At 42.4% G+C, this 127,672-nt stretch overlaps 2 protein-coding genes across 2 annotated transcripts in view; both read left to right on the top strand.

Moving 5' to 3' along the window:
- Window positions 1–782, top strand: part of LOC132402987 (extracellular calcium-sensing receptor-like) — a 12,689-nt gene extending 11,907 nt beyond the window's left edge. The window contains exon 6 of the mRNA XM_059986177.1: window positions 13–782. Coding sequence (XP_059842160.1) covers window positions 13–782 — 770 coding nt within the window. The remainder of the gene's footprint in view (window positions 1–12) is intronic.
- A 13,478-nt stretch (window positions 783–14,260) lies between these two features.
- Window positions 14,261–71,216, top strand: LOC132402981 (extracellular calcium-sensing receptor-like). Its single transcript, XM_059986166.1, has 7 exons — window positions 14,261–14,343; window positions 15,255–15,373; window positions 19,737–19,866; window positions 49,232–49,523; window positions 51,164–51,997; window positions 53,698–53,925; window positions 70,290–71,216. Exons 1-7 carry the CDS (start codon window positions 14,261–14,263, stop codon window positions 71,214–71,216), a joined length of 2,613 nt encoding a protein of 870 aa, XP_059842149.1.
- Window positions 71,217–127,672: the final 56,456 nt, after the last annotated feature.

Genomic DNA, 127,672 nt, shown 5'->3' with positions numbered 1-127,672 from the left:
CTATCGTGGGAGTGTGTTTTACTTTGGGCATCGCTGTGATTTTCTACCGGAATCGAGAAACTCCCGTGGTCAAAGCGAACAACGCGGAGCTCAGCTTTCTACTACTCTTCGCACTCCTGCTTTGTTTTATTTGCTCGCTTGCGTTCATTGGAGAACCTACCGAATGGTCTTGCATTTTGCGCCGCACAGCTTTTGGAATTGTGTTCGTTCTCTGCATTTCCTGCATCTTGGGCAAAACTATCATTGTCGTTGTCGCCTTTAAAGCAACCTTACCCAATAGTAGCATGATGAGTTGTTTCGGACCGACACAGCAACGCTTGGGCGTATTCGTCCTTACATTTTTGCAAAGTATAGTTTGCATTTTCTGGCTGAGCTTGTCGCCCCCCTACCCCCTTAAAAACATGAGCCATTATAGAGACATCATTATTCTGGAATGCGACGCGGGCTCATTGACCGCCTTTTACGTAGTTTCGAGCTATATCGCTTTGTTATCCATTGTCTGTTTAGTGCTAGCGTTCCTTGCCCGAAAACTCCCGGACAGTTTCAATGACGCAAAGTACATCACCTTCAGCATGCTGATCTTTTGTGCGGTTTGGATAACTTTTATTCCAGCTTATGTGAGCTCTCCAGGAAAGTACACAGTGGCTGTAGAAGTGTTCGCCATTTGGGCATCGAGCTTCGGTCTGCTGGTATGCATTTTTGCACCAAAATGTTATATTATTCTACTGAAACCAGAGATTAATAGTAAAAAGCATATGATGGCTAAAGGGACATCACTGTAACCACGAGCGTTCCTTTATATCATTGCTGCATCAAAGTGTTGAACCCTCACTTCTTAAATGCTAGATTGAAACTTTGGATGTCTCAACATTGTAATCGATACTTTGTGACATGAATAAATAATATTGATACAGTCAGTGGTGTGGTGCCGTTCTCAGTATGAAGAAGATTAATTATGGTTGTTTGCTACACTGTTCCGACACGTGAAAGACACCCATAAGGTGAAGACCTGCTCCATATTGCATATAGGGAATATAACGTCGACTGATGGAATGACTTTCATAATTGAATCGCTGAAGATATTGGTGACTGAGGTCATGAACAGAGACAATGACCAGTGGCTACCGGTTAAGCAATGTAAAAGGAGGGTGATGCCACTGTTTCCTTGAAAAATATTTATTTGTTACAACTGAAGAAACCTATACCGGCAGATCCCAACAACATAAGACATCGGAGCAGAATTAGGGCATTTGACCCATCGAGTAACCACCGCCTTTTCAAATATGGCTGATCCCTTTTCACCTTCCTCAGTCCCCGTCTCCGGCCTTCTCCCTGTAACGGTTGATGACGTGGACAATCAATAATCTATCAATCTCCGTTTTATATGCTCCGAGCGGGATGCGCTCGGCAGCTGCCTGTGTGAAGATATTCCTTACCATTTCCTGTGGCTTTTTGGTTGCATTTATTGTTGCATTTTTAAGCTTTTCGAACGTTCTAATTCCTACACGCCTTTGTTATCTTATATGCCCTGTCTCGGGCATAAGTTCATAAGAAAAAGGAGCAGAGAAGACACGATGCCCGTTGATCCGGCTCCAATATTCAATAAGATCATGGGTGACATTGCCATTGACCCCCCTCCACCTATCTGTTTCCCCCACGACCGTTAATTATCGTACTATTCAAAATCGACCCAAACATGTCTCAATTATATATGCCGAGGTAGCCTCTAAGGCTTCATTGGACATGGAATTCCACCGATTCCCCCACTCGTTCGGAAAATCAGTTCCTCCTCAGCTCCGTCCTAAATATACTTCCCCAATCCTTGAGGCTATATCCCATGGCTCCCGACTCACCTACCAGTTGGAAAAAAAAGTTTCGTGCGTCTATCTTATCCCCACCATCTCTTATGATATATGTTTCTGTATCATCCCCTCTCATTCTTCTGAAATCCAGCGACTAACGTCCCAGGCGACTCGATCTCTCCTCATAGTCTAACCCCCCCTCATCTGTGGAATCAACGTGTTGGATCTGCTCTGCACCGTGTCCAAAGCAAATATGTCCTCCCTCAAGTAAGGAGACCAGGACTGTGTGCAGTACTGCAGGTGCGGCTTCACCATTACCCTGTACATTTTGCAGCATAACTTACCTGCTGTATAATTCCCTTGACAACCTCGGTTGCCCACACCTCCCTTTTAAAAAAATATACGATTGTGTGACATTTCCATCCTGCGCCCTGTCAACGATTCTCCAAAGCAGCAGGCAACTCTGTTCTGCAGTCATTCCACCAGTTCCACCATTCCATCTCTATTCCACCTGGATCAGCTCCTCTCTCAATTCCCTTAATATTGAGATACATATACACGAAGCCTATGTTTCTCCCTCTCAAATCGCAACATGAAGTCAATCATATTCAATTACATGTGTTAAATGTATTCATAGTTAATGTTCCATAGGTTATATTTACTGTCCGAAATTCCAAATGTTGCACAATACCTTAAATAAAAAGTGAAATGAAGGAAAGTCCAGAACAATACAGAAACCAAATCGTAAGGATAAATATAAGCAGGCTCCTTCCACTTAGATTGAGTGAGGGTACACGTCGAGTTGATGCCATGAGCAAGTGTGAAAACTTAAATGTTTTAGGGAATATAAGGCGTGAGGTCTTCACTCAGAACGTGATGAGAGCGTGGAGCGAACTGTAAACGTAAGCGATGCAGGCGGGGTTTATTTCAATATTCATGAGAAATTTAAATAAGTACATAGATGGGACAGGAATTGAAGGCTAGAGAGCCCAGAGAGCGACCATCACTGCTATGGGCAGTAGAAAGTGGAGAAACAGAGGGACGTTGACCTAACATCCCTCAAAATAATCACCTCCGTTGCTAAGATGGGTTGTTAAGAAGGTATATGGTGTGTTCGCCTTCATTATTCAGCAGATTAAGTTCACGAGCCGAAGGTAATGTTGCAGCCCTGTAAAACCATGGTTAGACCACAATTCAAGTATTGTGTTCAGATCCAGTCACCTCATCATAGCATGAATGTTGAAGTTTTAGAGAAAATGCGGAGAAAACTTACCAGGATGCTGGCATGATTAGAGAGCATGTCCTATGAGGAAAGGTTGAGTAACAATGTGTGTATGTGTGTGTGTTTTTTTTTTCTCTTTGAAACGAAGGATAGTGAGCGTAATCTTGATAGAGGTTTACAGCATGATAAGAGGCACAGACAGAGTCGACAGCTGGAGGCATTTGCACAGGTCTGAAATGACTAATGCGAGAGGGCATCAGAAGGGGATTTCTGAAAAATATGGATGGGAAATGTTCAAGTGGCAGGAATGCACTGACATGGGTGATGAAAGATGGCAATCGAGTTGAGAAGGATCAGAAATATTTTCATCATCATTATTATATGCCTTGTCGTATGACATCATCAGTACCTACCACATCATATGACGTAGTGATAGTGGTCTTTCACTGCGATAGTTCTTGCATTTTTTTCTGCAGAAGTGGATTGCAGTTGCCTTCTTCTGGACAGCGTCTTTATAAGTCAAGTGATACCAGCCAGTATCAATACTCTTCAGAGATGCACTTCCACTGCTGATACAAACATTATTGCACAGTTTTGCATTATTGCAGATTGTTAAATTACTATTCTGTATGTTAACATTCTGTACTATATTATTAGTTAAGTCTGCACACTGCTAAGTATGTTATTAAAAGTTGCTGCTGTAACAAAATAAATTCTCTCTCGGCATCAATAAATTACTTGTACATATTATCCTTCACCTGCTGTTCCCATGGTTTCACGGAACCCTTGCCAAACCTTGCCAAATGGTGTCCTGCAGGCTAGCGGAGGGAAGGGACAACCTACACTTCCTTTGGTAGAGACATAACTCCACCTCTTAAGATTGATCTTAAAATAGGTTAAAAGGTCAGCACAATATTGTGGGCCAAATGACTTATACTTTGCTGTAATGGTGTATATACTATGTTTGGTTTTTTGCTTATCCCCACCACTGTTTCTGATCTCTCATGTTGTCCATCATCGGTGAAAATTTACACGGACGAAGTATTAGTTCTGCTGAACCTTTTGTCTTGGTTCTCATTACATTAAAAATAAAATTCCACACAACATCTCTCTAGTTATTTACCATCATTAACCGTGGCACTCTTTTAGAACTAGAACACGGCACAGGAACAGGTCCTTAGGCTGTCAGTGTCATGCTAAACTTAAGTAATTGGTAATTAAATACATAACTAAAACTAAGCTAATACTTCCTGCTAATAAAACGTATAGGAACTTGTCCGTCTGCTCGCTGCACGCAGATGTGTCTTTCTAAGTACCCTGGAACACCTTTGTCATTTACGCTTCCACCACCAACCCAGGCACCAACCACCCTCTCGGTTAAGAAAAAAAGACTTGCCCCATTCATCTCCTTTGAACTTTCACCCTCTCGCCCTAAAATACATGCCCTCTAGTATTATATATTTCAATCCTGGTAAAAAGATAATGTCAGGTTACTCTATGCCTTTTATAAACTTTTAAAACTGTATCAATCTCTTTTCCTCCAGTTAAAAAAAAATAATCCAAGTCTGTCCAAACTTTCCTTGTAACTCAAACCATCTAATGCAGGCAAAGTCTTGGTAAACCTTTACGTCCCCCTCTCTAACACACCGGCATCTTTGCTATAGACAACCGGAAATATATGAATTACTCCGGATATGCCCTAATTCTCGATCAGGAGTTCCCAACCTGGGTTCCACGGACTTCTTGACTATGACGGTATTGGTCCATTGCATTAAAATCGTTTGGGAACCCCTGCTTTAGATGTATGTTTAACCATACCTATGCCAGCAGAATGACCCCCAAGATGCACCTCGCCCCGTCTTGAAACCCTTACCAAAGTTGATCTTACTTCTTATATTTGTCACGCCCAGTCCACAACCCGCCAAAAGCTGAAGATCCGATTCAATGATTATAATCACTAGCAATATGCTGTCAAAGTAAGCACATCCTGCGGCAAGAGTGAAGTGCAATCCTTTTAAAAAAACATAAGTTAGAATAATAATATTTTTAAACTCTAAACTAGTGCAACAAGCGAGGCAAACAGTGAGGTTTAGTTCATGTGTTCATTGTCCGTTAGCAAATCTGATGGCAGAAGAGAAAATGCTGTTCCTGAAACACTGAGTGCGCGTCTTCAGGTCCCTGTACCTCCCATCACTGATGCTAGTAATAAGGGAAAAAATGGCCTGTGTGATCGGGTCCTTAATGTTGGATGCCACCATCTTGAGGCAATGCCTTTGTACGATGTCCTTGATGCTGGAGAGGCAGGTGGCCATGATGGATTTGGCCTTCTGCCTCCCCATCTGTTCCTGTGCGGTGGTGACTCTGTTACCTGATGGAAATACAACCAGTAGGAATGTTTGCCAGGGTTTATCTGTAGAAACTTTCTAGTGTTTAGTGACATACCAAATCTCCTCAAATGCCTAATGAAATATAACGCACAAACCCTTCATTCGTGTAAAATCTGACACGTTTGTGTGAACGCTCTGTTGAAATTGCTGATCATGTTGTATCTGCGCCATATTGTCAAATCCCTAGTCATCCCTGTCAGCAAGTGATGTCAGAAAGTACGTGAATAGTTTGGCAGAGTGACGTCTCTGGAAACTGCAGAACTCACCGGTAGACATAGGATCCTTGTAATTGCCCTTTAGATTCATGTTGGGATTGGAAACGTTGAAATAAAAATTGCAATTGCTTAGAATTTGTAGGAAGCAACCAAGGATAGAAAGTACGGAACAATTTAAACTTTGATGCCGGATTAATAATTGCGCTAATTTATTGTGACGTAGACCAGTAACAGTGAAATTCTTCCTTTTACATACTATCCTTACAGATCATTTCATTATAACTGTATATTAAGTTCAAAACTACAAGATAAAAACAAATAACAGAATAAAGCACCACAGCTAAGAGAAAGTGCGCAGTACAGGCAGCAATAAGGTTGCAATGAAGTACATTTTGAGGTCAGGAGTCCACTTTCTGATACTAGGGTTCATTCAGTGGTCATTTGACACCAAGAGACAAACTGTTCCAGGCATCCACCACTCTCTGTATAAAACAACTTGGCTTGTAAGTCGCTAATAGACTATCCTTCTCTCACCACTACTATCAGGAAACTGGTAGAGGAGCCTGGGGACGAGATATTACACCTCAACCATCAGGCTTCTGAACCAAACCGAAAAACTTCACTAAACTTCACTCACCCCAACAGCGAAATGTTTTCACAACCTATGGACTCACAAGGACTCTTCAACTGATGTTCTTGATATTTATTGCTTAATCGTTTATATTATTTTATATTTTTATTTCCTTTTGGTATTTACAAATTTGTCGTCTTTTGCACGTTTTTTGACTTACTTGAAGTTTTTCACCACTTAAGTTTTGATTTTCCATATTTAATGTGAATGCCTGCAAGAAAAAAATGAATATTGATATAGCAGACAGTGACATATATGTATTTTGACAATAAATTTACTTTTATCTTTGAACTCTAATATTTCACGCTTGCACTCTGGGGGGAAATTGTATTGTTGATAAGATATCTTGGTGTGCTGATCCACTCTGATAAGTGACAGAATCAGAACAGGGTTAACAAAACCAAAGTTCAAAGGAAATACATCAAGTGGCTTTGCGAACTAGCTGACCAACAATGTCGCATATTACTAGCGCCGCCCTGAAGACCCAGAATCCGATTTATCATCACTGTCCTGTTTCGTGAAATTTATTGTTCTTCAGCAGTAGAACACTGTCGTATATTAAAATATTATTATACGTTTCCGTAAGAGCCATAAAAAATAAAAGTAGTGCAAAAAAAGCACAAAAACAGTGATGTAGCGTTTGTGGGTTCATGGTCCATTCAGAAATCCGATGGCGAAGTGGAAGAAGCTGTTCCTGAAACACCGAGTTTGTGACTTCAGGCTCCTCTATCTGGTCTTCTTGGCAGCAATGAGAATAGAGCTTTTCCTGGGTGCTGAGTGTCCTTAGAGAAGATTATGCCACCTTTGTAAGGCATTTCATCTTCAAGATATGCTTGATGCTTGGGACTGTTGTTCTCATGATGGAGCAGACTTATATTACAAATTTCCGCAGCTCTCTCCGATCGTTTGCAGTTTCTCCTCCATACCAGACATGATGCAACCAGTTAGAATTTCTGTTCATATCGAAATGTGCCAAAGATTTTGGTGATATAACAAATACTTTCGGACCCCTAAAGCAGTATATCTGCTATTGTGTCGAGTTTGTAATCGGATCAATATGTTAAACCCAGGATAAGTCTGAGATTTTGACACCGAAGGAACTGAAACTGCTCAGCCTTTCTGCTGTCGATCTATTGATGAAGACTGTTGTGCGTTCCCTTGATTCGCCTCCTGAAGTCTGCATTGAACTGCTTGGTCTTCACTGACTTTAATAAAAGGTTGTGCACATGAAACCATTCAAATGACCCTTCTCTCTCTCTCTCTCTCTCTCTCTCTCTCTCTCTCTCTCTCTCTCTCTCTCTCTCTCTCTCTCTCTCTCTCTCTCTCTCTCTCTCTCTCTCTCCCCCCCACTCTCTCTCTCTCTCTCTCTCTCTCTCTCTCTCTCTCTCTCTCTCTCTCTCTCTCTCTCTCTCTCTCTCTCTCTCTCTCTCTCTCTCTCTCTCTCTCTCTCTCTCTCTCTCTCTCTCTCTCTCTCTCTCTGTCTCTCGTGAAAAACCAAAATAAATTGGCTGTTCCTCACCCTACACCCACAGTTGTCAATCTCTGTCCACTTTTCATTGATCCATCTGCTAACTAGAAAACTTCCATCTGTTTGGCATGTACCAACCTTGTACACTCATGTCGAAAATAAAAGGGAATGCACAGAAAAATCAGGCAGTCATTTTTAAGTTCAAGATTGAAAATAGTTTTATGTCATGTATGGCACACAAGTCCACAGGACCACGAAATTGTCGTTACCGTGGATCCAAAGTGGCACAAAAACGCTGAGCTTTGTGCATATGTGGTCAATGGCGGGGACTGTTTTACACATGACGGACTGGTCCATATCATCAATTTTCTGTAAGATTTTCCATTCCAAGGCAATGCTGTTTCAGTATACTTTCCGACATGCATCCACAGAAGTTCAACAAAGTTTTAGACACCATACCAAATCTTCGTGAATTCCACGAACAGATTCAATTTTTCAGGTCAAAGTGTATTCAACTGTATTTAAATGTTGAGGAAACTAATACTGTACTTCTATCTCTACTGATTCTGTCTCAAATACCGAATATTTCCAATAAATTTCATTTCAGATTTTCTGGTCTCTGCCTGGTGAGACGCAGGAGGTGCCAGGCCCGGAATCACTCCATAGTTCCAGGAACCTCCAAGTGTTGCAAACTGATCCCTCTAACATGAATTCTACAGGAGGCGGATCAAATGGCCTGCAGCTAACATGACGTAACTCTGGAAACAGTTTAAAGAGGAGAGGCATCCGCAGTCCCACCGATGCGGCAGAGACGGCCTCAAGGTGGCTGGAGCTCAAGAGAGGGGAGCCATGGAGTCATGTTTAGCTCGCCATCTGAACACAAGCTGGGGTCTCATCAGCACCTGCTGGGTCACCTGGAGAAGAGTGTATGATGTTGAAAGACCTGAAACACCCGATGATTCCAGGAACATCACTGATGATGTGTCCAGAATCATCAGTTAATGTATGCACACAGTTTCAGTGGTATTATGCTAAAGAACGCTCTCCTTAGAATCTGAACCGGGTTTAAAATTAAGCCATTCGACCCATCGAATTATTGTACCATTCGATTGTGGCTGATTTATTTTCCTTAAAATCTCAGTCTCTAGCGTTCTCTCTGTATCCTTTCGCGCTCTGACTGTTCAAAAACCTGTCAATATCCACTTTAAATATACCCAATGAAATGGCTTCCACAGCCAACTGTGGCAAGGAATTACACAGATTCACCATTTTGTGCTTTAAGATAAAATTTAAGGATAGGCTTTATATGTCACATGTTCTGTACATCGAAGCATACAGTGAACTGCATTTTTGTGTAACAAAAAGAAGCGAATTAAATACAACCCTAATGAAACAGAAATTGAGTAGTACGTGCATATTCACAAGCGCAATTACCGAACCTATCTGGCAACCGAAAGCGGAGACAGCATAGACCCCACAGCAGAGTCCATGGTTATAACACCCTCGTAATTTAATACACCTCTGCAGGGTTACACCTTATTTTCCTTCAACCTGCACGGCGTCTCTGCACAATGTTGGTCAATGCGAGGTCATCCATTTTGGAAGGAAAAATGGAAGATCCGAATATTATTTAAATAGTATAAGATACAGTTTGCCTCTGTGCAGATGGACTTGGGAAAGACTGTGCATGAATCACTAAAGGTTAGTTTGCAGGTGCAGCAAGCTATCAAGAAAATAAAGGGATGTTGGCCTTCACTGCTAGCGGGATTGAATTTAAGTGCAGGGATCTTATGCTGCAACTGTACAGGATATTGATGAGGCGACACAGAGTACTGCATGCACTTCCTTTCCCTTTTCACTCAGGAAGCATATATTGGCTATGGACGAGGTGCACAGGACCTTCACTATGTTGATACTGGCGATGAGGAGGTTAGAATATCAGCAGAAATTGAGTCGCACTCTCTAGAATTCAAAAGTTTTGATAGAGACATATAGAATCAGAAGATAGATTTATCTGATCGAGGAGGAAAGACCTTTGCACTGGAAGGTAGGACTAGAACTAAAGGACATGTCTTCGATTCGGGAGACTAAATTTAGGACAGAGATGAGGAGGAACTACTTTTCCCATATGGTGGCGAATCTGTGGCATTCTCTGCCCAGTGAAGAAGTACCTGAGTAAATACATATTTACAACACGGTTGGATAGAAGGGTTATGAGGAAAAGGGAAATAGATGAAGGTGGGTCCATGGCCACCAAGATTAACGATCATCTTATTGAATGGCGAAACATGATCGACGCGCCAGGTGGTCCGCACCTGCTCTTATTTGCTATGGTCATTTATATTGAATTAACTTCTGTAAATGTGGGGCAGGTGGTTATGGACTTAGTTTTCCCAGTAAAAGGGTAATGTTGTGTTTAATAGCACCTGCTATTGCTCATCCTGTAAGTAAAATTATTCAACTATTTCAGGGTTTCAAGTAGGTATTAAATGGTGCGCATAGCCGCCGACTGAAGTTAGAGAAGCCGACGGTGTGTGGCGAATCCCATATATCCCGTAATGATATGAATTTAGCGTTCCGGAGCAGCATGAAATTCCCGTTCCTACCACCAAACTATATGCAACGTGGCGGAAGTTCTGTACGGAAAAACGAAAGGGAAAAAAAAAAAACAACAAAGACTGTTGAGAGGAAGATATTTTCCACAAGACTTCTGTGAAAATTTCGCCAGCAGAAGGAATTGTAGGATGGTTATAAAATACAAGTCGTATTTTTATAGGATGGGAGACATTCGACCTTCATCCGGTTTCCTTGTAAAAGAGTGTGTATGCTATGATTATGGAGAAATCTGAGGTGTGGCTACACGACTCAAACTGCTTCTCCAACTATGTAAGTGACTCAAAATATGTTGAACCCGGACCAGTTACTTTTCCCTTCTCTGTTGTTATCGATAACTGTGGTTTATTTCTGTGTGGGAGATGGACTGTCATCTAAATTTTTTGCTGTTCTATTGGACGTTTTTTGAACAGGAGGGGTACAGTGGGGCTTTGTGATTCATTTTTCCAATTGACGATATGGAATTTCAGAAAAAAATTGGGCAAATTTATTCCGGATATTAGTTGCCCGCATATAAGAGTGAATTGAGCATTTGAGAAGCATTCCAGAAGTTCTGTTCTATCAGTATTTTGTAAATAACTAATTTACAAATTAGTCCAGTGACTAATCAGGATCGAATTCATCTGTATCTCCCTGCGTTACAAAATTATAAAGTAGTGCATGCCAATTTGTCCTGGGTGATCATGATACATATTCTTATGGCCTACATTAGAAAAAAAAACTTCATCTTCTAGAAATCCACAAAATGCTGGAGGAACCCAGCAAGACCTGCAGAATTAAGAGAATAAAATTACATTCGTCGTTTCGGGTAGAAAGTATTGGCAGGGCATATATTCCTATCGATGGCGTTTGAATTTCCACATTAAGCCAATGTGCCAGATTGCTGAATTTGTTCGAACTCCCCTTACATCATCTCCGAAGAGATTCGACTTATTTTGATCCCTTTGACGAAACAAAATAACTGCGAGGAAGACTAACTTGGATTCTTCTGTTCTAGCTTTCTGTTTTGTAGAAGCTAGGAGGGAATGGTCTATTTCTATCAATCTCAAGTAGAGGTGCAACGTGAAATGTGGATGGTAAGTGTGCGCAGGAACAGTATACTGTGAAGGTTGTGTCAATGTGAAATCGTGTTGTGAATCTCGGTACTTGTTGAAAGCTGAATGGAACTTACAGGATGGCAGATCATAGCCCTACCCATTGTTGCCACAGGGTGGTATAAATGATATGTGGTGCTGTATGTATGCCACCCCAATGCCCTGAATGTCCACCTTGACATACTAGTTAGTAAGTGGGCAGTTTCAAAGGTAAGATCTTTTCAATGAAAGCATCTCTCAACGAGATCCGGCCAGACTGTTCTGGGAACCGATTTTCACAGCCTTGGACTACCTGCTCACAAAGGTAGGTCGCTGTTGTACATGTCTACAATTTTGCGGCTACATTACTGAAGTGCAGGATTATATGACTCATCTGGTTGATCATTTCTCAGAGTCAGTGTATAAGATTCTATGCGGGGGTGGGGGCAGCTTATTAGCTACTACACACTAATGTGATGATGGTGTCCTTCTGGGCACAGGGAAGCTGGTGAACTACTGTAGTACATTGGAGAGTGAATATTCGGTTCAGAGCATAGGGTATTATAATCCTGTGTTTTACCTATAGGAGTTCGTCCGAGTCATACTGGAGTGAAGGTCGAATCATGAAAATCACAACTTTCTAGGGGTGTTGTGTCCTCATGACGCGTGCATTATTCTAATTATCGAAAGTCGCTTCCGTCGTGGTTGGTTAGTTTAGAAACTTCGGCTCGTTTCCGCATTGGATAACGGTCTGGTGTCCAGCTTCATATACGCTGGGTATATGAAATAGCACGTGGAAGAGGCCTGCTCTCGTCTTGCTTTATTGAGGGTAACTCCATTTGGATGGTAGGCTCTGTGAGCGCTTTTGCCTAAGTATACGGTTTGAACGTATGCATATTTCTTGAATAATGACCAATGTAATGTCTGTAACTTGGGAAACATGGATGTTTGTCAGTTGCTTTGTCTGGCGAGAATCCTCATTCAGGAATTAATACTAACATAGGCCTATTTCATCTTGTCCCTCCAAGTACCCGGAAAATAAATCCTTAACAATCAACTCGAACATGTTCTAATCCACTGAGTTCGGATTAGTTGGACTGTAATGTCTTTTATGACGCCTCTCTTCCTGCGTGAAGTGTGGAATGACATTTGTAAATTTCTACACCTCTGGGTAAAGACTTCAGAGTTATTTCTTCTTGAAAATCTGTTATGTATGCCTCCATATTGTCTTCAGCCAAATCTTTTATAACCTAAAGGTGTACACCTTTACCTTCCCAATGACTTATTAACTTTCAGAACTTTCAGTTTTTTAGAACGTTCTCGCAAGCAATAGCAACTTCAAACATTTCTGACATCTAATACACTGCTAGTGTCTTCCACAATGACTACTGATACAACATATGTTTTGATTACAGCGCCAATTTCGTGACTCCATTACTATTTGTCCATCGTTGTTTCCCGGGTCCAATATCCACTCCCGGATCCTTTTTTTTCTTTAACATTTATTGTGCCTGAAGAAACTTCTGGTATCCTCTCAAACATTGTTAGATAGCTACATTCGTACTGCATACTTTTGTCACACCCACGGTTTCGGCAGCACAGTAGATACGCACTTGTGAATTTGCACGTATCAGCTAATTATTATTTAAACGTGATTGTATTTAATTCCATTCTTGTCGTCGTAGTGTTTGTCGAGACGTGGACAGGGCGCAGAAAATCTTCGCTCCCTGTTTGGTTTTCGGCCCTCCCTGAGAAATTGGAATTTCTAGTCGACTGATTCTGAAGACAAGCGTATTCTTTTCAGATTTTCTTTTCAGCCACAGTGTAAGCTTCGTTTCCTACTTGAGAGTTTTAGTTAACGGCCCTTTTTAGCCTAGCGTTTATTCCTTAATTTCACTTTGACACTGCTCACATTAGATATTGTGAACTATTGGTTCTGCTTCAGTGAACTTCACTCCGCACTTGGGCTATATCCATATCAGGCAATAGCAAGTTTCAACCAACATCAAGATTGACCCAGCAGAGAGAGATCAGCTCTTCCTGGTGGTGACATTCATTGCTGACATGCAAGATATAAGCAAAATAATCTGTTCTCAGTGAAGTTACGGAGGCAATGAGGCAGGTACCCTCATGCCAACAAGCCCATTTTACTTGAAGGTACAGGGATCGTCCCTAGCCGCAACTGCCCAAAAGCTCACTACAGACAATCGGACTGAGGTGTCTGCGATTCCCGCACTCACGGCTACCATCCTCGAAATTACTGTGAACAGCCAACATCGGCTAACAGCCATTAATGTTGTTGCCAGCTCATTTCAGCAGTTCAGGACGCCTCACTCCCAACATCTCGCACGTCCTCCTTTCGTGCTTCAACGGCAATCTCTGCTACTAATGCTCCCGCTCTCGCGCCCGGACCAAGTCCGACACCCTCGACCGTACAGAAACCTAATATTCCACCACCAGGCAGATATTCTGCTGATCCCGATGATTGCAGGAATTTTATTACCCAATGGGAGCTAACATTCCAAGCCCAGCCTGGCCATTTTAGTGATGATGCGAGAAAATTGGCTTAGATGGTCAATCTTCTTGACGGATCTCCATTCAGCTTGTTCAACGCTTTAAATGAGCAAGGATACCCCGCAGCACAGTCATTCCAATATTTCGTGGCACAGTTAATGAGGGTTTTTTATCTTCCAGTGCAGGGTCAGGAGGCTTGCCGCCGACCCTTGAGCCAAGGTAGAAAAATGGTGGGAGCCTATGCACGAAATTCCGTACAGTCGCAGCAGAGACTGGACGGAATCAGAGGCCTCTCATCACTGCCTTCCATCCTGGAATGAACACAGGGGTCCGGTATGCGATCGCGGTCCCGGACGAGAAGGACTGTGGACGTCCTGATTAATCTGGCTATTCGAGCAACTGACCGTGCAGCTGAGAGGTGCAGATAAATAATGTTGCAGACTTCCTACGCGCTGCTTGCTCAACGTTTCTAACCCTTCAGAGCTACGGGCCGAAGCTCCCACTTGCTTCAAAAAGGCAACAATCTTACCAGTGCCAAAGAAGAATAATGCGGGCTGCCTTAACGACTGTATCCCGATAGCACTCACATCGACAATAACGAAATGATTTCAGAGGTTGGTTATGACTAGACTGATCAAGAACTTGGACTCATTGCAATTTGCCTAATGTCACCATAGGTCAATGACATACGTTCAGCATTTAATACCATCACTCCCATTATCTTGATTCAGATTTTGAAGAACATGGGCCTCTGTAGCTCTCTCTGTAACTGGATTCTCGGCTTCCTAACTGAAAGACGACATCTGTATGGACTGGTGATAAAATATCCTCTTTGCTGACGGTCAATACTGGCGAACCTCAGGGGTGTGTGCTTAATCTCCTGCTCTACTCTCTGTATGTGTATGACAGTGCGGCTACACATAGCTCAAATACCAACTACAGATTTGCTGATGATACAATCATTGATGGTAGAATCTCAGATGGTGACGAGATTTAAATCGCAGCAAGAGGCGGAGAGGGAAGCGGTTAAAGAAGCTTGGAGAAAATATGTTTTTTTAACCGATCCGGGCAAAGGGGCTAGACTGCGCAGGCGCGTGCCGTCGGGCGCCAAAGGTTTAAAAAGGAGAGGAAGTTTTCAACAGTTATTTAAATCGTAGCAAGAGGCGGAGATGGCGTCTCTGGCACAAAGACTGGACCCTCAACTCAGAAGGGAAGGAGGGAAAATAGGAGAGCAGTAGTGATAGAGGATTCGATAGTTACGGGGACAGATAGGAGGTTCTGTGGAAGAGATCAAGAATCCCAGATGATCTGTTGCCTCCCTTGTGCCAGGGTCCGCGATATCGCGGATCGAGTCGTCAGTAATCTGAAGAGGGAGTGTGAGCAGCCGGATGTCGTGGTCCATGTACGGACCAAGGACGTGTGTAGGAATAGTGAGGAGGTCCTGAAAGGTGAGTTTAAGGATCTAAGTGCCAAGTTAAAGACAGGACCTCTAGGATAACAATATCAGAATTGCTACCAGTGCCACGTGCTGCTGGGTTTAGAAATAGTAAGATAGAGCATATCAACACGTGGTTGAAAACACGGTGCAGGAGAGAGGGCTTCAGCTTTATAGATAATTGGGCAGTTTTCCAGGGAAGTTCGGGCCTGTTCCGGCGGGACAGTTTACATCTGAATTGGAGATGTACAGATATTTTTGCAGGTAGGTTTGCTAGAGAGGGTCCAGTGGATTTAAAACTGGATACGGGGGTGGGGGGGGACAGAGTGCAGGAACAGATGTATGGGAGAAGGAAGAAAAATAAGACAGTAAAGTTCTTTGTAATGTTGGTGATAAACAGAGAGGAAGAGGTGGATAATTTCTTAAATGCATTTATTTTAATGCTAGGAGCATTGTAAGAAAGGTGGACTGGCTTAGAGCATGGATTGATACCTGGAAATATGATGTTGTAGCTATTAATGAAACATGGTTGCAGGAAAGGTGTGATTGGCAACTAGATTTTCCTGGATTTCGTTGCTTCAGGTGCGATATAATCGGAGGAAAAAGTGGGGGAGGTGTCGCGTTGCTTGTCAGGGAACATATTAAAGCGGTGCTCTGGCAGGATTGATTGGAGGGCTCGTCTAGGGAGACTATTTGTGTGGAATAGAGGAATGGGAAAGGTGTAGTAACACTTATAGGGGTGTATTATCGACTGCCTAATGGGGAGCGAGAATTGGAGGAGCAAATTTTCAAGGAGACAGCAGATATTTGTAGTAAGCCAAATTTGTGGGTGTTTTTAATTTTCCACACACAGATTGGGCATTCCATACTGTAAAAGTGATGGGTGGGTTAGAGTTGGTAAAATGTATGCAGGATAGTTTTTTGCAACAATACATAGAGTACCAACTTGAGAAGGGGCAGTGTTGGATCTTCTGTTAAGGAATGAAATAGGTCAGGTCACGGAGCTATGTGTTGGGGAGCACTTCGGGTCCAGTGGTCACAATGCCATAAGATTCAACATAATTATGGAGAAGGATGGGACTGGACGCAGGGTTTTGATTTTTGATTAGAGGAACGCTAACTTTGAGGATATACGAAAAACTTTGAGGTGATCTGCCCAGAACAAGAAAGGTTGATCTGCGCCAGTCAGGCAGTGTCGCCATTCCTCCAAGACCTTCTTGACAGCCAGAAGTTACCTGTTGCATGCATTGAAGGTAGTTTTGGCGGGAGTCAAGCAACGGTCAAGAATGACAGCAGGGTGCAGTCGCCTGTCCACAGAAGAATGCTACAAGGCTGATATCTCACCTCATCTATGAATGGATGTGGTTTTTCTGGCTGTTATAGCACTGTGAAAGTGATAGAATCTCGCTTTAACTCCGATAAAGCTTGGTCGGCACATCTGTTCAATGGTACCCAGCCAAGGACTTCCTGCCGACTGCATTATTTACAGCCGCGATAGAGTGGAAATTCCAGATCAAGCGGCGATAAATATTCGTAAACCCAATGAAGTGTCGTACCTATTTATGTTCTGCCACTCTACAACAGCCTCAGATTTGTTGTGGTCCTTTTGTATACAAGGTGTGGTAAGTATTCTCTATAGCCCTATATTGACACTGTGTCTTTATGTGTCCAACATTTCCCGGGCTGGGCGCAAAAGTTATTCTCGAGGAGCTGTCTGAAAACCCAGCGGACATACTTGATGTGTTCCAGATGAGAATGCAAATATATAAGGATTCCGTCTGCAGACACAAAATAAAACTGCTTCAACATGTAACTGAGCACATTTTTACCTAAACCTTTGGCGGGTCCGTTCGCCAGATAGAGGACATCACACACAGTACTTATAACAACTATTTGATAATTTCAAAGGTGTGTTCTACTCATCCTCTTTCCTCATCTGAACCAGATTTTACGAATTGCTTGGATTTATCGTGGATAATAGGGATATATCCTGGAAATGTTCGAACGCAGATAACAGCAAGGGAAGTGGGTAGCGGTTCTGCACAGTTATATTGTTCAGGGTGGATAAACATAGATGATAATTAATGACCGAGTTCGACATCTTTCTTGATCATTATAAAAGTAACTTGCGTCTGCCGGCTAGTCTGTGGTACGGGTATATCTCATTGCCAATTGCCCTTAATGTATTCCTCCGTGTCCATGGTTGCAGGAAGAGAGATAGATAAGCATAGCACGCGGTGAAGATGTAGGCAGCCTAGCCGAATATCAGTAGCATAGTCTCAGGGCCGATATTGGGGCAGGGAGGTGGAATTCCTTTTACTGAAGACGTCAGGAATTCCGTATATTAAGACGGAATCCCACACCAGTCTCCACCCAAAGCTGACACAGGAGGGCGTTCATCGCTAAATTATTTCGGGATATGCCGGGCAGACTGAGCACCAGTGGCAATTCAAGTGAATGAACCAGACAGAAGGAAATTTTGAGCACAATTTGGTGGGATTGGAGGGACAACTGCGCAACTTCACTACTTCCCGACAGATGAACGACAGATATGCCCCCTTTATTCTTATTCTCTGCCTCCTGGATGTCAGTCATTGCTTTAAGCATCACAAATTGTCCTCCATAACACCCTGGGCTCGTACTTTGTTAAGCAGCCTCCTCTGCAGCACATTGTTAAATGTTTCAAAATAAGCAACATCAAATTATTCTCCTTTGTGCATCCTGTTTATTATTTCTTATTAAAAATGCCAACGTATTTGTGAAGGAAGTTTCTCTCTTGAGAACTTCATGCTGATTACGGCATATTGTATGTGCCTCCAAATATCTTGAATCCAAATCTTTAACAATCGACTCCAACATCTTCTCAACTATTTCGGTGAGACTAACTGGCCAATAATTTTGTCCCTCTCCTTGCTTGAAGAATGCAGTGATATTTGCCCGAGATTTGCAATTTTTCAGTCTACCAGAATCGTCCCGGAAAATACTGTTTCTAGGAAGATCATTAACAATGCCTTCACAAAGTCTTCTGCTGCCATTATCAAAACCTTGGGGTGTATACCATCCTGAGCACATGAGTGATCTAACTTTAAATATTTTATTTACCCAAGGGTCTTCTACCAAATAATTGTAAGCTCGTTTCCTTGTGCCTCCTTAATACCGATCTAGCATCGATTTTTTTTCTAACGTTCCGATATCAACTCTCTCTTTTCTTTTACACTTAATATATCTGACGAATCATTTCAAGGAGATGGCTTTCGAGCCGTTAGGTACTTCTGCTACCTTCTTTCAAACTTATATAGATTATAATTCTATCGAATATAATTTACGCAACATAGTTTGAGTCTAATGAGACACTAGCCTTTTATAAACGATGGAATGAAAACACAGTAAAGTACTAATCAATGAATCATTCTTATCTAGTGGTCTGGATGACTTTGTTACTGCTTCAGAACAACAATTTATACGAGCAGTGAATGTAAGAAAGCGTTTTTCCAGTAACTTAGACAACGTTATCTTTGAACCAACAATGTGAGGAATGAACATTAGCATCAAAGATACTTGTAAGCTTGTCAAATCAAATCAGTTATGCAAACGGTATCGAAGAAATTTGCTTTGTTTGAGAAATGTGATTGAGAAACAAACTGTGATTTTTTTTGGGAAGCAATTGAGTTTACTTCCTTGTCGGCTTGCTTGTGAATTGTATAATGAGATGTAACTCTATTAGTGCCGAATGTTTATTCTAACATAACCCGTTAGCATGAACCTTATTGATAACAATTCATACCCCACCCATCAATATGCATAATTAAATGACGCTGAATTGTTGATACTGGAACAAACTGGACAACTTCTGCTATCTTTTTTTTCACACTATCACTATTCTTAACCACCTCTCATGCACGACCTTGTCAATGGCCTTGCTAAAGTGCATGGAGACATCTGCTGCCTTCCATTCGTCAACTTGTTCTGCATCCTCGAAGAAGCCCCGTAATATTCCCCGTAGGTATTCCATCTTTAACACATAACCTATGACTTCAAGCTCCGGTCTCAACCGATATCATGGAAATAGACTGCTTGAATTTATCCTATACTTTACAGTGAAAATTATGTACACCTCTATCTATTTTTCCCTCATTTTCCGATGCTCAAAGAAGCAAGATTCTATTGTTTTTACCTTTCCCTAGACACCAGGTCCAACAGTCTCGCCGATATCCGAGTAGAATTCTCTTTACTTATTCAATTTTATTGATAACTTTCCAGTACATGACTGAGAGGATTTGCACACAATACTCACAATTGGTTGCATGAGCGTCTTCTACAATTTCAACATATTCTAACAACTCTTGTACGTAATACTTTCATTTGTCAATTACAAGGTCCCATAGCCCGAAATTGTGACCCTGCGTACCTTTGCCGCAACTTCCAAGCAATTGTATGTCTGTGTTCCCAAGTGCTGTGTTGTACCAAACCCCTCCGTGCCCTGCCGTTCACTGTGCCTGTCATTTGGTATGCTTTATCAAAGTTCAACTGCCCCCTATCACACTTTAACTCCTCCCACGAAGGCAATGTCGATCCAAGTCAATACATCTTGAAGGAAAAAGGAGTGAACCATCTTGAACACCTCTCATGCATGACCGTGTCAGTGACCTCGCTGAATTGCATGAGAACATCAACTGTCTTCCATCCGTCAAATTATTTTGTCCCCTTCTTAAAAAGACACAATACGCTTGATTAGAAACAGCCTTGACTTTACATAACCATGTTGACTATTTATAGTCTAGCGTTCTAAGTTTGCTCCTTGTAATACTTTCAAAATATTACCTACGACGGACGTCAGGCTCGCCGGCCTGTGATTTCAAAACTCAGTCTCAAGTACCCAGAAACGGATTTGTCAAACTCTAAATCATCGTGTCTCCCAATCTGCCGTGCATATTTTAATATCAAAGTACGCTTTCAAATACAGAAGCCGAAGTGGCTTGAGCTTTGTTGAGGAAAAAGGATAGTATCTTCAGATGTAGTTACTCTTAATCCACAAGAATATTATGGAAATTAGAATGCATAGATAGAACAATGTTGATCAGGTTTCGTACTGGAATCAGATAAATATTATTAAGAATTCCGTCATACAATAAAAAATGCAAGAAAATAAATAACACGTGGTGGTCCTTGTTTCGTAGAGGGGAAGAAGCTGATCATTAAGTTTCCACTTGAGGCTCCCATAGCTCTTCTGTGATGGGACTAAAGATTAAGAAACATCTGAGTTGCACCGTACTGTAGCGTTTAACACATGAGTTTAGAGGGCTAACTGTAAGATCGGGCTTGGACTGCAAACGCTGCACGAGAGAGGTGAATGCGTTTCCCTTATACATGTGTGGGTTTCCTCCTGCTGTACCGGTTTTAGCTCAGAAAAAAATAAAAACAGAACGTAAGAAATTGAAGCAGGAGTGGGCCGTCTGACCGATTGAGCCTCTCTCGCCATTGAATATCATGGCTGATCTGTCTGGCAACTCAGCTGTCAGCTCCATCTAGCTGCCTTATTGCCATAACCCTTCATTCCCTTACTGTGTAAAAAACCTATCTAACTGTTTCTTAAATATACTATTGAAGAAGCCTCATCTGTTTCCCTGGGCCGAGAATTCCACAGATTTACCACTCTCTGGAGAAAAAAATAGTTTTTCCTCCTCTCCGTACCACATATTGTCCCATTGAATCTTGAGGCAATGTCTGCTATTCTAGTCGCGCCTAACAATGGAAACAACTTTCGTACTTTTATCTTATCTATCCCCTTCAACATTTTGTATGTTTCTATAAGAACTTTTCTCATTCTTCTGAAGTCCAGAGAGTATATTCCCAGGCGACTCAATCTCTCCTCATAGGTGAGCCCCTTCATTCCTGGAATCAACCTGGTGAATCTCCTCTGCACTCCCTCCAAAGCCAGTATAACCTTTCTCCAGAATGGAGACCAGAACTGCACACATTACTCTCAGTGTGGCCTCACCAGTACCCTGTATAATTGCAACATGACGACCCTGCTCTTGAATTCAATCGTTCTAGCAACGAAGGCCAACATTCCGTTTCCTCCATAATAACCTGCTGTATCTACAAGACAACTTCTTGTGATTCATGCACAAGCTGATCCAAGTACTTCTGCACAGAAGTCCGCTGCAATCTTTCATCGTTTAAATAATAATCTGTTCTTCTATTAATCCTTACAAAGTGCATGATCGCGAATTTACCAACGTTGTATTCCATCTCCAGACCTTGGCCCACTTACTTAACCTATCTATATCCCTTTGCTATGAATCTCCACATCATCTGTGCAATTTGTTTTTTCAATTCTGTTTAATCTCATTAGCAAATGTTGCGATGTTACACTCAGACTCCTCTTACAAATTTTCAATGTAAATGGTAAACAGCTGTGGGCCCAGCACCGACCCCTGCGGCACCTCACTCACCACAGGCTGCCAACCGGTGAAACACCCATTTATACCAACTCTATGTCTTCTATCGGTTAACCAAAACATGCAGGGTTAGAGTGTGATGGGCGTGACATGATGGCACTGTAACTGTTGCATTACTTGCGAGTTGCCGAATTCATCACTCAGTGATTTGGTTTGTCAAGTAGTGAAGTATTGTACCGTATGTTTCGATATAAAGTTGATAAATAAATCTGATCTCATTGTACTGTAAATGTCCGAGACGAATAACATCTCATTCTGACACTGCTTCGATCCAATATATAACAAAGGATAACTCGGGAAAATCTGCAGATACTGCAAATTCAAGCAACACACACAAAATTCCGCTGGAACGCTACAGGCCAGGCAGCATCATTCCCGGACAATGGACCAAGAGAAAGCAGGATCTCCCAGTGGCCATACATTTTAATTCCACGTCCCATTCCCATTCTGATATGACTATCTATGGCCTTCTCTACAGTCAAGATGAAGCCACATTCAGGTTGGAGGAACAACACGTTATATACCAGCTGGGTAGCCTCCAACCTAATGGCATGAACCTTGACTTCTCTAACTTCCGTTAATGCACGTCCTTCCCTTCTTACATCTTTCCTCATTTATTAGTTTTTTTCCGCTCTTTTTTTATTCCTTTCTCTCTCTGCCCATCACTCTGCCTGATCTCCATCTCCCTCGGGTACTCCCCTCCCCCATTCTTTCTCCCTAGGCCTCCCGTCCCATGATACTGTCCCTTCTCTAGCTCTGTAACCCTTTTGCCAATCACCTTTCTGGCTCTCAGCTTCACCCCACTCCCTCCGTTCTTCTCCTATCATTTTGCATGTTACCCTCCCCCTCCTACTTTCAAATTTCTTACTATCTTTCCTTTCAGTTCCTCCTAACGAAAGTTCTCGGTCCGAAACGTCGACTGCGCTTCTCACTTTAGATGCTGTCTGGCCGGCTGCGTTCCACCAGAACTTTGTGTGTGTTGCTACAACGGATTCCATGGGCCTGAACAATATGATAAGATGCATGGATCGAATAGATCGCCAGGGACTTCTTCTCCAGGAATGTAATGATCAATACAAAGACGTATAAGTTTAAGATATTCAGAGGAACGTAAAATGGTGTTATCATAGGTACGTTTTGCTTATTTCACAGAGTTTCCAGCAACCGAAACATCCCGGTTGGGTACTGGTAGATGCACTACATAACGGACATGTAATAAACGATCAGACAGGCACGCGCATCATCGATTGCTTCTATCACAGCCTTGGGCAGCCCATTCCTAGCAACTAGCACGTCTCTTTTAAACATTTCTTCGTTGACTTTACAAACATCACCTCTAATTTTTTACATTTATCTACTGGGCAATAGAAATCATGACTGCTTAAGCCATCTATCCTTTTCATAAATGTAAAAAACTTCAATCATGTTTCTCCGTGTGGACTCTACACCTTCAAGGCGATTATTCACCAATAATCTGGCAAGTGACTCATATTGGACTCAATATATCCTGGTCTGACTACAGCCATACATTCTAAATGTACCATGAGAGCTGCAACCCTTGATATGAATATTAATGCGTAGCATTAATGACCTTTTAAAACAATTTCAGTAATTTAGGGGAAAATGTACTCTGTGTTCTATCCTGAAGAGTATTTGACTGTTCTAAAACAGTTAAAATAGTCCAACGTACGCTGGAAATCCAACAGTGGATTTTTCCATTTACTTCATCATAACCTTGCACATTATTATCTACCAGCACTGTACTTGCTTTGTAACTATTACTCATTATTCTATATACTGTTATAGTTTTACATAAGAACATAACAAACTAAGAAATAGTACCAAGAGAAAGTCAGCTGGCCTTCGAGCTTGCTCCACCGTTCAACAACACGTTGGCTGCTCTGACCACCTACTCATCTCCATTTACTGTTTTCCCCCCCGTAACCCACTCTTCCACTATGCAAAAATCTATCTAACATTTTCTAAATATGCTTACTGAGGTAATACAGACATATCGTTGGGCAGAGTATACCACAGATGTACTACTCTTTGGAAAAGGCTCATCTCTGCCCTAAATCTTCAGCCTAAGTCCTATTCTTCTGGTCTCACCGATAGATGGAAACAAGTTCGCTGTCTCTATCTTATATATCCCTTTCATATTTGTATATATTTCTATAAGATCTCCTCTCATCCTTCTGAATAGCAGCGAGAACAAATGTCGGCGACTCAATCTCTCCTCACAATCTAAACCCCTCATCTCTGGACACAACATGGTGCACTTCCTCTGCGCCACCTTCAAAGCCAGTATGTCCTTCATCAAGTAAGGAATCTTGAAATGCACTCAAAGTTCCAGATGCGGTCTCAGCAATATCATTTATATTGTAGCATAAACTCCCTGCTTTTAAAATCAAATGTTCTGGCAAGGAAGATCAACGTTCCGTTCGCCTTCTTTGATAGCCTGCTGCGCCTGCATACCCATGGTTCCCCTCTTCTTCCGTGGTTTAGCTGTAATGAGATGATCTCAATCGATGGCATGCACATCATTTTGCAATGTGCCAAACCATTGTGTCAACAATAATCTAATATGATATGTTACAAAAGTTGATCACTGGTGAAATGCAGGAGAAGCATGCATCACTATACACGACCTTTACATTACCAGTATTTATTTGAATATGAATACAGAGATATAGTGGAGAAGCGTTTCCACATTTAGTTGACACACAAGATTTATCTCCATTTAACATTGTTTCACGATAATGCACCCGTCAATTCAAATCATTTGGTTTTGATCTGAACAACTGTCAATGGTTTTGAAGGATGTATCTTCACCTGCCACTTTTTACCCTCACTTCAGTATGTTTCGCCCTTCACCACCCCTTAACATCAACACCCCCGCCCGACTTCCACACGAGTAAGACGTCTGCGGAATTACATGACTACCGAAAATCTTTCCAAACTACAGCTCTTTAATTCCAACTCTAAGGCTGATCGCAACTTCAGCAGCTGAGGGGTTGGACACAGGTTCTCCAGGGATAAACTTCAGGCCAGCGTAGAGAATTTCACCTCCTTTCATAGAAACGCATATCCAACCCATCACCCTAGGTTTGGGAGGAATGAACGTGAAAATCTGATATACGCTGAAAAGAAGCCTACAGGTCAAAACCATGAAACATAGAGGGTAAAAGGAAATACAATTAGACAATGATGGGAAGCTTCAAACGTGACTTGCTGAAGAGGTAAAAATATGATAAGCTTAATCATAAACGAAATTTCATTAGTTCAAAACGCTGCTTGCGACCAAGTGAATAAATATCCTTCATAACCAAAACTAAATGCTGTAATATATACAATAAAAAACAAGCGAAATTGTGTGACATATTGGTATAACATTGATGTAAGCGAACATACTGCAAGATATTTTAAGTGCGGGACATTTTGCCAGTGCATCAGGAATTGAACAGGATCATCAAATGTTTATAAATGGGAAACCGTTTTCATTCATTTGATTTGGACTTCCTGGAGCATCCGAGAACTGATGAGGAAGTTATGCTAGTTCAGAGTTCATGATGTGCTTCAGGATGGGTCCATATATTAAGTTGTTCGAGAGCTCTGAAGCACATGGAATTGAGGATAATAAACTGCAAAAGTGTGTGGGAGTCGACATCAGAAAATGTTTTTTTTTCTAATTGGGAAAATTGGTCCTTTCACTTGTTAGCGAGCTGGGACTTACACAGTGTGGAAGAGAGCAGAATTTTGGACGGCGGCTTCTCCCATAACGCACTAAGACCATAAGATATAAGAGCAGCAGAAAGTCATTCGGCCCATCAAGTCCGCACACAATGAAATCACGGTCTGATCTAATTCTTCCAGTTTCCGCACACACCTCCCCCCCGCCCCCCCCCCCCCCCCCCGCATTTTCCCGACGGTCTCTGATGTCCTGGCGAATCAAAATACACTCAAATGACTTAAATACACTCATTGACTTGGCCTCAACAGCCGCTTGGTCAACAAATTTACCGCCTTTTCAATAAAATAATTTCTCCGCATTTTTGTACTAAATGGACGTCCGACAATCCTGAAGTCGTGTCCCCTTGTCTTAGAATCCCCTGCCATGAGAAATAAATTTGCCAGATCTAATCTGTTCAGGCTTTTAACATTCTATGAGCTCTGAGCCCTCCCATTCTCCTGAACATCAGGGATAACAGTTCAACAACTTCCAGACGTTCCTCATATCGTAACCCTGTAGCGGTGAGCTACACGCAGCGCTAAAATTACGACACGGAGTCGGTAACTGCAGTCGAAGGAAAAACTTTATTCGAAATCTCCAGCCTCACTTTTAATCCTCCCTCAACCTGCCCCCGTGGCGCAGAGGCTCCAAAGCTCTGTGCTCGCAAATCCCCGCAGGCTATCTCCCTTAGCCGGAACGCTGGCTAATTCTGAGCCGGTTCGGATGTGCCAGGAAATGGGTCGCCACATAACCCCCTCCCCCAGAACCGGCGATACACACCCCAATGTCCACAGTCTGGGCCGGAACCTGCTTGGGAGGTCGGCCTCTGCACCGAGGTGCCGGAAACTCAACCGGTTGCGCCAGGTCCATCTGGGCCGGTTTGAGTCGGCCCACCGTGAAAACCTCCTCTCTCCCTCCAACGTCCAGCACGAACGTGGACCCGTTGTTCTGGAGCACCGTAAACAGCCCCTCGTAGGGCCGTTGCAGCGGTGGCCGATGCCCGCCCCTTCGAACAAACACAAACTTACAGTTCTGCAGGTCTTTGGGTATGCAGGTCGGGTTCTGCCCGTGCTGCGAAGTGGGTATGGGGGCCAGGTTACCGAGCTTCTCGCGTAGTCTGCCCAGGACTGCTGCGGGATCTTCCTCTTGCCCCCGTGGGGCTGGAAGGTACTCCCCGAGAACGACCAGGGGCGCGGCGTATACCAACTCGGCCGACGAGGCGTGCAGATCGTCTTTGGGCGCTGTGCGGATGCCGAGTAGGACCCAGGGAAGCTCGTCCGCCCAGTTACCTCCTCGCAGGCGGGCCATGAGGGCCAAACTTCAGATGACGGTGAAAACGCTCCACTAGCCCGTTCGACTGCGGGTGGTAGGCAGTGGTGTGGTGCAGCTGAGTCCCCAAAAATCTGGCCATAGCTGACCACAGGCTGGAGGTGAACGGGGCGCCTCTGTCGGAGGTAATGTGGGCCGGTACACCAAAGCGAGATATCCAGGTGGTGATCATGGCCCGGGCGCAAGATTCGGAGGTGGTGTCGGTGAGTGGGATCGCCTCTGGCCATCTTGTGAACCGGTCCACGATAGTCAGGAGGTGCCGCGCTCCGCGCGACACCGGCAGGGGGCCCACGATATCCACATGAATGTGGTCGAAACGCCGGTGGGCGGGATGGAACTGCTGCGGTGGGGCTTTGGTGTGCCGCTGCACCTTGGCCGTCTGGCAGTGCATGCACCTTTTGGCCCATTCACTGACCTGTTTGCGGAGTCCGTGCCAAAAAAAACCTGCTGGAAAGGTTCAGGTATGGGGGAGACAGTCAGGGCAGTGGTGTGCTCCGTATGCAGTATGTGGGAAGTCAGGGTCAACACAGTTGTCCCTGATGACCACACCTGCAAAAGGTGCGTCCAGCTTCAGCTCCTATCAGCCCGAGTTAGGGAGTTGGAGCGGGAGCTGGATGAACTACGGATCATTCGGGAGACAGAGGCAGAGATAGATAGGAGTTATAAATCCAAGAGGTAGACAGATGGGTGACGGTCCAGTGACGGTCCAGAGACGGTCCAGAGAGGCAGGGGGAGCAGGCAGAGAAAGCAGAGCACCCCTGCGGCCATTCACATTAACAATAAGTATACCGTACTGGATACTGTTGATGGGGATGACCTACCAGGAATGAGTTGTAGTGGTCCTTCCTCTGGCACAGAGGTTGAACCCTCAACTAGAAAGGGGAGGAGGGAAGAGAAGAGAGCGATAGTTTTAGGGGATTCTATAGTCAGGGGGGCAGATAGGAGATTTTGTGGGGCAGATCGGGAGTTTCGGATGGTATGTTGCCTCCCTGGTGCCAGGGTCCAGGACATCTCAGATCGGGTGCAGGCTATTCTTGAGAACGGGTGTATGAACCCAGATGTAGTGGTCCATGTAGGGACCAACGATGCAGATAAGGTGAGTAAGGGGGTCCTGCTTAGAGAGTTCAGGGAGTTAGGAGTGAAGCTGAAAGGCAGGACCTCCAGGGTGACAATCTTGGGCTTGCTACCTGTGCCACGTGCAAGTGAGGCGAAGAATAGAATGATTTTGCACATTAATACGAGGCTGAGAGAATGGTGCAGGAAGGAAGGGTTCAGGTTTTTGGATAATTGGTCTTTGTTCCAGGGACGTTGGGATCTGTTTCGAATGGACGGTCTACATCTGAACTGGAGGCGTACAAACATTCTTGCAGGAATGTTTGACAGTGTTGCTCGGGGGGGGGGGGGGGGGAGGTTTAAACAAGATGTGCAGGGGGCAGTGATCCAGATTACGAGAGAAGATGATATGATGAAGGGTAAGGGACAGGTGGCGAATACACGTTTCCTAAATATTAATTGTGTAAAGGAGAAAGGTGAGACAGAACATGTGTTGGAAAAGTTACATGTTCAGAGGGTTGGTCTGAAGGAGCATGGGGTTAAATGTGTAGAAGCTTTGGGTGATCTTGAGAAGGTCATCAAGATTCAAGGTGCAGTTAGCCCGATGGAAGTTCAAGGAGCTGGGTTAGGTACAATAGACAGTGTTTTAAGCAAAGAGAGGAGGAATGGGCTAAGAATTCTATACTTGAATGCGCGTAGTGTCAGAAATAAGACAGATGAGCTTGAAGCTCAGATGAAATGGGGAACTACGATATTGTTGGGATAACGGAGATATGGCTGCAAGGGGATCAGGCCTGGGAATTGAGTGTACCAGGGTATACGTGCTATCGTAGAGACAGAAATATGGGAAGAGGGGGTGGGGTGGCCCTGTTGGTGAGGAATGAGATTCAGACCTTAGCAAGAGGTGACTTGGAAACAGGGGAAGTAGAGTCTGTGTGGATTGAGCTGAGGAACAGTAAGGGTTAAAATACCCTAATGGGTGTTGTATACAGGCCCCCAAACAGTAGCGTGGATATTGAGTACAAGTTGATTAGGGAGTTAACATTGGCATGTGCTAAAGGCAATGCAGTCGTTATGGGAGATTTCAACATGCAGGTAAACTGGGAGAATCGGGTAGGTGCTGGACCCCAGGATAGGGAGTTTGTGGAGTGCCTAAGGGATGTATTTTTGAAACAGCTTGTGCTTGAGCCAACCAGGAACGAGGCTATTTTAGACTTGGTGATGTGTAATGAACAGGAATTGATAAGTGATCTTGAAGTAAAAGAGCCATTAGGAAGTAGTGATCATAACATGATTTTATCTACAATTTGAGAGGGATAAGGGCAGATCAGAGGTGTCAGTGTTGCAATTAAATAAAGGAGACTACGGAGCCATGAGGGAAGAGCTGGCCAAAGTTAAATGGGCGGATGCCCTGGCAGGAAAGACAGTGGATCAGCAGTGGCAGATATTCTTGGGGATAATACAAAAGATGCAAAAGCAGTTCATTCCAATGTGAAGGAAGGATTCAAAGAGGGGGAAGGGGTCACAGTGGTTGACAAAGGAAGTCAGAGATTGTATAGCATTAAAGAAAAAGAAGTATGACAGGGCTAAGATGAGTGGAAATACAGATGATTGGGAATGTTTTAAGGAACAGCAGATCTTAACTAAAAAAGCAATACGGAGACAAAAAATCAGGTATGAGCTCAGTCTAGCCAGGAATATAAAAGGGGATAGCAAAAGCTTTTTTAGCTATGTGAAGAGAAAGAAGATAGTTAAGAACAATGTTGGCCCCTTGAAGAATGAATTGGGAGAAAGTGTTGTGGGAAACAGGGAAATGACCACAGAATTTAATGCGTACTTTAGATCTGTCTTCACTAGGGAGGACACAAGCAACCTACCAGATGTATGGATGGGCCAGGGTCATAAGATATCAGAGGAATTGAGACAGATTGACATTAGGAAAGAAACTGTGATGAGTAGACTGGTAGGACTGAAGGCTAATAAATCCCCGGATCCAGATGGTCTGCATCCGAGGGTTCTAAAAGAGGTGGCTCAGGAAATAGCAGATGCATTGGAAACATTTCCAATGTTCCTTAGATTCAGGATCAGTTCCTGAAGATTGGAGAGTGGCTAATGTTATCCCACTTTTCAAGAAGGGAGGGAAGGAGAAAACGGAGAACTATCGCCCTGTTAGCCTAACGTCAGTCGTGGGGAAGATGCTTGAGTCCATTATTAAGGACGAAATCGTGGCACATCTTGATGGCAGTAATAGGATTAGGTCGAGCCAGCATGGATTTACCAAGGGCAAATCATGCTTGACTAATCTGTTGGAGTTTTTTGAGGGTGTAACAAGGATGTTAGACGAGGGTAAGCCAGTGGATGTTGTGTACCTAGATTTTCAGAAGGCATTCGATAAGGTGCCACATAGGAGATTAGTGAGTAAAATCAGAGCTCATGGCATTGTGGGCAGGATTTCAACATGGATAGTAAACTGGTTGGCAGATAGAAAGCAAAGGGTAGCAGTGAATGGGTGTTTCTCGGACTGGCTGGAGGTGACTAGTGGGGTACCACAGGGCTCTGTATTGGGACCACAGCTCTTTACGATTTATGTCAACGATTTAGATGAGGGCATTGAAAACTATATCAGCAAGTTTGATGACGATACTAAACTGGGTGGCAGTGTGACATGCGAAGAGGACGTTAGGAGAATACAGGGAGACTGGGGGAGTTGGCAGATACTTGGCAAATGTCATTCAATGTGAATAAATGTGAAGTTATCCACTTTGGAAGCAGGAACAAGAGGACAGAGTATTGTCTGAACGGTGTAGAGTTAGGTAAGGGAGAAATGCAAAGAGACCGAGGAGTCCTAGTTCATCAGTCAATGAAGGTGAATGAGCAAGTGCAACAGGCAGTGAAGAGGGCAAAAGGAATGTTGGCCTTTATTACAAGGGGAATTGAGTACAAGAGCATTTGTCCTTTTGCATTTGTACAGGGCCCTGGTGAGACCACAGCTGGAATATTGTGTACAGTTTTGGTCTCCAGGTTTAAGGAAGAACATTCTGGCAATTGAGGAAGTGCAGCGTAGATTCACTAGGTTGATTCCTGGGATGGCAGGGCTGTCTTACGCAGAGAGATTGGAGAGATTGGGCGTGTACACACTGGAATTGAGGAGATTGAGAGGGGATCTGATTGAAACGTTTAAGATAATTATGGATTTGATAGGATTGAGGCAGGAAATATGTTCCAGATGTTGGGAGAGTCCAGTACCAGAGGGCATGGATTGAGAATAAGAGGTCAGTTATTTAAAACAGAATTGAGGAAGAACTTCTTCTCCCAGAGAGTTGTGGAGGTGTGGAATGCACTGCCTCAGAAGACGGTGGAGGCCAATTCTCTGGATGCTTTCAAGAAAGAGCTAGATAGATATCTGATGGATAGGGGAATCAAGGGATATGGGGACAAGGCAGGGACAGGGTATTGATAGTGAATGATCAGCCATGATCTCAGAATGGCGGTGCAGACTCGAGGGGCCGAATGGTCGACTTCAGCACCTATTGTGTATTGAAACCATCCGGACAGTTGTCCGGATGGAAGGATGCGCCAAGTTATAAATGGAGTCGAAAACACGGCGCCGCCAGGCTGTCGGGACGACGGGACGGGGTTGGTCGTTGGCGACGTCACAGAGTAGGGTCCTCTCACCTGGGCCTATGGGGTGGTCCTGGAGCTGCAAACCGGAGACTGCGGTTCTGTACTTCGGAATCTCCTCATCTGCCTGCTGCGCCTCTGCCAGTGCCTCAAAGTCTACCCCTTGGGAAAGGGCATGAATGGTAGGGCGAGAGAGTGCATCCGCCACGACATTGTCCTTACCCGAGACGTGCCGGACATCCGTCGTGTATTCAGAGATGTAGGACAGGTGGCGTTGCTGGCGGGACGACCAGGGTTCGGACGCTTTCGTAAATGCGAAGGTAAGCGGTTTGTGGTCCGTGAACGCGGTGAAGGGCCGAACTTCTAGGAAGTACCTGAAATGCCGGATTGCCAGGTAGAGCGCCAACAGTTCCCAGTCGAAAGCACTGTATTTGAGCTCGGGTGGCCGCAGGTGTTTGCTGAAAAATGCCAGGGGTTGCCAGCGACCTGCGATGAGTTGCTCCAGTACCCCACTGACTGCCGTGTTAGATGCGTCCACTGTGAGTGCGGTAGGGACGTCCATTCTGGGGTGCACTAGCATCGCGGCGTTCGCCAAAACTTCCTTCGTTTGAATGAAAGCGGCGGCGGACTCCTCGTCCCAGGTAATGTCCTTGCCCGGACCGGACAGCAGGGTGAACAGGGGGCGCATGATCCGGGCAGCTGAAGGGAGGAAGCGGTGGTAGAAATTGACCATACCTACGAATTCCTGAAGACCTTTGACCGTGGTGGGTCGGGGGAAATGGCGGACCGCATCTACCGTAGCGGGCAGAGGGGTTGCCCCGTCTTTAGTAATCCTGTGGCCCAGTAAGTCAATGGTGTCGAGTCCGAACTGGCAGTTGGCGGGGTTGATCGTTAGACCGTACTCACTCAGTCGGGCGCAGAGTTGATGAAGGTGGGACAGATGCTCCTGACGACTGCCTCTGGCTATGAGGATGTCGTCCAAATAGATAAACGCGAAGTCCAGGTCCCGTCCCACCGCGTCCATTAACCGCTGGAACGTCTGTGCGGCATTCTTCAAGCCGAACGGCACGCGAAGGAACTCGAAAAGGCCAAACGGGGTGATGAGAGCCATTTTGGGGACGTCGTCCGGATGCATCGGGATCTGATGGTACCCTCTGACGAGGTCTACCTTGGAGAAGATCCGTGCGCCGTGCAGGTTTGCTGCAAAGTCCTGAATGTGCGGCACAGGGTAGCGGTCCGGTGCGGTAGCCTCGTTCAGCCTTCGGTAATCGCCGCATGGTCTCCAGCCCCCTGTCGCATTAGGCACCATGTGCAGGGGGGAGGCCCATGGGCTGTCGGAACGCCGGATGATCCCCAACTCCTCCATCCTCCTGAACTCCTCCTCTGCCAGTCGGAGCTTGTCCGGGGGAAGCCGCCGAGCGCGGGCGTGGAGGGGTGGTCCCTGGGTCGGGATGTGATGTTGTACGCCGTGCCGGGGCAGGGCCGCTGTGAACTGCGGTGTAAGAAACGAAGGAAAATCCGCCAGGACCCTGGTGAAGTCATTGTCGGACAGCGTGATGGAGCCGAGGTGAGGGGCTGGCAACTGGGCTGCACCCAGGGAGAACGTCAGAAAGGTCTCGGCGTGTACCAATCTCTTCCTTGGCAGGTCGACCAGTAGGCTGTGAGCCCGCAAAATATCCGCACCCAGAAGCGGTTGGGCTACGGCGGCCAGTGTGAAGTACCACGTGAACTGGCTGGAGCCGAATTGTAGCTGCACCTGACGGGTGCCATAGGTCCTTACTGTGCTGCTGTTCGCGGCCCTCAGAGGGGGGACCCGGAGCCCTGCTGCGGGTGTCGTAACTCGTCGGAGGGAAAACGCTAACATCAGCACCGGTGTCAACCAAAAAGCGGCGTCCTGAACGCTTGTCCCACACATACAGAAGGCTATCCCGATGGCCAGCCGCCGTAGCCATCAGCGACGGCTGGCCCTGGCGTTTTCCCGGGAACATGCAGGGCGGGCGACAACGGCGGGCTTCTGCGCCCCACCGCTGGTGGTAGCAGCACCATTGTTCGTTGCCCCCCCCCCCACCCCTGCCGCTGGGGTTACCGGGCTCTGCGGCCGGGCCTGGACTGGTTTGCTGCTGGGAGCGGGGCTGGGTGATCTGTGCGATGGACGCCCCACTCACCTTCTTGGCGTTCCACAGCAAGTCCGCCCGGGCTGCCACCTTCCGGGGATCACTGAAATCCGCGTCGGACAGCAGAAGGCGTATGTCCTCGGGCAGCTGCTCCAGGAATGCCTGCTCAAACATGAGGCAGGGTCTGTGTCTGTCGGCCAAAGACAACATCTCATTCATTAAAGCCGATGGAGGTCTGTCGTCCAAGCCATCCAGGTGCAGTAAACGAGCAGCCCGCTCGCGCCGTGAGAGTCCGAAAGTCCTAAGGAGCAGGGCTTTGAATTCCGTGTACTTGCCGTCTGTCGGGCGCGACTGTACGAACTCCGCGACCTGGGTCGCTGTGTCCTGGTCGAGGGAGCTCACCAAGTAGTAGTAGCGGGTGTCTTCGGAGGCGATCTGCCGAACGTGGAATTGGGCTTCAGCTTGCTGAAACCACCGGTGAGGACGCCCTGTCCAGAAACCCGGCAGTTTCAAAGAAACCGCATGAACAGAGGCAGCGTCGGTCATTTCTGGTCCAAAAATCGTTTGAACCGTCGGGGGTCACCAATTTTAGCGGTGTGCTACACGTAGCGCTAAAATTACGACACGGAGTCGGTAACTGCAGTCGAAGGAAAAACTTTATTCGAAATCTCCAGCCTCACTTTTAAGCCTCCCTCAACCTGCCCCCCGTGGCGCAGAGGCTCCAAAGCTCTGTGCTCGCAAATCCCCACAGGCTATCTCCCTTAGCCGGAACGCTGGCTAATTGTGAGCCGGTTCGGATGTGCCAGGAAATGGGTCGCCACAAACCATTCATTTCTGGAATCATTCTCGTGAATCTTCTCTGTTCCCTCTCCAATGTCAGTATACCCTTTTGTAAAATAAGGAGCCGAAAACTACACACTTGGTAAGGGTGCTGATGGATTTCTTGATATGTATGTGGGATGGTTTTCTGAACCAACATGTCGAGCAACCAACTAGAGAGCAGGCCATTCTAGATTGGGTATTGAGCAATGAGGAAGGATTAGTTAGCAAACTTGTCGTGCGAGGCGCCTTGAGTAAGAGTGACTATAATATGGTGGAGTTCTTTATTAAGATGGAGAGTGACATGGTTAATTCAGAAACAAAGGTACTGAACTTAAAGAAGGGTAACTTTGAAGGTATGAAACGTGAGTTAGCTAAGATAGACTGGTAGATGATACTTAAAGGGTCGATGGTGGATATGCATTGGCAAGCATTTAAAGATCGCATGGATGAACTACAACAATTGTTCATCCCAGTTTGGCAAAATAATAAACCAGGGACGGTAGTGCACCCGTAACTGACAAGGGAAATTAGGGATAGTATCAAGTCCAAAGAAGAAACATATAAATTAGCAAAAAAAAAAAAAAAGAGGCACACCTGAGGACTGAGAGAAATTCAGAGACCGGCAGAGGAGGACAAAAGGCTTAATTAGGATAGGCAAAAATGATTATGAGAGAAAGCTGGCAGTGTTCCTAAAAACTGACTGTAAAAGCATTTATAGATACGTGAAAAGAAAACGATTTGTCAAGACAAATGCAGGTCCTTTACAGTCAGAAACAGGTGAATTGATCATCGGGAACAAAGACATGGCAGACCAATTGAATAACTACTTTGGTTCTGTATTCACTAAGGAGGACATAAATAATCTTCCAGAAATAGTAGGGGACCTAGTGTCTAGTGAGATGGAGAAACTGAGGGAAATACATGTTAGTAGGGAAGTAGTGTTAGGTAAAGTGAAGGGATTAAAGGCAGATAAATCCCCAGGGCCAGATGAGCTGCATCCCAGAGTGCTTAAGGAAGTAGCCCAAGAAGTACTGGATGCATTAGTGATATTTTTTTCAAAACTGCTTAGATTCTGGATTAGTTTCTGAGGATTGGAGGGTGTCTAATTTAACCCCATTTTTAAAAAAAAAGAAAGGAAAGAGAAACCGGGGAATTATAGACCGGTTAGCCTGACATCGGTGGTGGGGAAAATGCTAGAGTCAGTTATCAAAGATGGGATAACAGCACATTTGGAAAGAGGTGAAATCATCGGACAAAGTCAGCATGTATTTGTGAAAGGAAAATCACGTCTGACGAATCTTATAGAATTTTTTGAGGATGTAACTAGTAGAGTGGATAGGGGATAAACAGTGGATGTGGTATATTTGGACGTTTTGACAAGGTCCCACACAGGAGATTAGTGTACATACTTAATACACACGGTATTTGGGGTATGGTTTTTATCTGGATAGAGAATTGGTTGGCAGACAGGAAGCACAGAGTGGGAATAAACGGGACCTTTTCAGCATATCAGGCAGTGACTAGTTGGGTAACGCAAGGCTCAGTGCTGGTACCCCAGTTGTTTACAATATATATTTGGACGAGGGAATTAAATGGAGCATCCCCAAGTTTGCGGATGTCACGAAGCTAGGCTGCAGTGTTCGCTGTGAGGAGAATGCTAAGAGGATGCAGGTTGACATGGATAGGTTAGGTGAGTGGGAAAATTCATGGAAGATGCAATTTAATGTGGATAAATGTGAGGTTATCCACTTTGGAGGCAAGAACAGGAAAACAGATATTATGGAATGGTGACCGAATAGGAAAAGGGGAGGTACAACGAGACCAGTCTGTCATTGTACACCAGTCATTGAAAGTGGGCATGCAGGTACAGCAGGCGGGGAAAAAGGCGAATGGTATGTTGGCATTCATAGCAAGAGGATTCGCGTGCAGGAGCAGGGATGTTCTACTGTAGTTGTACAGGGCCTTGGTGAGACCACACCTGGAGTATTGTGTGCAGTTTTCCTCCCCTAATCTGAGGAAATACATTCTTGTCATAAAGGGAGAACAAAGAAGGTACCCAGATTGATTCCTGAGATGGCAGGACATTTTTATGAGGAAAGGCTGGATCGATTGGGCTCACAAACGCTGGAAATTAGAAGATTCAGAGGGGATGTTATTGAAACATATAAAATTCTAAAGGGATTGGACAGGATAGATGCAGGAAGATTGTTCTCGCTGTTGGGGAAGTCCACAACGAGAGGTCTTGTTTTAAGGATAAAGGGGAAGCCTTTTGGGAACGAAATGAGGAGAAACATCTTCACACAGAGAGTGATGAATCTGTCGAATTCTCTGCCACAGGAAACAGTTGAGGCCAGTTAATTGGCTATATATAAGAGGGAGTTAGATATGGCCCTTGTGGCTGAAGGGATCAGAGGTCATGGAAAGGAAGCAGGTACAGGGTTCTGGGTCGGATGATCAACCATGATCATACTGAATGGCGGTACAGGCTCAAAGGGCCGAATGGAATACTTCTGCACCTATTTTCTATGTTTCTATGTTGTAATTCTATAGGCTCTTGTCTTGATAAACGATCGTGTGTCGAAGGGATTCTGAAAATCCAATTAACCACATCTACACCACTTCCTTTGTCTACCGTATTTGTAACTTCCTCAGAAAATTGCAATACATTAGGCAGGCAGGATTTTAAATTCAGGAAACGATGTTGCCTTTGATGTGTTATGTATTCAGGCAACAATAAATATATGAGTTCGGCAAGGGTTTATATAACAAACAACACGTTTATTAAACACCGAAAACAAACCCCCCAAAAGTAAACAAACACGAACGTAACCGGAAATCAGCTGCTGTGTGGCAGCTTGAACAGTTCTTAAAGCGATGCAGCTCAAACAGTTCTTAAAGCGATGTTGCAAAAAAACAGTTCTTTTAAGTAGGATTGCCACAAGGTAAAAATGCTCACAGTCCATTTAAAAGGAGAGACTTTATAAGACGATTTAAATTCTCTTTCATGTCGATTTGTTTCGATACTCGGCGTCGAACTTTTCCCACGAATAATTTACGAAACGAAACGCCTTCAAAGCACTGACCTTTCCTTTATCACACTGTCCTCAATCTTCTGCTATCCCGCAGAGATTAACACGAGAACACTCAACGAATTCCTTCCCGAGTAAAAATTAAATAAAGTCGAACCCGTTTCACCGTCGTAAATCGATTCTCCTCGATTTTTAACTCCCGAAATCCGATCTTCACTCTCCACTGATTCTCAAACTAGCAGTATTGTAAAGAAACTGCTGGCAATGACATTTTAAACTTTAGGCATTAGATAAAACTTCATCTTCCAACTAAACTGCGTCATCACATTAAGTCACGCAGTGGCATGATGTCAACATGGCAAATCCAGCCACGAATTGCCCCTCCTCACAGGGTGGGGACTTCCTTTTATACCCTGTAAAACAAACTGTCACATGATCTCTACTGGCGTGAAAATGACATCACTCCACCATCACAAGTCCAGTATCGCTTCAACCCCAGTCATGTGACAAGGGTACCACTGTCATTTCACGAGTACGTAACAAATGTATCTTGTCATGTGCCTCCAGGTACTCTGTAAGCTCATCCAAGGCAATCGATTTCAGCAACTCCCAACTATTGATGTCAGGTTAACAGATCTATAGTTTCCTTTCTTCTGCTACCCACCCTTCTTAAATAGCAGAGTAGGATTTGCAATTGTCCAGTCATCGGATACCATGTCAGATTCTTCAAAGATCATTATTAACGCTTCCGCAATCTCTCCTGATCTTTATCAGTGAAGTGTTCGCCGGGAAGTAAATGTTACACTGAAGTCTCATGATAATGCAAATGTAAGACGAGTTGAAATCTGAGAGGACGGTGCTAAGGTGCTCGAGAATCTGACAAGATGAATTAGTATATAATTGTGTACCAGATAGAAAATAATGTAAGAAAAAAGAAAGTCGTCCCTTTTTAATGAAGAAATGGCTTTTGATTAGAACAAACATAAAAAAACAGCAGAATTCAGCATTTCAGGCGGCAACCCAGAGGAAATTTCGGCCTCTAATCAGAACTAGCCAAGCGAACACGCCAAAATAATATGGAGTAGCACGGTAAGGCTTGTAACGCAGAAGGTGATAGCTAAGGCCAGGTTGGTCGGCGAGGTGATAGTTGTAAAAGATAAATTAGAGGTAATATTATCAGAGGGGAGAAGGAAGCCTAGGAGAAAGGAGGTGGAAGTGGTAGCTAGGTCAGTAGCGGAGAAGAAGCGAGACGGGGGCAAAGTGGCGAGCAGAAGAAAGGGAAGCGGAGGGGGAAATTTATTACAAATATAGAAACATAGCAAACCTACAGAACAGTACAGGCCTTTCGGCCCACAAAGTTGTGCCAGGCATGCGTCTAACTTGGAAATTGCAAGGCAGACACGTAGCCCTCTATTTTTCTCAGCCACATATACCTATCCAAAAGTCTATTAAAAAACCCTATCTCCCATTCCACGCACTGACCACTCTCTGCGAAAAAAAAACAACTTATCCCTGGCATCTTCTCTGTACCCCCTCTCCAGCACCTTAAACCTGTGTCCTCTTGTGGCAAGCATTTCAGCCCTGGGAAAAGAAGCCTCTGACAATCCGCACAACCAATGCCTCTCATCATCTTATACACCTCTATCATGTCACCTCTCATACTCCGTCGCTTCAAGGAGAAAAAAACGAGTTCACTCGATCTGTTTTCATCAGCTATACTCCCCAATCTAGCTAACATCCTTGTAAATCTCCTTTGCATCCGTTCGATGCTTCCACACCCTTCCTGTAGCGTGGCGAACGGAAATGAGCACAGTAATCCAAGCAGGGTCTGAACATATAGGTCCTATATAGCTGCAACATTACCTGTCGGCTCCTAATATCAATTCCACGTTTAATGGAGGACAATACACCGGCAACCTTCATAACCACGGAGACAACCTGCGCAGATGTCTTGAGCTTCCGATGGACTCGGTCCCAAGATACATCTTATCCTCCTCACTGCCAAGAGTCTTACCACTAATGCTACATTCTGTCATCATATTTGACCTACCAAAATGAGCCATTTCATACTTATCAGGGGTGAACTCCATCTGTCACTTCTCAGCCCAGTTTTGCATCCTAACAATGTCCCGCTGTAGTCTTTGACAGCCCTCCACACTAACCACAACACCTCCAACCTTTGTGTCATCATAAAACTTACTTACCCATCCCTTCACTTCCTTATCCAGTTCATTTATCAAAATCACGAAAAGTAAGGGTGCCAGAACAGATCCCTGTAGCACAGCACTGTCAGCGGCATCCACGAAGAATATGACTAATCTACAAACACTCCTTACTATCTGTGGCAAGCTAGTTCTGGAGCCACAAAGCAATATGCCCTTGGATCCCATGCCTCCTTACTTTCTCAATAAGCTTTGAATTGTATACCTTATCAGGTGTCTTGCTGAAACCGATATACATTACATCTACTACTCTTCTATCATTAATGTGTTTAATCCCATCCTCAGCAAACTCAGTCAGGCAGATAAGGCACGACTAGCCCTTGACAAAGCCATGCTGACTGTTTCTGATCATATGGTACCTCTCCAAATGTTCATAAATCCTGTCTCTCAGGATCTTCTCCGTCAACTTACCGCCCACTGAAAAAGATCATCGGTTTATAATTTCATGGGCTATCTCCGATCACTTTTTTGACTAAAGGAACAACATTCGCAACCCTTCAATCCTCCGGAGCCTCTCACGTCCCCATTGATGATTCAGAGATCGTCGCTGGAGGCGCAGCAATCTTCTTCCCTCGCTAACCACAGTACCCCGGAGTACATCGCATCCGGTCCCAGCGACTTATCCAAATTTGTGCTTTCCATAAAGCTTCAAACATCCTCTTTCTTAATATCTACATGCTGAATCTCTTCAGTCTGCTGCAATTCAGCACTGCAATTACCAAGATCCTTTTCCATGGCGAATACTAAAGTATCCATTAAGTACCTTTGCTATGTCCATGGTTACATACACACTTTCCCAGTGTCACACTTGAGAAGTCATATTCTTTCACTTCTTATCATCTTGCTCTTCACTTAGCTGCAGAAATCCTTGGATTTTCCTTTATCCTTCTCTCCTAATTTCCTATTAAAGCTCCTTCCTGTTAGCCTTATAACTGTTTCGATCTCTAAAATTACCTAGCTCTATGAACCTATTGCAAGCTTTTCTTTTATTCTTGACTAGTTTTGTTATAGACTTTGTACACCACGGTTTCTGTACCCTACCATAACTTCTTTGTCTGATTGGAATGTACCTATACTGAATTCCACGCAAATATCCCTTGAACAATTGCAATATTTCTCCCCTGCATTTCCCTGAGAACGTCTGATCCCTATTTAATCTTCCGATTTCCTGCCTGATAGACTCATAATTCCGCTTACTCCAATTAAGGCTTTTCTAACTTACCTGTTCTTATCTCTGCCCAATGCTCTCGTATAGGAGCTAGAATTATGATCACTATCTCCAAAATGCGCTCCAACTGAGTGATCTGAAACCAGACAAGGTGCACTTCGCAATAGCAAATCAAGAACAGTCTCTCCTCTTGTAGGCTTGTCTGCAAATTGTGTCAAGAAGCCTTCCTCAGCACACCTAACAAACACCACCCCATCTGAACCCTTTGCTCTAGGAAGATGCCAATCGATATTTGGAACATTAAAATCTCCTATCTCGAGAACTCTGTTAGCAGACGTGTTACTCTGTCTGCTCCTCAATATCCCAGTTAATGTCGGACGGCCTATAAGCAACACCCAGTAAAAATATTGACCCCTTCCTGTGCCTAACCTCCACCCACAAAGACTCTGTAGACAATCCCTCCATGACCTCCGCCTTTTCTGCAGCCGGGACACTATTTCTGATCAACAGTGCCACGTCCCCTCCTCTTTTGCCTCCCTCCTTGTCCTTTCTGAAAAATTTAAAACCCAGCACTTGAAATACCACTCCTGTCCCTGAGCCATCCAAGTTTCTGTAATGGCCACCACATCATAGCTCTAAGTACTGGTCCATGCTCTAAGCTCATTCTCTTTGTTCACCATAGTCCTTGCGTTAAATTAGACATATCTCAATCCGTTCGTCTGAGCGCGTGCCTTCTCTATCACCTGTCTTCCTTTCGTCACACACTGTCTCCAAGCTGTCACTATTTGTGAGCCAAACGACTCTTCCACAGTCTCTTCAGTTCGTATCCCACTCCCCCAACAATTCCAGCGTAACCTCTCCCCTGCAGCCTTAACAAACCTCCCCGCCAGGATATAGTTCCGCTTGAGATTCACACCTGCCCAAAATAGCTCCCAATGATCCAGAAATCTGAATCCCTGTTCCCTGTTCCAATCCCTCAGCAATACATGTATACACCACTTCATTCTATTCCTATATTCAATGTCGCCTGGCATAGGTAGTAATCCCGAGATTACTACCTTTGCAGTCCTATTTCTTAACTTTGTTCCTAACACCCTGTAGTCTTTTTTTCAGGACCTCTTACCTTTTCTTACGTATGTAATTGGTACCAATATAAACCACGACATCTGGCTGTCATCGCTCCCACTGCAGGATATCTTGTACAAGAGCTGAAACGTTCTCACCCTTGCTCCGAGGAGGCAAATTACCATCCATGTTTCTTTCCTGCGTCCTCAGAATCGCCTGTCTGAACCCCAAACTGTAGAGCCCCCTATCACTACTGCCTTTATCACCTTTCTCTACTATTCTGAGCCACAGGGCTGGTCGCTGTGCCAAGGGCACGGCCACTGTTACTTCTCCCAGGTCGGCTGTCCTCCCGCCAGCAGTATTCAAACCGGAGTACTTATTCTCAAGGGGTACTGCCACTGGGTACCCTTTAGTACCCGATTTTCCCCTTCACTCTCCTGATTGTTACACACTTGTCTGTCTCCCGTGGCCCTGGTGTGGTCACTTCCCTATAACTCCTTTCTATCACATCCTCGCTGTCCCGGACCAGACGAAGGTCATCGAGCTGCATCTCCAGTTCCCTAATGCGGTACATTAGGAGCTACAGCTCGACACGCCTGGTACAGATATGGCCGTCCGGGACGCTGGGAGACTCCATGACCTCCCACATGTGAAACCGAGCACAGAAAACCAGCCTCACACGTATACTTCCTTTCTACAATTAACACAGATAACCCTCGTCCAGTTACCGGCTGTGCCCGTTGAGTCAAAACCCTATCACTGGATGATGGAGAAATCGATGTTCATTCTGTCAGAGTGGCTAAGTGGAAAAAATATGAGATTTTCTCCACCAACCTTGGGGTGGCCTCATTACGTCATTATAGGAGGCCATAGACTTACATGTCATAATGTGACTGGGGATTGGATATAAATGCTTGGGCAATTGGCAATCATGTCTTTGGCACATGGCAGCTTCCTCCCATCTGCCATCCGATTTCTAAATGGACATTGAATCATGGACACACTTCATATTTTTAACATACAGTATACTAATCGTGTTAATTTGATTTACTTGTTTATTTGTTACTATTATTGTACTTAATAGTTAAAATCTGTCCCGAGCCTTATAAGACTATAAGGCCGGTGCTTATGCAGGTTTCCATAGCGTGAAGCGACTGAGAGTACGAGACTCGCCCCTGCTACCTCCTGGATAGGAAGCTAGTCTATCGCAAGGTTATCCCCCAGCATTTTGCCAGGATCTATTTTCAGCTGGGTTGACCTGGCCAGGCCCTAAGTGGTTAAGGCGTTGCTCTGGTGATCTGAAGATCGCTAATTCGCGGTTCAGCTAAGGCAGCGTGTTGTGTCATTGAGCAAGGCACTTAACAACACATCGCTATGCGACGACACCGGCGACAATCTGTATCTGCGCTTCCCCTTCCCTTGAGCAACATCGGTGTGGAGAAGTGAGATTTGCAGCATGGGCAACTGCCTGTCTGCCATGCAATCCTGCCTTGGCCTGCGCACTGGAAACATTCCATGGTCTCTTGAGACGAACGGATGTCTATTATTATTGATTATTTTTCTTATCTTCTGGATTATGCATTGCATTGAACTAATACTGTTAGGTTAGTGAACTTCACGTCACATCCCGCTGAAATAAACCTGATTCTGAAATGAAGGTCCTGGAGAGTAAAGTCTCCAAATCTACATAGCGTCTCACCAAATTTAAAATACCGTATCGTGAAAACAAGATATTGCAAAGCACCCCTGTAGATTCACCGGTGAACTATTGCTTCATCTGGATGAGTTCCTTAGAGTTCTAAACAGTGGTGAGGGATGAGATGAGTTCGAGGTTGTAGTATTTCTTCAGCTTGCAGCGCTAAGTGAATGGAAAGAGATTAGTGGGAATTACACAAGGATTTACCCTTGTGCCGCTTCATGCACCCATTCTGAGCTCGTCAATATTCCTCCCCCTAATCTGTCTTCTGCTAAAATGTAATTTCCTTTTCTTAAAATTTCCGTCGCTACCTCATCTGTTCCCGGAAGGAGGATTTCCTATTCCCCAGTTACCCCTTTCTCCTCCTGAGCTTCTAGTTAACTACTCCCGGTGCCTCTCCTTCATACCCTTCTCCCATGTCCACTCTCCTCTATTATCAGATCACCTTTTCACCAGCCCTTTACTTATTCCACCTGTCGACTCCGAGCGGCTTAATTCATTACCATCCCTAACTAACCTGATTCAGCCAGAACCATCCAAATAATAATCCAGCTGCTATTCCAACTTTCTTATTCTGGCGTATTTCCCTTCCGATGAAGGAAATCCACTGGAAACATCGACTGTTAATGCATTGCTGCCAGTGATGGACACGACACTACCTGTGGTGGACACGACCGTTCCACCGCCTTCTGTAGATTTTCCGTTCCTTGCCATCGATGTCCCCAGCTATAGCTCTATTGTGCAGTTGTTATTCAAATTAGAATTGATTTTAATTAAACATGTTGGTATCAGCTGAGTAATGGCTAAATTGCATACCGATTATCAATTATTAGGAGCACGAAACATTCATATTGTCTGGAGTTCATTCGAATTTGAATGATTTTTTTTCGATTTGCTAGGAATGCAGCCTTTCAGTCATTCTATTAGATGTAATTGTTTTGTTCTGTAAAATTACCCCAGCTGTTGGACAGATGTACCTAGATATATACTTGTGTCCCACGTGTACCATGTCATCATCAGAGACAAAATACATTAATACAGTGATTGCACTTTAAATCCGCTCTGGGACATCTTCAGATCATATTAAAGACATTATAAATCCACGATTTTCTACTGGCTGTTGCAGTCACTTTGAAAAGACGATGTTTCCGTTTCTGTTTTTTATGTTCCTCGCCGCTACGCCAAAGGCGCATGGAATACTCTGCAAACTTCGAGGAAAGGAGAGTTTGCCTGATTTAGCCAAGGATGGTGATATCATACTTGGTGGGATATTTACCATACATTTGGATCCGATTCACCACTTCCATACATTTACTCTTTCTCCAAAGAACACTGAGTGCAAAAGGTGAGTTTCCATCTCTTCGGCTAACAAAAATAATTACTGCAAATTAAATAGATCTCAAATTGTATAGAAAATTATCATCTGATGATTTTCTGTACAATTGTAATTGTCCTTTATTGCTACTTAGCAACGTCCTTGAATAATATTTATTTTCCATTGTACATCAACGTGAACTATTTGAATTACCGTTAGTTTTCGTGTGCCTTCACAAACATATGTTTGTTATACACCACTTCCATTGTCATTCGGAGATGGAAACAAAATCATGACACAAAGAATCTAGATTTGAACGGAATTGTACGGCGTCATGTAACCATGGTCCTGAAAAACTTTGTCTCATTTTTACTACGTACTGTACCAGCAGTTATGGTCAAAATGACAATAAAAGTTGACCTGACTTGACTTGACTTGAATAGTATACGTTTCTTCTTTTCATTATGTTGCTGCAGTGGACAATATAACTGGATGTGTATTCTTGCTCAGAGATCCTAGTAATACAAGGCTGGTCAATGCATTTTCTCGAAGGAAAGTGCCTGATTTACCGCTACGCCAACATTAGAAATTGTGCAATCACATAAAGGTGCATGAAGTCACATCCATGGTAGGTGGTGTACCAGTTAATAGTTGTCCGAACTATTGTGTATTGGGTATTCTGTGCATAATACTGGGTATATCTTGAGAGAGATATAATCAGTGGGACAAAAGTGGCGGCAGATGATGGAGTCAACACGTAATTTAAGCAAGCTGCTAATCAGCCGATCAGGCAGATGCTGTGGCAGGAAATGTACAGGTGAGGTTTCGGGTGGATAATTACGCAAAGTACACACTGTTCTTTTGTCACAGATGCTGCCTGACCTGCTGAGTTCTTCCATCGTTGTGTACGTATTCTCAGATTCTGATCTGCCTGTTAAAAAGTTGCATTAGTCCAATTGCAGAGGGATGTTCAGAGTTCCAGCTTCTAGATCTTCTCAATCAGGATTGGGAGAATGATAGTATTAAATGCTGAGCTGTCATCGATGAATATCTCCCTGACATAGGTGTTTTCCCTCAAGGTTGCTCTGTCCGTCATCAACGCTTCAGCGAGAGTTCCTTTTATCAGATTCATTGAAATCTGAAGGAGTACACCCTTGGTCAAGTCTGACAAGACTGATTTTTTTATTGTGCAGTACAGCAATTGCATTATCTGCAAATGTCAAATTAGAAGGAGTTCAGCAAGAAGTGCTGGCTGCCTTCGGTAATGGTACCGCAATTCATACGGCTAGATATCAACCACTCTGGCGTACAAATGTAATACAAAGCTGGAGAAAAAAGTCTCTTCTCTGCAGCAGTGTTGCCTTTGATTAATCAGAGCATCTGCTCCCCATTTGGGACTGGTGATTTTTTCGGCCTACTTTAGATCTTCTCCAGGTTAGGAACGTCCGTTTAATGTGCAGACCGCACACAGAAAGTTCGCTAGTACGATGGGTTTACCCGCATCGGTGTGATGGACAGCACCGCCTCTGCTGTGATAACTCTTATTCAAGTTTCGTGGCCGCATTATTGACTTGACGTTGCGGACAATTATCAGGAAGGATTTATCTCGCATTCTGGTGACAACGCATTTTTTTCGTTTTTTTCTTCATTGCCAGGCGCGACAACTTCGACGTTTAGATACGACTACAATTGCAAACATTTTAAATGTTATTGTAAATCAAAATAGCACTCTCCTGTGTTGGAAAATCCTTTTACCCTGAGAGATCATGTGCTACATTTGCCATGATGCCAAGTATGTGTCAAAGCCAAGAAAACATCTGAAAGACATTTACAGCGTTTTGTGGAAGTATCTAATTTTCTCATCCAGTTGGAGTGATACGTGTTGCGTTCATTATTAATTCGTTAAACACAACAACACATGCCTGTATAATTTCATGGGAAAAGTGTACTGACGATATAGTAACATGGATAACTATTATAAAATACAGCATATATTTTCACATTTATCAAGAACGTTTAGTGAAGTTAGTTAATCATGTGGAAAGCCATAATAGCTTGGATTCTATGGTTAATCTTTCATCTTTTTCTAATGACAGAACATTAAATCTTCTTATAACAACGGGATGGAAATGGTTCTCCTTCATAGATATACGTGTTCAGCTGTTTATTCTTACATGCACAATGAGATGGGCCAGAAGTGTGAGGGGTGGGGGCGTTGGATTACGCCAGCTGCTCTGCTGATGTAGTAGGAACGGCATGCATGGAAGGAAAGTTCTTTCCATAACGTGCTGAGCAGTGCCCAAAACACTATGCAAATTACTACAATCTTGGACTGTTATCATTCGAAGCCGAGAAGCCTTGGAATAGGATTGTTTGACTCTGCGTCCATTAAAAAATTTATTTGTCAGAGAGGAAATGACTAATAATTTTACTTTCTTAATATACGCTAGTGCCCTACCTGCCATTTTCATTGACAAATTGCCTATACTTCGATGAAATTCACTATATCATAAATCAGAGGAACTTTCAGCTGGTACTTTCAGCACAATGATAATGCCAACTATACTGTCCTTCCCTACTAATCCAACAGTCTGCATTTCTTCAGTTTCTACTCTCAAAATGCCTGCCTAAATGCCGCACGAGCTCCCCATTGCCTGTGTGCAACGTATCTTCACATTTAAAAAGAACTTTCAGCTACGATGTACATTAATATTCATTGAAATACGTGTTAATCTGTTCTTTGTATTGAAATATTTAACCTAATCTCAAATGAATATTAAATGACTTTAAGGATGTGTTAAGATTTTAAATTGAGACACGCGCTTATCTGATTCTTTAAATTGTGACAAAAAAACTGTACTTGGAAATATCAGTGGTATTACATTTATTTCGGGTATTCCGATTTCAGGGCCGATACGAAGACTTTGATAATGGTGCAGGTGAGGTTGACCAGGATATTATCTGGATTAGAGGGTGTGTGCTATCAGGGAACATTGGACAAATTAAGTTAGTGTTTCGTGGAAGAGCGTATGCTGAGATGATACCTCAGCAGAGATTATAAAATTATGACGCAATCATAAAATAGCAAGACTGCATAATTTCCAACTATCTAAATGTACAACATCAGAGGACACAAGTGTGAAGGGCGAAAATGAAAGGAGATGACCGGATAAGATGGGTTTTTTTTGGACAAAGATGTTGCTGGCTCGCTGGCATGCGCTGCCGGTGGTGGTGGAGGCAAATTAAGTAGACATATAATGGACACAAGAATTTGAAGGGAATGGAAATGAGTGTGGAGATCGGACAATACGTAGGCAGAAATAATTAGATTAATTAGACAATTAATTCCAAGTACAAATAGTTCGGCAGTACATCATTAGCCGCTGGGGTGCCTCTGTACTGAACAGTTCAATGTTCTTTCTGTATTTATATTTAAGTAAAATTACACAAATCAAATTTCAGAAGCATTGACTGAAATAACGGAAGGCGGCGAAGTATATTTATATTATGTACTTCTGGCTGTCTACCCACTCACACTTCAATTTACTCACAATTCAAATAGGATCCACATGAATATCAATCACTACCACTGCTGAAGGAAGCATACTTTGTCAATAAATTAACTTCAATTATTGCAGAACGACTACAAATCATCATATTACCTCAGCACACCGCGTCCTCAGTAAGCAGACTCAGGAGATTCAGCAGAAGCAGAAAATCCTGAGTAACAGATACAAAACAATGAGGAAACTCCGAAGATAAGACAGCATCTCTGCACGACAGTAAGGGTTCGATACGTCGGACGGAGACCCTCCACCGGGATTAGAGAGGCGGCAGGCCTCGGCTCTACGCCCATATGAAATATTACACCCTTCTATTGCAGTCCTGAATAAGAATGTCGGCCGGAAACGTGACTGACCACTTCACTCATCCCGGCCTATAGAGTTGGTCTGTTTTAGTATTTGTATCGTCTTTGTCCCATTTGTCCCGGTACTTCTGAGCACGCCTTTGTATTTTTAGGAATATGATTCTACTTGATCCCTACCGACAGGTAGATTTGACTGTGTTGGTTACTCTGAAATAAATTGTATATGTTATCTCGAGATGGTGAAACATGCTAGGTCGGTGCTATAGACACCATTTACCGACTATAAGAGTGGATGTACGTTATAATTCTTTGACTTGATATCTAATTGTATTAGGAATTTGAACACTTTTATAATTTGATCTTATATTTATACTGCAGTTTTGGCTTTGCAAGCTTCCGACTGGCACAGACGATGATTTTTGCCATTGAAGAAATAAACCTGAATGCGAATCTCCTCCCAGGGATCACACTCGGGTATAAGATCTACGATGACTGCTCATCCCCTGCGATCGCATCGAAAAGAGCACTGGCTTTGATCAACGGGGAGGAAGAATCAATTGAATATCATTATTGTAGAGGTTCCTCCAACGTCGCTGCCATTATTGGCTGCGATATGTCCACAAATTCCATCGTAACGGCAAGGACAATGGGATCCTTCGGCATTCCGCTGGTAATATATCCAATATCCGACTGCAATTTTATTAAGGTGGTACCATTTCCTGATTATCAGGTGTGGATTGAGTTGAAATAGGGATGCATTTTAATTTAGGAAACTAACACAATAAAAGTATTCTATATATTGAGATTTTATAGTAACTGAAACTCATTAGATATCAGATTTTGTAGTAGTGATCTTAGTCTGAGGTACCGTAAGGATGCCATAACCCTGGAAGTGGTGAGGATAAACTTACGCTACCTATTAAATGCTCCCAATAACTTGAGACCCAAATAGTTTCAAACAATAAAGTTCAGCTCTTTGCCTTCACTAATGACTTATCGTGTAGGCCCAGCGAGGTCGTTTCTACCAGAGGAGACGTGGGGACATTCACTTGCTGACGCGTTAATACCTGTCACTTCGGTTAGAAGTGGCTCGTTAGCCGTGGTTGGTAGGCCATCTCGGAGAAAGGAAACAGTAATCTCAAACATCCGCTGCCTTCCAGATATACTCAATCATTCGACATGCTTCAGGAGTCATTCCCGAGGTACAATCCAGAGTGAGGTCCGAAAGCAGTCTAACGTTCAGTACAAAGCTGACCAGAAACTCCTGGAAATCGTGCATGTGTAGAACACCATGTGTCTTTGCGGGTCCATTAGATCATCAGATGTGTGAGGAGATGGGGCTTGCTGCACGGGAGGCTGCTAACTCTCGAAATCATACTAGTCTGTCTTCCGTTTCCTGTATATAGCTGGCACAGTATTACTTGCCGACCCTGACTAAATAAGATCCTCATAAAAACCATCAGATCCAGTTATGCACCATTCTCTGCAATAAACGGAAAAAAATAAAACGAATACAGTATTTGATAAATCTCGCTGTAAACGAAAAGAGCCAGCAGAATATAAAGGGTACAGCTCAGGATCGGAACCTTCTGACCATTGCTGTTTTTCCGAACTAATTCAACTATTAATGAAATATCTATGTTAAGTAGCCCCTTTTGTGTATATGTTCCCCACATTACCCTCTTCTATACATGTTCATGCGCTTAAGCTAGTGTAGATGAGTCCGTCTTATTTACTTACTCCATAAATCCTGCCAGCTCATTACACGCACCCCCAATCCCTGACTAAAAAAAATGCTCAGCAAATCTATTTTAAACATAGACCATCTATCCTTAAGTTCATGAGCTCCGGTGTTAGACATTATAAACATGGTAGAAATATACCACTATCTACTCTGTAAATGTACTTTATAAAGGTCAGTTAGACCTCTCCTCAAGCTGAGCCTGTCCAGGAAAAACGACCCAAATTTGTCCAAAGTCATTATGGCGTTTAATCCATAATCCAAGAGGATTTCTGGCAAACCCCTTATGCTCCTCCTCTGAAGGCTGCACGTCATTCCTACAATGGAGAGAACAGAACGGAATGCAAAAATCGTGATTGTGTAACCAATGTTTTATTACCAGAAAACATAAATGTTGTCAGTAATAGTCCTTATTCATTTTGCACGTCCTTCATCTTGTATTTTCAATGTTGTGGTGATGTGCGAACAAATTTTAAAAATCACAATGGACTGCAATAGGATTATCTGACACTTACATTTCAAAACCAGATGCTGCTATTCATCTATTTCCTTAACTTCTTTCTCCACAGGTTAGTTACTACTCCACCTGCTCCTGCCTCAGCGATAAAAGAGAATATCCGACATTTTTTAGAACTATCCCTGGCGACCAATACCAGTCCAAACTCCTCGCTGAACTGGTGAGAATCTTTGGCTGGACTTGGATCGGTACTATTAGAAGTAACACCGATTATGGTAATTTTGGAATGCAGGAATTCCTGGACCATGTGGAAAAGATTGGGATTTGTATTGCTTACTCTGAATCATTTTACAGAACCGACTCGCAAGAAAAAATCAATAAAGTTGTTCAAGTAATTAAACAGGCGTCTACTAAGGTGGTAGTAGCCTTTGTTCACGCTGGTGATATGCGACTTTTATTGAATGAGATTTGGCGACAAAATGTAACGGGCATACAATGGATTGGAAGTGAGTCTTGGGTGACAAGAAATCTTCTCCCTGCTGAACAAAGAGCGATTTATCTCACTGGGACAATTGGTCCAGCCACCCGAAGGACAGAGATAGATGATCTCAGAGATCATCTTCATAATGTTCATCCTTCCAACTTTCCTGGCAATAAATTAATAACGGAGTTCTGGGAAAGTCTGTTCAGCTGTTCTTTTAGCACCGGCAACGAGACAAGCCCGAATAACTCTCCAGGTCATGTTCGGCAATGCACAGGAAAGGAACAGATGGAAGGCATAGAGAATAGCTACCTTCCAGCCGTAATGGACGGGAGTTCATACCACGTGTATAAAGCAGTCTACTCCATCGCTCACGCCCTGCACGATCTCTTAACTTGTGTCGACGGAGGTGGACCCTTTATGAATAACACATGCACGAATATTGCAAATTTTGAGCCTTGGCAGGTAGGACTATATGTTCTGTAGCAAAGAAATAAAGAACTGACAACGGCGACAGGTATGATAGCGGTGTGCAGCTATAGTGTAACTATAGTTTAGAGCACTCCATCACGTTCATGTGACTTATCTACTTCAAAACTTTCAGCTTCCCAAGCATCTCACTTTTATTAGCATCTCCAGATATTTTTGCTGCCTAGCCCTCTCAAAGTTCCGTCATACTGCAAATGAATTTCACAGCGAAGACTGATGCACAGTAGTTTTATTTTCAGTTTGTTCCCCATTTCATTCCATTGTTAGTGGCTCTCCAGTGTCATTTACCAGCGGTCCAATACTTAAACGTCATCTATTTCCTCCCTATCTAAATAAAACATAACATGTTGGTATAGTTTTTCATATTTTTGATTAACCCGTCTTCATATGTCATCTCCTCTAGATTCCCAGTAGTACCTGTGCTATTTTATGCTCTTTCTTTTATTTTTATCTTGTCTTCAACTTGCTTTGTCAGCAAAGCTGTCGTCGGCCTGCTTTCAGAATGCTTCATTTATTTGGTATTCATCTACCCGACGCCTTCTGATTTGCTCTCAGAAACAGCAGTTATTGCTGCTCTCCCTTTATCTCTGGTAGTGATCGCTTTGAATCAAGCTTAGCCAGCGTTCCTCTGTTGACTGCGTAATTACCTTTATTCCATTGTAGTATTTATATATCTGACTTTGAATTCGGCCTATGAAATTGCAGAGCGAATTTTTTGACGTTACGATTACTGTTTTCAAAAGTATCCTTAAATTTAATGTCCTTAATCATATGCAGTTCATTACAAAATATCCAATCCAGAATTGCTCATCTCATAGTGAGCTCAATTCAAGATGCCTCAAAAATACACATCGGAGCAAACTACAAATTCCAGCATCAACTTGTTTTCCTCAGTGTTTCTGCGTATTTACATCCTGGTTGACTAAGGAAATATTGGATTTGTGAGACTTATTTTTTTTCTTTCCGCTTTGATTTGTACACTACAGCGAAGGCCACGTAAAATGTTTCCCATTACCGTTTTCTTAGTCAGCTTTTTCTACCCACAAGGAGTCCACATATCCTGATTGTATGTTATCTCTTTCTGAAATTTCGATGCCATTGTTTACCAGCAGAGGCAATTATCCTTCTCTGCCTGCCGTTTATGATTTCAATAGACTCTGTATCTTTGAATATTACGCTCCCAATTGCAGTCGTCGTTAAACACTCACTCTATGATACCTACAACATCATATTTACCAATTTTAATTGGCTACTGGATCGCCTATCCTTTTACGAATATTGTGTGCATTCAGTATTTTTTCACACACTTTGAAATATTTGGAACCCTTTTAAATTGCAACCCGTCCTACTGAATACAATTTTTCCCACTCAAATGTTTCTTCCCCCTAACAGCCTCAATATACACTATCACCGCTTGAAATCCAACATCCCTAACTTCAGTCCTATCAACCTGGTTGCAACCCACCTGCAAAATTATTTTAAAAACTTCGCAACAGCCTTCACAGTCCTTTCATTGAGAATATTGGTCACCATTGTGTGATTCTCCTTTATGTGGTACTTGTAGTTCAAAACATTTCAATTAGAGCACGTTCAGGGTGAAATTGCATGACTGTGTTAATGTCGACCAAATTCAATCAAAGGTTAAAGAAAAGCCTCCTTTGCTGCCTTTCCCCTAGTTGCTGCACTACCTCCGCACCGTAAATTTCACAGCGAAGACTGGAGAAAACGTGTACTTTGATGAAAATGGTGACCCGGTGCCCAGATACGATTTCGTGAATTTACAAACGAATTTCAAGGGCAGCGTCGATATTGTAAACGTCGGATATTATGACGGCACGGCTCCATCTGGGCGGGAGATAACGCTGAATGTCGAAGAAATTATGTGGAGTACAAGCGGAAACACGGTATGGTTCTTTTTGCAATGCATTTATGCTGCCGAAATCAAAAATAGATTCATGCCTATAATATTAGTGATATTATAGGAACATGGACGACCAATAACCCTCTAAGTTAATGCAATATAAAGTGCAGTCTCGACAATATAATCCGTTTTCTTACGAGTTTTGAAGAATGAGGTATGTGCTGATTCAAGGACACAAGTCCCCAGGGTAGACGTTGAGATCAGTTGAGCAGTTAGGAGTAAGGGGGAAAATCACGAGTTTGGATGCTTATCGTTTCAGTCTGAGGTGCATGGACATTTATTTCTATGATGTCTGTGATTCTACGCGGCAGTCTGTTCCATGTCGCTTTTGAATGCCAGATCATGAGTTCTGCTTAAGATGGAAAAAGGCAGCTATTTGAATGATATTGAGGCCGAAGCGTAATTGGCATTCAATGGGAATTATGGCAAGAATAGATTGGACATGACCAAGCTGCACAGGAGCTCGAAGAACTAAATTGGTCATTCTAAAATCAGTGTCGTTCGGTGAATCCACTTTCTATTTTCCATCCCAGAGCAACATGCTGTAACCTTAAAACCATGTATCCAACCGATACATGGACAGCTTCTCCACCAAGCCATCAGTCTAATGCGCTCACGCTGAATTGCGTGCACTTTATAAACATTGGCTGTTCTATTTATTATAAATTATTATGATTGCTCATTGCACAATTAGATGGAGACCTAAACTAAATATTTTTACTCTTCGTGTATGTGAGGGATGTAAAAAAATAACGTTAATTCAATAATTAACCCTAATTTGGCTTCGTTGCGTGATAGTGGCACAGATCTCTACAGCAGCGAGACAAGCAATTCGACCATCTACTATGTTCGGTCCTGTTAAGCACCGTCGTCCAATGGTACGACATCTGGACTGTAGACCTCTAAGCATTTCCATCCATGCTCTTATCCAAATTTATCTTTAATGTTGGTATCAATCCATAATCTAACACTTATGTTGACAGCTTGCTCGGCGCTCTGCAGTTAACGAATAACCCTGTGCCCTGCCGCTCACTGCGCAAGTCGTAGCTTGTCCTTCTGAAGTTCTATCTTGTTATGGTCCGGTCTGGAGCCTGCTTTCCAGGTCTTGATCCGTTCCGCAGACTCCGGACTCCGGGTCATGAAGCCATTCCTCCTTGCACCCTTAAGCCCAAATAGGATCATAAGGAGGTGCACCTGAGACCTATAGGCTGGCAGGTGTAATTAGGGGCTCTGGTACCGTGTCTAGTTGGGGGGGGGGAGTCCTGTTTTGCCCTGTTCCTCTGTTTGTCTTGTACCCGCTGTTCCGTCCGGGTTGCCTTGTTTACGCCATTGCGCTATTAGCCTGGCAATCCCGTTTCGACCCCGTCTTGGATTACCTACTGCTCATCATCTAGTTCTGTAAGTCTGTTCTTGTAGTCACCCTGGACCGAGCTCCCTTCCGAAACCTGTCCACCGTCGGGTAAGCAGGCCGGACTGCCGTTTCCCGGCAGGGGACTCTGACATTTTCCTACCCCGCTCTTCCGATGGGTTGTGCCCCGCATCCTGCCCAGGTGCCCCGCGATTTGCCCAGGCCCATGTGTTCCTGCTTGGGAGACCGGACCCTGCCCAGAAGCAATTTGGCCCGCCCAGGGGGCTATCCTCCTAGTATTCTTTGTCGCATAGACCCATCCTTTACCTAGCCGCAGTCCCACCTTCGCCATGAACTCCAGGGTCCTGCCTTCGCCATGAACACTCTGAACCCCAGGATTACCTTCGTTCAGCACGGTCTCCCATCTTGGTGTATCCTTTAGTTGTTCCTGTCCTGCCCCTAGTACTTCAGAGCCTGCGTCCTGCATTTGGGTCCTGTCTCCACGTCATATCTGCCATTTTCACCATTGTTTTCAGTTGTTCCATATTCCGCTACACGTTGTGACACTAGTCCTCACTGTCCGATATCCAAACTGTCTGGGTATCAATTGCAGTTTGCTTTTTCAGTGAACCATATTATCGTGCTGATAGTCGTAGAGATGACAAGAAACAGCAGACGCAGCATCGATCCCTGCGGCACATCAGTAGTCACAGATATCTAGTCAAAGAGGCTATCATGTCTTGCAAGTCCATGGAATCTGCAGTGAAGATAATTTACTTCGTAATCCCGAATTCCAACAGACTGAAACTCCCTAATGAGTTCCCCAAGAGAGACCTCGGCAAAGGTCGTTCTGAAGTCCCTGTAGTCAACATCTATTGCCCTCATCTACTTTCCTGTTAACTTCCTCGAAAACGCAGTACTATTGGTTAAATCCAAACGGCACCGTGCAAAGCCATTTTGAATGTCCCTCTGTCTCTGTATACCCAGACACTCTTTTATCCCGTCCGTTGAAATACTTCCTAATAAATTACCCACTATTCAGGTTAGCAGCTCCTTCCTTTTCTGTATCAAATATTTCACTCTAGATTCGATCTTCTGCAGTCTCCTATATACGTATCTTCTTTATGTGCTACTTATAAGGCTGCACATTTCCAATATTTATGGCAAACCTGAACGTAGGTTTTACGGTCGACATAATCAACACCCAGTTTAAAGAACAACGCGAAACGAAACACTCAGTTACATTTTCCATGTTGGCGAAATGTAAAACATTGTCATGCCGCTGATGTGGAAGGCATGCCTGGAATATTGTTAACTTTAAATGAAGCGAGCGGAGACAGTTGGCTATTTTTGCACGCCACTGCTTCCGAAGAGATAATGGATTGTGCATATTTATGCACTTGGAAAGATGGAAGAAAAAGAAGTTAGTTCTAAGAAGAGTGGCTATTGCGTGTGAGGGTCAGTATGAGTGGGGAGTCGAAGATCCACGTAGGCCACGTTTAGATTTTTATATTCGCTATGTATTATTTATTTCATTTTGCATACACAGAGAAGTGGGGAAGCCAGGCAAAGGAGAGGAATGGTACTCTCACGAGATGTGGGAATGTTGAAGTCCTCTTACACCTGTAAGAGGTGGATCCAAATATAGCTTCTAAAAGACCGTGTTAAGGAGTTGCAATTGAAACTGGACAAAACTTTCGTCATTTGGAAGGTTGAGGAATTGATAGAAAAGACACAGAAAACTATGTTACATCTGGACGAGGAATGGAGATCGACACCAATGAAGTGTACCCCATGCTGCCGTGCCCCTCTCCAAGAGATGTACCGATTTTTCTACTATTCGTAGCTTTGATCTAGCAGAGCAAATTGACATCAGTCAGGCTCTGGCACCGAGGGTACGTCTGTGGCTCACCGGGGGTGCGAAATGATCAGGGCGATATTGATGGAAGATTCGTTGATCAGGCAATCAGAATGGATGTCCCGGGTGGCATGTTAGATCCCGGATACACGTGTTAGTCATATCTCGGATCGATTCTCGGTATTATTATGTGGATGTTGTGCAGCCAGAGGTCGTAGTGCACTTAGTTACAAAATAATTGTTTACGCGAGCCGACGTGGTCCTGGAAAGTTAGTTCGTGGAGCTTGCTGCTGCGCTAAAGGCCAGGACCTTCATCTTTGTTATGTGATGGTTGTTACACGTGCAATGGGCTAGTACGCCCACAAATTGCTGGATCGTACTGTTGAAGGCGACGCTGAGCAAATTGTGCAGTAAGGATGGCTTCAGAAATGTAGTCCTATAGAGAAGAGGGATTTCGCACCTGACCTAAGGGGCAGTAATATCATAGTGGTATGGCTTACCATTGCTCCACCAAGGGACTTTAAACTTCAGTTCAGTGTGCCTACGAGTCCATAGGATATAGCAGCACAGCAAGGGTATTTGTCCTATCACCATTTCATCACGGCTGATCATTTATTGTCCCTATCAACTCCGTATCCCTTCATGCCCAGACCAATCAGAAATCCAACAACGTCGGTCATAAATATTCCTAAAGACATAGACTGATGAAATTCCAGAGATTCGCACCTCCCTGGGTGAAAAAAAAATCTGTCCTCTGTTCGTAGACTTCCTAGAATGGGAAATACATTTGCCTCATCCACTCTACCCCGGCACTTCACCATTCGATAAGCTTCAACAAGTTAATTCCTCATTCATCTCAAGAGTAAAAATACATAGACACAATCATCAAACGCTCTTGATATGACAAGTTCTCCAACCCTGGAATCATTTTCGTGAACTTCCTTTGAACTCTCACCTGTTTGAACGTATCTTTTCTAAGTTCAGAGGCAGAGAACTGCTCAGAATGCTCCACGAGAGCCCTTCCTAGAATCTCAACGTTACCTCCTTACCTTTAAGGGTATGGGATTTCCAAGAGTATGGGATCAAAACCGCCACGACAGCAGGTTTGTCTGGAAATATATTGTTCATCGCGCATGAAAGGGCAGGAATTGAATGCTGATGTTTGATGTAACTATGTTTCCGATTTGACTATGTTCAGAGTTCATACTGGAATGTAGTATACAGTGTAACCCAGAAGGACTTCTTGGATGATTCACTTGCAATCGCAAGTCCCCGTTGGAAGCATGCCTGATTCCCGTCCTTGGTGACGAGACAGGAGGCGAGGCATCAGTCTACCGTCTGTTTTAGCTAGGACTAATTGTCCATCGGGATTGCCTACTGCTGTATTGCTGGTGAGACGATGCTGGAGGAGGTATGGCTCGAAGACTGTGCTCCGTTGAGAGCTGCCTTCTGGGGAGAGGAGGTGTGACATTACCAGGCAGGGAAATATCACAGTATGCTCAGAGAGGACCGACTGGAGCAGTCGTCCAGCGAGGCCATATGGGTAGAGGTCAGAGACATGGAAGTTTGAATATGTTCGTAGGATCACATAACATCACACAACAGTTGGGGAGTTTTCAAAGAGCAAACATAGATCGGTGACTGTTGCCAGAATTTTCCGGTGTGATAACGTGATGTTAGTTTACCATATACTTATTGGGACTACATTAATGAAAAAAGAGTTAGGTAGGCAAGAATATATAAAATATATAGTGAAAAAAAAATGTCCTTTATAAGTGCACAGAATTCCAAGTGGATTTGAAATAGTCCTTGGGAACTAGATCAGAGTGAACGGATCGCGTCTATAACATTTTTGGAGAGGAAAGCGAGTTTTAGTACATATTGGTACCAACTACAATTGAAGAAAGAAAACCAATGAGGAGCTAAAAGAGAATTTAGAGTGTTGTGTATGAAGCTGAAAAGCAGGACCACCCTGGTAGTAATTTCTGAATTGCTGACTGTCCCAAGTGTTAATAAGACGATTTAACAGATAAAATCGTGGCTGTGAAGCTGTTGCAGCTGGCAGGGTTTCAGGAATTTGATTAATTGGTAACTGCTCTGGGGGTATTTTTACCTGTTTGAAAGTGACGGTTTCCACGTGAAACACAGGGAGCAGGTTTGTGAGCTGTTAGGGTGTGTGTCTAACTAGGCAGGGGTGTGGGGACCGGAGTTAGCCAAGGGATAGGTCTTCGTCGTCGAGGCTATCCCTCGAGGTCTGGAATTATGGTCTTCGTTCTGTTTCCAGGAAGCGAAGATGCCTGTGCGTGTATTTGCTTAAAGTGTCCTTGATGTTGTACTCCAAGAAGCAGAAGATACTTCACAAATCAACCAACAGATACTAATATCAAGGAAACCACGACGATTGGAGTTGATGGATTTTTTGCAGCCTTCATCCGTCTTCACAGACAATGAGTTTGCAGTAACTTCGTCCACCTGTTCCACTATTGAGGTTTTGGCTAAAGGGTGAAATTTAAGGGTGAAATTATGAGGGTACAGAATCTTTATGTTCCTGTTAGGTTGAAAGGAAAGGTTAAAGGTTTGAAAGCACCATGGTTTTCAAGGGATATTATAAATTTGGTTCGGAAAAAGAGGGATGTCTACAATAGATATAGGCAGCATGAAGTAAAGGAATTGCTCGAGGAATATAAAGAATGTAAAAAGAATCTTAAGAAAGAGATTAGAAGAGCTAAAAGAAGATACGAGGTTGGTTTTGCAAATAAGGTGAAAGTAAATCCGAAAGGTTTCTACAGTTATATTAAAAGCAAGAGGATAGTGAGGGATAAAATTGGCCCCTTAGAGAATCAGAGTGGTCAGCTATGTGTGGAGCCGAGGGAGATGGGAGAGATTTTGAACGATTTCTTCTCTTTGGTATTCACTAAGGAGAAGGATATTGAATTGTGTAAGGTGTGGGAAACAAGTAAGGAAGTTATTGAACCTATGACAATTAAAGAGGTGGAAGTACTGGCGCGTTTAAGAAATTTAAAAGTGCATAAATCTCCGGGTCCTGCCAGGATATTCCCCAGGACCTTGAGGGAAGTTTGTGTAGAGATAGCAGGAGCTCTGACGGAGATCTTTAAGATGTCATTAGAAACGGGGATTGTGCCGGAGGATTGGCGTATTACTCATGTGGTTCCATTGTTTAGAAGTAAGCCTAGCAATTATAGACCTGTCAGTTTGACATCAGTGGTGGGTAAATTAATGGAAAGTATTCTTAGAGATAGTATTAATAATTATCTGGATAGATAGGATCTGATTAGGAGTAGCCAGCATGGATTTGTGCGTGGAAGGTCATGTTTGACAAACCTTATTGATTTTTTTGAAGAGGTTACGAGGAATGTTGACGAGGGTAAGGCAGTGGATGTAGTCTATATGGACTTCAGCAAAGCCTTTGACAAAGTTCCACATGGAAGGTTAGTTAAGAAGGTTCAGTCGTTAGGTATTAATGTTGGAGTAATAAAATGGATTCAACAGTGGCTAGATGAGAGATGCCAGAGAGTAGTGGTGGATAATTGTTTATCGGTATGGAGGCCGGTGACTAGCGGGGTGCCTCAGGTTTCTGTTTTGGGCCCAATGTTGTTTGTAATATACATAAATGATCTGGATGATGGGGTGGTAAATTGGATTAGTAAGTATGCCGATGATACTAAGGTAGGAGGTGTTGTGGATAATGAGGTGGGTTTTCAAAGCTTGCAGTGAGATTTATGCGGGTTAGAAAAATGGGCTGAACGTTGGCAGATGGAGTTTAATGCTGAGAAGTGTGATGTTCTACATTTTGGCAGGAAGAATCCAAATAGAACATACAGGGTAAATGGTAGGGCATTGAGGAATGCAGAGGAACAGAGAGATCTAGGAATAACAGTGCATAGTTCCCTGAAGGTGGAGTCTCATGTAGATAGGGTGGTGAAGAAGGCTTTTGGAACGCTGGCCTTTATAAATCAGAGCATTGAGAACAGAAGTTGGGATATAATGTAGAAATTGTACAAGGCATTGGTCAGGCCATATTTAGAATATTGTGTACAGTTCTGGTCACCGAATTATAGGAGAGATATCAAAAAATTAGAGAGAGTGCAGAGACGATTTACTAGGATGTTACCTGGGTTTCAGCACTGAAGTTACAGAGAAAGGTTGAACAAGTTAGGTCTCTATTCATTGGAGCGTAGAAGGTTGAGTGGGGATTTGGTCGAGGTATTTAAAATTTTGAGAGGGATAGATAGAGTTGACGTGAATAGGCTGTTTCCATTGAGAGTAGGGTAGATTCATACGAGAGGACATGATTTGAGAGTTAGGGGGCAGAAGTTTAAGGGAAACACGAGGGGGTATTTCATTACTCAGAGAGTGATAGCTGTGTGGAATGAGCTTCCTGTAGAAGTAGTGGAGGCCAGTTCAGTTGTGTCATTTAAGGTAAAATTGGATAGGTATATGGACAGGAAAGGAGTGGAGAGTTATGGGCTGAGTGCGGTAGGTGGGACTAGATGAGATTAAGAGTTCGGCACGGACTAGGAGGGCCGAGATGGCCTGTTTCCGTGCTGTGATTGCTATATGGTTATATGGTTGAATTGTTCTATGTCAGGAACTGACCCTCGACCTTACCGCCATGGGTGAATCTACCAGGAACATAGCTCCAGATGGCATCGCTCTTTGGATCTAAGAACCACGCAAGCTTCTCCACCACGATAAGGTGGCAATCCACGGTTAGGATAGATGATAAAAATATTAATGTCGCGTCCAGCCAGTTTGTCAGGAAAGGCAGGCAAGTGATGGGACTTAGTTGCAACCAGTAGACTGGTTACCAAAGCATTAGTGGTGTAGATCTGAAAGGATAGCAAATACAGTACTCGATGTGTTGCACCTAAATGAGCGTAGTATAAGAAATAAGGTGGATAATTTTGTTGCAATATTGCAGATTTCCAGGTATGATGTTACGGCCATCACTGAATCATGGCTGAAGGATAGTTTGAAGTTGGGAGCTGAACGTCCAGTTTTACACGTCATATCGGAGGGATTGGAGGGTAGATGAGGGGTTGGTGACGCTCCATTGGTAATCATTGGTATGAAATCAGTAATATGGTGTTGCATACGATTGCAAGATGTTGAATGCTTGTTGGTTGAGTGAAGATACTGCAAGCGTTAAAGGACATTGATGGCAGTCATATACCCACCTTCCAACTGTAGCTGAGTCGTGGACCACAAGTTACAACAGAAAATAGAAAAGCGAAGTCTAAAGGGAAATGCTTTTGTAGTCCTGGGCGAATTTAACATATAAGTCGATTGGGAAAATGAGTTTGGGAATGGATATAAAGAGAGTGATTTTGTCGAATCCCAGAAAATTATATATATACAACAGTAGCCGTTGACCCTGTTGGGGGATCAAATATACTAATTCAGTGTTATGTAAAGAGCCGCAGGTGATCTGGAAGCTGAAGGTAAAATAACGCTTAGGAGCCAGTGAATAGAATATAATTGTGTTACATTTCAAAATTGATAGGAAGAAAATGAAGTCTGATGTAGTAGTATTTGATTAGAGTAAGGAAATTTACAGTGTTATGAGAGAGAAGTTGGTCCAAATAATTTGTAAAGAGCTGCTGGCAGGGATATCAGTAGAGCAGCAATGGCGTTCATTGCTGAGAAAATGAGGAAGGTACAGGATATGTGTAATCCAAAATATATAAAATAATTATATATTACAACCGTGCTGGGAAAGAAAAGATTGGAAAGTCTTAAATAATCGACAGAGAGCAAATAAAATGTCATTAGAAGGGAAAAGCCGGAATATGAAAACAAGCTAGCAAGTAATATCAAAGTTTGTTTGTTTTTTTAAGTACTTAAACATAAAAGAGAGATGAGAGTGGATATAGGTCTGCAAGAAACTGAGGAAGTAGACATAATTACAGGGGTCAATGAAATGGCTGATGAATTTAATGAGTATTTTGCGCCAGTTTTCTCTGTGGATGTCACTAGCAATATCCCTGATGTTGTAGTGTGTGAACGTACTGTTACAGCGAGAAGGTGCTCAGAAAATCTGAAACACCTAAAGGTACATGAGCTTGCCGGTCAAGTGCAACTGCATCCAAGGTTCTGAAAAAGGCAACGCTAGAGATGACGGTGGCATTAGAAAGGATCTTTCAAAAAAATCATTAGTTTGGCATGGTCCCGAAGGATGTGGAATTGCAAACGTTACTCCGCTCCTTAACAAAGGAGGAAGGCAGCAGAAAGAAAATTATAGGCCAGCCTGAACTCAGTGTTTGGGAAGATGTTAGAGTCAATTTTTATGGTTGAGTCTATGGACTACTTGGTGATACCAGACAAGATAGTGTAATGTCAGCATGTTTTCCTTCGGGAAAAATCCCTAATTTCGAACATGTTGGAAATTTTGAGGAGATTACAATTAGGATAGTTAATGCGGATGCAGTGCATGTTGTATATTGAACTTACAGAAGGCCTTTGACAAGTCGCCTCACAATCAGCTACTTACCCATGGCATTGCAGGTAGGGTACACAGACAGTGAGAGCATCGGCTGTTTTGTAGGAGGCAGGTAGTGGGAGAAAAAAAAAAAGGATATTTTCCTGGTTGGCTGGCAGTGATTAGTGGTGCACTGCAGGAGTCGGTTTTGGGACCATCTCTTTGTAAGCTGTTTAAAATCTCTAATTTTGGTGTAGTAGATGCAGTGTATATGGATTTCAGCGGGAGATTTGTCAAGGTACTCTATGCAAAGCTTAATGCGAAAGTAAGGAGGCATTGTAGCCAAGGGGACGTTGTCTTGTGGATCCTGAGCTGGCTTGCCCAGAGAAAGCAATGAGTGGTTGTAGACGGGTCATATTCTGCATGATGATACGTCATCACTGTGGTGTCTCAGGGATCTGTTTTCAGACCCTTACTCATTGTGATTTTTGCAAATACCTGGATGAAAAAGTGAAGGGATGAGTTAGTAAATTTACCGATGACATAAATATTCGTGGAGTTGTGGATAGTGTCGAGGGTGTCAGAGTTTACGGTGGGATATCGATAGGATACGAAACTGGGGTGAGCAGTGACAGATGGAGTTCAACCCAAAAAATTTTGAGGGAGTTAATTTTGATCGGACAAATATGAGGATAAAATATGTTATTCATGGTAAGAATCGTGGCTCTGTGGAGGAGCAGAGTGATCTTTGGGTCTGAGTCCATAGTACACTCAAAGCCTCTGCGCAGTGTGACCCTCTGATTAAGAAAGCGTACGGTACATTGGCCTTCATCAGTTGTGGCATTGGGTTGAGGAGCCAACAAGTAATGCTGCATCTATATAAGACTCTTATCAGACCCCCTTGGAGTACTGTCTTTAGTTCTGGTCTCCTCACTATAGCAAGGATATGTAAACGATAGAAATGATGCGGAGGAGATTTAGAAGGATGTTCCCTGGATTGGAGAGCATGCCTTATCAGAATAGGTTGAGTGAACTCTGCCTATTTTGCTTGGACTGACGGAGGATGAGAGATGACCTGATCGGGGTGTATGAGATAATAACAGGCATTGATCGTGTGGATAGTCAGAATGTTTTCCCCCCGAAGCTGAAATGGCTAGCAGGAGGGGGCACAGTTTTAAGGTGGTTGGAAGTAGTATAGAGGACATATCAGGGGTAAGCTTTTTTCTTTACGCAGAGAGTAGTGAGTGCGTGGTATGGGCTGCCGGCGACGGTGGTGCAGGCTGATATGATAGTGTATTTTAAGAGACTCCTGGACAGTTATATGGACCTCGGAAAAATTGAAGATTATGTGTCACACTAGTTAATTTCTCAGGTAAGGATTTGTTCGGCACAGCTTCGTGGGGCGAAGCGCCTGCATTGTGCTGTGTGTTTTCTATGTTTCTAAGTTTCTAACAAGAGGATAGCAAGGGGGAAAATATCCTCAGGAAGACCAAACTGGTAACCTGGGCCTGGAAAAGAAGGGGTTAGGGAAGTTTTTAAAGGGATATTTTTGCATCTCTATTTACTCGGCAGCTTCACACAGAGTTTACATCAGTGAAGCAAAGCGGCAGTGAGGTCATGAACGCTAGATAGGTTACAGAGAAGAACGTGTTTCTACCTTGAGATAGATTTGTGGGTATAGACACCCAGGAAATGATAATTTGCTCCCTGTGTGAGACGAACGCAGAAAATGCAGGAGTCCTAGCAGTCCAGAGTAAGATATGCTAAGCCTTAGATAACGTGCGTCCATTGCCGTCTGGCTGATGTTTTTCTGCTGTTTTTAAAAGGGTTTAAAATAATCAAGGTTCATTTTAATCTGTGAGCCTGACATCAGTCGTTGGAAAGTTATTCGAAGGTATTCGAAATGACCGGGTATATATGTATTTATTTCTACAGGGACGGAATAAGGATAGTAAATATGGGTTTGGTTGTGGCAGATCGTGTTTGGCCAAACTTATAATTTACTTACGAGGAAAGTTGATAAAGGTAAGGCATTAGCTGTAGTCTGCTTGGGATTTAGCAAGGCTTTTGACAAGATCCCTTATCTTTGGTCAGTATGTTCAGTCGTTTAGCGTTGAACATGTCAAATAAATGTGATTGGGCATTGCATTAGCACTGGAGGACAGAGAGTGGTATCAGATCATTGCCTTTCTGACGCCAGCAAGTCAGATGAACTGTTGAAATTATTAAATACCTTGCACATTTCCTCACTGTGGAAGATATGACCGATTTGTATGACCGATTTGGTGAGTGTCAGCGGACCGGAGTGGACGCCTTAATGATTACAAAAGAAAAGTGGTTGGCGAAATCAAAAGTCTTAAGTTAGATAGGTCACATGCATCAACTGGACTACATCCCAGAGTGTTAAAAAAAGAGGTTTCTGCAGAGAAAGCGGCTACACTGTTCATGTTCTTTCAATAATCATTTAAATCTGGCATAGTCAAAAAGAGGTGTCTAAAGAGGTATCGGGTGCATTGGTCATATTCCTTAAATAATCAGTTAAATCTGTCATAGCCCGGAAGATGTCTCTACACATTTTATGTAGGAAGGAAGACAAAGAGACCATATCATATGCAACACAAAATACTGGAGGAACTTAGAAGACCAGGCAGCAACTGTAGAAATGTGCACAGTTGATGTTTCTCACCCAGACATTTCCGGAAGACCGAAGCTTCGAATGTACTCTTTTTCATATATGAAGCTTGGCCTGCAAAGTTTCTCCTGCATGTTGTGTGTGTTATTTGGATTTCCGGCATCTGTAAAGTTTCTTTAGTTTGTGATGTATAGCCAGGATTTGTTAGAGGAAATATAGTGACATGGATGGAGGAATTTCTTAGGCAGTGGTAGGGCAGCGAGGTAGAATATAGATGCCTTTACTAGTTGGCTGCTAGTGACCAGTGATATTCCTTGGGAGACAGTATTGGGACAGCGAATTTTTGCATTGTTTGCAAATGATTTAGATAGTGGAATTGATAGCTCTGTGTTAATATTTGTGTATGATAAGAAAATAGGTGGAGGGATATGTGACGAAGCAATGTGATTGCAGCAGGACGTAGGTAAATTAACTAAGGGGTAAGGAGATTGCAGTTGAAATACAGTTTTGGGAAAAGATTGACAATTCACATTGGTTGAAGGATCAATAATGCCGACTATTATCTAACTCAGAATCAGAATAAGGTTTAATATTACAGGGATATGCCTGTGAAGTTTGTTAACCTAGCAGAAGAAGTTAAATGCAATGCATAATACAGAAGACAGAGAGATAGATAGATGGATAGATGGATATATAAGTAAATAAGTAAATAGATTTATAACGACACACGCACACGTATATATATATATAATAGATTGCAAATCGTTCAAAACACAGAAATCATATATATTTAAAAACTGAGTAATCTTCACGTTCAAGTTCCATTCAGAAATAGGATGATAGAGTGGAATAAGCTGTTACTGAATCGCGGTGTGTGTGTGCTTTGAGTCTACCTGATGGTATCAGTGAGAAAAAGTCATGCCCTGGGTGCTGGCGTACTTAGTACCGTACGGTCTGCCTTACTGAGATACCGCTCCATGCAGATGCCCTGCATAGTTTGTACGCTAGTGTGCAAGATGGAGCCGACTCAATTAACGGTCCTCTGCAGCTACGTTCTGTCAGGTGCTATGGCATTCCCCCCGCACACCCCAACCCCACAGCAGCCAGTGCTGCAGTCTGACACAATGCCCTCTACAGAACATCGGCAGATTTTTCTTTGACTGTTATTGTTGCTACACCAAATCTATTCAAACACCTAATGAAGTATAGTCGCTGACCTGCCTTTTTATAGCTGCATCGGTATATTAGGACCAGGTCCTCAAAGATATTAACATTCAGGAACTTAAAACGGCTCATTCTCTCCACTTCTGATCCCTGTACGAGAAATTCTATGTGTTCCTTCGTATTACAATTCCTGATCTGCACAGTTAGATCTTTCGTTTTACTGATGTTGATTGCAAGGTTGTTGCTGCCACAGCACTCCACGAGCTGGTATATCTCGCTCCTCTGTGACCTCGCGGCTCCATCTGAGATTCTACTAACAATGGCTGCATTGTTTATAGATGGTATTTGAGCTGTGCCGAGCCACGCAGTCATAGGTGTGGAGAGAGCAGAGCAGTAGGCTAAGCACATGCCTCTAAGTTGCACCAGTGTTCACCGTCAGCGAGAAGAGGTGTTCTCACCAAACCACACAGATTCTGTTTTTTCACTAAGGGAAGTCAATGATGCAAATGCAGGAAATACAAAGGCTATCGGGGTGTACAGAGTACCAGGTTCTGTAACTAACCATTCACGAATGTGGGAATAATGGTGTTAAATGCTGAGCTGTAGTAGATGTGCAGCAACCTGACGTAGGTTGTTATATTGTCGAGGGAATCTAACCCTGTGTGACGCGCGCACCAGTGAAATTGTATCTGTGTTTAACCCATTGTGGCGTTAGGCAAATTAGAGTGGGTACAGATTGTGGAGAACATTCAAACATCAGATGCTCAAAGGGCTATACATGTCCTCGTGCAAGACCACCAGAAGATTATTACAGAGTATGGGTCTGTGATAAAAAAGACAAAATCAATGCATGCGTTTATTTCAGGGGGAGCAGAATATAAAAACAAGAAGACAATTCTGAAACTTTGCAAGACGCTAGTCTGGCTGCAATTTGAGTATAGACAAAAGCTTTCGCTTCCTTATATCACAAAGTACCTATTTTCATCACAGATTATCCAAAAGAGGTTACCGAGGATGTTTATGGGAATGAAGGGGTTGATATACGAGGAAAGTTTGTCAGCTTTGGGACTGCACTCACTGGACTTTAGAATTACGCGCGTGATATCATTAAAAACAACCGAATATTGAAAGGGCTTGTTAAGTTAGATGCATACTGGGAACAGCCACAAATTTGCGGGGAGACCGCTCAGAACAGAAGTTAGGAATTTGGTTTCTTGTTTTTTAGCCAAAAAGTAGTGAATCTGTAGAATATTCTGCGACAGATTGTGTTGGGTGGGGGGGGGGGGGAGTCCGTGTCAATTCTTGAAGCGGAAGTTGGTAGATTCCTGATTGGTCGGACATCCAGTTTAAAGTAAGTGGACAACTGCATGGCCTTGAATGGGATCCGCGATCATGATGAAATGGCACAGCGACTACAATGGGCTAAATTGCTCCTATGCCTTATGGTCTAATGGCTGAATCGGAATGTATCCGCTGAGTAGGTTACCTATATCAAGAATCTGGATAATAACTTGGTAAACTGGATAGGTAAAATTGCGGGTGACACCAAGATCATGATTGTAGTGGACAGTGAGAAAGAGAAACAACAAAACTCCCTAAGTGGTGTACCAAAGCCGGATGGTTCATACGGGGAACACCACTGGATCGCAGAGTGCAGTAGAACAATGGAATCAAGAAACATATAAGGTAAATATCCAAAATTCCTTCAAAGACCCTCCACAGGTAGATAGGTTTACCAAGAAATATTCTGGCACAGTGGCCTCTATTAATCACTGTACTTCGTACAAGAGTTGTCATGGCATGTTGAAATTGTATAAGACGTTGATACAGCCTAATTGAGATAATTGAATGCAGTTTTATATACCTTTCGACATGAACTATGCTAATGAATTTGACAGACTGTCGAAAAAAATTGGCAAGGATTTTGCCGGAACCTGAGCAGCTGGTTACAGGTAAAAATAAATAGGCTGGGATTTATTCTCTAAAGCCCCCGGAGTCTGAGGGGTAATTTTACTGTGGGATACAAAAGTATGCGGACTACAAATGAGGTAAAGACAAACACGCATATTAAACTGCAGATCCTGGGTAATGGGTGAAAAGTGAACTATTTAAGTGGAATATTGTGGGGAAATTCTTCACGCAGATCGCGGTGTGCAAGTGGTGGATCGCGTTTCAGTATCAACTTTTGAGAGAAACTTAGATCGCTCTACGGTTGGAAGCCGTTCTAAAGAGAAATGGTCTGCTGTCCGAGCGGTTGGACTAGGTCTTTATTCAATGTGCTATTGCACATGTAAGCTTTTATTGTTAATAAAGTCCTGCTTAATACAATACCCAGTGGAGACTAGACAGTTTAATTCTTTTTTTCTGTGGAATTTCATAGAAAGAAGGATGACTTTACTCAAAAATGTAAGGTTCCCATTGTAAATGTAACTGTGCTGAACAGTTTGGCTGCATCGGAAAAGGGGAAAGTGTAACAAGGTAAGACAGTCATTGTTTCAAACATTTTCTTGTCTCAGATACTGGTGAATCGCCGAGGTTCTCTCCTGTCGAGATTTGTAGAGGACAAATCATGAGATATATTTAAGATGGAGTCAGGCAGATATTTGGAAGGAATTGGGATTGAGGGAAAACAATACAGAAGAGGATTTGAGGCCACTATTGAGCAGCCATGATTTGACCGAATAGTGGAAGAGGCTCGAAAGCCTGTGTGGCTGATTCTGAAATGATAACCTCCCTGTCTGAAGTTACCTTTTGTTTCCCTTCTCACAATAATATTTAGTAACATGTGAACAGTGTTGGTTATCGCTAACTTGCTTGTGTACTCAAGTATAAACATTTACAGGCACTCTTCTTTGGGGAACATATTAAGCTCTGATCACGTACCATTCGGTATTCATTTACTTCAGGGTAACCATTCGCTATTTCGAAATTCGTACTTTTTCTGCATCAAATGTCCATCGGATTACTGGTCCAATGAGGCAAAAACCCAATGTGTTCTCAAGAAGGTTGAGTTTCTATCTTTTGGAGAAGTTTTGGGGTTTGTATTAGTGACGCTTGTTCTAGTGGGAGCGTGCTTTACATTGGCCACCGCTGCCATTTTCTTCCGGTTTCGAGAGACTCCCGTGGTTAAAGCAAATAACTCCGAACTCAGTTTCTTGCTGCTATTCGCCCTCCTGCTTTGCTTCATTTGTTCTCTCGCCTTCATTGGACAACCGTCTGATTGGTCTTGCATGTTGCGCCGCACGGGTTTCGTTGTTGTTTTCGTTCTCTGCATTTCCTGCATCTTGGGCAAAACGGTTCTTGTCGTTGTTGCCTTCAAAGCAACTCTACCCAACAGCAGCGTGATGACCTGCTTTGGACCCGCACAGCAACGTACAGGCGTCTTCATGCTTACTCTTTTACAAGGTTTAGTTTGCGTTGTCTGGCTGAGTGTTTCCCCTCCTTACCCATTGAGAAACACGAGCCATTACCGAGATACCGTTATACTAGAATGTAATGTGGGCTCACTGATCGCCTTTTACTTGGTGTCGGCCTATATTGCTCTGTTGTCTATTGTGTGCTTAGTGCTTGCATTCCTTGCCCGGAAACTCCCGGACAGTTTCAACGACGCCAAATACATCACCTTCACCATGCTGATCTTTTGTGCTGTTTGGATAACTTTTATTCCAGCCTATGTGAGCTCTCCGGGAAAGTACACCGTGGCTGTCGAAGTGTTCGCTATTTGGGCATCGAGCTTCGGTCTGCTCATTTGTATTTTTGCACCAAAATGTTACATTATCTTACTGAAACCGGATATCAATACAAAGAAACAAATGATGGCGAAAGGGACTTAACTGTAACTACCTGAATACTTTTATATCATTATGTCATCTGTGTGTGTAATCCTCGCTAATAAAATCTTTTGGGTATTTTTTTCTGTTGTGCGTATAGGTTAACTTTCTGAGAAATGAACTTTGATGTTTTAAATTTATTTATAAATTATTGTGAATAATTTGGAGTTTTTTGTGCGAACATTTAACAGAAAGTATGATCAAGACATAATGTAATGCATCATACACATTTCTGGTTATTTAATGACTAACCTTTACTGGCTAAAAACTCTCCTCAGCTAGTAGTAATCCAAAATTTATACAAACCAGGTTCTATCACAAATTCTGAATATATGTTGTGTAAGTTTAATCTTTGCAAGGTAGGTAAGCAATTTTATTATTAGATCCATGTAAGAGATTAGTTATCGCGTATTCCTTAATTGGATGTTAATGTTGAAGATTAAGAAGCAGTTCACGAACGTATTGGACCTCAAGTACATTGATGAGTTACATCGAAGGTACGCATTTGAACAACTGTAATACGGTAACCGTCAGGTGATCGTGCATTGCTTGATATACTGTAGTGGTGAAGTTAGTCTGATAACTGAAAGGTTCCAAGTACCTGGTAGTCTAAAACCAAATAATTTGAACCTGATAATTTGGAATTAGTAGATACTTCGTCAAATATTTTGCATATTATATAACTGAGGTGGATATTAAGTGTGATACAAAAAACTTAATAGAGGAGGGAAAGAAAGCCCAGAGAATTACCATTCTGTTGTTTTGACAGGAATAGCTGGAAAATCTCGCAAATCCTTTTTACCAAATTACCAAAAAAAAAATAATAATAATAACATGTCTGTGCTGAGTCAGCCTGCGTTTTCTGAAGATTGGGTATATGTTTGGCTAGCCGCAGACATTCGGTGTTGTGTGACGGGACGATTTCTGACATATTAGTACTCTAACTGGTAAACGATAAGTTGAGCTAGGACTGAAGAATCATGTTTAAATCCACCCGTGTGGTTATGCTTATTCCATCAAAATTAATAATTAAAACTGATGTTACGTACCCCGTAACTGGGTGTCTTACCAGCAAAGATAGTAGTATCCGTTGGAGTCTGGTACCATTTTCAGAACAGTGTTTATTAGTAAAATATACAAATCAATATCAACAATGCTAATATACAGATAATACACGTTAGCAATACTAAACCTAAAAGCGTGGGTATAATAAAAATCAATAATAAACAAGCTCTGTCGTTGTCTATGGAATAATGAATTATCATGGGAATGTATAAAGTTCAGTTCAGTTCATGTAGGCTGAGGTAGTTGTTGGTTCTTTTGTCGTAACCGTTGGAGGTGGAGAGAGAGAGAGAGAGAGAGAGAGAGAGAGAGAGAGAGAGAGAGGGCGAGCAAACACTTCTTCATCCGACGATGTGTTGTTGAGGCCATTCAGCTATGACCCCTCTCACCTTTAGCTAGACCGTTCTTCTATGGTGGACCCGTCACCCAGGCAAGAGTGGACACACACACTCGCTATAAACACTGTGAGTTAAAATTGACCCATCCTTCGTTCGGTCTCCGATGCCCCACACCTTCTCGTGGGCTCCAACACTTAATCACTGCTGACTAGTGTGTCTCTTGGTGCGTCTCCTGTTGTGTCTCCCCAGACCTCACTTTTATTCCTACTCACGGGATCTCAGGTGTCAATCAGTTTTGAATGGCTTAGTCCATCAAACCAGCCCACTCCGGCTGTCCACTGAGGAATTTTAATGAACAGAATGGTACCAAGTAAACAGCCCTCTCCGGAGCCATAAGTCTGTCAGGAGTCATAACATGGCGGGACAACAAGTCTCTTTCTCCCGGTGTTATCTCTCCCTTATCTGAAGCAAATGTTCCAGTCCCAGTATGTTTTCCCATTGTCTCACTTTCTCTCTCATTAGCAGCGTGGTAACAGTAGCAGTTTGAAATTCTCCCAGAGAAGGGGGACATGGGCAACTCTGTACCCTTCTGCCCATCAGAGTTGTTTATCCTTCGTAACACTGATAAGCCAGAGCGATTAATGCTAAAACATTCATGCTACAGCCTGTAAGTACTTTCTACGTTCTCACCTCAGCACATGGGATACTCATGAATGCTTCTGTTCCACCCACTTTGCAAACACATGCCGGTTGGTAGGTGAACTTGCCGTTGTAAATAATCTACAGATTAGGCTCAGATTAAAATCGGGGTTTGTAGGGCAGAATGTCTCGAAGGGGATAAGGCCCAATGCACGCTTTATTTTAAGAACATAACGCAGAGGTACCTGACACGTAACACGTTCTTGTAATCGGCTAACTAGGAGGCTGCGGGAGGATGTAAATTTGATGGGAGAACCGAAATGTCGAGGGTAAGTGTGGCGCTGTTACAAACACACCGAGCCCTGTGAAACTAGATGACATAATTTGATTGCAAGCAATTATTACATGTTACAAATTACATGTTGTATATTACAATATCTCTCTGGTGCTTGCCGATCCCTCACCTGTCCCTTCCCTTTTCCCCTTCTGCATACCCCTCCTCAGACTCAGTGCACAAATGAGACCCGTATCACTATCAGATTCGTCACCACTCATATATGTCATGAAATGTGCATTTTTTCGGCAGCAGTACAGTGTAATACAATGCAATACGTTAGATCAGTATAGTAATCAGCAAACATCTCTGCAAAACAACAATGCTGCATTTGTTTCTGCTACATAAAGTACAAAAGTAATTGTAAGGTTCAAGTTAAACAAAGTGAGGAAATTGAAACTTTTGTAATCACTAAACAGTATTATTCGGCAAAGGTATGTGAAGCAACTTGTTCTTATGTTATTTTCCTGGATTGGTAACAAAGTCATCAATTGCTTTATGCGCAGTTCTCACTATGTCACCGATCGTGGAACTGTCTGAGAGGATACCCAAGCAGTAATTCATAGAAAATTCACAATGAAAGCGTGAGGGAAAAATGGCAATAGTGGTTTAGGTTATTTATCTTCATGAGCAAATTCTGGAAGATGTTTCATATAAACTTGACAACAGAAGTGTTATATATACGTGTAATTTGTCAAAGAATATGTATTTATGAAAGAGGAATATCCAGTGGCATGCAAAAGTTTGGGTACCCCGGTCAAAATGTCTGTTACTGTGAATAGCTGAACGAGTAACAGAGGACCTGACTTCCAAAAGGCATACAGTTAAAGATGACACGTTCCTTAACATTATAAGCAAGATTACTTTTTTTATATATTTCCATCTTTTACAATTTCAAAATAACAAAAAAAGGAAAATGGCCCGAAGCAAAAGTTTATGCACACTGAATGGTCAGTCCTTAGAAACACCCCCTTGGCAAGTATCACAGCTTGTAAACGCTTTCCGTAGCAGCTAAATCTATCTCAATTCTTCCTTGGGGGATTTTTGCCCATTCTTCCTTACATAGGCCTTCTGTGAGATTCTTGGCCCGTCTTGCATGCGCTTCTCTTTTGAGGTCTATCCACAGATATTCGACGATTCTTCGGTCAGGGGAATGTGAGGGTCATGGCAAAACCTTGAGCATGCGCCTCTTCAGGTAGCACTTTGTGGATTTTGAGGTATGCTGATGATCATTATCCTTTTGTAGAAGACATTTTGTTTTCATCTTGGGCTTTTTTACAGGCGTTGTGATGTTTGCTTCAAGAATTTGTTGGTATTTGATTGCACTACTTTTTGCTCTCTCCCAGTGAAATATTCCCCGTACCACTGGCTGCAACACAAGCCCAATGCATGATGGATCCACACCCGTGCTTAACCTTTGGAGAGGTGTACTTTTCATGAAATTCTGCACCCTCTTTTCTTCAAAAATACATTTTCTTATTGCGTCCAAAAAGTTCTATTTTAACTTCATCAGTCCACCGGACTTGTTTCAAAAATGCATCAGGCTTGTTTAGATGCTACTTTGTAAACTTCTGACGCTGAATTTTGTGGTGAGGACGCAGCAAATATTTTCTTCTGATATCTCTTCCATGAAGGTCATATTTCTGCAGGTGTTACTGCGCAGTAGACCAGTGCACCACCACACCAGAGCCTGTTCCATCTTCTTGAAGGACGTTTGCAGTCAAGCGGAGGTTTTGATTTGCCGTTCCAGCAATCCTACGAGCAGTTCTCTCGGAAAGTGTTCTTGGTCTTCCCGACCTCAACTTTGTCTCCACCATTTAACTGCTGTTAACTGTCATTTCTTAATTACATTATGAACTGCGGAAAAGGCTAGCAGAAAATGCTTTGCTATCTTCTTATAGCGTTCTCCTGCTTTGTACGCATCATTCATTTAAACGTTCTGAGTGCTAGACAGCTGCATAGAGGAGCACATGGCTGCTGATTTTTCGAACATGGTTTGAGCAATCAGGGTACTTATATAGCTTTGGAATTTGCGTCACTTGGCCTTTCCTAGCGATGACATCAAAAAGCCATAGCCCTAACAAGTTAATTAAGGTCTGAGACTTTGTTAAATATTATCTGAGAGCTCAAATATCTTGGGCTGCCAAAACTGTTGCATGGTGCTCCTTTCCTTTTTTCTCACTCTAAAATTGTACAAAACAAAAGAAAACAAACAATTCACTAATCTTGCATAAACGTTGAAAATCTTTTTCCATCTTTAACTTTATGACTTTTGGAGATCAGTTCATCTTCTACTCACTTCTTTTTTTTCAGTTGACTTCTTTTGAATTTTAAAAGCTACACATTCATGGAACCTTCCATTCACTTTTGCTAAATTACATGTCCTGTCTCAAGCTTTTCTGGAGTCCTTAACTTCTTCTATCAGTCACGGTTGCCTACTGCTGTCATTTGTGAATTACTGTGGGACATACATCGTGCGCCCTGTAAAGTACTTCCAGAATCATCAGCCATCTTTGCTCTGCCGTCGTTCCAGCCATATCCTCCTCTGAGCCAACTGAACAGAGTCCCCTTGATAGTAGAGGAAGCCATGGATAGACATATCAGAATGTGAATGGGACTTTGAATTAAAATGTGTGGCCAATGGGATCCCACTACCAAGCACGTGTTCCCCTCCCCCTTCCTGCTTTCTGCAGGAACCGCTCCCTACGCGACTCTCTTGTCCATTCAACCCCCACATCCAACCGATCTCCCTCCTGGCACTTATTCTTGTAAGCAGAACAAGTGCTACACCTTCCCTTACACTTCCTCCGTGACCATCATTCAGAGCCCCAGACAGACATTACAGGTGCGGCGACACTTCAACTGTGAGTCGGCCGGTGTGGTATACTGCGTCCAGTGCTCCCGCTGCGGCCTTGTAAATATTGGTGAGACACGACGCAGACTGAGAGACCGTTTCACTGAACATCTACGCTCTGTCCGTTTGAGAAAGCTGGATCTCCAAGTGGCCACACATTGTAATTCCATGTCATTTTCCCATTCTGAAATATCTATCCATGATCTCCTCTACTGTCAAGATGAAGCCACACTCAGGTTGGAGGAACAACACTTTATATTTTGTCTGAGTAGCCTTTAACCTGATGGCATGAACATTGTTTTCTCTAACTTCCGTTAATGCCCCTCCTCCTCTTTTAACCCACCCCTGATTTATTTATCCCCCCCTTTCTTTGTCTATCTGCCCAACACTCTTTGTCTGTTCTCCATCTCCCTCTGGTGATCCCCTCCCCCTTTGTTTCTCCCTAGTTGCCGAGGTCTGTGCAGTGAACAGACTTTATCGACAACAATAATAATGTGATAGAATGGAGAGAGCGAGATGAATGCAAACGAAAGGGCTGTTAGTCTGACGTCAGCGGTCAGGAAGGTATTGGAGTAGAGGATAAAGAATAAGGTTTCAGAATTCATGGAGGTAAACGATAAAATCAGCCGAAGTGAGCATAGTTTTCTCAAGCAAACCTCTTGCCTAAAAGGTCTGACGGATTCTCTTGAAGATGTAATAATCAACATAAGCAAATAAGAATATATTGATGTTGTGTAACTGGATTTTCAGAACGACTTTCAGAAGGTGCGAGACATAAGGCTACAGAATAAGTTAAGAGGCCGTGGTAAACGTGTTATCGGGGATTGAAAAAAGTGACTGAATGACAGGAGGAGAAAGAATGGGAATAAGGGAAGCCGTTTCTGACTTTGTGACGCTAAGAAGTGGTGTTCCACCCGGGTGCGTGTTGGGACCAATTAATTTTATGTTAGATGTCAATTATTTCGTTTGCACAATTGATGGCTTTCCTGCAACGTTTATAGATGGTATGAAAAAAGGAGGAGGGGAAAGTAATTTTGAGGACGTCAAGAGGCTAAAGAAGAACTTAAATTCAGGGAGTCATCAAAGAAATAGCAGACGGAACGCTATGATGGTTGTTGCATGCCATGGACTTTATTTGGTAAAACGAATTTTCTAAATGAAGTGAATGTTCTTTAAAAAAAAACAGGTTGCAAGAGTTCCTGGGAGTCCATGTGCAAGATTTCCTAAAGGAGTCTGTTGTGGGGAGGACAAAGGCAATGTTATTACTCATGTGAAGAGGACTATTTTATAAAAGCAATGAAACAATGAAACAATACGAAGTATTGGTGAGGCCTCATCTGGAGTAATGTGAGCAGATATTGGACCGTTATCTTGAAAACGACATGCTGAAACCGTATACAGTTCAATGGAGATTCCGGAATTCAATCGAAAATTTAATGATTTGACATATGAAGTGCATTTAATGGCTTTGGGCCATTACCTCTCGAATTGTGAAACGCCCTGATACAGTGGATGTGAGGAGGATACATCCTATAATGGTCATGTCTAATACTAGAGGAAACTAACTCATAAGAGAGGTCCGCCTTTTAAGAACGGAGACGATGAGGCTTTACTTTAGTCAGAGGATGGTGAACCTGTGGAGAGCTTTGCAAGGACATGCCTGTATATATATTTGAGGCAGGCATTCTTGATTAGCCAGGGCCTGAATGATTACGTGGAAAATGCAGGAAACTGTATAAGACCTGATGAAATTGCATTGCAGACCTAATGCAAGAAATTACTCAATTCTGTTCATGCATCTTATGGTGTTATGATCTTTTTTCACCTCAACTTATTCCAACCCACATTTTCAGATTTAATGTCTTCCTACTGGCGCAGACAACGGTTTCTGCCACAGAGGAAATAATCAAGAATGAGAATATGATTCTGTGGATCACACTCATGTGTTATATCTAGGATGACTACTCATCCTCTGTGATCATCTTGAAGGAAGCGGTCGCTTTGATCAACGTAAAAAAATATCAATTGAATGTACTGAATTTTGAGTTTTCTGCACCATCACTATCATTCTTGGCTGCCGTCCAACTACACATTGTATTGTAACCGCAAGTATCAGCAGATAATTGCGGATCTCACAGGTTTTATCTCAAATATTTGTATTTCTACTATGGTGGTATGATCTCCTTGTTGGCACTGGCACCAACATGCGATCCCATATCTAGTTTGAGTTAATAAAGTGAGGTCTTAACTTTTGACACTAACAAATTAAGAGACTATATCTTGGATTTTATAGAACTTGAAATATATCTGCATTTGTCTACAAGCTATTCACAGTAATAAACTGTAAAACACTTAAATTATCCTCAGTTTTTACTCACTGTATTAGAACATAGAACTCAGAACAGAGAAAAGTGCAGCTAAGCAAAATTCCCTTTGGCCCCTGTGTTCTGCCGAAATAATTAAACTATTGATTAAATTACTACCAAAACTAGACCCTTTTATCTACACAGTGCCAATCTCCATTAGTTATTTGCAAAGACATGTGCCCATCTGAGAGCCTCTCAATCGCTCTATGATATTTCCTCCCTTCCTTTCCCCCCTCAGACAGTGCATTCACGGAACAGAACACAACCTGTGTGAAACGAGAAATGAATAGCACAGTTCCATTGATCTTTACCAGCATTTAACTTAAATGCAATCACTATGGCATGAGACATTTAAACATGTGTAGGGAAAAAAAAGAACACATGCCCAGCCTACTCTGCCTTTATGACTCATAATCTTATAAACATTTCTAATGTTTACTCCTCCCCTGCGCAGAAAATAAATTAAATTTGCCCAAGCACTTCCTGCAGGACCTGCAGTCCAAACCAGGCAGTAACCTGTTTCAACAGCCCCTCCAATCTCTCCAAAGCCTAGACAAAGTTCGCATAATGGAGCCACGAAAATTCAATGCATAAGTCCACATATGGCTATCTAGAGCCTTATAATCACAGCAACATATATTCATTTATTTGTACATTATGCAGTGTAACATGCAATTCTCCATGTTGTATATTTAATTTTACAGCCATCTTCAGACCTACACGTTTCAAACTGATACGCTGGCGGTATAGGACAAAAAGAATATAATATATAGGAGCGAAGTTTGTTTCATAGTCATTCCTGCCATCACATTATACATGATGCAATTATCCTCTCTCCCGCAGTCTCCAACCATCTCCTCGCAAACCTTCATAGCTTGACCAAGCAAAAGTCTATCAATCTCTGCCTTATATATACATAAAGACTTAACCTCCACAGTGCAATTGTCAAATAATTCATAGATTATTCATCTTCTGAATGAACACATTCCTCCTCATGTATGTCCTAAAGCGACGCAGCTCTATTCTGAATATGTGCCCTCTGGTCTTAGACTCTCCCATTACGGAAAACATTGTTTCCACATCGACTCTATCAAGCCCTTTCGCCATTCGATAGGTTTCAGTGACGTGACCGCTCATTCTTCTGAATTGCTGTGATTTCAGGTTCAGGGCCAGCAGACGTTCTTCATATGACAAACCATTCAACACTGGAATCATTGTTGTAATCCGACTATAACGCTATGCCATTTCAGCACATGCTTTCTAAGATAAGGGACAGGAACCTGCTGAGAGTTCTGCAAGTGATGTGGAGAAGATAAACTAAGAAATTGTCATCCATAAGTCTTACTTCGGCAGTGAGCAAACTGTTGGGGATGGTCCTAAGTGTTGGATTGTATGAGAATTTGGAAACACGTTATTTGTTTAGTGATAATCAGCATCGTTTTGTCAAGGGCAGGTCGAGCCTTCCGAGCATGCTTGAATTCTTGGCGGACGTTAAAAATACACTGATGAATGTAGAGCAGTAGTACATATCGATTTCACTAAGGCGTTTGATAAGTTCCTCCATTCGAGGCTCATTCAGAAAATAAGGAGGCGTAGGATCCAATGAGACCTTGCTTTGTGGTTCCATAATGGCTTGTCAACAGAACGGAAAGGGTGGTTGTAGATAGTTCGTATTCTGTATGGAGGTTTGTTTTCAGTGGTGCTCCGCAGGGATCCGTTCATGGAAACCTCTTCCTTGAGTTTTTTTTCTTTATATAAATTATCAGACTAAAGAGGATGAAGGGTGGATCAGTAAATTTGCTGATGGCACAAAGGTTGGGGGTCGTGTGGATAGTCTGCAAGGTTTCATAGGTTGCAGCTAGACATCAATAGGATGCAAAACTGACTGAGAATTGGCAGATGGAGTTCAACTTTGAAGACAGAGTATATAGTTACTCTTAAGGCTATTGGCAGTATAGAGGATCATAGAAATCATGGCCTCCGTCTGCATAGGACATTCAAAGCTGCTGCGCAGATTAACGGTGTGGTTCAGAAGCTATATGGTGTGTTAGCATTCATAATGCTTGGGATTCGGTTCAAGAGCAGTGAGGTGAAGTTACAGCCATATAAAACCTTGGTCAGGTACCACGTGCAGTACTATGCACAATTCTACTCACCACACTGCATTAAGTACATGGGTCGAGAGAGAACACAACAGATTTACAAGGATGCTACCTGGGCTAGACAGCGTGCGTTATAAGAATAGGTTGAGTGAGGGTGGAATTTTCTCCCTGGAGCAACAAAGGATGAAGTGCGACCAGATAATGGCGCATAAGATAATGCAAGGCATTTACGTGTGAATTGAGAGAGGCCATTTCCCAGGGCTAAAAAACCCAGGGCTATTTCTCCTAGTTTTTGAGGGGAAGTCAACTGTAAGTTTTTTTTTCATATAGAGAGTCGTGTGTGCGTGAAATGTACTGTCTGCGAGGGATGCAATGGGTATTTTCGGAGACCGTTAGGTAGGTAAATGGTGCTTAATAATATAGAGGGCAATGTGGTAGGATAATGCGAGACAGTTTCTAGAATAGGATATATGGTCGCCAGAACTTTGTGAGGGGAAGGACCTGTACCTGTTCCAGATTACTGTGTCCAATTTTCTATGTATATCTATAGTCTCATCGTTGAGAGATGCAGAGGAGTGTGCATACTAATATTTCGATTCACTGTGTGCGATGGAATCTGCACTGTGGCGAAAGAAAAGACTGCACAGTGTATTGTCAAAACTGCACATGGCTTCAGCAACATCAGCTACCTGCCATCAAGAATATACGCACGTACTTAAAGGTGCACAAAAATAATGAAGGATCCCATCCACCTGGCACATGGATTGTTCATCGGTGAGCAATCCCATCAGTGAGCTTGATGGATAATATCCACACCATAACATCGTCATTATAATTATGTTCCAAATCTGCGCCCGCACCGTAAACTCAAAAGTATTTAATTTTCCCAAACAAGTAAGTCTAATCAACACTTCCACCGAATAAACACCCCGCACTCCCAGACCTCAAAAATTATCAATACTGTTAGAGTCAACATCTGAATAGGCACTCCTGTGTCTTTCGTCACAGTACGGCATACAATCAATACATGTGTATCAGCAATTATAAGAATTCATATTTATTTGATGTTTTTTATTGTAATCATTATTGTAATTTTCTTCATTCGGCATTATGACCGGACAACGAATTACGTTGATTTTCTGTATGCCGATACACCTGAAAGAACAGTAAAAAAAAAATGTCTTGTACATTGAAAAGGACTGTGGTCATACAAACATTTGAATCAAATGATTAGTTTTCCATATTCCACTGATTACCTCAATTGTACATCGGATTTAGTGTGCATTTAGGCAAACACTCTGTATGTTCTCAAGAAATTTCAGTTTCTTTCCGCTTCAATGTTTCTGTATTTTGGATATGTGATTCCTGCTCGACAGTGAGTAATTCTTCATTGGCGACAGCTGCGATTGTATACCAATATCAAGATATACATATTGTCAAATCAAATAAGTTGGAAGATGTTTGCACTTATGTTTTGCTTCATTGACTACTATGCCTTCACTGTACATTTATGGGGCTTGTACCACATGTTGTGCCACACGGCTTTAGTTTTCGTGTTCTTTCTCTTCACTTACTGCATCTGGAGTACCTCCATCCTTGTTGTGGTTGCCGTTAAAGCAACAGCAGCGTGATGTACTGGTTTGTAACGCTTAGTCTTCTTCGTCCTGAAAATGTTGCAAGGATTAACACGTTGTCCGGCGAAGTGTGTTACCGACGTGCCCCTGAAGAACAGGAGCCATTACAGAGACAGAGTTTTTCTGGAATGTGACGATATTTCTTTAATAGCCTTATACATTGTCCCTGTCTGTATTGCTCCGCTGTCATTGTGCGGTTACATTCATGCTGTACTTTTATGCTTACTTCATGGTTAAGTTTTACCACTCTTAACTTCTCGGCCAGTACTGATCTGAAACTCATACAACGCATATGGCATCGATGACGATTATTGGCTAATCTTATAGATATGTTTTAGTGATAAGAGCAAAATAACGAGAAATATGTAATTGTTATAGAGCAGAAAACTTTTTATAGTCTACAAATTTGGAAGTACTGGCGCTTTTAAGAAATTTAAAAGTGGATAAATCTCTAGGTCCTGACAGGATATTCCACAGGACCTTGAGGGAAGTTTGTGTAGAGATAGCAGGAGCTCTGACGGAGATCTTTCAGATGTCATTAGAAACTGGATTTGTGCCGGAGGATTGGCGTATTGCTCATGTGGTTCCATTGTTTAAAAAGTGTTCTAGGAGTAAGCCTAGCAATTATAGACCTGTCAGTTTGACATCAGTGTTGGGTAAACTAATGGAAGGTATTCTTAGAGATAGTATTTATAATTATCTGGATAGACAGGATCTGATTAGGAGTAGCCAGCATGGATTTGTGCGTGGAAGGTCATGTTTGACAAACCATATTGAATTTTTTGAAGAAGTTACGAGGAATGTTGACGAGGGTAAGGCAGTGGATGTATGGACTTCAGCAAAGCCTTTGACAAAGTTCCACATGGAAGGTTAGTTAAGAAGGTTCAGTCGTTAGGTATTAATGCTGGAGTAATAAAATGGATTCAACAGTGGCTAGGTGGGAGATGCCAGAGAGTAGTGCTGGATAATTGTTTATCGGGATGGAGGCCGGTGACTAGCGGGGTGCCTCAGGGATCTGTTTTGGGCCCAATGTTGTTTGTAATATACATAAATGATCTGGATGATGGGGTGGTAAATTGGATTAGTAAGTATGCCGATGATACTAAGGTAGGAGGTGTTGTGGATAATGAGGTGGGTTTTCAAAGCTTGCAGTGAGATTTATGCGGGTTAGAAAAATGGGCTGAACGTTGGCAGATGGAGTTTAATGCTGAGAAGTGTGAGGTTCTACATTTTGGCAGGAATAATCCAAATAGAACATATAGGGTAAATGGTAGGGCATTGAGGAATGCAGAGGAACAGAGAGATCTAGGAATAACAGTACATAGTTCCCTGAAGGTGGAGTCTCATGTAGATAGGGTGGTGAAGAAGGCTTTTGGAACGCTGGCCTTTATAAACCAAAGCATTGAGTACAGAAGTTGGGATGTAATGTTAAAATTGTACAAGGCATTGGTAAGGCCAAATTTGGAATATTGTGTGCAGTTCTGGTCACTGAATTATAGGAAAGATATCAATAAATTAGAGAGAGTGCAGAGACGATTTACTAGGATGTTACCTGGGCTTCAGCATTTAAGTTACGGTGAAAGGTTGAACAAGTTAGGTCTCTATTCATTGGAGCGTAGAAGGTTGAGGGGGGATTTGATCGAGGTATTTAAAATTTTGAGAGGGATAGATAGAGTTGACGTGAATAGGCTGTTTCCATTGAGAGTAGGGTAGATTCAAACGAGAGGACATGATTTGAGAGTTAGAGGGCAAAAGTTTAAGGGAAACACGAGGGGGTATTTCTTTACTCAGAGAGTGATAGCTGTGTGGAATGAGCTTCCTGTAGAAATAGTAGAGGCCAGTTCAGTTGTGTCATTTAAGGCAAAATTGGATAGGTATATGGACAGGAGAGGAGTGGAGGGTTATGGGCTGAGTGCGGGTAGGTGGGTCTAGGTGAGATGAAGAGCTCGCCACAGACAAGGAGGGCCGAGATGGCCTATTTCCGTGCTGTGATTGTTATATGGTTAGAAATGAGATAGTTGAGGAAATGTAATGCTTCGGAATAAGTTGCAGTCATTTGTAATGAAAGTGGGCCATTGGGACAAAGATGTTCTTGCCAACAGAATCTCCCTTCTTAGCACGTCCTGTTTGGCTGTGCTTGGCCAATATCCTACAAAGTTTTGTTTAGCCTTCAACATACCGACAGTCCAAATGCCTTAATTGCAAAAAGATTAGGAATCTGAGTAATAAATATAGAAGATCTATAAATGCACCTGCGGGGGTTGGGCTAGGAACTTCGGATGTTTGGTTGTCAAACCCCTGCATTAGATTGCGTTCAATCATAATCAGAATTTGTAAGGATTTTAGAAAAATATCATGACAGTAAGATAACCCATCACTTTATTTACTCTCTCGGCTTACATATTCAATTTCTTGCAAGTTACGGGTTTTTATATAATGTTGTATATCAATATCTGTTTTCGTCAATGTTTTCCTTTTAAGTGACAATGAAAGCTTAGTCCGCTTTCATCAATCGTTAGGTGCCCGAGAAATTTGCTTTATCAATGCGGTCCTGTATCAGTTTTCACTACTTCAGACAAGATGTTAAATGTAATCCTAGGTAGGCGGCTGCTACGGTCGTGTGTCTTCAATCTGAGGTAATTTATTATCTCTCGTTTCAGCATTGAGTCTCTAAGCCTGTTCCAGGATGGCTACAGGGTATTCTGCTTTAAGAACGTCTCCACAAAACATTACATGAACATAAATCTATAATTGCAACTGTTATTATTTCTACCGCTGTGTCTATTAAAAATCAGCACACCTCACCACAATTAATCTGATGCATATATTTCTGCATTCACGCAAACTTATGCTTAGAAGTCTGTTATTTTAAAATTTGTATTTTACGGATGAAACATCATTTTATACAATTTAACAACTGTGCTTGAAGTGTTCTTTAGTTGTACTCTCTAAGTAATATTCTCCTGAAGACGAGAAGAGTGGTGTTATTGACTAGGGAGCACCATGTGTTGCAACAGGCAGTAAAAATACATCATTTCTTTTCCAAATCAGAATGGCTAGCAAATGAGAAAACTTCATGTTGCTGCCCTTGACCTTAACATCAGCCGTTGTTGATTTAAGAGGTAGTGGTATACCCTGCAATTTTTCTCTGCTAACTTTGGATGTTTGCTTTCCGTTCCGAATCAGCATAATTTTCAGCTGGACCTCATACGCCGGAATCCCACGTCACCTCACTTTCTGACATCCCGACATTAGATGTGCTTTTAAATTTGCCATTCACCTTACTTTTGTTGTCATAATTTGTTCCTGTTGCTGACTTATTCTCCTGAATAAACTTTTTACTTTTACTTTTGCTTCCTTCATCTCTCTTCAATGGGGATCCCTACTATCTGGCAAATTTGATTTAAACATTCACCAAATCGCTGATGATGATGAACCATATCTTCAAGGTATTACGTACTCAACATATGCAGGAGCAACTTGCTCCCAGTAGTGTTCAGAACAACTCAGAAATCTGACTTTCTTTTGCTGGCAAGTACAGAAACTATCCAGAATATATTTCGAACCATAAAACCAGAGAACCATACAACATTACAGCACATAAACAGACATTTTGGCCCTTCTTGGCTGTGCCGAACCATTTTTCTGCCTCGTCCCACTGACCTGCACCTGGACCATATCCCTCTATACACTTATATCCCACATACACCTGTCGAAGCTTCTTTAAATGTTAAAAGTCAGCCCCCATTTACCACTTCATCTGGCAGCTCATTCCGCACTCCGTCCACTCTCCATGTGAAGAAGCACCCGCTAATGTTCACTTTCAAATTTTCCCACTTCACCCTTAATCTATGTCCTTTGTTTTTTTTTTCTCCCCCAGCGCCTATGGAAAAAGCTTGCTTGCTTTCATTGAATCTGTTGTCATGGATTCGGCAACAACAAATATATAACGGAGGCAGGTTTATTTTATAACAAATAAAACATGTCTTAAACACTGAAAAAAACGCAAAAGTAAACAAAACTAACGTAACCTGAACTGCTCTGTGGCAGCTCGTAGAGTTCTTAAAACGATAATGCGAAAAATAGTTCTTAGAAGTAGTAATGCGAAAGTCCAAAGTTTTACTCAGTTCCTTAGGAGAGAGTTATTTCCTTTGAAATAATGTAAGTTCTCTTTCGTGGCGTTACTTCTGATTCCCGTCGAAGAATACTTTCCCCGGAGGACTTAGGATCTGTGAAAATAAAACTGCTTAAAGGCACTGACCTTTCCTTGTCGAACCTTTACCCAACCTTCTATTCTTCCGGCAGAACATAGGTTATCACTGGCACAGCTAATAAACAACCTGTTCTGTCCCCGTGAATGTAAAATTGAGGTTTATCTCTCAAAAGCTGTCGTTCAATTGGGTAAGTCAGGAAAATTTTATACTTGGACTGGATTTCAATACGTTTATTATATATACTTGGATCTGGAGATAGGGCATACTTTCGATCAAGATCTTTTAATATCGCTGCTAGGTCAGACCTTTCTTTGTCAGCTTTTTTTTTCTTTATATAGGTAGAGTAAGAGATAATTTCTCCACGAATATATGCTTTAAAAGAATCCCAGACTACAGTACCAGCAGTATCTCGTTTAAAATTTTCTTTAAAGGAAAAAGTAATATGGTTTTCCAAAAACTTTAGAAATTTTTTATCAGATAACAATAATAAGTTGAAACGCAAAATTCTATTTGGTATAGAGTAAACAGGTAATCTTAAAGCCAGAAGCAGCAGTGCCTGATCAGACAAAGCAATCTACCTATAATCACAGGATCGTACCAGTGGAAGCAAGTTTCTATGTATAAAAAAGTAGTCCATCCGAGAGTACGTTTGATGAACCTGAGCGAAAAAATGAATATTTATTTTCTTGGGGGTGTAGAAAACGCCACACGTCGAGAATACCACATTGAAATAGAAAAGATTTAAAAATTAAGACTGATTTATTAGTGACAGGTGTTTTACTTGAAGAGCGATCTAATTTAGGATCAATCCAAAAGTTAAAATCTCCACCCATCACTAAGGAATACCGATTCAAATCAGCAGAAAAGAGAAAAGACGCTCAAAGAACAAGGCGTTATCTGTATTTGGAGCGTATACATTAGCAAATACGATTAGTTTATTCTCAAGACTACCCAAACAGTAACAAAGCGCCCATTTGTATCAGAAATTACATTATGCTGAATAAAGGATACATTCTGATCAAACAGGATAGAGGTGCCTCTCGATCTAGGTTGAGAGGGTGAGTGAGAATGTATGCCTTTCCACCCTTTGAAAGAACGTGAAATATCACCTTTAGGTTGCTTGGAGAAAGATTATACGAGTTTTAAGTTTCCGGATATAAGAGAAAATCTTATTTCGCTTAACAGGGTTATTTAGACCTTTCACATTAAAACTGAGTATATTAATAAAAGAATCCATCAAGTATCATTTAGTAATCTAAAAAAGGTAATCACAGAAATGTCGATAGCGTTTAAATAAAGCAGTAAAAACATCCAATCAGATTTCTGGAAGAACCCAGAAGGAGGGGGGAACCTCCTTCCCTCCAAAGAGAGAAATCAGCTAAGTGAGGCTGAAGACTAATTCTAACGTTCCCAACCCAAAACTCCGATAGCTACAAAAAAAAATAAATATATATATATATAGCTGTGCTGAATAAACGATTGTAAATATATATACACACAGAAACAAAATATCAAAGTAAATAAGTTCGCTATTTACAAAAAAAAAGGCCATGGGAAAATATAAGTATTGGTCTCGGTGAACAGGAAAGAAAAATAAAGAAAATAAAAATGGAAAATCAATAAGTAAAGCAACATATACTCGCGGGTGCAAAAAAAAAAGTAAAGAAGCAAATAGAATACAATTAGAAAGGGAGGAAGTTTAGATAGCTTCCTACATGACTAATTTAAGGCATTCAAGGGAGAGAAAAAATCCGAAAAGACAAAATGGTAAAATAATGAAAAAAAAACAAAAAACAGCAATAAGAAATATAGAATATTGTATACTATTGAAAAACAGTAAAAGAGAGAAAGGTGTATAAATACTCAAAAGACAGGAAAAATCTGAGTGAATTTAAAGTAAAGCAAAACACCCTGTAGTTTTATCCCTCAGTAATTACTACATGTAATTAGTAATTACTTTCATGTAAACTTAATCAATCACTTTCAATCAAATTACTAAAAGGAAGGTAAAAATCAACATAACCCTGAGAGAATATAACGTATTGTTTAAAAATAGCTGCGAAAAAGTAATATTAGAGGACCCATATATGGTGGAAAACCGCAAAAGAGAAAATGGATGCAGTCGGCCTGCATATTTTGTATAATTTGAAAGATAACAAGGCGCCAGTTACTTAAGCAATTAAGTGATTAAGACTTCGTAAAACCAAGAAACCTTTGTATCAACAAAGCGTCAAATACTTGACTGAACACCTGAAATTAAAACATTTAGCATAAAGAGAAATACTCAGGGTTGAATTTAAGCATGGAGACTATGTAAAAATTTCCTAGCTTCTTCAGACTTCGTAAACCAAGAAACCTTATTATGAGAAGGAGTAACCTTGAGTTTACACGGATCTCTGAGAGAAAGGCGATAGCCTTCATTGACACAACTAACGAATTCCTTTCGAATAAGGATTAAACAAGGTCGAGCCTGCTTCATTGTCGAAATCAACATTCCGGATTCTTCTGGATTTCTGAACTCTGTGGAATCTTCACTCTCCACTTCTCAACTGGCAGTATTATAGCGAAACTGCAGGCAATAACATTTGAGACTTCAGGCAGAAAATAAAACTCCATCTTTCAACGAAACCGCGTCATGGTATCAGAATGCGCAGCAGCATGGTGTCACCTGTGAAGTCAACCACCGTCTGCTCTGCGTCACATGGAGTAGTCATCCTTTTATACCCTGTTTGTAAACAAGTTATCACATGACCTCTCACTGGCCGGAAAATGACGTCAGTCCACCATCAAAAGACCATTACCTGATCTCCAGCAGCTCAACACAGCGGTCACGTGACAAGTACATGATACGCACAAGTACGTAATACTTCCTTCCAAAAAAAATTGATCTGTCAAGAACAAAATTTTAAGAATTAACTATTTACATGAGGAAAAATACAAATGTCTAAAATTTACAACATACACAGAATACATAGTATTACCTTTCAACAGCTTACAAATTATTACACTGGAGTGTTACAAATGTAAAATATCACTCCATTAAAAAATTCCGTTGTACTTTCAACATCGAGATAAATTATCAGCAATCACATTATCTTTACCTTTAATATGAGTTATCATCATATTGTACTCTTGTAACAACAAATTCCAATTTAATAGACTTCTTTATTTGTTTTTCATCTGTTACATATCCCGTAACTGGGTGTCTGACAAGCAGAGAAAGAAGAATCCGTTGGAGTCTGGAGGTACCAAACTAAAGGTGTTTATTAGTAAACTACACAATACAATATCAAAAATGCAAATATACATATAAATCAAGTTAGCAGTAATAAACCTAAAAGTGTAGGAATAATAATAATCAGTAATAAACAAGCTCTATCGATGTCTAGGGGTAAAGGAATTGTCATAGGAAAGTATAGAGTTCAGTTCATAAATGCTGAATTATTTATGGTTGGGTTGAAATCGTTGCAGAGAGAGAGAGCGAGGGACATGTAACAAACAGCAACACTTGCGGCAGGCAAACCTTTTTGTGGCTTTCTTAATCCGTCGTATCGTTGTGGTCATTCAGTTATGACCCCTCTGTTCTTCAACTAGACAGTTCTTCTGTGGTGGACTCGTCACTTAGGCATGAGTGGACACACACACAAGTCCCCACCGGCCCTGCTGTAACACTGTGAGCTTTACTGAACGATATCCTGGTCCGGTCTCCGAAGCCCCCACCTTTCTGTGGGTTCCTAATTCTCAGTGAGTGTCCACTGGTGTGTCTGTAGGGCGTCTCTGCAGTCCTGTCCTGTATCCCCACTAACGGGATCTCAGCTATCCATCAACTCTGCATGACCGTGTCCATCAAATCAGGCCACTCCTGCTATCAACTGAGGAATGTTAAGGAGCAAAGTACAGCCCTTGTAGTAGAAGGTATATAATCCAGGAAGAGTCATAATACAGTAAATCAACAGTCTCTATCCCTCTCTTATCTGTAGCAAATATCCTTGCCTGGACGTTATCTCTGTCTCATGAGCAGCATAGCAACAGTGATAGCTCGAAGTTCTCAGGAGGGGGGTTGGGAATGGTTAACTCTGCACTCCATTGTGCTTTAGGTCTGTCCATCACTCATAACACCACCATCCGTTTTGACCAGGGTGAAAATTAACTAATAAAGCGTTTTACTGAATTACAGAGTTTGACAAACTACAGAAGTGGTCTTAACTACAAGAATAATACAGACACACTTTCAAATTAATATCTGGATAAAGAATCAGCAATTACTCCCCTGCACATTTTGTATTTTAATAGCGAATTCCTGCAACAACAGACTCCATCTTAATAACCTCCTATTTTTATTTTTCACGTTAGCCAAAAATACCAAGGGATTCTTTTCTTAGCTTAGGTGTATATTACAAAGTGTGAACCAATACATGTGTGATCATAATTTTGTAAATTAAAGACATTTGTGCAAATACTAATCTCTGTTTTAATTTTAAACATAAAATTCAATCTTCCATGATGCTGTCTTTATTATTCACATGCTTTGTTAAAAAAAAAATCAAATTCCCGCCAATCCAGATCCTGTTATTCAAAGTGGCATTTTGTCAACTTTGCCTTTTTTCCACTTAACTCTCACGTGATTAGTGTGCTCACCAGTGTGGAATAGGCCTTCACAGACTCCTTTCCCATGAGCTAGCTTATCACCAAACTTTTCAAACTAAGCCCACTTGCTGAACTTCCACACCACTCATTAATTATAACCAAGTCATTAATTTTATCTTCAGGATATTTAATTCTGTTTGTTTCTCTTTTAACATCTGCAGGTGAACACTCTTGGTCAAAACAACACTTTAAGTTCTGCTGTCTAAATCATAGCCAGCCTGGCGCAGCATCACCAAGTTGTTTATCCTTAAATTCCAAAACAAACTGTAATTGATTCACAAGCAACTTGTTAACAAGCCACTGTTGAGCTGACGGTCCTTTCACTTTTGTCAACAGTTCTGACACCAAACTCAACGTTAAATTTCCTTTATTCAAAAGTTTAGGAACAATACTTTTCCCTTTCCCTTCAATAATATTCACATCAACAGCTTTCATCTCCTCGCTGACTTTTAACACAAGTGACGGAGAATTATCACCTTCTCCCGGTGCCACGGTTAACACTTTCTTCACTGAACCAAGTCTATCTGACCCAAAAGAACCGTATTCCTTTTCAACTAAATCAGATACCTTAGACTTTTCCTGAGCTTCAACACTAAGTTCAGTATCCTGTGACTCCACATCCTTCACAACCTGAACACAAGCAAACGGGACATCTGCCTCTCCTAGGCTCTCAATACCAGTCCCCTTTTCAAATTCTAAGTTCCCCTGATCCTTTCAGGTACTCTCTGGGCAACTCCCCTTCGGAGTAAACTCAACCTTGCGGTTTTAAAGAACCTCGTCTGCTAACCCAGCAGACTCCCTCAAGGTAGTGGCACCCTTTTCATCTAGGACTGCCCTTATATCATCGGGAACACACTTAAACTAATCAAATGCAAATAGCTCTGTCAAACCAGACAGATCATCCGTGTCCAATCCTGGACCTTCTAACTGCCTCATCTGTTTCTCATCTGTACTCTGTACCTCCATAGCCTCTATCCTCACTGCTAAGTGTCCACCTAGGGGTACCTTGTGAGCCAAGTTCGAAATTTCGTTCCTTGATAACACTAAATCTGCTTCGTCTCCCTTATTTTCCTTCGCTCTACTATCCTTTTCCTCCTCATCCGGCAACCCATTTTTATACAGGGTCGGCAAAAATGTCGGCACTAAATCAACACTGGACTCATTTAAACTGTCTCCTTTCTCAGCCGCCTTTCTAGACATGCTGCGAGTAAATGCGCATGCGGGATAAATCTTGAAATCTATGGGCGGGTCCTCAGCACTTACAAGCTTATTTGTTAATTTCACTGCTGAATACACATCCCCTGTATCTCTCCAGGTCCGCACTGGAACTCGGGTTTCACCCTCCTTCACAGACACTGTTCCTTCCGAAATAAACTTCTCACGCCCCTCTTGTGCTCTATCTACCTTTGCCTTCCTCAAAGATCTGTTGACTGACTCAATGCAAACAGTCGGGACTGCCGTTTTCCCTTTTCCTGTCTCCTCCTTCGGCACAAAGCACTTAGATGATATATGACCAGCTTTCCCTCAAGTAGAACACGTGAGTTTGGGAAACTTTCTGCTAGCCTGTTTATCTTCCTCCTTACCTCTTCCACCAGCTCCCGGCTTATTCTCTGCCTTAGCCAGTGGGCTTTCTCTGCCGTCCCTACTACCTTTCTGGTAGCTCTTATTAAGGGAAAACTTTGTTTTGTGGGTTAAGGCATACACGTCTGCTAATTTGGCAGTCGCAGACAGAGTCACTGCCTCTTTCTCATCCAAGTACGTCTTCATACTCTCAGGGATACAACATTTAAATTGCTTCATCAGTATTAACTGTAACAGTTTATCATAATCTCCAACGACCCCTTTTGAGGCGCAACAACGCTCACAATGCATTTGCATCTCACGGGCAAATTCTACATACGTGTGGTTCCACGGCTTTCTCAAGTTCCGGAACTTCTGCCAGTATGCCTCTGGCACCAACTCCTAACTCCATCAATACAGCCTTTTTTACTTCCTCGTAATCATTAGAATCATCCATAGGCAATGCCGAATACGCTTGTGGAGCCTTGCCCCTAAGTACGCTCTGTAACAGAACAGCCCATTTCCCCTTAGGCCAATTCTGATTCACAGCCACTTTCTCAAAATGAAGGAAGAACTTATCGACAACCATCTCCTCGAATGGAGGTACTAACTGGATCTCCTGACCAATCTTGAACCCCTCATATGGGTTTGCTGCCCGGTCCCTTCCCTGCGATGCCTTTAACCTCTCCATTTCAAGCTCAAACTGCCTCACATTCTCTCTGTCCTCCCTCTGCCTGTCAGCTTCTTCCCTCTGCCTTGCAGCTTCTATCTCCTTTATCCGGAGTACCTGTAGCTCATGCTCTCTTTCCTCCTTCTCCGCAGCCAACCTTAATCTTTCTATCTGTATCTGAAACTCACCATCGACTGTTTTTTTTTCTCAGGGAACAGGTCCAATACATCGGACGTGAACACACCCTTGGAGACGTAATGCACAGCTATTGCTCTCTGTATATCCAACATGCTCATCAACGATTTCACTACCGAGAGTGGTAATCGTTTTGCAACGCTCACCAATTCCGCCTTCCTGGAATCCTCCAATGCCCCCGAAGACGGGTCTTCTAAAAATTTGTCAAATTCCATCTCTGCTGGTTTCCCGTCTGGTTATCCACACAACCAGATCAGATAAGGGACTTTTATCCCGATTCATTGGCCCACCAATTTGGTAATCAAATCCCGGAGACGAGGCCCCAATTTGTTACGTACCCCGTAAATAGGTGTCTGACTAGCAGAGAACGAAGAATCCGTTGGTGTCTGGTGATACCAAACTAAAGGTGTTTATTAGTAAACTACGCAAAACAATATCAAAAATGCAAATATACATATAAAATAAGTCAGCAGTAATAAACCCAAAAGTGTAGGAATAATAATAATCAATAATAAACAAGCTCTATCAATATCTAGGGGAAAACGAATTGTCATAGCAAAGTGTAGAGTTCAGTTCATAAACGCTGAAGTAGTTATGGTTGTTGTGTTGAAATCATTGGAGACAGAGAGAGAGCGAAGGAGAAGTAACAGCAACAGTTGCGGCAGGCAAACCTTTTTGTGGTTTTCTTAATCCGTCGTATCGTTGTGGTCATTCAGTTATGACCCCTCTGGTCTTCAGCTAGACCGTTCTTCTGTGGTGGACTCGACACTCTGGCATGAGTAGACACACACACAAGTCCCCACCTGTCCTATTGTAACACTGTGAGCTTCACTGATCAGTATCCTGCTTCGGTCTCCGAAGCCCCCACCTTTCTGTGGGTTCCCAATACTCAGTCAGTGTCCACTGGTGCGTCTGAAGGGTGTATCTCCAGACCTGTCTTTTATCCCGACATCTCAGCTATCCATGAACTCTGAACGACCGCGTGAATCAAATCAGGCCACTCCTGCCATCTCCTGAGGAATGTTAACGAGCAAAGTACAGTCCTTGTAGTAGAAGGTAAATAATCCAGGAAGAGTCATAATACAGTAAATCAACAGTCTCTCTCACCCTCTTAACAGTAGCATTTTTCTGACCTGGGCGTTATCTCTGCCTCATGAGCAGCATAGCAACAGTAATAGTTCGTAGTTCTCAGGAGGGGGGTTGGGAATGGTTAACTCTGCACCCCATTGTCCATCATGTTTGTCTATCACTCATAACACATCTTACTCAGAAACATTAACGGATTATGCTCGGAGTAAACAATAAGCGGGTTTTGAGTTGTACCAACATATACATCATTACGTTCTAAAGCTAAAACAAGAGATAACAATTCCTTTTCTATTGTCGAATAGTTTCTTTGATGCTTATTAAACTTCTTAGAAAAGTAAGCTACAGGATGATAAACGTCATCACCCTCATTCCTTTGCAATAATACTTCTCCTGGGGCCTCATCGCTAGGATCTACAGCTAATGCAAAAGTTTTTCCAATGTCGAATGCCTTGAGCACAGGTTGTTGACATATCATAGTTTTCAATTATTTTCAAATGTTTCTTGACAAGGCACTGTCCACACAATCTTCTCATTCTTCTTCAAGAGGTTAGTTAATGGAAGGGCTATTTGAACAAAATGTTTACAAAATTTTCGGTAATATCCTACCAGTCCCAGAAATATTCTGACAGTGTATTTTTTCCAGTTTTATTGGAAATCTCTAAAATTGCCCGAACTTTTGCCTGAACTGGAGCTACCTTACTTTGCCCCACAACATAGCCAAGGTAAGTAACAGTGGCATGTCCAAATTCACTTTTAGCTAAATTAATAGTTAAGTTAACTTTTGAAAGCCTTTCAAATAATTTCTCTACCGCAATAATTTGTGCATCCCAAGAAACATTTCCTGTCACTAAATCATCAATATAAGCATTTGTATCTTTCAGTCCCTGAATCACAGAGTTAATCATCCTCTGGTAAGTACCTGGGGCATTCTTCATCCCAGGTGGAAGAACATTATATTCATATAACCCAGATAGTGTTACAAATGCAGATATCTCTCTACCTCGATCCGTTAACGGAACATACCAGTACCCTTTCAATAATTCAGTCTTTGTAAGGAACTTTGCTTTTCCACTTTATCTACACAATTATCTGCTCTAGGAATTGGATACGCATCTGTTTTCGTTACAGCATTCACCTTCCTAAATTCCGCACAAAACCTAATACTACCATCTGGTTTTGGCACCATAACACATGGCAAACTCCAATTCGAGTTTGAAGGTCGAATATTATTATTCTCTAACATATATTTAATTTCCTTCTCAGCAAGTTTACATTTTTCCATGTTCATCCTATATGGGTGTTGCTTAATGGGTTTGGCATCTCTGACATCCACATCATGTGAAGCTATTCTGGTCCTCCTAGGAACATGTGGACACAAATCCTTATATTTAAAATTTAATTGCTTCATCTGCTATTTCTGCTCTGGCTGTAAATGTGCTAATTTATCATCAATATTTTCCAGAATGGTTGAGTTTGGTAAACTGACAGAAACAATGTCGGATTAAGACTGAGTTTCAGATGAATCATCTATTATGTTCCTAATTAGAACAGACTCATTATTAATTGCAACTGTCATCGTAGCAGACTGTTTCTCATAATATGGCTTTATCGTATTTATATGACAAATTTGAAATGGCCTTCTAAGATCTGGAGTTTTTATCACGTAATCCACATCATTGATTTTAGACACAATTTCATAAGGACCATGAAATTTAGCTTGTAAAAGAATCGTTTGGACTGGGAAAATATGTAGCACCTGATCTCCAGGCTTCAACTTTCTCATTTTGGCTTCTTTATTGTACCAGGTTTTCATTTTCTCCTGAGCCGATTTTAAATTTTCCTTGGCTAAACTACAAGCTTTATGTAACCTGTCCTTAAATTTCAAAACATAATCCAACAAATTAGTGTGTACTTCCTTATTAATCCATTGTTCTTTTAATAAAGGTAAAGGTCCTCTTACTCTATGCCCAAATACAAGTTCAAATGGACTGAAACATAAAGATTCTCGTATCGATTCCCTTACTGCAAATAGAATAAATGAATACCCTCATCCCAATCATTTTCATTTTCCACACAATACGTCCTAATCATAGTCTTGAAGGTAGAATGAAACCTCTCCAAGGCACCTTGCGATTCTGGATGGTAGGCAGACGAAGTAATTTGCTTAGCTCCCAACTTATAAACTATCTGTTGATACAATCCAGACATAACATCACTGCCTTGATCAGATTGTATTTCCTTAGGTAATCCAAAATAAGGAAATAATTTTATAAGAGACTTTGTCACAGTTTTAGCTGTTATATTCCTAAGTGCTACTGCCTCTGGAAACCTAGACGCAGTGCACATAATAGTCAATAAGTACTGATAACCAGCTTTTGTCTTTGTTAATGGACCTACACAATATGTAAAATTTTAGAAAACGGTTCACCAAATGCTGGAATAGGTCGCAGTGGAGCCACTGGCGTAACTTGATTTGGATTACCTGCAATTTGGCAAGTATGGCGCGTTCTACAAAACATCTCCACATCTTTTCTGAAACCAGGCCAGTAATTAATGTTTTAAAATTTTGTCCACAGTTTTCCTTACCCCTTGATATCCACCCAAGGGAAAACTATGAGCTAAAGTTAAAATCTCATTTCGATAAACTTTGGGAACAACTACCAGGTAAATAATATTCCATTCATCACTTGCAGGAATTGTTAGGTGGTCTCCACTTCCTCATCAACACTCCTTTTTCAAAAAACTCCTACTGGCACTTTATCAATTTTACTATCTAGTAGAGCTTGTTCTTTTAATTTAATGATCTCAGGGTCTCTACTCTGCTTTGCTATCATCTCCTTTCTAGACAGAGACAAATCTTCATGGTCAGAATCACTCCAAGAATCTTGTTCAAACAATGAAGGTAAGAATGTTTCTGACACATCCTCAAACTCGAATTCTGAGTTGAACAATCATTGATAACAACTTCATTCTGCACACCAATCGTTTTAGCCATAGCTCTAGTTACAACACAGGAAGAACCTGTATTACAATCCATCTGTGGTTCCTCGGACTCTATTGTTGAATGCACTTCAGGGAAAACTTGTCCTCCTGCCAAGTCATTACCTAACAATAAAGAAGTATCCTTAACAGGTAAGCTTTGCTGTAGTCCTACTTTAACAAGCCCTATAACTAACCCTGATTTTAAACTTACTTTATGCAAATGCACCGGCATAAGGACACTCCCAACAAATTGTATATAATTTACCTTACCAGTATTAGACTCTTCATTAAACATCAACACACTGTCTAACATCAGTAATTGAGAAGCTCCTGTATCCCTAAGGATTTTTATTGGCACCAGAGTCAGTCCTTCTTTCAAGGATACAAACCCTTCAGTTATAAAATGATCTTATCCCTTTTTAACTTGATCAGACAAAACTTCATTTGTTTTTATCAAACCCTGTGGATTTACAAGTGTTTTAGTATGTTGCACAGAAGAATCTGGGACTGCTTCCTTCTCTCTCTTTTTCAATCTGAAACAGTTAGCTATATATGGCCAGGTTTCCTACAATAGTTACAAATAGGACCGACCTGTGTTTCCTTCACAAGTTTTCCTTCCACCTTACCTTTCTCATTAACTTCTGATATAATGTCTGATTTACCTTGAGTCTCCGTGTTATTTTTCCTTTTCCAGCTTCTACCCTGAGGAAATTTATTCTTATGGATTAACGCATACTCCTCAGCGAATCTATCAGTGTCCCGCAACGTAGCAGTATCTCTCTCATGTAACTATGTCCTTACTTCAACAGGAATGCTTCTTTTTAATTCCTCCATTAAAATCAGCTCTTTCAATTTATTATAGACTCCATTTACATTTTTCGATGAAACCCATCTCTCAAAACACACAGCTTTATCGTCGGCAAATTCCACATGTTTTTTCCACAGATTTCTTCAAATTTCTGAGTCTTTCCCTATACGCTTCTGGAACCATCCCATACGCATTTGATATGTGCGATTTCACAATATCATAATCAAGTGCCTGCGCAGTATTCAAAGCTGTATAAACGTGTTGTGCTTTGCCTTTAATTACACTCTGTAAATACACTGACCATTTCTCTTTCGGCCACTCTGAAATGTGAGCAATAGTTGCGAAATGCTGGAAATATTTTTCAATTTCTATTCCACTAAATGGAGGGACGAATTTAATTTCTTGACTAACAACAAACATTTTCCTCGGAGCAGAAGACTGATTCGCAGACTTTAACTCCTCTATCTTAAGTTCTAATACCCTCTGTTTATTTTCAGCTTCTACCCTACAACGCTCTAAGTCCACTTTACATTGCTCCAACTTCAATTGTTCAATTTCTAACTGCATCTCTAGATTACTTATTGGAAACGAATCTAAAATTGATTCATCAAAATCACCCGAATCTACATAATGTGACGCAATTTTTCTCTGTATTACAGCCTTTGATGCAAACTGCGAAAGTTTCAGCCGATTAGCAATCTCAGATACCTCACTTTATTTGCCTTGACTAATTATTCCCAAACAGGCGGATCCAGGAAGACATCAATATCCATTGTTGCCGAGTACCACTCACAAGCCAATCAGACAAGAGAATCGAGTATTCCCCTTATCCAAAACACCGATTCAAAATATTAAACAAGCATTTAAACTCAAAAAATGGTTCATCCCATAAGCCCCCATTTATGTAATGGATTCGGCAACAACAAATATATAACTGAGGCAGGTTTTTCTATGACAAATTAAACATTTATTAAGCACTGGAAAAAAAACAAAAGTAAACAAAGCCAACGTAACCTGAACTGCTCTGCGGCAGCTCGAAGTGTTCTTAAAGCGATAATGCGAAAAATAGTTCTTAGAAGTGGTAATGCGAAAGTCCAAAGTTTTACTCAGTTCCTCAGGAGAGACTTCTTTCCTTTGAAATGACTTAAGTTCTCTTTCGTTGCGTTACTGCTTACTCCTGTCGAAGAATACTTTCCTCGGAGGACTTATGATCGGAGAAAATATAACGGCTTAAACGCACTGAACTTTCCTTGGCGAAACTTTACCCAACCTTCTATTCTTCTGGCAGAACGGAGGTTATCATGGGCACAGCTAACGAATTCCTTCCGAATGAGGATTAAACAAGGTCGAGCCTGCTTCACTGTCGAAATCAACTTTCCCGAATCTTCTGGTTTTCCGAACTCCGACGAATCTTCACTCTCCACTTCTAAACTGGCAGTATTATAGCGAAACTGCAGGCAATAACATTTGAGACTTAAGGCAGAAAATAAAGCTCCGTTTTTAAACGAAACTGCGTCATAATATCAGAATACGCAGCAGCATGGCTTTAGCGGAGAAGACAACCACCGACTGCCCTGCATCACAGGGAAGGGGTCCTCCTTTTATAACCTGTTAAAAATACTATCACATAACGTCTCACTGGCGGGAAAATGACGTAACTCCACCATGAGAAGACCATTACCTGATCTCCAGCAGCTCAACACCACGGTCACGTGACAAGTACATGATATCCACGAGTACGTTACACTATACCCATCATAATTTTATTCTAACCTATTCAACCTCTCTCTACAACTCCGTGTCTCATGTCCCAGCAGCATCCTCGTAAACATTCTCTGTCGTCTTTCAACCTTACTAATATCCTTCCTGTAATTTGCTGACCAAAACTACATACATTTCTCAAAATTCGGCCTTACCAATGTCTTATATAACCTCACCATAACATTCCAATTCTTATACATAAGACTTTGATTTCTAAAAACCAAAGTACCAAGAGATCTCTTTACAACCCTATGTGCCTCTGACGCCAGTTTTGGTAATTTTGTATCTGCATTCCCAGATCGCTCTGTTCTGCTGCGATTCTTAGTACCCTGGCATTTACCTTGTCTGCCCTACCTTGGTCTGTCCTTGCACCGTGTCCGCTGTGACAGTCCAGAAAAATGTACACCAGGAGACTACCAGTATTCTGTTCATTCTGTAGGTAAACCCCACACTCATTACAACGATTTAAGAACAGGTGTATGCTACAACTGCCTTTGTACTGACTAATTATCCCCACAAATTCTACTTGTTTGGCATTAAGGAGGCAGCTTAATTTATTTATATTATTTAGAGATACAGCACAGAGCAGGCCCTTCTGGCTCAACAGGACATTCTGCATCGTAACCCACCTGATTAACACATTAACTTAATCACTGGGCAATTTACAAAGATCAATTACCTACGAACTAGTATGTTTTTTGGGATGAAGGAGGAAACTGGAGCACCGGGAGGATACCCACGCAGTCACAGGGAGAACAGGCACACTCCTTATGGACTGCATTGATTTGAACTTCAAACTCTGAAGTCTGAAGGGCAGGAACATCCCACCTCATTGCCATTGTATCCCAAATAATTTTAATCCAAGCATTCCACAGGACTATGATCAGACAAAAAATTGTTACCGAGCCATGGTGCCAAAGAGGTCAGTGTTAAGTACCTTCTTAAGGCTGGACTTGACCAATGGGCCAAGAGCTAGAAAGTGGGATTGAGCTGTAGAGCTCCGCACTGACAGATACCAGTTCAGGATGTCAATGGTTTCTCATCTGAGGACAACTTTCACCAGTCCCCGCCACATCCAATGGGATTCCACCACCAAGTGTATGTTTTCCACAGGGATCGCTCCCTACGTGACTTCCTTGTCCAATTGTCCCTCCCCACTGATCTCCCTCCTGGCACTTACCCTCGTAAGCAGAGCAAGTGCAACACTTGCCTCTACAGCTCCTCCCTCACCACCATTCAGGGCACTAATCAGTCCTTCCAGGTGAGGCGCTATTTAACCTGTGAGTCTGTTAGGGTTATATACTGTGTTTGGTGCTCCTGTTGTGGCCTCCAGTATATCAGTGAGACCCGATATTGCTAGGAAGACTGCTTCGTTAAGAACCTACTTTCTGTTCACCAGAAAAAGCAGGATCTCCCAGTGGCCACCCATTTTAATTCAACTTCTCATTCACATTCCAATATGTCCATCCATGGTGTCCTCCACAGTTGTGATAAGGCCACCCTTAGGTTGGGGAAACAACACATTATATTCCATTTGGGTAGCCTCCAACCTGATGGCATAGTCATTGATTTCTCAAAGCTCTGGTAAAGCCCCCCACCCCAACTTCTTCATCATTTCCGATTCCCTTTTCCCTCTCTCACCTTATCTCCTGGCCCACCCATCAACTCCCTCTAGTGCTCCTCCCCCTTTTCTTTTTTCCATGGCCTTCTGTCTCTTTCACCAAACAACTTCCCAGCTCTTTGCTTCATCCCTCCCACTCCAGGATTCAACGGTCACCTTGTGTTTTTCTCTCCTCTCCACACCCACCCTTTTAAATCTACTTATCAACTTTTTTCTCCAGACCTGCCGAATGATTTCGGCCAAAAAAGTTGACTGTACTCTTTCCGTAGATACTGCCTGGCTTGCTGAGTTCCTCCAGCAGTTTGTGTGTGTTGCTCAGATTTCCAGCATCTACAGATTTTCTCTTGTTTGTGAAGAAAATTTTTGTCAGGTAAGTAGGACAAGGTGAAAGACCAGATGTAGGAGGAGCTGCCGATGCAGGTGTCTGGATCAACAGTCAACCTGCTGGAGGATCTCCGCTGGTCAGGTAACATTGGTGGAAAGAAAGTAATGTTTCTACTTGAGAGAACTGAGAGTGGAGACAGAAGGTGGCCATTATTAAGAGTAGGCAGATTGATAAGATGGGAGCCCAAGGTGATTGATAGACTCAAATAGGGTGAAAACTGAAGTGGAGGTTGTGATATGCAGGAGTAAGATAGGGAGGGATAGGCTATTTCATCTGGCAGCTCATTCCACACTCCCACCACTCGTTGCATGAAGAAGCCCAACTCACAATGTTCCCGTTAAACTTATCCCCCTTCACCCTTAACCCAGGACCTCTGTTTTTTTTTTTTTTCTCTCCTGGCCTCAGTGGAAAAAAGTCTGCTTGCATTCTCTCTATCTATAACCACCATAATTTTATACACCTCTATCAAATCTCTCCTCATTCTCCTATGCTCCAGGGAATAAAGTCCTAACCTATTCAAACTTTCTCTGTAACTCAGTTTCTCAAGTCCCGGCAACATCCTTGTAAACCTTCTCTGCACTCTTTCAACCTTATTACTATCCTTCCTGTAATTAGGTGACCAAAACTGCACACAATACTCCAAATTCAGTCTCACCAATGTCTTATACAACCTTACCATTAAATTCCAACTCTTATACTCAATACTTCGATTTATAAAGTCCAATGTACCCAAAGCTCTCTTTACAACTCTATCTACTTCTGATGTCACTTTTTGGGAATTATGTATCTGTACTCCCAGTTCCCTCTGTTCTACTGCACTCCTCAATGTCCTAACATTGACCTTGTATGTTCTACTTTGGTTTGTCCTTGCAAAGTGCAATACCTCACATTTCTCTGTATTAAACTCCACCTGACGTACTTCAGCCGATGTTTCCAGATGGTCCAAATACGTTTACAAGCTTTGAAATCCTTCGGCACAGTCCACTACACCTCCACTCCTGGTATCATCATCAAATTTGCTTATCCAAGTTACCACATTATCATCCAGGTGATTGATATAGATGACAAATAACAATGGACCCAGCACTGATCCCTGTGGCACATCACTTGTGACAGGACGCCACTCAGAGAAGCAATTCTCCAGTACCACTCTCTGGCATCTCCCATTGAGCCAATGCCTAACTGATTTACTACTCACATTTATACCTAGCGACTGAATCTTCCGAACCAATCTACTGTGCGGGACCTTTTCAAAGGCCTTACTGAAGTCCATGTAGACAATATCCACTGCCTTCACTTCATCCACTTTCCTGGTAACCTCCTCGAAAACATCTAATAGATTTGTTTTTACAGCCTCACTCTGTCACCGCAATTTTTGGTGTACCTATGATGCTTTTTTTTTCCCTTTATCTTTCGGATGACTGCATTAATTGCTAAAAGTTCTATTTTGCTGAACTGGAAAGAGATTAATCCCCCGACCACATTTCATTGGTTTTCTCAAACTAAGTTATGTTTAAATTTGGAAAGAAAATAGAAGCGTCATGTATGATCCTTCTATTAAATTTGAAAAGACATGGAGGCCATTTATTCAATATTTTCATATGATGCAATTTGACCGTTTATCAAACCTATCTCTTTCTGTTTCTGATTATATACATATAAAGAGGATCGGAGTTGATGACACTTATGATTATTTTTCTTTTCTCAAATATTATAAACAGCCCATGCTTCTTTTTCATTCTCTTTTTGTTAGTTAGTTGTTAGCTTGTTAGAGCAGTTTTTTTTTGTTGTTTGGGGTATATATTTTTTTCTTCTTTTTCTGTTTTTTTTTCATGTTGTTACACTTAGTTTTCTTGTCTTGTACACATTATCTTTGTATCATCTATGATTTTGGAGGACTTAATTTTCTTGTACCTAATGTTTATATATCTATCTATGTTAAATTTAAATTCTGTAATCCCAATAATTATGTATCAATTTTGTTATGTTAATATGTTGATATTAATAAAAATATTGAAAAGAAAAGAAAGATTTGTTAAACATGACTTGCCACGCACATAGCTATGTTGACTTTCCCTGATAAGTCCCGGTCTATCCATATACTTGTAGATCCTATCTCTTAGTACTCCTTCCAATAATTTACTTACTACCAACGTTAAACATACCGGCCGATAATTTCCCTGATTACATTTAGAGGCCATTTTTAAACAATGGAACAACATGAGCTATTCTCCAAACCTCCAGCACCTGACCCGTAAATACCGACGTTTGAAATTTATCTACTTGGGCCCCAGCAATTTCGATACTAGACTCCTTCAAGATCCGAGGGAATACACTGTCAGGTCCTATGCATTTATCTACTCTGATTTGCCTCAAGATAGCAAGCAGCTCCTCCCCTTTAATCTGCATAAGTTCCAAGAACGCACTTGTTGTTTGCCTTATTTCCATAGACTCCATACCAGTTTCTTTAGTAAATACAATCGCAAAAAAAAAAAATTAAGATCTGCCCCATTTCTTTTGGTTCCATAGATAGACGACCACCGTGATCTTCAAGAGGACCAAACTTATCCCTTACTATTCTGTTGATCTTAATGTACCTGATGGATTATCCATCACCTTCAGTGCCAAATCAACGTCATTTCTTCTTTTAGCACTCCCGATTTTTTTCTTAAGTATTTTTATACTCCTTAAGCGCCTAACTTGCTCCCTGTTTCCTGTATATGTCAAACATCTCTCTCTTCTTCTTTATCAGAATTCCAATATCCCTTGACAACCAAGCTTCCTTATCCTTATTCACATTGCCTTTAATCCTGACAGAAAAATACAAACTCTGCACTCTCAAAATGTCTCCTTTGAAGGCCTCCCACTTATTAATCATATCCTCAGCAGAGAACAACCTGTCCCAATCCACGCTTTTTAGATCCTTTCTCATTTCTTCGAATTTGGACTTTTTCCAGTTTAGAACCCCCACCCGAGGACCAGATCTATCTTTACCCATGATCAAGTTTTAACGAATGGTGTTATGATCACTAGAACCAAAGTGTTCCTCTGCACATACTTACGTCACATGACATAACTCATTTCCTAATAGGAGATCTACTATTGCATCCTCTCCATTTGGTACTTCTTTCTATTGATTTAGAAAAGTTCCCTGAACACATTTTACAAACTCTAACCCATATAAACCTTTAACAGTATGGGGGTCCCAATCAATATGTGGAAAATTAAACTCCCCTACTATCAAATCATTATGTTTCCTGCAGTCGTCTGCAATCTCTCTGCAGATGTACTCCTCCAATTCTTGCTGACTATTGAGTGGTGTATTATACCACCCATGAAGATGGTCATATTTTCCTGTTTCTCAGCTCCACCCATATGGCCTTGGTAGACAAGCCTTCTAATCTGTCCTGCCTGAGTACTACGTTAACATTTTCTCTGACTAGCAATGGCACCCTCCTACCTCTATAATGTACTAATAAGGGTTTTGAAAGACTGTGCGTCCGACCTGACGGTAATGCTGTCAGATCTATTCAATATCCCCATACAGTACTATTTGTCCCCTCCGGTTTCAAGGCAGCGACCATCATTCCACTGACAAAGAAGACAATCGTAACCTACCTAAATGACAATCGTCCCAGGGCAGCAAAGAGTTTCGTCCCAATAGGCTAAGCATTCGCGCTCCCCAAAGCCGTGTGCTCAGCCAGTTGCTGTTCGCGCTGCTGACGCATGACTGTATCACAGTATCCAGCTTAAAATGCGTCATCAGGTTTGTAGTTGACGCAGTAGTGGTTGACCATATCATGAATGATGACGAGACAGAGTAGAGAAAGCAAGTACAGTGGCTGGTGAGATGGTGTGATATGAAAATCTTGACGCTTAATGTGCAGAAGACAATTTCAATTATTGTGGACTTCAGGAACGTGCCGAAGAAACGTCCCCACCCACTGCGAATAAATGTTTCCTACGCAGAGAGAGTTAAATATACCAGGTTCTTGGGAATTTACAAAATGGGTAGACTCACCTGGTCCATTGAGGAAATTAAAACTAGAATAGATAATGGAGATGAGGTGGAGACTGTACATTTAGACCTTCAGGATGCCGTTGACAAGGTGCTAGAGATGAGGGTGATTAAAAATTTAAGGGCACATGGCATGACAAGAAAATTACTAACATGGCTACGACAATCTGCTGACTGACAGTAGGCAGCGAGTGAGTACACGAGGGCGCTTCTCTTGTTAGCTGACAGTGACTAGTGACTTTATGCAGATGTCGGTGTTGGGACATCTTCTCTCATGCTGTATACTGACTATTTAGATGATGGAATAGACGGCTTTGTTGCCAAGTTTGCAGATAATTCGAGATTGCTGGAGTGACAGGTAGTGTTGAAGAAACAATTAGGTTGCAGAAAAAAAACTTAGATAGATAAGGAGAATGGGCAAGATAGTGGCAAATGAAATACAATGTTGAAAAATGCACGGGCATGCATTTTCTTGGTAGACATAAATGTTCAGAGGTTTTTCAATACGGGGAAAAATCCAAAACTCTGAAATGCATTAGACAGAGAGTGGTCTATTTCTGGAATTTGTTACCACAGCCAGTGTGGAGGCCAGGTTGTTACTTTGCGTATTCAGCTCGAAGAGCTAAATGCCCTAATTTAGCTCCTATGCCTTATGGTCATAGGCGTCATGCTCCTAATCTAACTTCCCTGAACAAGAAGACAAAGGTGCTCCTCCACATCCTAAGACGACTGGGGTAAGGAACGACTGACAACCCACACCTCCTCCAATCCCTATCTTTACAGTTTAACTTATTTTTGCAGGAGCACCATTCAGAGGGTCCTGACAAGTTGGAAATCCATTCGCGAAAGGAACAGCTGAAGCTTCGGACCAGAAGTACCTACAAAGGATTGAGGCAAGCTGAGAAGGTAATAGGGTCTCCCTATCTTCCATCGGGGACATTTATAAAAACTTATGAACATGAGAAAGAGGAGCTGTAGCAGGTCCCATGACCAACTGAGCCGATTTAGCAATTTAATACGATTATCGCTGATCTGGGCTTTGGTCTTAGCTCCACATTTCTGCCTTTCCCCCCGTAACTTTTAGTAACCATACTATGCAACCTTCTATCGAAACTTGTTTTAAATATATTTATCGGCGGGGTCTCCGCTGCTACATTGAGCAAAACATTTTAAATATTCACCAATCTCTTCGAAAATCATTTCTTCTTGTCCGTCCAAAATCTACTGCTCCGAAACTTAATGTTACGTCCCCTAGTTCTCGTCTCACCTACCCGTGGAAATAACTTTGCTGCATCGATCGTTTCCGTGTCATTCATCGTTTTATATTTTTCTATAAGATCTCAGTTTATTCTTCTGAAATCTATTGAGTACCCTCTCAGTAGACACAATCTTTCCCCAGAGTCTCATCTCTGAAAAAAAAACTTGGTGTAACTCCTCTGCACCGCCTCCAAAATCAGCATATCCGAGCGAGCCAGTAACTTGTATATTTGCAGCATAACCTCCCTGCTCTTAAATTCAATGCAGCAATTAAGGCCAACATTATATTGTCTTTTTTCATAGTCTGTTAAACCTTTTGTGATTACATAGAAAACATATGTAAAGGGGGGGGGGGGTTCTTCCTTTTCATTGTTACTGTGTCTGTTAATCAAAATGGCTTCATTGTTTTGTTAAAAGTAGGAATGTTTCTTTGTTATGATAAGTGCTTTCTCTCGCTGTTGTTTGGGTTAAAATTAATGATATCGTGAATTGTATTCGTTTGTTAAACAATTGGGATTAATGTTATTCTTTCGATTCTGACACTGTAAACTATTGTTGGGGAATTGGGCAATCGACGCGAGGGTGTGAGAGAGAGAGGACGCGATGCTGTAAACTGGGCAATGGAACGGACGCCGAGCGGAGAAGTCCGAGGCGAGGAGAGGAGAGGAAGACATACGTGCCGGGGGTGCTTGGTTGATCACTGCGAGTGGTCCTGAGCCGCGAGTCGAGGAGGTCTGAGGAGACTGAATGGTGGCCAGAACAACTTCGTTAATTGAGCCCCATAGGTTGAACTCTGTTTTGTTGTGTGTTCCCACACCCCCCAGCAATCAGTCTGTGATTTTGTATTGCCATGTGCGCCTGCTCCCGCTGCTGTTCTACTCCGGTCCCTGTGTTACTGAGTACTCCGTCTTTCACCTGTCTCTGATTATTACCTTTATTGCTGCCCCCTGTTTGTAATTGTGCTCTACCTCGCACCTGCCTCTCTGTTTATAGCTCAGCGTATTTCAGTCCTGTGTTTTGACCTGTTTGTTGACAGATGTGCCTGTGAATTTTCCTCAGCCATTACAGCGTTTGTATTTGGACTCTGTCCGTCTGAATATCGACTTTGCCTGTTTCCCGATGCCGTTTTTTGGATTTATCTGGATATTTTGATCTTTGCCTGAACGTTGACGCAGATTTGGTTTGCACCTCGATAGTTACTGAGTTAATATCAATGTGTGCACCATATCTGCGATTGGATCCCTGCTTCAGCACCCTGACAAAAAAGTCAGGAGGAGAAACTAGTTCATCCCCCAGTCAATCCGACTTCTGTGCTCGCTACTGCATCGTATTCGAGGTGTCGCAGGTTATTCTCTGCATTATTTAATAACAAGGAAATATTTCAGTTTGTTCTTGACGCCTGACGCTTCGGCAGATTTTGACTTCACAAGTTATTGTGCGTTTTGTGTACTGCTGTGTTTTACACTCTGTTCCGTCAAAACTTATCACAATAATTGAGCACAATTGTCCCTAAAGACTATACCTGCAAAAGGTGCATCCAGCTGCAGCTCCTGACAAACCGAGCAAGGGAACTGGAGCTGGAGCTGGATAAACTTCTGCTCATTCCTGAGGCAGAGGCAGAAATATCAGGAGTTTCAGAGAGATATTCAGTCCTAAGAGTCAGGAGACAGGTAGCCAGGTGACTGTCAGAAAAGGGAAGTGGAATAGACAGGAAGAGCAGAGAACCCCTGTGGCAGTTCCCATCAACAGCAAATATACGCTTTGGATACTGTCGGTGGGGACGATCTACCAGGGACAATTTGCAGTGGTCGCGTCTCTGGCACCGAGAGTGAACTGTTAGCTCAGAACGGAAGGAGGGAAACGAGGAGAGCAGTATTGATAGGGGATTCGATAGTTAGGGGGACAGGTAAGAGGATCTGTGGGAGAGATCGAGAACCTCGGAAGTTCTGTTCCTTCCCAGCTGCAAGGGTCCGTGATATCTCGCATCGAGTTTTCAGTATTCTCAAGAGGGAGGGTGAGCAGCCAAATGTCGTGTTCCATATAGGGACCAAAGACCTGGATAAGAAGAAGGAGGAGATCCAGCAAAGATAGTTTAACGAGTTAGGTGCAAAGTTGAGGACAGTATCTCCAGAGTTGCAATCTCAGGATTACTACCAGTGCCACGTGCTAGTGAGGCTAGAAATATGAAGATAATGCAGATAGCTACGTGGCTAAGGAGTTGATGCAGAAGGGAGGGCTTCATATTTCTGGACAACAGTGCCTTGTTCCAGGGAAGGTGGGAACTGTTCCGATGGAACAGGTTGCACTTACATTCGAGAGGGACTAATATCCTTGCGGGAAGTTTGGGTAGTACTGCCCTGGGTGGTTTAAACGAGATTTTCTAGGGGAAGGGGAAACACAGTTTTAGAGCAGCGAGTGAGGTGGAGGAGTATAAAGGTAAGGCAGAACTGCCTAGTGCATGGAGTAAAGCCAGATCTAACATATAAAGAGGCTTTGAGGAAAGAAAAGCAGAATAGATGTTGTAAAGGTAGTAAGATAGAAGGGCTAAGTTACGTGTACTTCAATACAGGAAGCGTCAGGAGCAAAGGTGCTGAACTGCGAGCTCGGATATATACTTGGAATTACGAAGTAGTGGCCATTACAGAGACTTAGCTGGCACCAGGGCAGGAATGGATGCTCAATATTCCTGGATTTCAGTGACAGAGAGGGTGGGGAAAGGGGTGGAGTGGTGGTATTACATGTCAGGGACTCAGAAACAGCTGCAGAAAAGGTGAATAATGTAACAGGATCTTGTTTTGAGTGGGTATAGGTGGAAGTCAGGACAGGAAGGGAGCAGTTACTCTATTGGTAATATGCTATGGGCCCCCTAGTAGCAGCAGAGATACCGAGGAGCAGACAGAGAGGTCGATTTTGGAAAGGTGCAAAAATAACAGGGTTTTTATCATGGGTGATTTTAACTTCGCTAATACTGATTGTCACCTGATTATCTCCAATTGTATAGACGGGGCCGAGTTTGTTAAGTGTCTCCAGGGTGGAGTCCTGTCACAGTATGTTGACAGGCCGACTAGGAGAAATGCCATACCTAATCTAGTATTAGGTAACGAACCGGCTCAGGTCACAGACCTCTCAGTGGATGAGCAACTGGGGGACAGTGACCACCTGGTGGTTAGCATTATCATAGAAAAGGATAGAATCAGAGAGGACAGGAAAAGTTTTAATTCGGGAAGGGCAAATTAAGAGGCTATAAGACTAGAACTTGCGGGTGTGAATTGGGAAGATGTTTCTGCAGGGAAATGTACTAAGGACACGTGGTCGATGTTGTGGAATCTCTTATAGGATGTTAGGGATCCATTTGTCCCAGTGAGGAAGATGAAGAATGGTAGGGTGAAGGAACCATGGATCACAAGTGCAGTGGAAAATCTAGTCGGGTGGAAGAAGGCAGCGTGCATGAGGTTTAGGAAGCAAGCATCAGACGGGGCTATTGAGGAATATAGTTAGCAAGAAAGGAGATAAGAAGGGGCTGACGAGAGCAAGAAGGGGGCATGAGAAGGGATCACACTCGGGTATCAGATCCACGACGACTGCTCATCCTCCGCTATCGCATCGAAAGCAGCGCTCACTTTGATCAACGGAGATGAGGACTCAATCGAATTCTCTCAATGTAAAGGTTCCTCCAACGTCGCTGCCATTGTTGGCTGCGATATATCTACAAATTCCATCGTAACCGCAAGGACAATACGATCCTTCGAAATTCCACTGGTAATATATTTAATATTTGACTGCATTTTTACAGCACATTCCCTATTACCAGGCAGAAATCTGGCGAATCTCGCGTGCACCTGCTCCAACGCCCCGACACCGTTCCCACAATGCAAAGAACAGAAATAGGTGCTTTATCGTTATGAGTCTGACCATAGCTTTATTCACAGAAGAAGAAATTTGTAGTTGGCAGTACATTCTAAATTAATTCAGTAATTCCGATTTGATATGTTCACATTCTTCATGTAGCAAATAAAATGCGATAGTTACTGTCGACGACAGAAAATAAATCACTACGTATCGCAAAAACAATATCACTCACTTTCATTTAAAAACCGAAGACAGGTATTCATAAAGTTATCTCCTTCTCTGCAGGTCAGTCATTACTCCACCTGCTCCTGTCTTAGCGATAAGACAGAATACCCCATCTTTTTTAGAACTATCCCCGGCGACCAGTACCAGTCTAAACTGCTCGCTGAACTCGTGAGAACCTTTGGCTGGACGTGGATTGGAACCGTTCGAAGTAACACCGATTACGGTAATTTCGGAATGCAATGATTTGTGGAGCATGTGGTAAATTTTGGCGTCTGCATTGCCTACTCAGAATCAATTTACAGGACTGACACGGCAGAGAAAATCGGCAGAGTTGTCCAGGTGATAAAACAAGCGTCTACTAAAGTGGTAGTGGCCTTTCTTCACCCTGGTGACATGCGAGTTTTATTCAATTAAATTTGGCAGCCAAATGTAACCGGAATACAATGGATTGGGAGTGAATCCTGGGTGACAAGGCATTTTCTTCCACCTGAACAAAGAGCAATTTATCTCACCGGGACAATTGGTCCAGCCACGCAAAGGACAGAGATAGATGACCTCAGAGATTATCTTCATAACGTCCATCCTTCCAACTTCCCTGACAATACTTTGGTGATGGAGTTTTGGGAAAAATTATTCACCTGCCCCTTTAGCATCGACAACAAGACAATCCCGGATAACTCTGGAGGTCAAGTTCGGCATTGCACTGGAACGGAACAGATGGAAGGGATAGAAAATTGCTATCTTCCTGCGATAATGGATGGCAGTTCATACCACGTGTATAAAGCGGTCAACTCCATTGCTCACGCACTGAACGACCTGTTCACCTGTGTCGAAGGAGACGGACCCTTTTTGAATAACTCATGTGCGCATATTGCAAATTTCGAGCCTTGACAGGTAGGCCTATATGTCATTACCAAAAAATGCAGCAAACATGCATTACCGACAGGTACGATAGCAGTTTTCAGCTTATATCTTTCAATTTCCTTATGCGGGTCATCTACCACTGAGTGCTTTATTTTAGCAAGTAATTCTAATGGTGGCGATCAATCAGTAGATTTAAGAAAAAGGAGAGCATAAGAACATAAGAAGATAAGACATGGGATGTGATTTAGACCTTTCTGCCATTCGCGTATGCCCTCTATTTCTTCATGGCTGACCGATATTATCGATGACTAGAGAACGGGGTGACCCTCTGGGGCACCCTTTGAGAGAAAGGTAGTGCAGTCTGATGTGATCAGAATGAACATTAAATTTTCAAGAATGTTGTTGGTATGGTTTTGCTTTGGAAATTAAAAATCAAAAACTCAGTTTATTAAAGAAGAAAGACGTGTCGCCTGGCAAATCTTCCTCCTCCTGGTTTAACGACGTACACTTCTCATGGCAACATTTCTAGTTTTCCTCTGACGGATCGGAGACACGGCTGACAGCTAACCCCAACTCCCCCTTCTTCCGTAGAACCGAAATCAGCCGTCCCTACTTACAGTCTGACCCGGGTTTCAACTCAACCATATGAACCACAGCTCCCACAATGCACGTTGGGAACGATGGACACCAAACGCAGACGCAGTCCCTTTCCACCGGTGGGGGTGGGTGGTGTTGACGGGTTATCACGTGATATATTTGGAGAAGTTGAGCATTTCCCAGTTTAAGCTTTTGGAAAAAATGTTCAGTTTTTCAACGTTTCGCCCCTAGCTCCGACAGCAATCTGCTTTTATATCATGGACCCATTTCTATCTTGTAGCTCCAACATTATATTTTTAAAGTGATCCCCCCCCTTAGATTTTTTTGGTTTATTATAGTCGTCTTGAGGCTGAACACAAATATACGTTTAGACTATTTGCATCACATAGGTATTAGGAGAAAAAAAAAACTTTCATTGAATATAATGTATTTAATTGCACAACGGTGCTGACGCTTTGTAAGAGTTGAAGTATGCTAAAAATGTATCGTTGATAACTTTCATTTGTAGTCAGTGAGCGAGTCTTTTCTCTGACATATCTAACAATAATTACCCAGCAAACGATGGATTTCAGCCGCCTTGATACTGTTTCTACGTGATTCAATGTCCCGTTGAAACCTTTCACTGTATAGTACTCAGATACGAAGCAGTAACACCAAAGCCTCCAAGATGCTGATTATTCTTGACGATACTGTTGTCGCTCTCCTAAATGGACATGACCGCTGTCCCTTGACTGCAGCAAGGTTTTTATTGATGACTCGAAGAACGTCATTGCAATAAGATTTATTCATCTCTTATTGATGTGTGTCAGTAAGATCTGTCCCAATCCTGCACAGGCTGATGATGAAGTTGATTAGCAGAATATGATCGCTCAAAATAGAGTTGTTCTGCCCTGCCCTTTAGGTGGCCCTGCTGAGTCTAGACGTGCGCATGCGTCATGGAGTCGCGCCCCGATTTCCATGATGGCGGATCGGCTCTCGGGTGAAACCGGGACAGCTGATTTTGGCGAGTGAGCGATTTTATACGAACATATAATTCTGAACTTTCCCTGTATTCTGTACGTTAGCGCATTTAAGTCGTTTTAGCCAAGAAATAGTGCCGCTGTAATGCAACGTTTGTGCTAATAGAGATCACAAACAGACAAACAGACAGAGAGAACATGAGTTTTATTAGTATATAGATAGGCTCAACACCATTTTCCTGCTTATTCCAATAACCTTTGAAGCCGTAACTGATCAAGAACCTATCAAGGTCCTCCTGAAATTGACCTGATGACCTGCCTCCACAGTCGCCAGCGGTAACGAATTCCACAGAATTTCCTCTCTGACTAAAGAACTTCCTTTTCATCTCTATGCTACATGGATGACCCTATGTATGGCCGTCGGTCTTGGTGCTACAATCTCCAACCCTCAACATTACATCCTTTCTTTTCTATCCTAATCGTATCGAAGTGAATGCTGTCCTTTCAATGCATATCAGACCATCGATTCAAAACTGGAAATTAGCAGTTCAGGGGAACTGCACGAGGACTACCAAGCCCTGATGCACCTTGGAATTTTGATTTTTCTCCCGTTTTGAAAATAGATCATATTATTTTTTATTCTACCAAATTGCATAATCATTGACTTACTGACACTGTATTCTACCTGCCATTTTATTGTCCATTTTCCGAAACTGTCTATCTTCTGTAGTCTCTTTATTTCATCAGTACTGCCAACCCCTCCTCCTATCCGCGTGTAATCTGAAGACGGTAACAATGCCATGAATTGCATCTCCAAATCATGAAAATACAACTTAAAAAGAATGGGTCCCAACACACATCTGTGAAAATAACTTAGGCATCTGCAGACAATCCGAAGAGCATCACTTTTTTCCCACTATCTGTCTCTTTCCAATCAGACAGTGTTCAATCCACACTTGGAATACCATAGACGCCTGTCTTTGTTTGGTGCGGTCAATGGACAAAGCTCTAAAAGGCCTTGTTAATATTCAAGTACACGGCATCCATCTATTCTCCTTTGATTATTGTTCTTATTATTTCTTCGAAGAATTTCAACCGGTTTGTCAGGCGCGATTTCCCCTCCACCAGACCACGATTGTGCTGGGTTTGTTTGTCATGAATCTGTAAATAACCCGAATTAACATCATTTACAATTTACTACAAAATTCTCTCAAGGATTGTGGTCAGGGGAAATGGCCTCTGGCTTCTTTGCTTCTGGATTTCCTCCCTTCTGAAACAGTGTAGTTCCATTTCTGATTTCCAGTCCACCGGAATCATACTACTTCTGCTCAATATTGAAATTCCAGTACAAAGGCCTGCACAATGCCTCCAGTTACGGCGTTCTGACCCCTGTGTCCAGTGTATCAGATCCAGGTAACTTATCTATCTTCAGAGTTTTCTGTTTCCCAAAAAGCATCTCCCTACTAATCGCAGCTCCACTCACTTCTCCCTTGGACTCTCCTGATGATCCAGCATGCTGTTATTCTTGCCAACAGTGAATCTTATTCAAAATGCTTATTCAGTTGGTCCGCCATTTCCTTTACCGTATTACAGTCTCTTTAGCGTCGTTTCCCAGCTGTCTTATACCCGCTCTCGCCTTTTTCACTCTTTATATATGCGAAAATATCCTTTGCTATCATACCTGTCTGCTTATCTTCATAATTCAATATTCCCGCTTATGTAATATTCTGTTTCATTTTCTTTTAATACAATTTCCTATTCTTTAAATGCCATTTACCTATCTATCTATCGATCGATCGATCGATCTGTCTATCTATTTACATATATATATTTCTTTATCTATCTATGTATTTATTTATCTTTTAATTCATCTATATATTTACTTACTTATTGCTCTATAATTTGTTCTCTCTCTTGCATTTACTTTGGCTTTGACTTACTTTGTCATTCACGATTTTGTCATCAGGCAGGCTTTTACAATACGTTTTCTTTGTAGGGATTATTCTATTGCACTCTTTCCAAATTGCTTTGAGAAACTCGTGTCACTCATACTCTGCTTTCATTGGTGCGAGAGACCTTCCGATTTACCTTACACCCTTCTCTCTCGTGCCTGAGTAGTTTCCTTTACACACTGCTGTACCAATCTCTCCCTCCCTCCCTCTCTCTCTCTCTCAAGAATTCCACAAATCTGCTCTCAAATTAATGTTTCCAATTTATCTGCGGACTGAAATCCCCCGTGGCTAAGCTAACCGTGATTTTAGGACCTGTTCTTTCATTATTCCGCCACAATGTGTAGACCACAGTCTGGTTCCTGTTCGAAGCCCTGCAAATAATTCCTGTCAGCGCCTTCTTTCCTTGTAGTTCCCTTTTTCGTCTCTGCCCAAAAGGATTTTACATCTTCCGCTCCTCTGTTACCTCTTTCTAAAGATTTGATTTCCCTGTTTGCAATCAAAGACAATTCTCCTCCTTCATCTACCGATCCTCTGTCTACCATTTCAATGGGTTGTGTATGGTTCGATATTAAGCTCCCAATTACAATCTTCTTCCCTGTCAACGTCCTATCATAACGTTATACGTGCTATTTTCTGACTGGCTATCATATCATCCGTCTTTTCCTTGCACTGCGTGCATTCAAGTATAACACATGCAATCCTGTTTTCACCAAACTTTTGAAATTTGTCTGCCATTCACATTGCAAACCTTCGCATTGACTGCAATTTTCCTTACTTTCTGCCTGTTCCTGTTGACAGCTTTATTTTACACGACCTCCGTTTGTGAACCATCATCCGTATCCTCGCACCCCATCAGTCCAGTTCCTATCCCCCGGCAATATATATTTAAGGCCTCAGCAACTGTTCAAGCAATCCAACCCGAAGGGATATTGGACTACACTATCAACCCGCACCCGATAGCCCCCCAGCTGGGTTCAATATGACCCGTACATTACATACAGGTCATATCTTCCACAGATGAGATGCCAACGATCCACGGGTCTATAACCCTGCTCTCAAAGTTTCTCAGTTTCTCAGCCAAGCATACCGCTGCCATCATTTTACACATTTTGGCACTTAGTTGCGCGTTCCCCAGGTAGATATTTTACACTGCTTATCAGCTCTCTACTTTAGGACCTTTTCTCTTTTCTGTCAAATGTCAGTTGTACTAACATGTACCAAGATGCCACGCCCCTCTAACTATGGAATTGCATGTCAGATCCCTTTTCCTCTTCTGCCATCTTCCCTTCTGCGCCACAACGGCTGGTTCACTGCCAGAGACCCGGTCCCAGCGGCTTTCTGGAAGAGTATCCGAAACGGTGAACTTGTTATTGCGAGGGGAGATTACAGTGGTACTTTATCCCTGCTGTCCTTTCACTTGCCTGACAATCAAGTATTCACCAACCTGTTTCAATCTTGCGGTATGACTTCCCAGTAGACGTTATCGATGATTTGTTCAATCTGCCTTATGAAGTGGAGGTCATCTATTTAGACCATAGGACCAGAAGACATAAAATACACAACTGGGCTGCTCAACCCATCCGGGTCGCTCCGTAATTTCATAATGGCTGATCCCAGATGCCATTCAAACGCCTACACGATCCGGGAATTTGCTGACCGTAGCTCCTGAGAGGCAACATGCCATCTGGGCCGCTCTTCCGCGTCCACAGACTCTCCTATCTACTGTTCTTTCTGGGGAGACACGGATCACCGCTGCAGTCCTCGTCCACTACCATTCCTTCCCTCCCCTCTACGATCAGTCACCAATTCAGCTGCCTCCTGCAACCTTGGATGACTATACCTGTTGCTGCTCAAGATCATTAAATGTTTCCTTGTTGCCCGAAAACCATGGATCTGCCACTCCAGTTCTTTAATACATTCGGCGTGGGGTTTGCAGCTCGGTGCACGTAGTACAGATGTGGTTGTGGAGGAGTTCACCGACATTCCTCACCACGAACAAACACAGCCCCTGGAGCTATTTTTACTGCACTAACTATATCGCCAACAACGGTTATAGAACAAGCCTCTTGAGAAATAGCCAATCCATCGGCTTTTCTAACACCACAGCAACAGTACCCCCTTCAATTCCCTCTGCATTACATTTATTCGACCTTGTCGGTGAAATCCGTACTCCTACTGGCCGCTGTCCAAACTCTAAATAAAAAAGAGATACAAAACGCTCATTTGTAAATCTTTTCACTTCACCTGGGTAAAGATACCTTTACGCTTTGCATCTGAGAACCAATGTTCCCATGCGTAGCGCACTGTAATCGGTATGTGCTGAACCGAGCATCTAATGTACAGAGATGCAAACTCCATTAATAGCTGTACTTCACACTTTGATCGTTTGCAGAGGGCATTAGCAGGACATTGATGGTTTGACAGGGAACTACTACTGCAGATCAGATCCGTGTAGCATTTACTCCATTCTATTATCTGATGCTGATGAGACATCTTCTAACAGACGAATTGGGGAAAAAAAAGCTACGCTCCTTCGATGTTGCTGTTGCGTGCACGCCTAGAAGGTGATTTTTTTAAAAAAAACTTAAATTTACAAACACAAATGATTAATTAGAGGCTATCGGTGGGGATCCACATCAACTACCTTATTCATTGATCGCGTTATATCCTCTAAAAGATATCTAAGTTATACTAAGTTATATCTAAGTTGAACCGCCACCAATATCAATGCAGAAAATAAAATTACCGCACGAAATCACCTACAGTACTGTACAGGACATCCGGCCCATAATACTGTGCTTAAAATCTACTTACTTTAGAATTTCCCTAAGGGTACATAGATCTCTCGACTTTTCTAAGCTCCATGTACTTATCCAGCAGTCTGTTAAAAGACCCTGACGTATCCGCCTTCACCACCGTCAGCAGCAGCCCATTCCATACTCTCATCACTATCTGCATCAAAAGAAAACTGTGACATCTTCGCTGCACCTACTTCCAAGCACCTTAAAACTGTGACTGTGACTGTAATTGTGTTAGCCATTTGAACCCTGGCAAAATGCCTCTGGCTATCTATGCGATCAATGCCTCTCAGAATCATATACACCTCTATCAGGTCAACACTCATCCTTCGCCTTTCCAAGGAGAAAAGTGCGAGTTATCTCAGCCTATTCTCATAAGTCATTCTCCACAATCCAGACAACATTCTTGTAAATCTCTTCTGCACCCTTCCTGTGGTTTCCTCATCCGTGCTGTAGTGAACAGACCAGAACTAAGCACAGTACTCCAAGTGAGGTCCGAACAGGGACTTAGATATCTGTAAAATTACTTAGCGGCTATAAAACGCAATCCCATGGCTGATAAAGGCCACCAAGTTAACCTGCGCAGCAGATTTGGGTGTCCTATGGACTCGCACACCAAGATCACTCTACAGCCAAGAGACTTACTATTAGTAGTGTATTCTGCAATCTTATTTGACCTCCCAAAATGAACCATCGAGCAGTTACCAGAGTTGCACTCCACCTGTCACATCTCAACCCAGTTCTGAATTCTATCGATGTCCAGCTGTAGCCTACGGCAGCCTTCAACACGCAATCTTTGCGGCATCAGCAGATTTACTAAACCATCCCTTCACTTCCGCATCCATTTCATTTACAAAACTCCCAAAGAGAAGGATCAAAACACATGTGATTTGTCTTCAAGTGGTCTGTCTTCAACCACTCTTTGTCTTCTGTGGGCATGCCGTTTCTGGATCCACAAAGCAAAGTCAAGGTCCCCTTGCTTTGTGGATCCTTACATTCTCAATAATCTTTGCATGGTGTACCATATCCAATGCCCTGCTGAAATCAACATACACTACGTCTACTGCTCCACCTTCATGCAAGTGTTTCCGAACATCCTCAAAAAATTCACTCAGGGTCTTAACCATGCTGACTATTCATATTGTGCATCTCCAAATGTTCATAAATCCTGCTTCTCAGGGTTTTCTCCATCAAATTAACCACCACTGAAATAGACACAATTTCCAGGTCTTAATTACACGTTTTCTTGAATAACGGAAACACCTGCAACCTGACATTCGTCTGAACCCTCTCCAGTCCCCACTGATAATGCAAAAATCATTGCCAGATGCTCAACAATCTCCTCTCTAGCCCACCACAGTATCCTGGGGTACATCCCGTCCATTCCAGTAGTCTTCGGCTGTAAGTTATCCCTACAATCGTCAAGATCCTTTGCCGCAGTGAATACAGAAGCAAAGTATTAATTTAGTACCTCTTCTGTTTCCTCCGGTTCCATACACACCTTTCCACTGTCAAACTTTATTGGTCTTATTATCTCATGGCTTTCTCTCTTGCTCTTCACATTCTTTTATAAAACGTTGGGGTTTGTTTCATCGTGCACGCCAATGACTTTTTTATGGCTGCTTCTACCTCACTGCAATTTCATTCCTGTCCTTCCTGCGAGCCTTATGAACCTCTAGATCTCTGTCATTACCTAGTTTTTGAGACTTTCGGAAGCATTTCTTTTCTTTCTGGCTATATTTTCCACCGCCCTTGTATACCATGCTTCCAGTACCCTACCATCCTTACCCTGCCTCATTGGAAAGTACCTATGCAGAAACGCACACAAATATGCCTCGAACATTTCTGTCGTACATTTCCTTGAGGACATCTGTTCTGAATTTATTCTTCTAAGCTCCTGTCTGATAGCTTCAGGTTTCCCCTTACTCCAGCTAAATACTTCCCTAAATTTTCTATTACTATCCCTCCCCAATTCTCTGGCAAAAGCTACAGAATTGTAATCATTATCTCCAAAATGTGCCTCAACTTAGAGACCTGACACATGGTCAGGATCAGTCCCCAATACAAGATCAAGTACAGACTCTCTTCTTGTAGGCATATATACATATTGTGTTAGGAAAGGTACCTAAACATATCTAAAAAGTCCACTGAATCTAAACACCTGGCTCTAGTGAGGTGTCAATAAATATATGGGAAATCAAAATCCCCCACAACGACAACCGTGTTAGTATACACTTTTCCAGAATCGGTCTCCCTACCTGTTCCTCGATGTCCCTGTTCATACTGACGAGTATACAAAACACACACTAGATTTATTAACGACTTCATTTTTCTAACTTGGAGCCAGCCTCAGACTGTGCATACAATCCGTCCATGACTTCCTCCTTTTCTACAGCCTGACACTACTTCTGATCAGCAGTGCCATGCGCCCACCTCTATTGCCTCCCTCCCCGTCCTTTCTGAAACATGTAAAACCTGGCAGTCTAAGTAACCTTATCTGGGCATGAGCTACTTAAGTCTCTGTAATTGGCCACAATTTATCATAAGACCAGGTACTGATTTACGATCTAAGATCATCCGCTTTGTTCATCATGCTTCTGCATTAAACGAGACACATCTTAAACTATCGGTCTGATCGTATCCCTCGATCTCCTGCCTACACTCTCTTCCGCACTGAATCTAATCTTTCTCTTTTTGTGAGCCATCCGCTTAATGGCCTGGGCAAGAGCTTCGTCTCTTCCATTCGACTCCTCACCCCCAGCAATTCTAGTTTAAAATTTCTGTATTATCCTTAGCAAACTGCACTGCACGCATATTGGACCCCTTTGGTTTAATGTGCTTGTACAGGTCACACGTCCCAAAAGTCGTCCCAATGATCGAGAAATGCATTTTGTCAACGCATTTGATAAGGTACCCCATGCAAGGCTTATTGAGAAAGTAAGGAGGCATGGGAACAAAGGGAGCCAGAACTGTGGATCCAGAACTGGTAGACGGGTCATATTCTGCATGGACGCCGGTGACAAGTGGTGTGCCTCATGGATGTGTTCGAGGCCACCTACAGTTTGTGACTTTTATAAATTACCTGGATGAGGAAGTGAAGGGACGGGTTATTAAATTTGCTCATGACTCGATGTTTGGGTGTGTTATAGATTGTGCGGAGGGCTGTCAGAGGTTACAGTAGGATATTGACAGTATGCAAATCTGAGCTGAGAAGTGGCAGATAGCCTTCAACACTTGAAAGTATGAGGTGATTCATTTTGATAGGTCAAAAATGATCGCAGAATATGGTATTAATGGTAAGACTCTTGGCAGTGTGGAGGATCAGAGTGATCGTGTCTGATCCCATAGGACACTCAAAGCGGAGGTTGACTCAGTAGTGTAAGGCGTACGGTACATTGGGCTTCATAAATCGTGGTGTTGATTTTCTTCTGCTTCTGCTTGTTACCGCACAAACACCGCCGTATGGTTGTTGTAACGCGCAGACGTTGTGAACAGAGTGGAGGTTAAGTTGTAAAATGAGCTTTTTGACTAGATCCCCTAAGTTGATTTGACTAAGTCTACCCTTAAAAATATTAATGTCAGAAATAGTGCGCAGTTCTGTCGGCAGAAGATTCCACTATCTTGTTGATCATGGGTAGAGGGACTACTGGTAGCAAATCTTGTTGAATGAAGGGGTTTCTAGTAGGTAAGGTCCAGATTCCTCTCGGGTTCAACTGATCCTGTCACGAATTTGGATGTTTGTTAGAGTGATGTTGTGAACTTATTTGAAAATGGAGATTGACTGTAGTTTAGTACGATGGTTTCAGGTGGTTCATATTGAAGGTTAGAGTTCATGTTGGTATCACCGGAATTCTTGCTCTAATCGTTTAGCAGAAAGCGAGCAGCACGGCGTTGTTGTTTTTCGATGGACTTCTTCTTGTTAGCTCGATGGGGATCTCATATTGCCGTGCAATTCTCAAGTTGTGGACGGACGAGTGTCTTGTATGCCATGACCTTGACGGATTTTCTACATGAGAGAAGGTTTCTTCGAAGGATAACTAACAGTTTGTTTGCTTTGGCTGAAATCTGATTGATGTGGCATGCCCAGTAAAGATCTTTGGTAATTTCAAAAGACACCTGGATGGCTATATGGAGCTTAGAAGAATGACGGCTATGTAGAAACACTAGGTATATTTTTAAACTGGGGATATGTTCGGCACAGCTTTGTGAATCGAAGGGCCTGTATTATGCTGCATATTTCCTAAGGTTCTGTGTTTGTGAATCTGAAACAGTGTGCACTGCTCAATTCCCATTGCCACGCATATATCGTTCATCTCACTCTATTTCTCTTTTCACTGTGGCGTGGCATAGACAGAAATCCAGAGATTGCTACCTTTGAGGTTCTGCCTCTCAACTGCTTTCCTAACTCCCTGTAATCTGTTATCAGGACCCCATCCCTTTTCCAACCCTTGTCGACGGTACCAACATGAATCACGACCTCTACCTGTTCACCTTCCCAAATCAGGATATTGTAAACGCTATCAGATATCATTCCGGATCCTGGCACCTGGGAGGCAAACTACCGTTGTGTTTCTGTCCTGCCACGACAGAATCGCCTTTCTGACCCGTAACTATAGAATCCCCTATTACTGCTGTGTTCTTCCTTCCCTAACGTTCTGAGCCACAGGGTCAGAGTCAGTACCAGAGGCTGTTGCTCTTTCCAGGTTGTCCGTCTCCCCCTAGAGTACTCAAACAGCAGTAGCTATTGTTAAAGTTGGAGTCACAGGGCTACTCTCTAGTATCGGATTCTTTCCGTACCCTGTGCTGATTGTTACCCACTTAGCTTTCTCTTGAAGCCCCGGTGTGACTAATTGCCTATATCTCCTCTCTATCACCAGCTCACTTTCCCTACCCGGACGAAGATCATCGAGCTGCATCTCTAGTTCACTAACGCGGTCCCTAAAGATCTGCAGCTCGACGCACCTGACCCAGATTTAGCCGTTCGGGAGGCTGGGAGTCTCCCGGACATCCCACATCCGACACCCAGTACAGAACACCTGCTCATAGACATACTTCCTGTTCCTGTTCCTATTCCTCACAGGTAGCTTTCCTCGCTTCGATCCACGTTGTCGAAGCTCGACCGAGCTATAGCCCTGCCGCCATGCATATCACTCCGCCGATAACCACTCCTTTGATGACCGCTCCGCTGGGCTGTGTCTCAGTTTAATGCCTAATCCTTCCTTACTATTTCATACACAATTGGTGCTCCGGTTGTAGTGCTCGATAGGCCACGTACAATGGACAAACGGTCTAGAAGCTCCCTTTTCAAGTAACTGCCTCCTAGCTGCGAGAAATCCCTTTAGGTAAAGGTCTGATGAAACTACTGTTGAAGATGTTAGCTACCATGTCTGAAGGTAAGTGCAAAATGATACATCCAGATTTAACTGGAACTGGACGGCTATATCAGTATAACTCCACTAGCAGTATGATTTTTGCATCAGCTCTCTTAATATATATGCCGGATACTATGATCCCCGTAGTCTCAAATAATCAACTTTTCTTTATGTGGTTTTTACAATCAGCAAAATTCAATCATACGCATTTACGGCAAATTTGAATGTCAATTGTTACTTGGACTAAATCTGCACCTGTTACTGAACAGCCTCCATTACCTTTTTCCCCGCACCCCTCGCTCTTCCCCAGTTGCTGCACTACATCCGAACCGTGAACTTCCCAGCAAAAACGGGAGAAACCGTGTATTTTGATGAAAATGGTGACCCAGTGCCAAGATACGAATTCGTGAATTTACAAGCGAATGTCAAGGGCGGAGTCGACATAGTAAATGTCGGATATTATGATGGCTCGGCTCCGGCAGGGCACGAACTAACTCTGAATATCGAGGAAATTATGTGGAGCACTGCCGGAAATATGGTAAGGCTTTTTTTTACCATGCATTCACGTTGGAGAAAAGAAAAAAAAAAGTTTCATGCCTGTGATATAGGTGATATTGGAAACATAAATACTACTAATAATGGTCTAGTTTAATGCAAAATAAGCTGCAGCCTCGACAATATAACGTGTTTTCTTTCGAACTTAAAGAAAATGAGGAATGACTTCATTCAGAGATTGCAGGTCGTTAAGTGCAGACATTGAGATTGGTTGAGCAAATCGAGCGTATCGGCTAAGGGGAAGTAATCACGAGGGACGACGATCATCATTTTTTCTGAGGTATTTTGACAGTTATTCATGAGATGTTCGCGAATCTCAAGGTTTTCTGCTCCAAGCACCACTTCCTGTATTTTCCGGTATTGAATTACCATAGAGTCATTTTTTTTCTGAACAGATCTGTCCACTCGAGACATCACATTCAATAAATTATGGATCTGCAGCTTTATGAACTCTACCCAGATAACTCCGTTCACAGAGACTGCTCAGTGCCTTTCCGCTGACCGTTCAATTCCTACGCTGAGTTGTCCTCCCGATATGCAACTAATCACACCAGTCTGTACTGGATTCCATCTGCCATTTTAAACCAATTTTATCGGCTGTCCTATAGCGATTGTAAGCTTTGAGAGTTACCCTCGCTATCCGCTACAAAGCAAATCTCGTGTCATCCGAATCCCCCAGATCTAATTTACCACATTATCATGCAGATGGTTGATATGGATGTCATTCTACAATAGACCCAGCACCGATCCCTACAGCACACTGGTAGTCACTGTTATCTAGTAAGAATTGCAATACTCAGCAACAGGTTGGTTATGAGTCTAAATAGTTATATACACGGTCTCATTAAATACTTTCCAATATTTTACCCAGTATTACTGTCAGAGGCACTTTTCTTTATTTACTTTACATCATATATTTTACTCTGGATCCTATTTTTGGTCATCACAAATGTACTACGCTATTTTATGTGGTACTTATTAAGCAGCACATTTCAAACATTGTAGTTTATATTAAATTTGAATGACTGTTTTTTTTTGTTGTTTTTTTTTACGTGCTCCGAATTGACGTCCCGGTTACATAACAGCACGCAAAGAAATGCGTGCAAAGATATGGACCTTTTTAAAAGTTGAAAAAATGCAAATTTGTTTTCCTGGCTGGGAAAGGGATGATATGCTCTGGATATCGGTGACACTAAAAGAAGCGAGCAGATCAATAGGCGCATTTTACGCACCGCAGTTGGAAGGCGGCATTGGATTGTGCAAAATGATGCACTTGGCAAAATCCAATAATATAGGAGTTTTAAGATGAGTGGCGATGATGTGAGTGCGTCACTGTTAGATTAGAGAGATGAGCGTAGATTCTTCGACGCTGGTCTGACATAAGTGTTGGAATTCTTTGTGGAATTTACTAGTAGGATGGATAGGGGGTATGGTGAGGGTTGTATATTTTGACTTTCTAAAGGCGTTAAACATGGAAATACACGGAGGCTACTTGCAATGATTAGCGCATTGGCTGATAGGTAAGAGGAAGTGAATAGGAATAAACGGGTCATTTTATTGTTGGCTGTCAGTGGCCACCGGTAATCCACAGTGGTTGATGCTGCGACCATGCTCCATGTCAAGTACTTGGATGATGGAATAGATGTTGTTGTTGCCAGGTTTGCAGATAATAGGAAGATTAGTGAAATGGCAAGAAGTGTTGAGCATACAAGTAAGCTTCAGAACGAATGAAATAGTTTAGGAGCATGTGCAAATACAATATTTTAAAGTGCCTGGTCATCGTTTTTGGCAGAAGAAATAACTATGCAGAGTAATTTCTAAAATGGGAGAACATCCGAAAGTATGATATCCAAAAAGACTTGGAAGTCCTTGTGCAGAACATATGAAAAGTTAAACTGCAATTTGCGTCGCTGAGGAAAAAGGCAAATGGAATGTTATCATTCATTTCTAGAGATCGGGAAGACAAAAGCAGGACAGTGATGCTGAAGCTTTAAAAGGCACTGGTAAATCCTAGCCTTGAGTATTGTCAGCAGATTCAGTGTCCACATCTGAGACAAGATATAATGGCATTGGAGAAGTTTCAGAATAGTTTATAGGGAGGATTCGGTTATAAAAGCGGTTATAATACCAAGAGCGTTTGATGGCTCAGGGCCTGTACTCAATGGAAGTTAGAAGAACGGGGGGGGGGGTGGGGGAGGAGGGGGTGTGCGAATCTAATTGATTCCATTTGAATGTTGAAAAGCCGAAACAGTGTAGATTCTCAAATATTTGTTTTCCCAACTTGAGGGAATGAGGACCACAGGGCATTGCTTTCGTATAGAGGCGTGCCGTTTAAAACAGAGATGCGGAGAAATTTCTTTAGCGATTGGGTGGTGAAGTTGTGGATTCGTTACCCCAACTACCTACAAGGCCAGGCTGTTGGATGTATGTAAGGCAGAAATTGGTAGGTTCTGTATGGAGACGTCATCAAATGTTACTGGAAGAAGGTCGGGGATTGGGGCTGAGGAAGGGAAAAAATTAATCAGCCATGATTGGATTCTGGAGCAGATTCGATTGGCAAATGGCCTCATTGCCTTCCAACGGCTTATGTTCTTAGGATCTAATGGAGATTTTAGATTTTATTTAACTTCTGTATTTGGTCCAGAGATTGACATACAGTCTGAAGAAGTGAGCTATAGGTGCATCGATGTCATGGACACTGCAAAGAGAACAGGTTAAGGAATATTTGCTGAGGTTAGGAATATTAGGACGA

The sequence above is a fragment of the Hypanus sabinus genome, chromosome 2 (genome assembly GCF_030144855.1).
Source record: "Hypanus sabinus isolate sHypSab1 chromosome 2, sHypSab1.hap1, whole genome shotgun sequence".
In the NCBI taxonomy this organism is placed as follows: Eukaryota; Metazoa; Chordata; class Chondrichthyes; order Myliobatiformes; family Dasyatidae; genus Hypanus; species Hypanus sabinus.
This window is presented reverse-complemented; position numbering and strand designations above follow the sequence as displayed.

Excerpts from the sequence above, each read along its gene's own strand:
- LOC132402981 (XM_059986166.1), top strand. The coding sequence starts at position 14,261 with ATGCGATCGCGGTCCCGGACGAGAAGGACTGTGGACGTCCTGATTAAT. Across the intron at positions 49,524-51,163 it reads GATCCTTCGGCATTCCGCTG|GTTAGTTACTACTCCACCTG; the intron begins GTAATATATCCA and ends CTTTCTCCACAG. Across the intron at positions 51,998-53,697 it reads CAAATTTTGAGCCTTGGCAG|TTGCTGCACTACCTCCGCAC; the intron begins GTAGGACTATAT and ends CCTTTCCCCTAG.